Raw genomic sequence first — 144,179 nt, 5'->3', positions numbered from 1 at the left:
CTCTCTCTCGGAGGACCTGAGCCCTAGGACCATGCCTCAGGACTACCTGACATGATGACTCCTTGCTGTCCCTAGTCCACCTGGCCATGCTGCTGCTCCAGTTTCAACTGTTATGCCTGTGATTATTATTATTTGACCATGCTGGTCATTTATGAACATTTGAACATCTTGGCCATGTTCTGTTATAATCTCCACCCGGCACAGGCAGAAAAGGACTGGCCACCCCACATAGCCTGGTTCCTCTCTAGGTTTCTTCCTAGGTTTTGGCCTTTCTAGGGAGTTTTTCCTAGCCAACTTGCTTCAACACCTGCATTGCTTGTTGTTTGGGATTTTAGGCTGGGTTTCTGTACAGCACTTTGAGATATCAGCTGATGTACGAAGGGATATATAAATACATTTGATTTGATTTGATATATGTCCAAATTCCTCCTTTTGTTAGGGCGTTTAGTAAACAACTCGAAACTCATGAGGCGCAGGCAAGTCCAGCGGAAATGTCGGACGAAAATTCCAACAAGTTATATTACTGGTCGTAGAAACAGATCAAACGATGTATAGAATCAATCTTTAGGATGTTTTTATCATAAATGTTCAATAATGTCCCAACCGGAGAATTCATTTGTCTGTAGAAAAGCAAGGTAACTTTCTCATGACCGCGCGTCACGAGGCTGCTGGCAGACCTCTGACTCATTCTGCCTCCTTCACAATAGAAGCCTGAAACAATGTTTTAAAGACTGTTGACGCAATTGTATATCAGGTGGCTATGGAGGAAGGAGATGAGGAGCAAAGTGAAAATTACATGGCTTGGGAACACCACTTGGAGACTGTGGTCTGAACAGGTAAGACATGGTGAATGCATTCGTTTTTTTAGGGACTTCCTTTTTGTGGAAACTAGCAGAAAAGTATCCTGAAGGCATAGTCAGGTGAAGAGAGAGTGGGAATTGTCATGTTATCAAACTTTGGTTTTGTCTTTGTATATATAATAACACATTATTAATACTGTTATGTTTTGTTTTGTTTTTTACTTTTCAAGTCTTGTGATATCACTCTCTTAGGAACCAGAAGATGAAATGGATGAAGTCAAAAGCTTCAGCTGAAATGTATTTTTTTTCTCAACGAGAAATGGAAATAAGAGTGTGCATAGTGTGATTATAGAATAGAGGCCATAAGTCTTGGAGTTGTAAACATAGTAATATACTGTAAATGTTAACCACATTAGCCTACGTTAGCTTAACAGTCCCGTGGGGGGACACTGATCCTGTAGAGGTTTTTAAGAAGGAGGTGACCGGGGGGAAAGTGGTTGAGGTGAGGCAAATGAGCAGTAAGAAAAGTGAGGGTGGAGTAGAAAGTACTACACTGAGTTTGAAGGGAATCTTCCTAAATGAGTACATCTAGGATTCATCAGCTTTTATGTTAGGGAGTTTGTGCCAGCGCCGCTTTGGTGCTTTAAGTCAGCACATGGGACATGCAGCTAGCGTCTGTAAGGGGCAGAGACGTTGTGCGAGGTGTGGGGGACCACATGAATATGGCAAGTGTGGGGTGGAGGCCAAGGTAAGGTGCTGGAATCACACAAATACTGGTATTTAACACTTTCTCCGATGCTGAGTATCCTCCTTACACATCTGAACAGCCAGTACACCTCTGTTGCGTGACAGAACTTTAGTAATATCTGTTCTTCCTCACTTCATCTGACCTGAACTCGGCCCAAATTCCTCACTCCTCTCCAACTCATGGCTGTCCTGTTGTCTTTTACCAGAATGTGGCCCTTCTCCTTCCAATAGGATCCCTGATGTCCAACAATAACATATTCTGACAGATTGTAAACATTCTACGTTCTCTCCCTCAGTGACATGAGTAAGGAAATTTCATATGTTCAAGTTTAGAAGTCAGAACCCATCAATCAGTCCCCACTTTTGAACATTATATAGACTTGGAAATGACTTATAAATGAACAAAAAATAAAACACGATTAACATGGGGTTGGAAGTAACATGAACATTTCCCAGGACATAGACATATCTGATATGGGCAGAAAACTTACATTCTTGTTAATGTAACTGCACTGTCCAATTTACAGTAGATATTACAGTGAAATAATACCATGCTATTGTTTGAGGAGAGTTCACAATTATTACCACGCCCTGGCCGTAGTATTTTGTGTTTTCTTTATTATTTTGGTCAGGCCAGGGTGTGACATGGGTGATTTATGTGGTTTGTTTTGTCTAGGGGTTTTGTAGTTTATGGGATTGTGTTTAGTGTAGTATTCTAGGTAAGTCTATGGTTGCCTAGAGTGGTTCTCAATCAGAGGCAGGTGTTTATCGTTGTCTCTGATTGGGAACCATATTTAGGCAGCCATATTCTTTGAGTATTTCGTAGGTGATTGTTCCTGTCTCTGTGTTTGTTGCACTAGATAGGGCTGTTTCGGTTTTGTACGTTTCTTGTTTTTGTATATTGTTAGTATTTTTCATCTTTCATTAAAGATGTATAGAGATAACCACGCTGCATTTTGGTCCTCCTCTCTTTCACCAGAAGAAAACCGTAACAATTATGAACTTGAAAATGTATTAATAAACCAATTAGGCACATTTGGACAGTCTTGATACAACATTTGAACATATATGCAATGGTCCATTGGATCGGTCTAAAACTTTGCACATGCACTGCTGCCATCTAGTGGCCAAAACTGCGCCTGGGCTGTATAAATACAGTATGGCCTTTCTCTTGCACTTCAAAGATGATGGTACCCTATTCTCCTTCATTCATTTCTCATTTCCAGAAACTTCAAAGTGTTTCCTTTCAAATGGTGTCAAGAAAATGGATATCCTTGCTTCAGGGTCCTGAGCTACAGGCAGTTAGATTTAGGTATGTCATGTCAGGTGAAAATTGAAAAAAGAAATTAAACAAAGAAACTGGAGGAGCAGCAGCACGATGAGGTGGACTGCGGACAGCAAGGAGTCATCAGGCCAGGTAGTCCTGAGGCATGGTCCTAGGGCTCAGGTCCTCAGAGAGAAAGACAAAAAGAGAGATAAAAGAGAGAGAGAATTAGAGAGAGCATACTTAAATTCACACAGGACACCGGATAAGACAGGAAAAATACTCCAGATATAACAGACTGACCCTAGCCCCCCGTGTGGTGATAGAAATATATAGGAATAGAGGTAACATTCTAATAGTTCATTTCTATAACCCCATCAAACCTCTCAAATTAGCACAGTTAGAAGGCAGTGGTTAGAGCATTGGAGTAGTAACCGAAAGGTTGATAGATCGAATCCCTGAGCTGACAAGGTAAGAATCTGTCGTTCTGCCCCTGAACAAGGCAGTTAACCCACTGTTCCTAAGCCGTCATTGTAAATAAGAATTTGTTCTTAACTGACTTGCCTAGTTAAGAATAACAAATAGACAAACATTGGCAGAAGAATGTCCTCACTGAAGAGCTGTCATAGGATGCCACCATTTCAACCGGTCAGTTCGTCAAATTTCTGCCCTTCTAGAGCTGCCCCGGTCAACTGTAAGTGCTGTTATTGTGAAGTGGAAACGTCTAGGAGCAACAATGGCTCAGCCACAAAGTGGTAGGCCACACAAGCTGACAGCATGGGACCGCTGAGGGGTGTAGTGTGTCAAAATTGCAACACTCACTACAGTGTTGCACATTTTCTCCGGAAGTTTACGTCAGCACAATAATTGTTCGTTGGGATCTTCATGAAATGGGTTTCCATGGCCGAGCAGCTGCACACATGCGCAATGCCAAGCGTCTGCTGGAGAGGTGTAAAGTGCGCCACCATTGGACTCTGGAGCAGTGGAAACGCGTTCTCTGGAGTGATGAATCACACTTCACCACATGGCAGTCCGATGGACGAATCTGGGTTTGGCGGATGCCAGGATAACGCTACAGGTCCAAATGCATAGTGCCCACTGTAAAGTTTGGTGGAGGAGGAATAGTGGTCTGGGGATGTTTTTCACAGGTCTGGCTAGTCCCCTTAGTTCCAATGAAGGGAAATGTTAATGCTGCAGATTATAGTGGCATTCACAACTATTCTGTGCTTAATTGAGTATCTTACATGTGTGATTTAATGAAAGTAAAAATTTTATATCACTTTTTTTAATTTGCCGCGCTGCATTTTCCCAGTTTTTTGCCCAAGTGGGACGCAAACGTCCCCTATCCTAAAGATTAACTCAGAAAGCATTGAGACATCGACACCATCTTTTTTTCTGGGCTAAAAGCCCATTTGGTCAAACCTGTGCTCATCGTCTTCGAAGTCTTTTCCATTTAGGAGAAATGGGCATGCCGTTTGGTGATGTTTTGTCCATTTGCAATAAGCAGCCAGTCACCATCTGGTGGAATTTTCCAGAACAGCGGAAAAATGTCCAAACATGTATTTTATAAAATGGAAACCAAGTGTACGAGAGACTTTAATTGATGACGACCTCTCTGGGATATGTGGGACGCTAGCATCCCACCTGGCCAAAAGCAAGTGAAAATGCAGAGAGACAAATTCAAATCAATTACTATAAAAATCTAACTTTCATGAAATCACACATGTAAGATACCAAATTAAAGCTACACTCCAGCCAACATGTCAGATTTCAAAAACGCTTTTCGGGGAATGAAAACGATGCTATTATCTGAGGATAGCGCCTCCGTAAACAAAGAGAGAAAAGCATATTTCAACCCTGCAGGCGCGACACAAAACGCAGAAATAAAAATATAATTCATGCCTTACCTTTGATGAGATTATTTTGTTGGCACTCCAATATGTCCCATAAACATCACAAATGGTCCTTTTATTCGATTAATTCCGTCGATATATATCCAAAATGTGCATTTATTTGGCGCGTTTGATCCAGAAAAACACCGGTTCCAACTTGTGCAACGTGACTACAAAATATCTCAAAAGTTACCTGTAAACTTTGCCAAAACCTTTCAAACTACTTTTGTAATACAACTTTAGGTGTCTTTTAACGTAAATAATCGATAAAATTGAAGATGGGATGATCTGTGTTCAATACAGGAGGAAAACAAACTGTAGCATGCTTTCAGGTCACGCGTCTCTATCAAACAGTACACTTCAAGTTACCCTCGTTCAAGATGGCCGTACTTCTTCATTACACAAAGGAAAAACCTCAACCAATTTCTAAAGACTGTTGACATCCAGTGGAAGCGATAGGAACTGCATGAAGGTCCCTTAGAAATCTGGATTCCCAATTGAAAAGAGAGTGACATTGAAAAGACATTGAAAAGAGAGTGACCTCAAAAATAAAATCTGAACTGTTCGTCCTTGGGGTTTCGCCTGCTAATTAAGTTTTGTTATACTCACAGACATGATTCAAACAGTTTTAGAAACGTAAGAGTGTTTTCTATCGAAATCCACTAATAATATGCATATCTTATCTTCTGGGGATGAGTAGCAGGCAGTTGAACATGGGCATGCATTTCATCCGGGCGTGAAAATACTGCACCCTGTCACCAAGAAGTTAACCTCTCTGGTATAAGTTTGAAGCTAGCGTCCCACCTCGACAACAGCCAGTGAAATTGCAGGGCGCCAAATTCAAAACAACAGAAATCCCATCATTAAAATTCCTCAAACATACAAGTATTATCCACCATTTCAAAGATAAACTACTTGTAAATCCAACCAAAGTGTCCGATTTCAAAAAGCTGATGTGTTGCGGTGGTGCTTCTGGAGAATAGACAGACAGAATAGATAGGTAGGGAGCAGTGGAGGTTGGTGGGAGGAGCTATAGGAGGACAGGCTCATTGGAATGAATGGAATGGAATTAATGGAACGGAGTCAAACGTGGTTTCTATATGTTTGATGTGTTTGATACAGTTGAATGTGACATAAATTAGAATAATAAAAGGAATAATAAAAAAAGCTAGATGGAATTAAAAAAGTACATTTGCAGAAATATAAAGGGAAGGCTCTCAAACACATTTACTCTACATGACAGAGAAGCATGTCAGTTCTATGTAACACATTTCTTTCTGACCGTTCTGCCCTCTGATTACAGCTAACATGCTGTGAATGTGGGCTGTTAATTGCTAATGACTGTCACTTGCTGCCAGTGTGATTGGCTACCAGATAAAACACCTGGGGAGGGCCACATGCGACATCAATTAGTGTGTTCCAGTGGTATAGTTTACAGCTGGGCTGTGCTTGGTTGTTTAACAGTGTTGGGCCACCTACAGGCCAAAGCTCCCTTTTTGCATGATGCATGTTTTTGAATGTTTGTAAGTCTTCTGAGCTTTTCTTATGCAGTGTACTTGTTACATCTGGAAATGTTAATGAGTTATATATTTTTGTATTATCTTAGTGTGACATGGATTTTGCTAGCTGTTGCAGTCTCTGGTCTTAGTTCCAAGCCCAGTTCACATCCAGGTTAGTGCTACCTAATTTATTTTTTATTTAACCAGGTAGGCCAGTTGAGAACAAGTTCTCATTTTGAACTGCGACCTGACCAAGATCGAGCAAAGCAGTGTGACAAAAACAACAGTTGTACATAAACAAATGTACAGTCAATAACACAATAGAAAAATATATGTATATATTTATTTTGCAAATGTAGGGAGGTAGGCAATAAATCGGCCATAGAGGTGAAGTAATTACAATTTAGCATGAATAACACTGGCACGATAGATGTGCAAGTAGAGATACTGGGGTGCAAGAGGGTAAGTAATGAGGGTGAGGTAGTTGGGTGTGCTGTTTACAGATTGGCTGTGTACATTGATTGGTAAGCTGCTCTGACAACTGATACTTAAAGTTAGAGGGAGCTGTAAGACTCCAGCTTCAGAGATTTTTACGATTTGTTCCAGTCAAGGATTGGAAGGATAGTCAGCCAACAAGAGCGTACAGGTTGCAGTGGTGGGTAGTGTGTATGGGGCTTTTGTGACAAAACCGGTGGCACTGTGATAGACTGCGTCCAATTTGCTGAGTAGTGTTGGAGGTTATTTTGTAAATGATGTCGCTGAAGTCAAGGACTGGAAGGATATTCAGTTTTATGAGGGTATGTTTGGTGGCATGAGTGAAGGAGGCATTGTTGTGAAATAGGAATCTGATTCTAGATTTAACTTTGGATTGGAGTTGCTTAATGTGAGTCTGGAAGGAGAGTAGTCTAACCTGACACCTAGGTAGTTGTCCCCATATTCTAGGTCAGAACTGTCCAGAGTAGTGATGCTATTCGGGCGGGAAGGTGTGAGCAGAAATCTGTTGAAGAGCATGCAATTAGTTTTACTCGCATCTTAAAAGCAGTTGGATGCCACGGAAGGAGTGTTGTATGGCGTTGAAGCTTGTTTGGAGGTTTGTTAGCACAGTGTCCAAAGAAGGGCCAGAAGTATACAGAATGGTGCCATCGGCGTAGAGGTGGATTAGAGAATCACCAGCAGCAAGAGCGATATCATTGCTATATACAGAAAAAAATAGTTGTCCTGAACTGCACCCTGTGAAACCCCCATAGAGACTGCCAGAGGTCCGGACAACAGGCCCTCAGATTTGACACACTTAACTCTATCTGAGAAGTAGTTGGTGAGGCAGTCATTTGAGAGCTATTGAGTCTGCCAATAAGAATGCGGTGATTGACAGAGCCGAAATTCTTGGCCAGGTTGATGATTACGGCCGCACAGTATTGTCTTTATTTGATGGCGGTTATGATATCGTTTAGGACCTTGAGCATGGCTGAGGTGCACCCATGACCAGCTTGGAAACCAGTTTGCATAGTGAAGGGACTGTGGGATTTGAAATGGTTGGTGATCTGTTTTGTTAACTTGGCTTTTGATTTTTTTTTTTTTTCGAAAGGCAGGACCGGATGGATATAGGTCTATAACAGTTTTGGTCGAGTATCTCCACCTTTTAAGAGGGGGATGACCGTGGCAGCGTTCCAAACTTTGGGGATCTCATACGATACCAAGGAGGTTGAATAGGGGCTGCAAAAATTTTGGCAGATAATTTGAGGTCCATATTGTTTTGCCCAGCTGATTTGCAGCTCTTTCATAATATTGGCTGTCTGGTTTTGGGTGAAGGAGAAGTGGGTGGGGGTTTGGGCAGGGTGCTGAGGTGTTGGCCGGGGTAGGGGTTGCCAGGTGGAAAGAATGGCCAGCTGTAGAAAAATGCATATTGAAATTATCAATAATCGTAGCTTTCAGTGGAGTGTTTCCTATCCTCAGTGCAGTGGGCAGCTGGGAGGAGGTGCTCTTATTCTCCATTGACCTTAGTGTCCCAGATCTTTTTGGAGAGTGCTACAAGAAGCACATTTTTGTTTGAAAAAGCTAGCCTTAGCGTTTCTAACCGACTGAGTATATTGGTTCCTGACTTTCCTGATATCGCGGGGGCTATGCGACGCTAGCCCCCCCCCCCCCCCCCCCCCCCCTCCCCCCCAGTTAAGTCTGGGGTGAACTAAGGGTTCTATCGGGTCTTAGTTCTACATTTTTAGAATGGGGCATGCTTATTTAAGATGGTGAGGAAAGCACTTTTGAAGAGCACCCAGGCATCCTCCACTGACGGGATGAGGTCAATATCCTTCCAGGATACCCGGGCCAGGTCAATTAGAAAGGCCTGCTCGCTGAAGTGTTTTAGGGAGTGTTTGACAGTGAGGGGTTTTTGTTTGACCGTGGACCCACTACGGGCAATGAGGCAGTGATCACTGAGATCTTGGTTGAAGACAGCAGAGGTGTATTTAGAGGGCAGGTTGGTAAGGATTATATCTAAGAGTGTTCCCGTGTTCACGGGTTTGGGGTTGTACTTGGTAGGTTCATTGATAATTTGTGAGATTGAGGGCATCTAGCTTAGATCGTAGGATGGCTGGGATGTTAAGCAAGTCCCAGCTAAGGTCACCTAACCGTACAAACTCTGAAGATAGATGGGGTGTGATCAATTCACATAAGGTGTCCAGGGACCAGCTTCGGGCTGAAGGGGGTCTAACAAGCAGTGAGAAACTTGTTTCTGGAAAGTTGTTTTTTTTAAGTAGAAGCTTGACTTGTTTGGGCACAGACCTGGATAGCCTGCATAGTTCTGTCACGCTAGCTCTGTAGTAGATTGCAACTCTGCTCCCTTTGGCAGTTCTATCTTGTCGGAAATGCTATAGTTAGGGATGGTCATTGGTGGCCTTCCTAAGCCAGGATTCAGAAACGGCTAGGACATACGGGTTGGCGGAGTGTGCTAAAGCAGTGAATAAATCAACTTGAGGCTTCTAAAGTTAACATGCATGAAACAATGCTTTTACGGTTACAGAAGTCAACCAATGAGAGCGCCTGGGGCATGGGAGTGATGCTGGGAGCTGCAGGGCCTTCTTGGTTAACCTCTACATCACCGGAGGAGTAGGATAAAATTATGGCTGAAGGCCAAAAGAACTGGTCGTCTAGTGCTTTCGGAACAGAGTAAAAGGAGCAGATTTCTAGGTGTGGTAGAATAGATTCAAGGCATAATGTACCGACAAGGGTGTGGTAGGATGCGAGTACAGTGGAGGTAAGCCTAGTCATTGAGTGACGATGAGAGGTTTTGTCTCTAGATGCTCCTTTTAAGCCAGGTGAGGTCACTGCATGTGTGGGGGGTGGAACAAAAGGGCTAGCTAAGGCATATTGAGCAGGGCTGGAGGCTCTCCAGTGAAATAAGACTAACCAAAACAGCAGAAGACAAGCCATCTTGAAAATAGGGAGAGGTATGTGTAGCCGAGTGATCGTAGGGTCCAGTGAGTAACTAGGTGACCTGGAGGCATGGCAATTTCAGACAGCTAGCAGATGGGCCTCGGATGTCGCAACGGGAGAGTCTGAAGTAACCCCCTCGGCCGGTTACATCGGCAGACCAGTCGTGATGGATCGGCGGCGTTCCGTGTCGGCAGCAAATGGTCCAAGTCAATTGGCAAAATTTATTGAACCCCATGAATTGTCTGGATCTCTTCGGCTAGCCGGGAGATGGGGCCTAGCTCGAGGCTAAGTGTCGCTTGCTTCAGGACAGACGTTAGCCAGGAGTAGCCACTCGGATAGCAGCTAGCTAGCTGTGATGATCCAGAGTAAAAGTTCAGAGCTTGCAGTAGGAATCCGTAGATGTAGTAGAGAAAAAGCTGGCTAGCTTCTGAACGGGGTTCCAGTTATCAAGTATAAAAAAAATATTAGATCCATATGGGTGAGATGGGTTGCAGTCTGTAGATTGAGATTCAAAATATATGCAAAGAAAAAATGAGACACGGGACAAGACAGAACATATCTGACTGCTACCCCAAATTATCTAAGTTGTATAATTTTTGCCTGTACTGCATCTGTACCTACTTAACACTGATCAATATGACTTACTGGCACCTTCTCTCCAAACAGATGGTGGTTTGAGGTCTGAGTGCCTTTGGAATATCATGAGGCTAACATTGGACGAAGCTCTGGCTGTGGGGAGCCAGCTAGAAATTGCTGCCATCAGTGAGTAGATTCTCCATGTTTATGTGAACGTTACACTCAAATCTGCTCTGCTCTTATCCACCACTGTGCTTTCAGATGGCACTGACATTATACCGTTGTCGCCCACCTTGGCTGCCCAGTGTGGATACAGCATGGACTCTGACCCTTGGGGGAATACAAAAGTATTTGTGTCCTTGTTGGGCTGTTATGTTGACAACCAGGTAAATCTTAAAGGGACATTGAAGTTCACAAATGACAACTTGAGGGGGTTTCTTGATCTGGTGTCTGTTTTAACTCCTTGAATCACTAATGCGTATTCATTTAGGGAAAATGTCAAAAGCTCTTGCAGCACTACCAGCGTTCTAGGTATTCAACCCCTGTTTCAGCCAGTAAATGTTTAGTGCATAATGAACTTGACCCAGTACTAAATTTGTTCCATAGGCGGATGAGACATTTAACCTTGGCCTGCGATTCCAAATGTATGGCGATGGCCTGTCAAAGAAGGTCCAGCATGACGTGACCGAGACATGCAGCTACTCCCGCTGGGCGTCCCGGGAAATTCTCTGTGACAGGAACTACATGGAGGTGAGGCAATCCTGATCATCCCTAGATTTTCAGGTGGCCATATCAATACATGGCTTTACAGTACATTTGGATCCTGGGGGGTGCTGGCAGGCAATGGTTGGGTTTAGAATTTACTGAGCACGCTTTGAAGACTTGCTCTGTCCCTTAGGTGTCAACCCTCATGGTCACTCCAGAAGTCCCAGTCACCATGGATGGCCAGAAAGTTCAAGAGACCTGGCAGGATGCCATCCCTGACGTATGTCTCATGAATAGATTTAGTTTTTATACAGCTGGCAAGAATGACTTGTCTGAACTGAGTTGCTATTTTCCCTTGACAGGCCGTTGCGCCAAACAGCATCTGGAAGATGACATTTCACACCCCTGACTCGAAGGTCATGGTGCTGAAGGATGCTCACCGAGCTGGCTATGGTGCAATGACTACCCCAACAAGACTGGTGTTGCGAAGCCCCTACAACATGCCGGAGACCTACGCTGAAGAAGTGAGCCTCTGCCCAAGCATCTTCTGCATTCTGGTGTATCAATTCCCTGTTAGCATGGCAGACATTTATTGACTAGAATATGCCTGTCATGTAGGAGGATAATTTTCCTTCTCTCCCCAGGTGGCAGGAGTTCCCATGGAGGTCTTCAGTGTGTCCACTTACTACAAGCAGGTTCACAGGCTGGCCATCATAGTTGCAGCTGCTGCCTGTCCTACAGGTATGTGTATATGCTGTTTAAATGGGACTCTCACTATGTTTTCATTCCTGCTTGGAGTACTGCTGTAGCATAGGGGTTTTGTCCCAGCTTCACGTATCACAGCTGATTGGTGAACTCCCTGGATTGGCAGGTTCGCCACTGAGCTTGGGCAACTTAGCATTTAGGATCACTAATCAATGTGCCCATGGAACTGCTCATTTTCTTCCTCTGCAGGTGGCTTGGTCTTCACTGATGAGGTGATCACCTGGTACGTGCCTCGCCGCATCCCCCCGCTGATCTCTAGCGCCTTCAAGATCCTGGAGACTCACATGGGCATCGATGGCCAGAGGTTGGACCAAACCATGATGGCCATCAGACGCTACAAGCTGTCAATCACAGAGTCTCATGTTGTCATTGAGCTTCCTGTGGGGTCACCTGATGGCTACTACAAGGTCTGACATGACTTACATTTTCATTACGACACAACTAATAATTTGCAATGGTTAATTAGCATTTTGGACTAGTCCCTTTTCATCTGTTTGGTGCCCACTGAACACAACCCTCTTAAGATGACATTATTTACCTGATTTGTAATTACTTCATTCTGAGTGCAGAGTCACGCCCCAGATTATTCATACCACATAACCTACACTGTTGAACCCATGCTTGAGTTGCTGTGGAGGGCAGAAGACACACAGGCTGACACGCGATATAAAGTCCTCTTTCCCATCACTACCCCTCTGATGCCCAGACCTCCACATGTTACTGAAAGTAAGTCTGCTTCACTTGTAGTAAAGGCAGGCTGTATAGTGCTAAACTGTTTCCCAATGTCTAGTCTAAACAGGTGCTGGCCCAAGTAGGAAGTCATAGCTTGCTGGTCCCTAATACAAAAATGACACTGATGTAGAATATGGCATGTTGGCTCTAATTCTATTACTCTCTGCAATGTTTTGTGCATTAACACACCCCATTAAACTTAGCTGTTTAACCCATGTTGGCCTCTACCCGTTGTCTTCTAGACAGAGTTCCTGAGCAGAAGGTGTTCAACGTCCTCTTAGGGACCTTCCTCCATGATGTGTCGCTGCTGAACATTACTTTCACTACTGGGGTGCTGACTGTCACGGAGTGCAATGCCAGAGGCTTTGACTTTCAGGAGCACCGCTTCGCCAACAGCTCAAAGACCTTCTCGCTACAAGTGCCCTTCTCGGATGAAGTTGTCCTGAAACATGTAAGTCCATTTGGTCAAATCGATTGTAGAATGTGGTAAATATATTTATGCCAGTATAAGTCTCATAAAGTAACATTTTGGGATTTTCAGTTTAGAGTACTTGAACAGATAAAAATCCAATTTTATTTGTCACATACACATGGTTAGCAGATGTTAATGCGAGTGTAGCAAAATGCTTGTGCTTCTAGTTCCGACAATGCAGTAATAACCAACGAGTAATCTAGCTAACAATTCCAAAACTACTACCTTATACACACAAGTGTAAAGGGATAAAGAATATGTACATAAAGATATATTAATGAGTGATGGTACAGAGCAGCATAGGCAAGATGCAGTAGATGCTATCGAGTACAGTATATACATATGAGATGAGTATGTAAACAAAGTGGCTAGTGATGCATGTATCACATAAAGATGCAGTAGATGATATAGAGTACAGTATATACATGAGATAAATAATGTATGTAAACATTATATTAAGTAGCATTGTTTAAAGTGGCTAGTGATATATTTGACATCAATTCCCATTATTAAAGTGGCTGGAGTTGAGTCAGTGTGTTGGCAGCAGCCACTCAATGTTAGTGGTGGCTGTTTAACAGTCTGATGCACTTGCAAGAAGCTGTTTTTCAGTCTCTCGGTCCCAGCTTTGATGCACCTGTACTGACCTCGCCTTCTGGATGATAGCGGGGTGAACAGGCAGTGGCTCGGGTGGTTGTTGTCCTTGATGATCTTTATGGCTTTCCTGTGACATCGGGTGGTGTAGGTGTCCTGGAGGGCAGGTAGTTTGCCCCCGGTGATGCGTTGTGCAGACCTGACATGCAGAACACTACCAACATGTAATTTTTTTTTTTCCACAATCTGCAGAACCCTAATCCCTTGACAACTGTCTACTTCCTCCCTCTGGTCTTCGGTCTGCTCATCCTGCCTGAACAAATCCCATTCCCCCACCCTGCAGAGCTGGAGGCCTCCCTGGAAGATGTTGGTAAGGCCACTTGGGTTAAATCTCCTCTAGCTCCCTTCAGTAGAATGACTCAAGGATGTTGGGCATCATATTACATGCACCCAGCCAGGTGCTTCAGATCAACTAAAGGATTAGATTATTTGTCATGACAGAACTGAATTTAAGCTTTACCCCTTTAGTTCTTCCCACGACCACTGGATTCTGTGACCAGGACAATTTCTACATTTCTGTCAAATATGGGAGCCAAGGGGATAACTTCCAGATCATGATGCTTCATGCTGGTTCATGGAGGGAGCTAGACACTGAGCTGTATAGTCTCACTGACAACAACACTCACGTCAGTATCGTAGTGCCGTACACCGCTCCTGATACAGTTTTTGAGGTATGAGGTGTCTGCTCATGTTTACTTGTAGCTCTAATACCACTACACTACCCTTGCAAGCCAAACTTGTGTAACAATGGTGACGCATGTGGATCAGCTAACTTTTTATTGAACTACCTAATAAGCCAGGGGTTGTCAGACTTTTGCCCCCGTTTCCGGATTTGTACATTTCCACGTTGTCTTAATGTAACATGTTTTGAAGTTTAGCTTACTTGGGGCCAATTAGCAGTGACTGTTCCTGACCATCAGTTTAATCTTGTCCAGCTGCTAAATCGTACTTGCCCACCCCTGAGTGATTTTTTTTTTTTTTTTTAAGGCGGTGCAGTCTGACTCTATCAGAGCCAGAGTAGACTTGTTGCTCTTGGAGACCCCTAACATGTGGCAACTCAACGACCTCTCGCTTGCCTGCTACTTCCCCTTGACCATGACTGGTTTGTTTTCAATTTTAAGTCAAATGCTTTATACTTGACTAAGACTATTGGAAAGCTTAAGAGCTGATTTTAAATATTACAAGAACAGCATGTTGACTTGAGTAAGGGTGCACTACCTTTTCTACACTTGCTTTGTTGAACACTTTGCTTTTATTTCAGAGTGCTACCCCAATGGCACAGTGACTGCACTGGCAGTGAAGGTGGAATCTGTTCGCAACCTAAACCCCAAATACCTGACCTTGAGTGACCAGTCATGTAAACCGGTCTTCAGCAATGACCGCTTTGCCTTCTTCTCCTTCAACCTCAACTCCTGTGGCACCACCAGAACAGTGAGACTGTTTCTGGGCCCATAGTTGTGAAGTGTCTCAGATTAGGAGTGCTGAGCTGTGACCCAGTTTTGAATTGCAGGGGGTATTTGCACCTATGTTAGCACTCCTGCGCTGACACAGGCCCAGTTGTCTAGACTTTACCTTTCTGTACTGTACATGTACTGATAAGTTTGCAGCTCTAATAGGCCTCCCCTCTCTTTGTAGTTCTTCGACAATGTCATGGTGTACGAGAATGAAATCGCCATGCACCACAGCATGGGCAAACATCAAAGTAGGAAAGGTCTAATCAATCCAGACTATCGGTAAGAATGTGCCACTATGTTGTGACCACCCCTCAGTCATATGCATATCCCTCACTGGTTTGACTGCTTCTTTCAGGCACACAGTCTCCTGCTACTACCTGGTCAACGACACTGAGACCATGGCATTCCGTACTAGGCCAAGGAACAGCGACCCCAAGGCTGATCCTGGAGTGGGACAACTAGTGGTCCAAATGAGACTAGCCCAGGGTAAAACTAGACTAGTTTGGGTGCAACCCCGTCCCAATATGGGTGTTCTATTCACTGAATGTTGAGGTTACATTTTTACCTTAAACCTAAACTTAAGTAGGCTCAATTTTTCCAACCATAATGTCTTAATAAATCTTATGGCTGGGGGGGGGTAGAAGCTGTTAACAGTTTCCCCATTCCCTGAAAGTGATGTTAATGAATTATCAAAAATATTTTTACATCTAATCACATGGCTACCCTGACTTTTTGCACCCCCCCCCACTTTAATAACTCTACCTACTTGTACATATTACATCAACTAACCGGTGCCCCTGTACATTGACTCTGTACCGGTTTATAGTCTAGCTGCTATTTTACTGCTGCTCTTGAATTATTTGGTACTTTTATTTATTTTGTAGTTATTTTTAAAACTGCATTTTAAGTATTTGTAAGGTCTACACCTCTTGGCTCATGTGACAATTCTATTTATCTGTTTTCAGAGGTGTCTTATGACTTATTCTACCAAACTGAGGACTACCCAGTGGTGAAGTACTTGCAACAGCCTCTGTATTTTGAAGTGGAGCTGATGCGGTCTACTGACCCTCGGATTGCACTGGTCTTGGAGAACTGCTGGGCAACTCTACATGATGACAGGACCGCTCTACCTAGCTGGGACCTCATTGTGGACCGGTAGCTAGCATGACTTTTGATATACAAACTTTGAGACTTGTCTTGGGCAGGATAACCAAGTGACATGACTAGGGTTGCAGTTACTAGGATTTAAACATTAAGGGTCTACTTGTCTTAATTTCTTGTTGCCACGAGTTTGCTTGTCTGCACACTGGGCAAAAAAAGTAAACGTCCCATTTTCAGGACCCTGTCTTTCAAAGAATTTGTAAAAATCCAAATAACTTCACAGATCGTCATTGCAAAGGGTTTAAACACTTTCCCCTGCTTGTTCATTGAACCCTAAACAATTAGTGAACATGCACCAGTGGAAGGGTTAAGACGCTTACAAATGTTAGACAATTAAGGTGACCATTATGAAAATGTTGGCCACTAGAGGCCTTTCTACTGACTCTGGAAAAACACCAAAAGAAAGATTCCCAGGGTCCCTGCTCATCTGCGTGAACGTGCCTTAGGCGTGCTGCAAGGAGGCATGAGGACTGCAAACATGGCCAGGGCAATAAATTGCGACATCCGTACTGTGAGATGCCTAAGACGGCGCTACAGGACAGACAGCTGAACGTCCTCGCAGTGGCAGACCACGTGTAACACCTGCACAGGATTAGTACATCCGACCATCACACCTGCGGGACAGGATGGCAACCACTGCCCGAGTTACACCAAGAAAGCACAATCCCTCCATCAGTGTTCGCAGGAGGCTGAGAGAGGCTGGACTGAGGGCTTGTACGTCTAAGGCAGGTCCTCACCAGACATCACCGGCAACAACGTCGCCTATAGGCGCAAACCCACCATCGCTGGATAAGAGGTCTGGCAAAGGGTGCTCTTCACTGCCGAGTCGCGGTTTTGTCTCACCAGGGGTGATGGTCAGATTTGCGTTTGTCACCGGAATGAGCATTACACTGAGGACCGTACTCTGGAGCAGGATAGATTTGACGGTGGAGGGTCCGTCATGGTCTGGGGCGGTGTGTCACAGCATCATCAGACTGAGATTGCCTACAATGACGTCAACGCTGTGTATTACAGGGAAGACATCCTCTTCCCTCATGTGGTACCCTGACATGACAATGCCATACTGCTCGTTCTGTGCGTGATTTCCTGCAAGACAGGAATGCCAGTTCTGCCATTGCCAGCAACGAGGACGGATCCCATTGAGAACGTCTGGGACCTGTTGGATCGGCTTTAAGGACACGCTACTCCATTTCTGTTAGTCGCATGTCTGTGGAACTTGTTCAGTTTGTCTCGGTTGTTGAATCTTATGTTCATACAAATATTTACATGTTAGTTTTGCTGAAAATAAATGCAGTTGACAGTGAAGACATTTCTTTTGTTTTTATATGAACCTGACAACTCACCCTGAATTCTTGCTGCTATATCAATCTCCATTCATTGTGGGGGATGGCCTATGGCTGGAGTGATGTGGATGGGTAGCCAGGCTAAACATGATTAGAACCCAGGGTCAGTCACTACACACCAAACAGGGAGAGACTACTTGAACTTAACCAAGAAATTGGTGTTCTGTTGCCTAACATTTAAAGCAAATGTATTCTCTTTCTGCCCTCAGTTGTGAGAATCTTGATGACCGCTACATAGTCTACCATCCAGTTGTTGCAGACGCCAGGGTTCATATACCCGCTCACGTCAAACGCTTCTCAGTCAAGATGTTCACCTTCACCACGGATGAGACAGTCCTGAAAGAACAAGTAATTTAGACCAGTTGATCTGAAGGGCCTACGTTCTTTGTGACGCTAGCTTGAGTCATAAAAAAGATATAGATATATATAAACGCTGACTCCTCTCCATAGATCTTTGTTCATTGTGATGCAGACCTCTGCGACACCACCAAACCTGATGGCATCTGCTCTGGCCAGTGTGCAAGCCCCCTTAGGAACGCAAAGCCTCTCAAACCAACTGGCTCAAGAAGAGGTATGTTCATAAGTCAATCCCCCCCCCCCACATTAGTACCACATTAGTATGAACTTCGTCCTGTCCTCCTGACCCTTTGTATGATCTTGTTCTAGGTCGCAGAGCTGCAGACATCAGCCAGCATTGGATCTCATCTGGACCTATTATTCTGTCTGACTCATCCAACTTTGTTTAGAAAATAAGTGTTCCATTTATTTGTTTATGCTTCATTGTACAATTTTAAATAAATTCCGATTGGTTTAGTCAGCACCTTCAGAACTAATTTCTTTCAAACTCTAACGTGGTGCTGAGTAATGAGCTAGCTAGTCCAGGGATAACTTGACAAATGGTGTGCCCCCTCAACAGAAGTTGTTGGAACACTGACACTTGGTCATGGCAGTGAAGCTATTTTTCAATAAAGTAATACAATTGTATTAACATTTTAACACTGGTTCAACTCTTTCCAACATTTCAGGACCAGTGCTAACACTGACACAATACCTAAATATTCTAATAACTAAGACTTGACAGTCTTGGTGACCCAGGTACAGGCCTTCTCCCATGCACTCTAAGGCTTTGTCTCAGTGGTGCATAACAGTATTCCCACTGGAAGTAGGAGGGTTGCCCCTTTCACATTGCCAATGCATCCTGTGACAAACTAACCAGGGGAATGAAGTGTGTACATTTCCCATTGGCTTCTGACATTATGCCAAATATTTGACAACTTTCTCTTGCAATGTAAATCCCTTGCTACTTAAATTTCCAGGTGTTTTTAAAGGGGCACTGCACCTGTTGACTTTGCTTTTTTTGGGGGGGGGGCTTGCTCCTGCAGAATTGCTGGCAGAAGCCAAATCTGAGTTGGCTTGGTCGCTTGGCAAGTACACACCAGTCAAACCTTGCCTACAGCTGCTTCCTCCTACTCAAACCTGCAGGTTGAGTTCAGTTACTACAGCTGTATGAGATTCCGGAGGAAGCTTTGACTAGGTCAGTAGCGTAATGTAAATACAGTTGCTGAATTTTAAACCCTTTTTACCTACCTCTGGACCAGGTCTCTTAGAGAAAAAAAGGCAGCAGCAGGTTGGAACAATGAGACAAATCACAACTTTGAATTGGATGGAAAAGCATCCAACAAGTGCTCAGCATATGTGGAAACTCCTTCAAGACTGTTGGAAAAGCATTCCAGGTGAAGCTGGATGAGTGTGCAACGCTGTCAAGGCAAAGGGTGGCTACTTTGAAGAATCTCAAATATAAAATATATTTTGATTTGTTTACTTTCTTGGTTACTACATGATTCCACGTTATTTCATAGTTTCATATTTTCTACAATGTAGAAAATAGTCAAAATAAAGAAACCCTTGACACCTACTCATTCAAGTTTTGACTGGTACTGTATATATTTTTTTGATAACGAGAAAAGGAAAAAACAACTAAATTATAAAGACGTTCCTAATTTAACACATGGTGTGTGTATAGTGGAGTTTCACAATGGGAGCCAAAAATAAATTCAGAGTATAATTCATTAACAAAAGTATATCCCTCATCTGCACAAAATTGAAAGCTCTCACAACCCCTGCTTACAGACATACATTGGTTCTGGGATATGCAACCATTTCCTTACATAACGCCACACTCTCCCAAACACCAAAAACACACGCCACACCTATCACAATATATCCACACATACCCACATACTGTGCCTTCTGTCTATTGTAATTTTATTTCCATGTTGAATTTGTACTTTTGTGTTCCAATTAGTTATATTTGAAGATCGCTTTTCTATTTGTTATATTATTGCAATCCCTACCAGGGCTAGTAATTTTGTGTTCCATTCTATCCAAGATGGCTTAGCAGTCAGACGTCTTTGTCGTGTCCCTTGTATATATTGTTTTACATATTTTTCGTCGCATACCCTTTAAAATATTTTGCTAAACCTCAACATCTAAATACTCTCCTGCAACCCGCCTCACCCAATGTGGCGTGGATCTTTTTTTCCCTAAAGTATTTATATTTACTTCGGATCCGGAATCCCTCAACTGAAGCTAACCAGCTAACTACCAGCTATCAGTCAGCAAACCATTGCCAGCGGTCATCAGCTAACCTTCAGCTCGGAAAGCTCTCGTCAGGTCGAACAACGTGACTCTAACCAGAGCATAACGGACCTGTTATTTTTATCCCCGGATTCCTACCGCAAACTGAACATTTTCATCTGGATCTTCACAACTAGCTAACCGTAATCAAGGATGACTACTCCTGACTAGCGTTTCCATCCCAGAGCAAGCACCAATTAGCTTGAAGCTAGCCCGGCCAGGGCTCCTGTGCTACAATATCCGGACCCCTTCTACAGCCGGTACGGGGCATGGAACCCCGCAGATCCCCTACGACCGGAATACCGACATAATCTGCCCGAGGACTCCAACAGGCCCCTCAGGCGCGACGCCCGCTGAAGGCCCATTATGCTAACCAGCTAGGCCTGCTAGCTACCTAGAGCTACCTGGAACCCTACTAATTCCACGACTGGTCTATCGATGTCACCGCTCGAAGAGGCAAAAACAGACTTACCCCCATCGCGACGTCCCCCAAAGGCTAACTATCTAGCCCCTGCTATCTGCTTGCTTGCTAAGCCGGTCTGCTAACTGCTAGCTTGCCGGGCCCGGTCTGCTAACTGATAGCTTGCCTGCCCGGTCTGCTAACTGCTAGCCCGGTCTGCTAACTGCTAGCCCCTGCTAACTGCTTGCTAACCCGGCCTGCTAACTGCTAGCTTGCCCCGGTCTACTAACTGCTAGCTGCCTGCCCCGGCCTGCTAACTGCTAGCTTACCTGCCCGGGCTGTAACTGCTAGCCCATGCTAACTGCTTGCTTGCTAACCCGGCCTGCTAACTGCTAGCTTGTTTAGCCCCGGCCTACTAACTGTTAGCTTGTTAGCCTGCTAACTGTCTGAATCGCCGTGTCCCCAGCCAGCCCAACCACTCACTGGACCCATATGTTCACTTGGCTACGCATGCCTCTCTCTAATATCAATATGCCTTGTCCATTACTGTCCTGGTTAGTGATTACTGTCTTATTTCACTGTAGAGCCTCTAGCCCAGCTGAATATGCCTTAACCAACCATGTTGTTCCACCTCCTACATATGCGATGACATCACCTGGTTTAAACATCTCTAGAGACTATATCTCTCTCTTCATTACTCATTGCCTAGGTTAACCTCCAATGTTCTCACATCCTACCTTACCTTTGTCTGTACACGATGCCTTGAATCTATGCTATCGTGCCCAGAAACCTGCTCCTTTTACTCTCTGTTCTGAACGTGCTAGACGGCCAGTTCATATAGTCTTTAGCCGTACCCTTATCCTACTTCTCCTCTGTTCCTCTGCTGATGTGGAGGTTAATCCAGGTCCTGCAGTGCCTAGCTCCACTCTCGCCCCCAGGTGCTCTCATTTGATGACTTCTGTAAACGTAAAAGCCTTGGTTTCATGCATGTTAACATTAGAAGCCTACTCCCTAAGTTTGTTTTACTCACTGCTTTAGCACACTCTGCCAACCCAGATGTCTTAGCCGTGTCTGAATCCTGGCGTAGGAAAACCTCCAAAAACCCTGAAATCTCCATTGCTAACCATAACGTTTTCCGCCAAGATAGAACTGCCAAAGGGGGCGGTGTTGCAATCTACTGCAAAGATAGTAATACAGAACTCTGCAGGCTATCTAAGTCTGCACCCAAACAATTTGAGCTTCTACTTCTAGAAATTCACCTTTCCGGAAACAAGTCTCTCACTGTTGCCGCTTGCAATAGACCTCCCTCTGCCCCCAGCTGTGCCCTCGATACCATATGTGAATTGATTGCCCCCCATCTATCTTCTGAGCTCGTGCTACTAGGTGACCTAAACTGGGACATGCTTAACACCGCGGCCATCCTACAAACTAAGCTTGATGCCCTCAATCTAACACAAATGATCAATTAACCTACCAGGTACAACCCAAAATCAGTAAACACGGGCACCCTCATAGATGTCATCCTAACTAATTCACCCTCCAAATACACCTCTGCTGTTTTCAATCAAGATCTCAGCGATCACTGCCTCATTGCCTGCATCCGTAATGGGTCTGCGACCAAACGACCACCCCTCATCACTGTCAAACGCTCCCTGAAACACTTCTGTGAGCAGGCATTTCTAATCGACCTGGCCGGGGTCTCCTGGAATGACATTGACCTCATCCCGTCAGTAGATGATGCCTGGCTATTCGTTAAAAGTGCCTTCCTCACCATCTTAAATAAGCATGCCCCTCTCAAAAAAATGTAGAAATTAGGAATATATATAGTCCTTGGTTCACTCCACACCTGTCTGCCCTTGACCAGCACAAAAACATCCTGTGGCGTTCTGCATTAGCATCGAATAGCCCCCGTGATATGCAACTTTTCAGGGAAATTAGGAACAAATATACACAGGCAGTTAGAAAAGCTAAGGCAAGCTTTTTCAAACAGAAATTTGCATCCTGTAGTCCTAACTCAAACAAGTTCTGGGACACTGTGAAGTCCATGGAGAATAAGAGCACCTTCTCCCAGCTGCCCACTGCTCTGAGGCTAGGAAACACTGTCACCGATAAATCCACTATAATTGAGAATTTCAATAAGCATTTCTCTACGGCTGGCCATGCTTTTCACATGGCTACCCCCCATGTTCTGAAAGAGCTGCAAAATCTGGACCCCTACAAATCAGCCGGACTAGACAATCTGGACTCTCTCTTTCTAAAATTATCTGCCGAAATTGTTGCATCCCCTATTACTAGCCTGTTCAACCTCTCTTTCGTATCGTCTGAGATTCCCAAAGATTGGAAAGCTGCCGCGGTCATCCCCCTCTTCAAAGGGGGTGACACTCTAGACCCAAACTGCTACAGACCTATATCTATCCTACCCTGTCTTTCTAAGGTCTTCAAAAGCCAAGTTAACAAACAGATTACTGACCATTTCGAGTCCCACCATACCTTCTCCGCTATGCAATCTGGTTTCAAAGCTGGTCATGGGTGCACCTCAGCCACACTCAAGGTTCTAAACGAAATCATAACCGCCATTGATAAGAGACATTACTGTGCAGCCGTATTCATCGACCTGGCCAAGGCTTTCGACTCTGTCAATCACAACATTCTTATTGGCAGACTCGACAGCCTTGGTTTCTCAAATGATTGCCTCGCCTGGTTTACCAACTACTTCTCTGATAGAGTTCAGTGTGTCAAATCAGAGGGCCTGTTGTCCGGACCTTTGACAGTCTCTATGGGTGTGCCACAGGGTTCAATTCTCGGGCCGACTCTGTTTCTGTATACATCAATGATGTTGCTCTTGCTGCTGGTGATTCTCTGATCCACCTCTACACAAACGACACCATTCTGTATACTTCTGGCCCCTCCTTGGACACTGTGTTAACTAACCTCCAGACGAGCTTCAATGCCATACAACTCTCCTTCCGTGGCCTCCAACTGCTCTTAAACGCAAGTAAAACTAAATGCATGCTATTCAATCGATCACTGCCTGCAAATGCTCGCCCGTCCAGCATCACTACTCTGGACGGCTCTGACTTAGAATACGTGGACAACTACACATGCCTGGGTGTCTGGTTAGACAGTAAACTCTCCTTCCAGACTCCCATTAAGCATCTCCAATCCAAAATTAAATCTAGAATCGGCCTCCTATATCGCAACAAAGCTTCCTTCACTCATGCTGCCAAACATACCCTCGTAAAACTGACCATCCTACCGATCCTCGACTTCAGTGATGTCATCTATAAAATAGCCTCCAACACTCTACTCAACAAACTGGATGTAGTCTATCACAGTGCCATCCGTTTTGTCACCAAAGCCCTATACACTACCCACCATTGCGACCTGTACGCTCTCGTTGGTTGACCCTCGCTTCTTACTCGTCGTCAAACCCACTGGCTACAGGTTATCTACAAGTCTCTACTAGGTAAAGCCCCGCCTTAGCTCACTGGTCACTATAGCAGCACCCACTCGTAGCACGCGCTCCAGCAGGTATATCTCACTGGTCACCCCCAAAGCCAATTCCTCCTTTGGTCGTCTTTCCTTCCAGTTGTCTGCTGCCCATTACTGGAACGAATTTCAAAAATCTCTAAAGCTGGAGACTCACAACTCCCTCACTAGCTTTAAGCACCAGCTGTCAGAGCAGCTTACAGATCACTGCACCTGTACATAGCCCATCTGTAAACAGCCAATCTATCTACCTACCTCATCCCCATACTGGTATTTATTTATTTTGCTCCTCTGCTCCCCAGTATCTCTACCTGCACATTCATCTTCTGCCGATCTACCATTCCTGTGTTTAATTGATATATTGTATTTACATTTTCCACCATGGCCTATTTATTTCCTTAACTTATCTAATTTGCACTCACTGTATATAGACTTTTTGTTTTATTTTGTTCTACTGTATTATTGACTGTATGTTTTGTTTATTCCACGTGTAACTCTGTGTTGTTGTATATGTCGAATTGCTATGCTTTATCTTGGCCAGGTCTCAGTTGCAAATGAGAACTTGTTCTCAACTAGCCTACCTGGTTAAATAAAGGTGAAATAAAAATAAATAAATACATTCGTAATTATTTGTAATCTTTAGAGTAGTCTGTGTCTCTGAACATTTGGTTATCAATATACAGTTTATCGACTATGAAAGCTATGCGTTTCCCTTTCAATCTATTTTCCTTTCAATCTAAGACTGGATACAGAACTTTACGCCGTTCTGCAATTTCCTTCGGGAATTGATCGTTCATGCCTATTTTTGTGCCAGCAAGTCTTTTACCCACGATTTTAACCATTATTTTATCTTTAAAGAAAGCACATTTGGTAACGATACCTCTGCCCTCTTTGTCCGAAACGGTGTACATGTTCCAGTTGGATTTTGGACAGCTTCGAGTGGGATCTGAAACACTGTAAGGAGGAACTCCCTAACTACACATTTAGTAACTTCTTCTTTCTCTTGGATACCTGTAAGTACCAGATTTTCTCTCATGGATCTACTCTGTATGTCAAGTAAGGCTTCAGTAAGTCTAACTTACCAATATTGAATATTACGTTTTTATCTTGAGGTGATCTTATTTTTTACTCTAAGGGTAAGACTTTGCTTTTTACAACCGCGGAAAGAAGGGACATTTCGCCAGAGCATGTCAAAACAAACCTACCAAACAGAGGGCAGCTAGGGGAGGTTGGAAAACCAGACCTCCACCGAAAACAACCCAAGACAGTTGACACCCTTGGACAGTATTTAAAGATTTTTTTAAACCGCCGTGAGGAGCCGATGGTTTGTCTCTTCATCAATGAGCACTCTCGTCAATGTACCAGAGCACAGAATAACTGATGAATTTACGAATGCTCAACACTCGTTGAATATGGCCAATCTCAGTAAATGTCTGGGAAAAATAACATAATTAAATTGTTGCAAGCAGCACAGTTAGTCACCAAACACTTTGGATAATATGAAAAAAGCCTTACCAACTCTGCTAGGGTGAGGAAAGTGGTCAGAGTGAGGTGTTCTCTTATTTGTGTCTGGAAGTAACTAGCAATCTAGCCAACTTTAGCTAGTTAGCTTGGGTGCTTAACTGCGAAACACCCAAAGTCGTAAAATGTCTAAACTAGTCATTTATTATGCTTACAAGCTAGCAAGAGGCTGCATAGCAACATCAACTTCCTGTAAACATGTGAAGCTCAAACTGAAACGTTATGGTGTGTTTTACAGTATACTATAATTAACTAATAGTATGAAGTATACACTCATTCAGTATGTAGTACAAAATATATTAGTATGGGTATTCGAGCACAGCTTGGGTATGTGAGTATATTGATAAAATGTGTACGTATTTTTTGATGGCAGGTTTCAAAATGTATATTGCGGGGGTAGTGGAAAAATACCGAAGCATAGTGTGTGGGGCCGTTGGTCATTGGAAAAGTCAGTGTAGAGGCAATAGAGCTCGAAATTGGCTAAAATTACGTAAGAAAAGTAGTATGTTTAGTGGGGTAACGGGAAGAATCGGAAGCCGATTTTGGGGTTGGATAATAAAAAATAATGAACTGGATATTAGGTAACATTATTAGGTAACAGTTATTAATAAATAAAAAACTGGATATTAGGTAACATATTAAAATTGGCAGTATATATGGGCGAGAGCACGAATACTGTTTACAAATAGTCCAACTTTGTATCACGCCGCATTTAAACAATCGCTAAAGTGTTCAAATTTGTGGGTTCTGTGTTGATACAGTATGTGAATTTGTTATTGGCATAAAAAGACAAACTCATATGCCAGACATCACCACACTAGTATATTTGGTAGAGCGGGGTCACAAGGCATCATATGGGAAAGTACAACAAGGCGAGATCCAGATGCAGACACAGGAGGCAGATGGTTGGAGTCTTTCAATTTTTATTAATCCAATAAGGTAAGGCAAGAGAATGGTGATGGACAGAAAAAAGGTCAAAACCAGTTCAGAGTTCAAAAGGTACTAAAGGGCAGGCAGAATCAAGGTCAGGGCAGGCAGCATGATCAGGCAGGCGGGAAAGTAGTCCAGAGTCAGGCAGGGGTCAAAACCGGGAGGACTATCAAAAAGAGAATAACAAAAGGAGTACGGGAAAAACACACAGGTTGACTTGACGAACTGGCACAGAGAGACAAGAAACAGGGATAAATACACTGGGGAAAATAAGCGACACCTGGAGGGGGTGGAGACAATCACAAGAACCGGTGAAACAGATCAGGGCGTGACAAAGAGAACATATTTGGAAGTCACGAAGCACATTACACGTGATCGAGTAGGAACAATAGTGGAAGTGCATCTAAAATGTACTTGAAATAAACATCTGCATAAGAGTCTATTGTCCTGCTACTACTATAGGGCTACACCTGCTACAGTACTACAGTCAAAACCTGTTTTCTATCAAAACAAAGAATCACACTCTCCACACATGAAATCCCAGTAATTTATTAGGTATTTACCAACATTTGGGCATCACTGTGCCTTCTTCAGGTTAATGTCATGAATACTTGAGTCCACCCCCCCTTCCTTTTTCTCCTTTCCCCATGGGCAAGGTCTGTCTTCTGTGCGCTGCTCTGTGGCCCTTCCCATGACTCCTGCCTTGAAACTTGTGCACCTACCGCTATCTCAGTGGATAAAGCTGGAGCACAGCAAGGCAATCCCATTGTGCGCCACTCGGGAGTCATGACCAATATGACCATTATATATTGTCCTGCCAGAAATGTTGTTTGCAGAATTCACAGTCTGCTACGCTTGTGAAAAACAGGGGTAATAATATATCTGTGACAATATCTAATGTGTTTGAACCCCAGTGTCGTGACCTTAATGTGATGAGGCCCAAAGATGTCACAATGTCCTTTCTCTTAGTTGTCTGTTTCCTTGCACTCATTCTGTGAGAGTGGTCTTCCGAGGATGGCTAATCAGCCATGTGTAAGAAGGCCGTGTAGACAACCGGTGACTTGAAAAGAACAACCGGATGGTCCTGCTTGAATTCACCTTCCTAGATACAGCAATCAACCGTAGCATTGATTGTTAAGAGGTTCCTTTGTCTTCCTCAACCTCGTTTTGGGATCGTGACTAATCGTGGACCCTGGCTGCAGACTAGAGGACCGCGTGCTATGTAAATTCTTAACTCGCATGTTTTATACCCCAGGGTAGAAGGGGGCGTTCCTGTATTTATGAAACGCTCTCTGGATTCCTTGGGGCATAGCTAGTTACAAGGCAAGGTATTAGAATTTACTGTGATCTTGTTTAGACAACTAAAATCACAGTTCATTGTTACAAAAACATTCTCTTTGATCTGGATATTCCATCTTCATATTCCATCTATCATTGTTACCACCGTTTTTGCTGAATAAAATTGATGTCCTGTAGTTTTGGGCTGTGAACTCTTCCTAAGGCAGACAAACATTCCAGTCTCTCACGCTAGAGATGGCTGCTGCCTTATAACTTCCGATGGGCATGAGGTCATAACCCCCCATCAATCTCTCTGCTGGAGGGAGAGATTTCTGTAGAACTGTGTTCCACTGTAACCTGATCCTCGGTCATGAAACCAGGAAGAGAATGGGGATCACTAATAAATACGGTTGAAAATTAGCCGGTTGGCTAAAACCGGCACTTTTACTGAAACATTGATTAATGTCCACTGTCCTGTAAAAATAAAAAATAAAATAAAACAAATACTTCTGTAGGCCATTATTGTTAGTACTTCAGTCTTCCCTGTTTTCTCAGCGGCAGCTGTAAGTGGCGTTCTCGTCGCAACACTAAGACCATCGTCGAAACAAAGACGGTTCTGTGGAGTCCCTCGAAGGCTCCACACCACTCTCACTTTAGTGTCTTACCTAGAAAAGAGACACCGATGGCATTACCCGTATGGTTGATGAGGATCTCCATATTCCAAATGTACAGTCCATTAACTTCACCAGGGTAGGGGGCAGCATTCGGAATTTTGGATGAAAAGTGTGCCCAAATTAAACTGCCTGCTACTCAGGCCCAGAATATAGGATATGCCTATAATTAGTAGATTTGGATAGAAAACACTCTAAAGTTTCCAAAATGTTAAAATAATGTCTGTGAGTATAACAGAACTGATATGGCATGCGAAAACCCGAGGAAAATCCAACCAGGAAGTACTATTATTTTGAAAGGCTGTTTTTCCATTGAAAGCCTATCCACCATACAAAGACTTAGGACCCAGTTCACGAGCTCTGTGGCTTCCTCTACATGTGGCCGGTCTTTAGGCGTTGTTTCAGGCTTTAACTCTGAAAAATGAGGGAGAAACAGCACTTTTAATCAGAGGCCAGTGGAAATTTCCAAACATCAGCCATGCGCCTGATCGGGAACGCGCCTGATCGGGAACGCGCCTTTCTTGTTTCTGCTTTCCTATTGACGAAGCTTTTGTCCGGTTGAAATATTATTGATTATTTATGACAAAAACAACCGGAGGATGGATTTTGAACATTGTTTGGCATGTTTCTACTAACTTTAATTGTACTTTTTAAAAACTTTTCGTCTGGACTTAAGCATTCGGATTACTGGACAAAAAGCACAGACAAAAATATGTTTTTTGGTCATAAAGAGGGACATTATCGAACAAAACAAACATTTGTCTTACATGGAGAACTGGGAGTGCCACCAGATGAAGATCATCAAAGGTAAGTGATTAATTTTAATGCTATTTCTGACTTTTGTGACACTCTCCTTGGAAAATGGCTGTATGGGTTTCTGTGGACTAACATAATCGCAAAGTGTGATTTCGCCGTAAAGAATTTTTGAAATCTGACACAGCGGTTGCATTAAGCAGAAGTGTATCTTTATTCGTATGTTAAACACTTTTATCATTTATCAGTGTTTATGATGAGTATTTCTGTAATTTGGTGTGGCTCTTTGCACTTTCACCGGATGTTTGTTTGAGACAATGCATTTCTAAACATAAAGCGCCAATGTAAACTGAGATTTTTGGATATAAATATGAACTTTATCGAACAAAACATACATGTATTGTGTAACATGAAGTCCTATGAGTGCCACCTGATGAAGATAATCAAAGGTTAGTGATTCATTTCATCGCTATTTCTGACTTGTGAGCACTCTCCTTGGTTGGAAAATGGCTGTATGGTTTTCTGTGACTAGGTGCTGACCTAACATAATCGCATGGTGTGCTTTCGCAGTAAAGCGTTTTTGAAATCGGACACTGTGGTTGGATTTACAAGTAGTTTATCTTTAAAATGGTGGATAATACTTGTTTGTTTGAGGAATTTTAATTATGGGATTTCTGTTGTTTTGAATTTGGAGCCCTGCAATTTTACTGGCTGTTGTCGAGGTGGGACGCTAGTTTCAAAATTATACCAGAGAGGTTAACTTCTTGGTGACAGGGGGCAGTATTTTCACATCCGGATGAAATGCATGCCCAAATTCAACTGCCTGCTCCTCATCCCCAGAAGATAAGATATGCATATTATTAGTGGATTTGGATAGAAAACACTCTGAAGTTTCTAAAACTGTTTGAATCATGTCTGTGAGTATAACAGTGAGTGTTTTCTATCTTAATCTGACAATTATATGCATATTCTAGTTTCTAGGGCTGAGAAATAGGCCGTTTCAAATGGGTAATTTTTTTTGGACAAAAACTAAAATACTGCCCCCTACACGCAAAAGGTTAAGCATGTCCCAGTTTAGGTCACCTAGTAGCACGAGCTCAGAAGATAGATGGGGGGCAATCAATTCACATATGGTATCGAGGGCACAGCTGGGGGCAGAGGGAGGTCTATTGCAAGCGGCAACAGTGAGAGACTTGTTTCCGGAAAGGTGAATTTCTAGAAGTAGAAGCTCAAATTGTTTGGGTGCAGACTTAGATAGCCTGCAGAGTTCTGTATTACTATCTTTGCAGTAGATTGCAACACCGCCCCCTTTGGCAGTTCTATCTTGGCGGAAAACGTTATAGTTAGCAATGGAGATTTCAGGGTTTTTGGAGGTTTTCCTACGCCAGGATTCAGACACGGCTAAGACATCTGGGTTGGCAGAGTGTGCTAAAGCAGTGAGTAAAACAAACTTAGGGAGTAGGCTTCTAATGTTAACATGCATGAAACCAAGGCTTTTACGTTTACAGAAGTCATCAAATGAGAGCACCTGGGGGCGAGAGTGGAGCTAGGCACTGCAGGACCTGGATTAACCTCCACATCAGCAGAGGAACAGAGGAGAAGTAGGATAAGGGTACGGCTAAAGACTATATGAACTGGCCGTCTAGCACGTTCAGAACAGAGAGTAAAAGGAGCAGGTTTCTGGGCACGATAGCATAGATTCAAGGCATCGTGTACAGACAAAGGTAAGGTAGGATGTGAGAACATTGGAGGTTAACCTAGGCAATGAGTAATGAAGAGAGAGATATAGTCTCTAGAGATGTTTAAACCAGGTGATGTCATCGCATATGTAGGAGGTGGAACAACATGGTTGGTTAAGGCATATTCAGCTGGGCTAGAGGCTCTACAGTGAAATAAGACAGTAATCACTAACCAGGACAGTAATGGACAAGGCATATTGATATTAGAGAGAGGCATGCGTAGCCAAGTGAACATATGGGTCCAGTGAGTGGTTGGGCTGGCTGGGGACACGGCGATTCAGACAGTTAGCAGGCTAACAAGCTAACAGTTAGTAGGCCGGGGCTAAACAAGCTAGCAGTTAGCAGGCCGGGTTAGCAAGCAAGCAGTTAGCATGGGCTAGCAGTTACAGCCCGGGCAGGTAAGCTAGCAGTTAGCAGGCCGGGGCAGGCAGCTAGCAGTTAGTAGACCGGGGCAAGCTAGCAGTTAGCAGGCCGGGTTAGCAAGCAGTTAGCAGGGGCTAGCAGTTAGCAGACCGGGCTAGCAGTTAGCAGACCGGGCAGGCAAGCTATCAGTTAGCAGACCGGGCCCGGCAAGCTAGCAGTTAGCAGACCGGCTTAGCAAGCAAGCAGATAGCAGGGGCTAGATAGTTAGCCTTTGGGGGACGTCGCGATGGGGGTAAGTCTGTTTTTGCCTCTTCGAGCGGTGACATCGATAGACCAGTCGTGGAATTAGTAGGGTTCCAGGTAGCTCTAGGTAGCTAGCAGGCCTAGCTGGTTAGCATAATGGGCCTTCAGCGGGCGTCGCGCCTGAGGGGCCTGTTGGAGTCCTCGGGCAGATTATGTCGGTATTCCGGTCGTAGCGGATCTGCGGGGTTCCATGCCCCGTACCGGCTGTAGAAGGGGTCCGGATATTGTAGCACAGGAGCCCTGGCCGGGCTAGCTTCAAGCTAATTGGTGCTTGCTCTGGGATGGAAACGCTAGTCAGGAGTAGTCATCCTTGACTACGGTTAGCTAGTTGTGAAGATCCAGATGAAAATGTTCAGTTTGCGGTAGGAATCCGGGGATAAAAATAACAGGTCCGTTATGCTCTGGTTAGAGTCACGTTGTTCGACCTGACGAGAGCTTTCCGAGCTGAAGGTTAGCTGATGACCGCTGGCAATGGTTTGCTGACTGATAGCTGGTAGTTAGCTGGTTAGCTTCAGTTGAGGGATTCCGGATCCGAAGTAAATATAAATACTTTAGGGAAAAAAAGATCCACGCCACATTGGGTGAGGCGGGTTGCAGGAGAGTATTTAGATGTTGAGGTTTAGCAAAATATTTTAAAGGGTATGCGACGAAAAATATGTAAAACAATATATACAAGGGACACGACAAAGACGTCTGACTGCTAAGCCATCTTGGATAGAATGGAACACAAAATGACTAGCCCTGGTAGGGATTGCAATAATATAACAAATAGAAAAGCGATCTTCAAATATAACTAATTGGAACACAAAAGTACAAATTCAACATGGAAATAAAATTACAGTAGACAGAAGGCACAGTATGTGGGTATGTGTGGATATATTGTGATAGGTGTGGCGTGTGTTTTTGGTGTTTGGGAGAGTGTGGCGTTATGTAAGGAAATGGTTGCATATCCCAGAACCAATGTATGTCTGTAAGCAGGGGTTGTGAGAGCTTTCAATTTTGTGCAGATGAGGGATATACTTTTGTTAATGAATTATACTCTGAATTTATTTTTGGCTCCCATTGTGAAACTCCACTATACACACCATGTGTTAAATTAGGAACGTCTTTATAATTTAGTTGTTTTTCCTTTTCTCGTTATCAAAAAAATATATACAGTACCAGTCAAAACTTGAATGAGTAGGTGTCAAGGGTTTCTTTATTTTGACTATTTTCTACATTGTAGAAAATATGAAACTGTGGAATCATGTAGTAACCAAGAAAGTAAACAAATCAAAATATATTTTATATTTGAGATTCTTCAAAGTAGCCACCCTTTGCCTTGACAGCGTTGCACACTCATCCAGCTTCACCTGGAATGCTTTTCCAACAGTCTTGAAGGAGTTTCCACATATGCTGAGCACTTGTTGGATGCTGTTCCAACCTGCTGCCGCCTTTTTTTCTCTAAGAGACCTGGTCCAGAGGTAGGTAAAAGGGTTTAAAATTCAGCAACTGTATTTACATTACGCTACTGACCTAGTCAAAGCTTCCTCCGGAATCTCATACAGCTGTAGTAACTGAACTCAACCTGCAGGTTTGAGTAGGAGGAAGCAGCTGTAGGCAAGGTTTGACTGGTGTGTACTTGCCAAGCGACCAAGCCAACTCAGATTTGGCTTCTGCCAGCAATTCTGCAGGAGCAAGCCCCCCCCCCCCCAAAAAAGCAAAGTCAACAGGTGCAGTGCCCCTTTAAAAACACCTGGAAATTTAAGTAGCAAGGGATTTACATTGCAAGAGAAAGTTGTCAAATATTTGGCATAATGTCAGAAGCCAATGGGAAATGTACACACTTCATTCCCCTGGTTAGTTTGTCACAGGATGCATTGGCAATGTGAAAGGGGCAACCCTCCTACTTCCAGTGGGAATACTGTTATGCACCACTGAGACAAAGCCTTAGAGTGCATGGGAGAAGGCCTGTACCTGGGTCACCAAGACTGTCAAGTCTTAGTTATTAGAATATTTAGGTATTGTGTCAGTGTTAGCACTGGTCCTGAAATGTTGGAAAGAGTTGAACCAGTGTTAAAATGTTAATACAATTGTATTACTTTATTGAAAAATAGCTTCACTGCCATGACCAAGTGTCAGTGTTCCAACAACTTCTGTTGAGGGGGCACACCATTTGTCAAGTTATCCCTGGACTAGCTAGCTCATTACTCAGCACCACGTTAGAGTTTGAAAGAAATTAGTTCTGAAGGTGCTGACTAAACCAATCGGAATTTATTTAAAATTGTACAATGAAGCATAAACAAATAAATGGAACACTTATTTTCTAAACAAAGTTGGATGAGTCAGACAGAATAATAGGTCCAGATGAGATCCAATGCTGGCTGATGTCTGCAGCTCTGCGACCTAGAACAAGATCATACAAAGGGTCAGGAGGACAGGACGAAGTTCATACTAATGTGGTACTAATGTGGGGGGGGGGGATTGACTTATGAACATACCTCTTCTTGAGCCAGTTGGTTTGAGAGGCTTTGCGTTTCTAAGGGGGCTTGCACACTGGCCAGAGCAGATGCCATCAGGTTTGGTGGTGTCGCAGAGGTCTGCATCACAATGAACAAAGATCTATGGAGAGGAGTCAGCGTTTATATATATCTATATCTAGATTTTTTTTATGACTCAAGCTAGCGTCACAAAGAACGTAGGCCCTTCAGATCAACTGGTCTAAATTACTTGTTCTTTCAGGACTGTCTCATCCGTGGTGAAGGTGAACATCTTGACTGAGAAGCGTTTGACGTGAGCGGGTATATGAACCCTGGCGTCTGCAACAACTGGATGGTAGACTATGTAGCGGTCATCAAGATTCTCACAACTGAGGGCAGAAAGAGAATACATTTGCTTTAAATGTTAGGCAACAGAACACCAATTTCTTGGTTAAGTTCAAGTAGTCTCTCCCTGTTTGGTGTGTAGTGACTGACCCTGGGTTCTAATCATGTTTAGCCTGGCTACCCATCCACATCACTCCAGCCATAGGCCATCCCCCACAATGAATGGAGATTGATATAGCAGCAAGAATTCAGGGTGAGTTGTCAGGTTCATATAAAAACAAAAGAAATGTCCTCACTGTCAACTGCATTTATTTTCAGCAAAACTAACATGTAAATATTTGTATGAACATAAGATTCAACAACCGAGACAAACTGAACAAGTTCCACAGACATGCGACTAACAGAAATGGAGTAGCGTGTCCTTAAAGCCGATCCAACAGGTCCCAGACGTTCTCAATGGGATCCGTCCTCGTTGCTGGCAATGGCAGAACTGGCATTCCTGTCTTGCAGGAAATCACGCACAGAACGAGCAGTATGGCATTGTCATGTCAGGGTACCACATGAGGGAAGAGGATGTCTTCCCTGTAATACACAGCGTTGACGTCATTGTAGGCAATCTCAGTCTGATGATGCTGTGACACACCGCCCCAGACCATGACGGACCCTCCACCGTCAAATCTATCCCGCTCCAGAGTACGGTCCTCAGTGTAATGCTCATTCCGGTGACAAACGCAAATCTGACCATCACCCCTGGTGAGACAAAACCGCGACTCGGCAGTGAAGAGCACCCTTTGCCAGACCTCTTATCCAGCGATGGTGGGTTTGCGCCTATAGGCGACGTTGTTGCCGGTGATGTCTGGTGAGGACCTGCCTTACAGACGTACAAGCCCTCAGTCCAGCCTCTCTCAGCCTCCTGCGAACACTGATGGAGGGATTGTGCTTTCTTGGTGTAACTCGGGCAGTGGTTGCCATCCTGTCCCGCAGGTGTGATGGTCGGATGTACTAATCCTGTGCAGGTGTTACACGTGGTCTGCCACTGCGAGGACGTTCAGCTGTCTGTCCTGTAGCGCCGTCTTAGGCATCTCACAGTACGGATGTCGCAATTTATTGCCCTGGCCATGTTTGCAGTCCTCATGCCTCCTTGCAGCACGCCTAAGGCACGTTCACGCAGATGAGCAGGGACCCTGGGAATCTTTCTTTTGGTGTTTTTCCAGAGTCAGTAGAAAGGCCTCTAGTGGCCAACATTTTCATAATGGTCACCTTAATTGTCTAACATTTGTAAGCGTCTTAACCCTTCCACTGGTGCATGTTCACTAATTGTTTAGGGTTCAATGAACAAGCAGGGGAAAGTGTTTAAACCCTTTGCAATGACGATCTGTGAAGTTATTTGGATTTTTACAAATTCTTTGAAAGACAGGGTCCTGAAAATGGGACGTTTACTTTTTTTGCCCAGTGTGCAGACAAGCAAACTCGTGGCAACAAGAAATTAAGACAAGTAGACCCTTAATGTTTAAATCCTAGTAACTGCAACCCTAGTCATGTCACTTGGTTATCCTGCCCAAGACAAGTCTCAAAGTTTGTATATCAAAAGTCATGCTAGCTACCGGTCCACAATGAGGTCCCAGCTAGGTAGAGCGGTCCTGTCATCATGTAGAGTTGCCCAGCAGTTCTCCAAGACCAGTGCAATCCGAGGGTCAGTAGACCGCATCAGCTCCACTTCAAAATACAGAGGCTGTTGCAAGTACTTCACCACTGGGTAGTCCTCAGTTTGGTAGAATAAGTCATAAGACACCTCTGAAAACAGATAAATAGAATTGTCACATGAGCCAAGAGGTGTAGACCTTACAAATACTTAAAATGCAGTTTTAAAAATAACTACAAAATAAATAAAAGTACCAAATAATTCAAGAGCAGCAGTAAAATAGCAGCTAGACTATAAACCGGTACAGAGTCAATGTACAGGGGCACCGGTTAGTTGATGTAATATGTACAAGTAGGTAGAGTTATTAAAGTGGGGGGGGGTGCAAAAAGTCAGGGTAGCCATGTGATTAGATGTAAAAATATTTTTGATAATTCATTAACATCACTTTCAGGGAATGGGGAAACTGTTAACAGCTTCTACCCCCCCCCAGCCATAAGATTTATTAAGACATTATGGTTGGAAAAATTGAGCCTACTTAAGTTTAGGTTTAAGGTAAAAATGTAACCTCAACATTCAGTGAATAGAACACCCATATTGGGACGGGGTTGCACCCAAACTAGTCTAGTTTTACCCTGGGCTAGTCTCATTTGGACCACTAGTTGTCCCACTCCAGGATCAGCCTTGGGGTCGCTGTTCCTTGGCCTAGTACGGAATGCCATGGTCTCAGTGTCGTTGACCAGGTAGTAGCAGGAGACTGTGTGCCTGAAAGAAGCAGTCAAACCAGTGAGGGATATGCATATGACTGAGGGGTGGTCACAACATAGTGGCACATTCTTACCGATAGTCTGGATTGATTAGACCTTTCCTACTTTGATGTTTGCCCATGCTGTGGTGCATGGCGATTTCATTCTCGTACACCATGACATTGTCGAAGAACTACAAAGAGAGGGGAGGCCTATTAGAGCTGCAAACTTATCAGTACATGTACAGTACAGAAAGGTAAAGTCTAGACAACTGGGCCTGTGTCAGCGCAGGAGTGCTAACATAGGTGCAAATACCCCCTGCAATTCAAAACTGGGTCACAGCTCAGCAATCCTAATCTGAGACACTTCACAACTATGGGCCCAGAAACAGTCTCACTGTTCTGGTGGTGCCACAGGAGTTGAGGTTGAAGGAGAAGAAGGCAAAGCGGTCATTGCTGAAGACCGGTTTACATGACTGGTCACTCAAGGTCAGGTATTTGGGGTTTAGGTTGCGAACAGATTCCACCTTCACTGCCAGTGCAGTCACTGTGCCATTGGGGTAGCACTCTGAAATAAAAGCAAAGTGTTCAACAAAGCAAGTGTAGAAAAGGTAGTGCACCCTTACTCAAGTCAACATGCTGTTCTTGTAATATTTAAAATCAGCTCTTAAGCTTTCCAATAGTCTTAGTCAAGTATAAAGCATTTGACTTAAAATTGAAAACAAACCAGTCATGGTCAAGGGGAAGTAGCAGGCAAGCGAGAGGTCGTTGAGTTGCCACATGTTAGGGGTCTCCAAGAGCAACAAGTCTACTCTGGCTCTGATAGAGTCAGACTGCACCGCCTTAAAAAAAATAAAAAAATCATTCAGGGGTAGGCAAGTACGATTTAGCAGCTGGACAAGATTAAACTGATGGTCAGGAACAGTCACTGCTAATTGGCCCCAAGTAAGCTAAACTTCAAAACATGTTACATTAAGACAACGTGGAAATGTACAAATCCGGAAACGGGGGCAAAAGTCTGACAACCCCTGGCTTATTAGGTAGTTCAATAAAAAGTTAGCTGATCCACATGCGTCACCATTGTTACACAAGTTTGGCTTGCAAGGGTAGTGTAGTGGTATTAGAGCTACAAGTAAACATGAGCAGACACCTCATACCTCAAAAACTGTATCAGGAGCGGTGTACGGCACTACGATACTGACGTGAGTGTTGTTGTCAGTGAGACTATACAGCTCAGTGTCTAGCTCCCTCCATGAACCAGCATGAAGCATCATGATCTGGAAGTTATCCCCTTGGCTCCCATATTTGACAGAAATGTAGAAATTGTCCTGGTCACAGAATCCAGTGGTCGTGGGAAGAACTAAAGGGGTAAAGCTTAAATTCAGTTCTGTCATGACAAATAATCTAATCCTTTAGTTGATCTGAAGCACCTGGCTGGGTGCATGTAATATGATGCCCAACATCCTTGAGTCATTCTACTGAAGGGAGCTAGAGGAGATTTAACCCAAGTGGCCTTACCAACATCTTCCAGGGAGGCCTCCAGCTCTGCAGGGTGGGGGAATGGGATTTGTTCAGGCAGGATGAGCAGACCGAAGACCAGAGGGAGGAAGTAGACAGTTGTCAAGGGATTAGGGTTCTGCAGATTGTGGAAAAAAAAAAATTACATGTTGGTAGTGTTCTGCATGTCAGGTCTGCACAACGCATCACCGGGGGCAAACTACCTGCCCTCCAGGACACCTACACCACCCGATGTCACAGGAAAGCCATAAAGATCATCAAGGACAACAACCACCCGAGCCACTGCCTGTTCACCCCGCTATCATCCAGAAGGCGAGGTCAGTACAGGTGCATCAAAGCTGGGACCGAGAGACTGAAAAACAGCTTCTTGCAAGGCCATCAGACTGTTAAACAGCCACCACTAACATTGAGTGGCTGCTGCCAACACACTGACTCAACTCCAGCCACTTTAATAATGGGAATTGATGTCAAATATATCACTAGCCACTTTAAACAATGCTACTTAATATAATGTTTACATACATTATTTATCTCATGTATATACTGTACTCTATATCATCTACTGCATCTTTATGTGATACATGCATCACTAGCCACTTTGTTTACATACTCATCTCATATGTATATACTGTACTCGATAGCATCTACTGCATCTTGCCTATGCTGCTCTGTACCATCACTCATTAATATATCTTTATGTACATATTCTTTATCCCTTTACACTTGTGTGTATAAGGTAGTAGTTTTGGAATTGTTAGCTAGATTACTCGTTGGTTATTACTGCATTGTCGGAACTAGAAGCACAAGCATTTTGCTACACTCGCATTAACATCTGCTAACCATGTGTATGTGACAAATAAAATTGGATTTTTATCTGTTCAAGTACTCTAAACTGAAAATCCCAAAATGTTACTTTATGAGACTTATACTGGCATAAATATATTTACCACATTCTACAATCGATTTGACCAAATGGACTTACATGTTTCAGGACAACTTCATCCGAGAAGGGCACTTGTAGCGAGAAGGTCTTTGAGCTGTTGGCGAAGCGGTGCTCCTGAAAGTCAAAGCCTCTGGCATTGCACTCCGTGACAGTCAGCACCCCAGTAGTGAAAGTAATGTTCAGCAGCGACACATCATGGAGGAAGGTCCCTAAGAGGACGTTGAACACCTTCTGCTCAGGAACTCTGTCTAGAAGACAACGGGTAGAGGCCAACATGGGTTAAACAGCTAAGTTTAATGGGGTGTGTTAATGCACAAAACATTGCAGAGAGTAATAGAATTAGAGCCAACATGCCATATTCTACATCAGTGTCGTTTTTGTATTAGGGACCAGCAAGCTATGACTTCCTACTTGGGCCAGCACCTGTTTAGACTAGACATTGGGAAGCAGTTTAGCACTATACAGCCTGCCTTTACTACAAGTGAAGCAGACTTACTTTCAGTAACATGTGGAGGTCTGGGCATCAGAGGGGTAGTGATGGGAAAGAGGACTTTATATCGCGTGTCAGCCTGTGTGTCTTCTGCCCTCCACAGCAACTCAAGCATGGGTTCAACAGTGTAGGTTATGTGGTATGAATAATCTGGGGCGTGACTCTGCACTCAGAATGAAGTAATTACAAATCAGGTAAATAATGTCATCTTAAGAGGGTTGTGTTCAGTGGGCACCAAACAGATGAAAAGGGACTAGTCCAAAATGCTAATTAACCATTGCAAATTATTAGTTGTGTCGTAATGAAAATGTAAGTCATGTCAGACCTTGTAGTAGCCATCAGGTGACCCCACAGGAAGCTCAATGACAACATGAGACTCTGTGATTGACAGCTTGTAGCGTCTGATGGCCATCATGGTTTTGTCCAACCTCTGGCCATCGATGCCCATGTGAGTCTCCAGGATCTTGAAGGCGCTAGAGATCAGCGGGGGGATGCGGCGAGGCACGTACCAGGTGATCACCTCATCAGTGAAGACCAAGCCACCTGCAGAGGAAGAAAATGAGCAGTTCCATAGGCACATTGATTAGTGATCCTAAATGCTAAGTTGCCCCAGCTCAGTGGCGAACCTGCCAATCCAGGGAGTTCACCAATCAGCTTAGTCAGGTGTGATACGTGAAGCTGGGACAAAACCCCTATGCTACAGCAGTACTCCAAGCAGGAATGAAAACATAGTGAGAGTCCCATTTAAACAGCATATACACATACCTGTAGGACAGGCAGCAGCTGCAACTATGATGGCCAGCCTGTGAACCTGCTTGTAGTAAGTGGACACACTGAAGACCTCCATGGGAACACCTGCCACCTGGGGAGAGAAGGAAAATTATCCTCCTACATGACAGGCATATTCTAGTCAATAAATGTCTGCCATGCTAACAGGGAATTGATACACCAGGATGCAGAAGATGCTTGGGCAGAGGCTCACTTCTTCAGCGTAGGTCTCCGGCATGTTGTAGGGGCTTCGCAACACCAGTCTTGTTGGGGTAGTCATTGCACCGTAGCCAGCTCGGTGAGCATCCTTCAGCACCATGACCTTCGAGTCAGGGGTGTGAAATGTCATCTTCCAGATGCTGTTTGGCGCAACGGCCTGTCAAGGGAAAATAGCAACTCAGTTCAGACAAGTCATTCTTGCCAGCTGTATAAAAACTAAATCTATTCATGAGACATACGTCAGGGATGGCATCCTGCCAGGTCTCTTGAACTTTCTGGCCATCCATGGTGACTGGGACTTCTGGAGTGACCATGAGGGTTGACACCTAAGGGACAGAGCAAGTCTTCAAAGCGTGCTCAGTAAATTCTAAACCCAACCATTGCCTGCCAGCACCCCCCAGGATCCAAATGTACTGTAAAGCCATGTATTGATATGGCCACCTGAAAATCTAGGGATGATCAGGATTGCCTCACCTCCATGTAGTTCCTGTCACAGAGAATTTCCCGGGACGCCCAGCGGGAGTAGCTGCATGTCTCGGTCACGTCATGCTGGACCTTCTTTGACAGGCCATCGCCATACATTTGGAATCGCAGGCCAAGGTTAAATGTCTCATCCGCCTATGGAACAAATTTAGTACTGGGTCAAGTTCATTATGCACTAAACATTTACTGGCTGAAACAGGGGTTGAATACCTAGAACGCTGGTAGTGCTGCAAGAGCTTTTGACATTTTCCCTAAATGAATACGCATTAGTGATTCAAGGAGTTAAAACAGACACCAGATCAAGAAACCCCCTCAAGTTGTCATTTGTGAACTTCAATGTCCCTTTAAGATTTACCTGGTTGTCAACATAACAGCCCAACAAGGACACAAATACTTTTGTATTCCCCCAAGGGTCAGAGTCCATGCTGTATCCACACTGGGCAGCCAAGGTGGGCGACAACGGTATAATGTCAGTGCCATCTGAAAGCACAGTGGTGGATAAGAGCAGAGCAGATTTGAGTGTAACGTTCACATAAACATGGAGAATCTACTCACTGATGGCAGCAATTTCTAGCTGGCTCCCCACAGCCAGAGCTTCGTCCAATGTTAGCCTCATGATATTCCAAAGGCACTCAGACCTCAAACCACCATCTGTTTGGAGAGAAGGTGCCAGTAAGTCATATTGATCAGTGTTACGTAGGTACAGATGCAGTACAGGCAAAAATTATACAACTTAGATCTTTTGGGGTAGCAGTCAGATATGTTCTGTCTTGTCCCGTGTCTCATTTTTTCTTCGCATATATTTTGAATCTCAATCTACAGACTGAACATGCTCTCCTGCAACCCATCTCACCCAATGTGGTATGGATCTAATATTTTTTTTATACTTGAGAACTGGAACCCCGTTCAGAAGCTAGCCAGCTAACGGCTAGTAGTCAGTTAGCCACTGCTAGCGGTCATCACCATTGACTCAGACATCACTCGATATCAAACCAGAGCATATCAGACTGCTTTTTCTCTACTACATCTACGGATTCCTACTGCAAGCTCTGAACTTTTACTCTGGATCATCACAGCTAGCTAGCTGCTATCCGAGTGGCTACTCCTGGCTAACGTCTGTCCTGAAGCAAGCGACACTTAGCCTCGAGCTAGGCCCCATCTCCTGGCTAGCCGAAGAGATCCAGACAATTCCTGGGGTTCAATAAATTTTGCCAATTGACTTGGACCATTTGCTGCCGACACGGAACGCCGCCGATCCATCACGACTGGTCTGCCGATGTAACCGGCCGAGGGGGTTACTTCAGACTCTCCCGTTGCGACATCCGAGGCCCATCTGCTAGCTGTCTGAAATTGCCATGCCTCCAGGTCACCTAGTTACTCACTGGACCCTACGATCACTCTGCTACACATACCTCTCCCTATTTTCAAGATGGCTTGTCTTCTGCTGTTTTGGTTAGTCTTATTTCACTGGAGAGCCTCCAGCCCTGCTCAATATGCCTTAGCTAGCCCTTTTGTTCCACCCCCCACACATGCAGTGACCTCACCTGGCTTAAAAGGAGCATCTAGAGACAAAACCTCTCATCGTCACTCAATGACTAGGCTTACCTCCACTGTACTCGCATCCTACCACACCCTTGTCGGTACATTATGCCTTGAATCTATTCTACCACACCTAGAAATCTGCTCCTTTTACTCTGTTCCGAAAGCACTAGACGACCAGTTCTTTTGGCCTTCAGCCATAATTTTATCCTACTCCTCCTGTGATGTAGAGGTTAACCAAGAAGGCCCTGCAGCTCCCAGCATCACTCCCATGCCCCAGGCGCTCTCATTGGTTGACTTCTGTAACCGTAAAAGCATTGTTTCATGCATGTTAACTTTAGAAGCCTCAAGTTGATTTATTCACTGCTTTAGCACACTCCGCCAACCCGTATGTCCTAGCCGTTTCTGAATCCTGGCTTAGGAAGGCCACCAATGACCATCCCTAACTATAGCATTTCCGACAAGATAGAACTGCCAAAGGGAGCAGAGTTGCAATCTACTACAGAGCTAGCGTGACAGAACTATGCAGGCTATCCAGGTCTGTGCCCAAACAAGTCAAGCTTCTACTTTAAAAAAAAACACCTTTCCAGAAACAAGTTTCTCACTGCTTGTTAGACCTCCTTCAGCCCAAAGCTGGTCCCTGGACACCTTATGTGAATTGATCACACCACATCTATCTTCAGAGTTTGTCCGGTTAGGTGACCTTAGCTGGGACTTGCTTAACATCCCAGCCATCCTACAATCTAAGCTAGATGCCCTCAATCTCACAAATTATCAATGAACCTACCTACAAGTACAACCCCAAACCCGTGAACACGGGAACACTCTTAGATATAAACCTTACCAACTTGCCCTCTAAATACACCTCTGCTGTCTTCAACCAAGATCTCAGTGATCACTGCCTTATTGCCCGTAGTGGGTCCACGGTCAAACAAAAACCCCTCACTGTCAAACACTCCCTAAAACACTTCAGCGAGCAGGCCTTTCTAATTGACCTGGCCCGGGTATCCTGGAAGGATATTGACCTCATCCCGTCAGTGGAGGATGCCTGGGTGCTCTTCAAAAGTGCTTTCCTCACCATCTTAAATAAGCATGCCCCATTCTAAAAATGTAGAACTAAGACCCGATAGAACCCTTAGTTCACCCCAGACTTAACTGGGGGGGCTAGCGTCGCATAGCCCCCGCGATATGCAACTTTTCAGGGAAGTCAGGAACCAATTTACTCAGTCGGTTAGAAACGGTAAGGCTAGCTTTTTCAAACAAAAATGTGCTTCTTGTAGTACTCTCCAAAAAGATCTGGGACACTAAGGTCAATGGAGAATAAGAGCACCTCCTCCCAGCTGCCCACTGCACTGAGGATAGGAAACACTCCACTGAAAGCTACGATTATTGATAATTTCAATATGCATTTTTCACAGCTGGCCATTCTTTCCACCTGGCAACCCCTACCCCGGCCAACACCTCAGCACCCTGCCCAAACCCCCACCCACTTCTCCTTCACCCAAAACCAGACAGCCAATATTATGAAAGAGCTGCAAATCAGCTGGGCAAAACAATATGGACCTCAAATTATCTGCCAAAATTTTTGCAGCCCCTATTCAACCTCCTTGGTATCGTATGAGATCCCCAAAGTTTGGAACGCTGCCACGGTCATCCCCCTCTTAAAAGGTGGAGACACTCGACCAAAACTGTTATAGACCTATATCCATCCGGTCCTGCCTTTCGAAAAAATTAATAAATAAAAAGCCAAGTTAACAAACAGATCACCAACCATTTCAAATCCCACAGTCCCTTCACTATGCAAACTGGTTTCCAAGCTGGTCATGGGTGCACCTCAGCCATGCTCAAGGTCCTAAACGATATCATAACCGCCATCAAATAAAGACAATACTGTGCGGCCGTATTCATCAACCTGGCCAAGAATTTCAACTCTGTCAATCACCGCATTCTTATTGGCAGACTCAATAGCTCTCAAATGACTGCCTCACCAACTACTTCTCAGATAGAGTTAAGTGTGTCAAATCTGAGGGCCTGTTGTCCGGACCTCTGGCAGTCTCTATGGGGATTTCACAGGGTTCAGTTCAGGACAACTATTTTTTTCTGTATATAGCAATGATATCGCTCTTGCTGCTGGTGATTCTCTAATCCACCTCTACGCCGATGGCACCATTCTGTATACTTCTGGCCCTTCTTTGGACACTGTGCTAACAAACCTCCAAACAAGCTTCAACGCCATACAACACTCCTTCCGTGGCATCCAACTGCTTTTAAAATGCGAGTAAAACTAATTGCATGCTCTTCAACAGATTTCTGCTCGCACCTTCACGCCCGAATAGCATCACTACTCTGGACAGTTCTGACCTAGAATATGTGGACAACTACCTAGGTGTCAGGTTAGACTACTCTCCTTCCAGACTCACATTAAGCAACTCCAATCCAAAGTTAAATCTAGAATCAGATTCCTATTTCACAACAATGCCTCCTTCACTCATGCCACCAAACATACCCTCATAAAACTGAATATCCTTCCAGTCCTTGACTTCAGCGACATCATTTACAAAATAACCTCCAACACTACTCAGCAAATTGGACGCAGTCTATCACAGTGCCACCGGTTTTGTCACAAAAGCCCCATACACACTACCCACCACTGCAACCTGTACGCTCTTGTTGGCTGACTATCCTTCCAATCCTTGACTGGAACAAATCGTAAAAATCTCTGAAGCTGGAGTCTTACAGCTCCCTCTAACTTTAAGTATCAGTTGTCAGAGCAGCTTACCAATCAATGTACACAGCCAATCTGTAAACAGCACACCCAACTACCTCACCCTCATTACTTACCCTCTTGCACCCCAGTATCTCTACTTGCACATCTATCGTGCCAGTGTTATTCATGCTAAATTGTAATTACTTCACCTCTATGGCCGATTTATTGCCTACCTCCCTACATTTGCAAAATAAATATATACATATATTTTTCTATTGTGTTATTGACTGTACATTTGTTTATGTACAACTGTTGTTGTCGCAGTTCTAAATGAGAACTTGTTCTCAACTGGCCTACCTGGTTAAATAAAAAATAAATTAGGTAGCACTAACCTGGATGTGAACTGGGCTTGGAACTAGGACTCTGGAACAGACCAGAGACTGCAACAGCTAGCAAAATCCATGTCACACTAAGATAATACAAAAATATATAACTCATTAACATTTCCAGATGTAACAAGTACACTGCATAAGAAAAGCTCAGAAGACTTACAAACATTCAAAAACATGCATCATGCAAAAAGGGAGCTTTGGCCTGTAAGTGGCCCAACACTGTTAAACAACCAAGCACAGCCCAGCTGTAAACTATACCACTGGAATACAGTAATTGATGTCGCATGTGGCCCTCCCCAGGTGTTTTATCTGGTAGCCATTCACACTGGCAGCAAGTGACAGTCATTAGCAATTAACAGCCCACATTCACAGCATGTTAGCTGTAATCAGAGGTCAGAACGGTCAGAAAGAAATGTGTTACATAGAACTGACATGCTTCTCTGTCATGTAGAGTAAATGTGTTTGAGAGCCTTCCCTTTATATTTCTGCAAATGTACTTTTTTAATTCCATCTAGCTTTTTTTATTATTCCTTTTATTATTCTAATTTATGTCACATTCAACTGTATCAAACACATCAAACATATGGAAACCACGTTTGACTCCGTTCCATTAATTCCATTCCATTCATTCCAATGAGCCCGTCCTCCTATAGCTCCTCCCACCAGCCTGCACTGCTCCCTACCTATCTATTCTGTCTGTCTATTCTCCAGAAGCACCACCGCAACACATCATATTTTGCTGCTACAATATGTCGTCTTTCCCGGTGGTAAGCTGTGAAGCGAACTGTATTTAGCCTATTGCGTGATTGTGTTTGAGTCTGTTATTAAGGATCGGACCCTTTTTTTAAAATTTTCTCCTAAAATGACATACGCATATCTAACTGCCTGTAGCTCAGTGCCTAAAGCAACTATATGTATTTTCTTGATACCATTTGAAAGGAAACACTTTGTAGTTTGTGTAAATGTGAAATTAATGTAGGAGAATAACACATTAGATCTGGTAAAAGATAATACAAACACAAAAACATTCATTCCCCCCCAAAAAAATAATTAGATTTTTTTTGTTCCAAATGCAAGAGAAAGGCCACACTTTCAGATAGTATTCCAGTTGTAATTTATTTCGATTTTGGCCATCAGTTTCAGACTGATCCAGTGAAGAATTACATTACTGCACAATATGTCGTATCAAGTCTGCCAGGACTTTTCAAATTGGTCAGTTGATACATCTAACTATAGAGAACATACAAAAATGCTATGGTCATGACATTTTTTAGTTTACACACTCCCATGAATGTCATACATGATGGATCATTAGCTTAATACTCTAACTTTCACACATCTAGATGGCCGGGCGGGGTGGGTGTAGAGCCAGAGACAGCAGTGGGGTCAAACTGTAGACCCCAGTTCCTACAATTGAATATAAAAATGTATTTTATCAAACACAACTATGCTACATTTTATCTCTGGGACCCTCAGTATGACAACTCAGAGCAAGACTACTGAATGTAAGTACATTATTTACCTTCAGAGATGAATGTATCAAACCAGTTGCTGTTATAAAAGTGTTTTGTTGTTGTGCACTCTCCTCAAACAATAGCATGGTATTTTGTCACTGTAATAGCTACTGTTAATTGGACACTGCAATTAGATTAACAATCATTTAAGCTTTCTGCTAATAATAGACATGTCTATGTCCCGAAATGTTGGCTGTTGTATACAACATCATTCAAGTCACGTTAGTGCACGTTAGCAATAACCGTCCCGGTTTAGGGACACCGTAGAGGTTTTAAGCAGGGGGACACGTCTGGCACTGCAGGATTTGAGTCCCTGGCGGCGTAGTGTGTTACTGATGGTAGGCTTTGTTACTTTGGTCCCAGCTCTCTGCAGGTCATTCACTAGGTCCCCCCGCGTGGTTCTGGGATTTTTGCTCACTGTTCTTGTGATCATTTTGACCCCACGGGGTGAGATATTGCGTGGTGCCCCAGATCGAGGGAGATTATCAGTGGTCTTGTATGTCTTCCATTTCCTAAAAATTGCTCCCACAGTTGATTTCTTCAAACCAAGCTGCCTACCCATTGCAGATTCAGTCTTCCCAGCCTGGTGCAGGTCTACAATTTTGTTTCTGGTGTCCTTTGACAGCTCTTTGGTCTTCGCCATAGTGGAGTTTGGAGTGTGACTGTTTGAGGTTGTGGTCAGGTGTCTTTTATACTGATAACAAGTTCAAACAGGTGCCATTAATACAGGTAACGAGTGGAGGACAGAGGAGCCTCTTAAAGAAGAAGTTACAGGTCTGTGAGAGCCAGAAATCTTGGTTGTTTGGAGGTGACCAAATACTTATTTTCCACCATAATTTGCAACTAAATTAATTAAAAATCCTACAATGTGATTTTCTGGATTTTTACTTCTCATTTTGTCTGTCATAGTTTAAATGTACCTATGATGAAAATTACAGGCCTCTCTCATCTTTTTAAGTGGGAGAACTTGCACAATTGGTGGCTGACTAAATACTTTTTTGCCCCACTGTATATCCAAATGTCAATTTATTTGATGCGTTTGATCCAGAAAAAAACAGCTTCCAAAAAACGCAACGTCACTACAAAATATTTCAAAGGTTGCCTATAAACTTTGCATAAATATTTCAAACTACTTTTGTAATACAACTTTAGGTATTTTTAAACGTTAATAATCGATCAAATTGTAGACGGGCCTATCTGTGTTCAATACAGGAAGACAACAAACCATACTACTTTTCACGTCTTGAGCACTCTCAACAGTGTTACGCAGTCCCTAGATGGCCTACTTGTTCATTGCACAACTGAATAACCTCAACCAAATTCCAAAGACTGGTGACATCCAGTGGAAGCGGTAGGAACTGAAAACAGGTTCCTTAGAAATATCATTTCCCAATGAGAGCTCAGTGCACAGACAGAGACCAAAAAAATAAAAAATCTGAACGGTTAGTCCTCGGGGTTTTGCCTGCTACATAAGTTCTGTTACACTCACAGACGTGATTCAAACAGTTTTAGAAGCTTCAGAGTGTTTTCTATCCAAATATACTAATAATATGCATATCTTATATTCCTGGCATGAGTAGCAGGAAGTTGAAATTGGGCATGCTATTTATCCAAAAGTGAAAATGCTGCCCCCTATTCCTTAAGAAGTTAATTAATCTATCCATCGTGTCCAATTTAAAAAATGCTTTAAAGCTAAAGCACAACATATGATTATGTTAGGTCAGAGCCAAGTCACAAAAACACAGCCATTTTTCCAGACAAAGATAGGAGTCACAAAAATCAGAAATATAGATAAAAGGAATCACTAACCTTTGATGATCTTCATCAGATGACACTCATTGGACATCATGTTACACAATACATGTATGTTTTGTTCGATAATGTGCATATTAATATCCAAAAAGCTCAGTTTACATTGGCGCCTTACGTGCAGTAATGTTTTGATTCCAAAACATCCAGTGATTTTGCAGAAATATTCATAATAAACATTGATAAAAGATACAGGTGTTATTCACAGAATTAAAGATAGACTTCTACTTAATGCAACCGCTGTGTCAGATTTCAAAAAAACTTTACAGAAAAGCATAATCTGAGAACGGCGCTCAGAGCCCAAAACAGCCAGAGGAATATCCACCATTTTGGAATCAACAAAGTTAGAAACAATACCATATATATTCACTTACCTTTGATGCTCTTCATCAGAAGGCACTCCAAGGAATCCCAGTTCGACAAATTACTGATTTGTTCCATAAAGTTCCATCATTTATGTCCAAATAGCCACTTGTTGTTAGTGTGTTCAGCCCAGTAATCCATCTTCATGAGGCGCGAGCATTTTGTCCAGACAAAAACTCGAAAAGTTCCGTTACAGTCCATTAGAAACATGTCAAACGATGTATGGAATCAATCTAAAGGATTTTTTTAACATAAAACATCAATAATGTTTCAACCGGAGAATTCCTTTGTCTTCAGAAAAGCATTGGAACGAGAGGTAACTCTGTCGGGGGGCTCACTGCCAGACCACTGACTCAAAGAGGTCTCATGAGCCCCTCTTTTATAGTAGAATCCTCAAACCAGTTTCTAAAGACGGTTGACATCTAGTGGAAGCCCTAGGAAGTGCAACCTCATCCACATCTCAATGTGTATTCGGTAGGGCAAGCTTTGAAAACTACAAACCTCAGATGTCCCACTTCGTGGTTGGATTTTTCTCAGGTTTTCGCCTGCCATATTCTGTTATATAGTTCTGTTATACTCACAGACATCATTCAAACAGTTTTAGAAACTTCAGAGTGTTTCCTATCCAATACTAATAATAATATGCATATATTAGCATCTGGGACAGAGTAGGAGGCAGTTCACTCTGGGCACGCTATTCATCTAAAAGTGAAAATGCTGTCACCTATCCCAAAAAGGTTAACCACATTAGCCTACATCAGCTTAACAGTCCCGTGGGGGGACACCGATCCTGTAGGTTTTTAAGAAGGAGGGGACCGGGGGGAAAGTGGTTGAGGTGAGGCGAATGAGCAGTAAGAAAAGTGAGGGTGGAGTAGAGAGTACTACACTGCTGTTAGAGTTTGAAGGGAATCTTCCGAAACGAGTACATCTAGGTTTCATCAGCTTTTATGTTAGAGAGTTTGTGCCAGCGCCGCTTTGGTGCACATGGGAAATGCAACTAGTGTCTGTAAGGGGCAGAGACGTTGTGCGAGGTGTGGGGGACCACATGAATATGGCAAGTGTGGGGTGGAGGCCAAGGTAAGGTGCTGGAATCACTGGTATTTAACCCTTTCTCCGAAAGCTGAGTATCCTCCTTACACATCTGAACAGCCAGTACACCTCTGTTGCGTGACAGAACTTTAGTGATATCTGTTCTTCCTCACTTCCTCTGACCTGAACTCGGCCCAAATTCCTCACTCCTCCCCAACTCACGGCTGTCCTGTTGTCTTTTACCAGACTGTGGCCCTTCTCCTTCCAGTAGGATCCCTGATGTCTAACAATAACATATTCTGACAGATTGTAAACATTCTACGTTCCCCTCTCTCCCTCAGTGACATGAGTAAGGATATTTCATATGTTCAAGTTTAGAAGTCAGAACCCATTAGTCCCCCCTTTTGAACATTATATAGACTTGGAAATGACTTATAAATGAACAAAAAATAAAACACGATTAACATGGGGTTGGAAGTAACATGAACATTTCCCAGGACATAGACATATCTGATATGGGCAGAAAACTTAATGTAACTGCACGGTCCAATTTACAGTAGATATTACTCATGCTATTGTTTGAGGAGAGTGCACAATTATAAACTAGAAAATGTATTAATAAACCAATTAGGCACATTTGGACAGTCTTGATACAACATTTTTAACATATACAGTGCCTTGCGAAAGTATTCGGCCCCCTTGAACTTTGCAACCTTTTGCCACATTTCAGGCTTCAAACATAAAGATATAAAACTGTATTTTTTTGTGAAGAATCAACAACAAGTGGGACACAATCATGAAGTGGAACGACATTTATTGGATATTTCAAACTTTTTTAACAAATCAAAAACTGAAACATTGGGCGTGCAAAATTATTCAGCCCCTTTACTTTCAGTGCAGCAAACTCTCTCCAGAAGTTCAGTGAGGATCTCTGAATGATCCAATGTTGACCTAAATGACTAATGATGATAAATACAATCCACCTGTGTGTAATCAAGTCTCCGTATAAATGCACCTGCACTATGATAGTCTCAGAGGTTCGTTAAAAGCGCAGAGAGCATCATGAAGAACAAGGAACACACCAGGCAGGTCCGAGATACTGTTGTGAAGAAGTTTAAAGCCGGATTTGGATACAAAAAGATTTCCCAAGCTTTAAACATCCCAAGGAGCACTGTGCAAGCGATAATATTGAAATGGAAGGAGTATCAGACCACTGCAAATCTACCAAGACCTGGCCGTCCCTCTAAACTTTCAGCTCATACAAGGAGAAGACTGATCAGAGATGCAGCCAAGAGGCCCATGATCACTCTGGATGAACTGCAGAGATCTACAGCTGAGGTGGGAGACTCTGTCCATAGGACAACAATCAGTCGTATATTGCACAAATCTGGCCTTTATGGAAGAGTGGCAAGAAGAAAGCCATTTCTTAAAGATATCCATAAAAAGTGTTGTTTAAAGTTTGCCACAAGCCACCTGGGAGACACACCAAACATGTGGAAGAAGGTGCTTTGGTCAGATGAAACCAAAATTGAACTTTTTGGCAACAATGCAAAACGTCATGTTTGGCGTAAAAGCAACACAGCTGAACACACCATCCCCACTGTCAAACATGGTGGTGGCAGCATCATGGTTTGGGCCTGCTTTTCCTCAGCAGGGACAGGGAAGATGGTTAAAATTGATGGGAAGATGGATGGAGCCAAATACAGGACCATTCTGGAAGAAAACCTGATGGAGTCTGCAAAAGACCTGAGACTGGGACGGAGATTTGTCTTCCAACAAGACAATGATCCAAAACATAAAGCAAAATCTACAATGGAATGGTTCAAAAATAAACATATCCAGGTGTTAGAATGGCCAAGTCAAAGTCCAGACCTGAATCCAATCGAGAATCTGTGGAAAGAACTGAAAACTGCTGTTCACAAATGCTCTCCATCCAACCTCACTGAGCTCGAGCTGTTTTGCAAGGAGGAATGGGAAAAAATGTCAGTCTCTCGATGTGCAAAACTGATAGAGACATACCCCAAGCGACTTACAGCTGTAATCGCAGCAAAAGGTGGCGCTACAAAGTATTAACTTAAGGGGGCTGAATAATTTTGCATGCCCAATTTTTCAGTTTTTGATTTGTTAAAAAAGTTTGAAATATCCAATAAATGTCGTTCCACTTCATGATTGTGTCCCACTTGTTGATTCTTCACAAAAAAATACAGTTTTATATATTTATGTTTGAAGCCTGAAATGTGGCAAAAGGTCGCAAAGTTCAAGGTGGCCGAATACTTTCGCAAGGCACTGTAATTAAAGATGAACTTGTTCTTAATGCAACCGCTGTGTCAGATTTCAAAAAAGCTTTACGGCAAAAGCACAATATTCAATCATCTGAGAACAGCGTTCAGCCACAAAAGCAAGCCATACAGTTACCCGCCAAGTTGTGGAGTCAAAAAAAGTCATAAATAGCATTATAAATCTTCACTTACCTTTGATCTTCGTCGGAATGCACCCCCAAGATTCCCACTTCCACAAGAAATGTTTGTTTTGTTCGATTACATCCATATTTATGTCCAAATACCTCTGTTTTGTTTCCGCATTTAGTGCACTATTCCAAAGACACAATACGTGAGCGCAAAATCCAGACAAAGTCAGAGTTCTATTACAGTTTGTAGAAACATGTCAAACGATGTTTACAATAAATCCTTAGTTTTTTTAATAATACATCTTCAATAATATTCCAACCGGACAATAGCGTATTCATTACAGAGGAAAAAGAAGGCACGGCGCGTCCGCGTGACCGCAAAGTAAAAAACTGATTGGCCACAGCCTGGTCCACTTGTTGAAACAGCTCTTATTCGACCCTCTTCCACAATAGAAGCCTCAAACAACTTTATAAAGACTGTTGACATCTGCTGGAAGCCTTGGGAAGTGCAATCTGGCACCATAGACACAGCATATTGAATAGGCAATCACTTAAATGAAACTACAAACCTCAGATTTCCCACTTCCTGGTTGGATTTGTCTCAGGTTTTCGCCTGCCAAATGAGTTCTGTTATACTCACAGACATCATTCAAACAGTTTTAGAAACTTCAGAGTGTTTTCTATCCAATACTACTAATAATATGCATATATTTGCATCTGGGACAGAGTAGCAGGCAGTTTACTCTGGGCACCTTATTCATCCAAGCGACTCAATACTTCCCCCCTGTCACCAAGAAGTTGAATCTGGGGTATTTCTCCTGTGTTATCCGGTGTCCTGTGTGGAGTATGCTCTCTCTCTCCTCTCTCTTTCTCTCTTTCTTTCTCTCTCTCTGAGGACCTGAGCCCTAGGACCATGCCTCAGGACTACCTGGCCTGATGACTCCTTGCTGTCCCCAGCCCACCTGGCCGTACTACTGCTCCAGTTTCAACTGTTCTGCGTGCGGCTATGGAATCCTGACCTGTTCACCGGAAGTGCTATCTGTCCCAGACCTGCTGTTTTCAACTCTCTAGAGACAGCAGGTGCGGTAGAGATACTCTGAATGATCGGCTATGAAAAGCCAACTGACATTTACTCCTGAGGTGCTGACGTGTTGCACCCTCGACAACCACTGTGATTATTATTATTTGACCCTGCTGGTCATCTATGAACATTTGAACATCTTGGCCATGTTCTGTTATAATCTCCACCCCTCATAGCCTGGTTTCTTCCTAGGTTCTGGCATTTCCAGTGAGTTTTTCCTAGCCACCGTGCTTCTGCACCTGCATTGCTTGCTGTTTGGGGTTTCAGGCTGGGTTTCTGTACAGAACTTTGTGACATCGGCTGATGTAAGAATGGCTTTATAAATAAATTTTGATTGATTGGTCTCAGAGTGAGTGACGTTACCGCTAACAAGCTAGCCATTTCACACCGGTTACACCCATCTATTCACATTGCGAGATATTTGGAGAAATAGACAGACATGCCTATATTTTCCCCCATAGGAAACAATGGGAAGGCCACCGAGTTCCCGTGTTATTTTTGTTGTTTACATTTGTTGTTTACATTTTAACTATAAAACAATGTGAGCAGGTGTCACTGCCAACGAAGCAGGCATTGAGACGTTGAACAATAAACTGGGACTAGAACGTTCGGAAGGCGAGTTGGTGCTCAATAGAACTGATAGGAGCTGGCAGGGTGAAAAATGCACTAAAATAAGGTCTGTTTTCTTTCGCGATTACTTCAAACCGACGGCAAGCAGCTGGGAAATATGGCCAAATTATGAAACTGAGCTCCACGGCGGATGCAATGAACTAGTTTTTATCAGAAAAGAACATTGTTAAAAATGTCATGTGTCCAGCCTGCCATCTACACGGATTTCAAAGCACTCTCGTCTGAGTGTACCAGTGCTCAGAATAATTACTTTACCAGCGCTCAACACCCGTTGAAAATGGCAGGTGTCAGTAAACGTCGGGGGGAAAGAATCGTTCCAGAAAGCACTTTTTTGAGGGGGTGATAAGTTTTTGAATTTTTTTTCTCAGTTTTTTCAAAATGTTTACTTTTGGATGTTGACTTGTGTTACATTTGCAATATGAAAAATCACGGTGGAGCGCACTCGCCATCTGTTGGATTTTTAAAGTGCAATCAACTTTGAATGAAACGACGCCGAAATGAGTGGTATTGGACACCGTGTTCAATACCACCAGTCAATTTCTGACTGGTTTGTCCAGTGCCAATGACTTCCCATTCATTTTTGTACATTTCAAGGGGGTGTTCCCTTACAGTTGCCTGGGGCAGCTCTAGTTCTTCAGTGAGGACATTCTTCTGCCAATGTTAGTCTATTTGTTATTTTTAACTAGGCAAGTCAGTTAAGAACAAATTCTTATTTACTAACCACTGCCTTCTAACTGTGCTAATTTGAGAGGTTTGATGGGGTTATAGAAATGAACTTTTAGAATGTTACTTCTATTCCTACATATTTCTAGCACCACACATTCTATCACCACACGGGGGGCTAGGGTCAGTCTGTTATATCTGGAGTATTTTTCCTGTCTTATCCGGTGTCCTGTGTGAATTTAAGTATGCTCTCTCAAATTCTCTCTCTCTTTTATCTCTCTTTTGGTCTTTCTTTCTTTCTCTCTGGGGACCTGAGCCCTAGGACCATGCCTCAGGACAACCTGGCCTGATGACTCCTTGCTGTCCGCAGTCCACCTGGTCGTGCTGCTGCTCTAGTTTCTTTTTTAATTCTTTTTTTTTCTATTTTCACCTAAAATGACATACCCAAATCTAACTGTCTGTAGCTCAGGACCTTGAAGCAAGGATATGCATTTTCTTGACACCATTTGAAAGGAAACACTTGGAAGTTTATGGAAATGAGAAATGAATGTAGGAGAATAGGGTAACATCATCTTTGAAATGCAAGAGAAAGGCCATAATGTATTTATACAGCCCAGGCGCCATTTAGATTTTGGTCACTAGATGGCAGCTGTGCACGTGCAAAGTTTTAGACCGATCCAATGGACCATTGCACACAGTGCCTTGCGAAAGTATTCGGCCCCCTTGAACTTTGCGACCTTTTGCGCCCAATGTTTCAGTTTTTGATTTGTTAAAAAAGTTTGAAATATCCAATAAATGTCGTTCCACTTCATGATTGTGTCCCACTTGTTGTTGATTCTTCACAAAAAAATACAGTTTTATATCTTTATGTTTGAAGCCTGAAATGTGGCAAAAGGTCGCAAAGTTCAAGGGGGCCGAATACTTTCGCAAGGCACTGTATATGTAAAACCTGTATCTTTCATCAAAGTTTATGATGAGTATTTCTGTTATTTGATGTGGCTCTCTGCATTTTCTCTGGATGTTTTGGAGGCATTTCTGAACATGGCGCCAACGTATACTGAGGTTTTTGGATATCAATATGAACTTGATCAAACAAAACATACATGTATTGTGTAATATTGAGTCCTGGGAGTGTCATCTGATGAAGATCGTCAACGGTTAGTGATTAATTTTATCTATATTTCTGCCTTTTGTGACACCTCTCTTTGGTTGGAAAATGGCTGAATGCTTTCTGTGACTAGTTGCTGACTTAACATAATGACATATTCTGCTTTTGCCGAAAAGCCTTTTTGAAATCGGACACTGGTTCGATTAACGAGAAGTGTATCTTTAAAATGGTGTAAAATACTTGTATGGTTGAGGAATTTTAATTATGAGATTTCATGTGGTTTTGAATATGGCACCCTGCAATTTCACTGGCTGTTGGCGAGGTGGGACGCAAGCGTCCCGAACGATCCCAGAGAGGTTTTAACAGACTGACCCTAGCCCCCGACACAAAATATTGCAGCATAAATACTGGAGGCTGAGACAGGAAGGGTCGGAAAACACCACAATACCACCGGACAGGGCCAAACAGGCAGGATATAATCCCATCCACTTTGCCAAAGCACAACCTGTAGTGTAAATTTCCTGTATTTACCAAATCATGAGAGCAAACCACACTCAAGTCAGAGTTATCATAAAGTCCATCTTTAATTATATGAGCTCCATCACAACCCTATGACTCTCAGATCAATTCAGTGTCTATAAATGAATTCTCTGAGAGTCCTTAAACATTGCAACTGAGATCCTTTATAGCAAAGATACACATAGCCAGACAGCATTGGCTATAAATTATCGTTCAGCTTTGTCTCCTAAACTATGTTCTTATCTCGCTCTCAGGACCATACAACAAAACCTCATCAACAGGCATATATCAAATACACCCCTCCTGGAAAAGATCACAGAGACTGGCGCACAGACATTGTGGAGCCAAGAGATAATTGGTTCCCCCTAAATCATCCCTTAAAATGATTTAAAAGATATGTTTACATATGAAGACAAGCTTGACCTTTCCCCTCTCTGAGGCCCAAGTAACTGAACCCTGACAGAGAACAGAAAACTGCAAACGGCCAACAGTATTATCCAAAAATAGAGATTCTAATGACATATCTCACATAAGCATGCAATAATAATAATAAAACATGTTATTTACCTAAATAATTCTGATTCCGCCACGACAAACCCCCACACCACTAGAGGGATATCTTCAACCAAAAACTTACCATCCTGAGGTAAGGCCGAGTATAGCCCACAAGGATCTCCGCCACTGCACAACCCAAGGGGGGGTGCAAACCCAGACAGGAAGTTCACGTCAGTGACTCAACCCACTCAAGTGACGCACCACTTCCAGGGATGGCATGGAAGAGCACCAGTAAGCCAGTGACTAAGCGCCTGTAATAGGGTTAGAGGCAGTGCCGTTCCGTTCACCTTCACACTCCTGGGCCAGACTACAATCAATCATAGGACCTACTGATGAGAAGAGTGTTCAATAAAGACCTAAGGGTTGAGACCGAGTCTGCGTCGCTCACAATTCCATAAAAATTGAGCTCTACAGGAGACTTTGAAGTAGTTGTTCCCCTTGCTCTGCAAGGGCCACGGCTTTTGTGGAGCGATGGGTAATGATGATTCGAAGGTGGCTGTTGTCTATGTGTAAAGAGGGTCCCTGGTTCGGGACGGAAGTAAAACTGTTACACAGGCACCATTTAAAAATCTGGAGAATCTCTTCTTTGTAATTATGTATATCTGGGCAACGAGCTCGTTTATCATCGATCGCTAGGCCAGAAAAAGTTATTTTTCCCTGTACTTTTTCATTACGCAGACATAAGCACAGTTGACACCATCGAGGTGCGGATGTACACTTTCTACACTAGTTTATTTCCTCCAGTTTCGTCCGACGAACAGATTGTAGTGGTAAAATAAAACGGGATAGATTTTAATGGAATCCTAAGCATCACTCCAGTCAAAACGATCTCTGCGAACGTTCGATTGCATTCATTTGCTATGGGCTCGCGCTAGTGTTCCAGCTTAGTCAACGTTCTTATTAAGCCATTTTTCAGCCTTGGGTGAATTCTGACTCCTATTTTCCAGCCTGTAGCTAGCCAGAACAAATTTACGAAAGCACAACGACTATACCATGTAGCTAAACTAAGAATGACGAGAATAATCAGGTCTATAGCTAATCTACTGGCAAGTTTGATGTACAACTACTAACATACCGGTACATCTAGCTGTGTAATGATATGCTATGTGGTTCATAAGGACAGCATAGCTAACAAATTGTCAGCCAACATAACGTGTAAGGTAACTTCTTTCAACAGTCAATACATTGGTCGTTAGAGCAAATCCGGTCTCTGATGGGGGGGGGGGGGGGGGGGGTTCACATCTAGCTCGGCTATCAGACTATTCTTTAGTGAAGGTTGAATAGTCTATTGTTCAGCTATTAGCCAAACTTGCAGCAAATTGCTGTTCCCCTCTCATTCCTTTCCATCTTCCACGCGTCATCATTCTGCTCCCGAGTGGCTCGCTTGTGGGCGTGCTGGCAGGATAGGGCAGCGTCTTCAGTTGCGAGTCAAGAATTCTGCATACAGTAGCACGTTTGTATGAAGGTGTGGTTTTTCACAGGCAAATTGTATTTTTGTCAAAATCAAAAAGAACTGTTCTGAAAGCCACTTTTTTCCCCCGACACAAAAGGAAGTCATAGCGGACACCTACGAAGATGGCATCTCAGGTAAGCAGCACTGGGCTGTATTGACTTATCCTAAAAAATGACACGTGCTGCTTTAGATTGAACGGTCATATCTCAGTTATTGCTTTCTTCACATTCAGAGAGCGAGCTGACCAAGGGGGTCGAAAATGTAGATATTGCCAGATGTTCACTGTGTGAGGACCAGGCCGTGGAAGCTTTATTGCTGGCAAAAGTGTCCATAACCAGAGGTAATTAAACTGTGTTCTTTTTCTCCGTAGAATCTGTCTCGCTTGCATGAATTAAAAAACCCTTAAGATGTCAGCTGCAATTTTTCAGATTTACACCACATAAACATTTCCACTGGACTATCTGTTGCTGCCAAGTCATAGGTTAGCCCTGCAATAACCAAGTGGTGAGAAACACAGCCCTCTATTTAAAATGTTTCAGGGACACTTTGAAAGAAGATACTGTATGTGACGCAGACACCTATTGGCATTATCTATCGTTTGTCCTCACGGGTCTGTTTTTCAGCTTAAAGTACTTGTGTGTGGTGTCCGCCGTCCCTCTCTCCCTAAATCCTCGGTTATATCAGCTGTTTTGTTGAACCCCTCCCGCATCTGAAATGGCTGACAGAGGGCACGGCCTGATCATAGAGGTGTCACTTGGTTGAGTCAACAGGAAGTATTATTAGAGATGCTTTACATTGAGTTAATGATCCAAAGTCAGTTTTGCATTTCACCTCCTGATTTAAGATGACTGACCGTGTTAGAATAAAAAGGTTTTATCATGCTCTTGTCTGCATGTATGTTTTGATGTGAGAGGAATCCAGTCCCGACAGCGCAATTGGGATGAACTGAGAGAATATTAGGGGAGCACTGTCATTCATGAATCATATGCTCTCTCTCTCCCCCCCCACCTCATCTAATGCACACCATATGTGCATTGAAGTAGAGATTTGCCTTCCTTTTAACTAGGCATGTCAGATAAGAATGACGGCCTAGGAACTGCCTTGTTCAGGGGCAGAAGGACAGATGTTTACCGTTTCTGCTCAGGGATTCGATCTTGCAACCTTCTGGTTACTAGTCCAACGCTCTACCCACCTGCCCGCCCAAGATTGAAAGTGCATTTTAATTGTAAGAGTTCAATAAAGCGTTTCACATTCTCCACTGGTTGAAACACTCGTGTCCTCAGATGAGTTAGATCTGCATAGGTTTTTTTCCTGTATATATGAATTAAATCAATCATGTTTAGTCTATTGTATAGTTAATGTGTAATCATTGATATCACATGAGCAGTAAATGCTGTTGTAGTGTAATGCAGACACCGCATCATTTGATATGACTGAAAAAGAATGTGTCAGTCATACCTGAACCGCACATGATCGGTGAATATATTCAATGTACAAGCTACAATATGGGAATCTCACGCGTGGTAATAACTAAAATACGTGTGTGTAGGTCTTGCATCCGTCGCACAATAAAGGTATTCTACTCTAGGCTTCATTAATGCCATTCAGACTTGAGGTTCATGGATTGGTATGAATATTACTTCAGAACTTTACGTTTAAGGTCCATACCCAGATAGGCAACAGTTATTTTTAATCCGACACTAAGTAAATAGCTAGCCATGTTACTTCAGCTGCAAGGCAAGCTTACACAATTGTGCAGTCAATGCTTTAGCCAGCTAGATTCTTTCCATCCACTGTTTCACAAGACAACAGCCTGGTTTGTTGGTTCTCAGGAGTCCCTGAAAGACAAATTCATTTTCGTAATTTAACTGACAAAAAAAGCCGCACAAACGTCTCTACATTAACACATTCCTTAAATTGTACATTTGCTTGACTCGTTAAGACAACTTCCAGCTATTTTGTCAGCAATCTTCATTGAGCGCCACAAGGCAAGGGTGGCTCGTGTCAAAATTCATCTTTGGTCAAAGCCTTGGGACCCAAATGCATAATGAGTTCGCAAACTCCCCCTTGTGGTCTGGAGCAATGAAGCCATCCCGCGGTATAGGCTTGCAACTTTTAAAGGAGTGTGTTTCTTCAGTCCCCGCTGTTCCTTACGGTGTGTGTTTAAAGCTTATCCTGATGCAGAATAGATTGCAACGTATTCATGGCTCTGTACCTTCCGTAGTTCGGACTTGGAGATTGTGAAGAGATGTCTTGTGGGGAATGCAAGGCATGGGTGTCCGAGCTGTGTGCTAGTAGTTTAAAAAAGACAGCTCGGTACAGTCAGCTTGTCAACACTTCTTACAAACAAGTAGTGATGAAGTCAAGCTCTTCCCATTTGAGCCATGAGCGATTGACATGCATATCATTAAAGAAGAAATGTCCATATTTGGATGGAAACCAAGCTAGTGAGAGGTATCAAGGAAAGTTGTAATTTCAGTTGAAAATTACCAACACTGCAGCCAACCACAGCCCTGCTGGCCTCACTTTGGCAAAACACCATCTGCTATAACATTGAGTCAGTTCATCCTACTGGACATTGGAAAGCTTTTGTTTTGACACCCATTGTTTGTCCTAGACGGGAAATTGGTGTGCAACACTTATCTCCCTCCGGTGGATGGTTCAGAGTTCCATGCTTACAAAAGGGTTGATTGATACACGTCAGATGACAAGCCTACTACATGCGCCTTGGTATTAAATGCAAATCAGATACAATTAAGGTAGTCCAACGGTTAGGATTGTTTTATATAGAACACTTTATTTGACATGTTAGAGACATTACACCCAAAGAATGTATCCAGAAGAAACATATAAATGACGCTCCTCAAAGAGGTCTTTGACATGTCGTTGTCCTGTTGAGAGAGAGAGAGAGAAGCTATTAGTTCAGTTATGGTCTGCCAGGGTCTGAAAAGCATAAAACAAGACCAACCTCTTTTCGGGATGTCCTGATTGACACATTGTCCACTACAGGGGCCGCCAGAGGGACTACTGCCATCACAGATGACCACATCACAATGGAAAAAGACCTAGGAATCAAAGATTTGAATGTGTCAGATTTAAACACAAAAAAAAAAAAAGGGAGGATTGCCACTCACACAAAATTAACCAATAAAGATTGTTACCTGGCCACTCGGCTCACCCGCATCCTCGGCGAAGGAAAACATATAGACCTCAAAGCGTTTGACGTGAGGGGGGAAGTGGACCCTGGCGTCAGCTACCACCGGGTGGAAGACCACACGGTATGGATCACCGGGGTTCTCACAGCTGCCAGTGTAGAGAGAGGGACTAAGTTAGTGACAAGAAAACGCTGCAAACCCCAACCGCCTTGTAGCGGTGTCATGAATGTCCTGTGAGGATCAGATCAATTTACAGCAGAAGTGGGTTCTTTCTCCCCCTCCAGTATGAACTAAAGGAATGTCTTTGTTAACAGGCTTTTCCCACCAAAAATCGACATATCTTTAAAAAACATATTTCATATACAATGTAAAGGCGCGATACTTCCTACCTGTAGAGTGAGCACCTTTCTAGTAAAAATCACAAAATAAAAACCAATATGACATTCATTTTCTATAGCTAATCTCTGTGACCATTCTTATGTTAGAAATATTGTTTCAGTATTCACTTTTGAATGTGTTAGAGAAACTCCCCTAGAAAATGTGCATAGTGAATCATAAGGCTGGGGTTTTTGCAGCTGCAAGGAGGATACGATGTCATGGTTAATAAGTTGACTTTATCAATGTAATAGATTTCTACCGTCTAGAGTGTAAGTCGGGAGACGGTAACTCTTTAAAACCGCTTCCTCGGCACCCCAAATCCTAACATGATTCATTTAGAGTCGGCTAACAATTAAACAGTCCTCAGATAATTCAAGGCCACGTCACGACAGTGGTTTGTTGGTTTTCATTTCTGATCTTTTGGCCCATCAGACCTGGATGAATCTGATTTAGTACATTTTTATTTATTTGAAAGAACAGAAATTGGGCTGCCTATTTGAAGAAAAAAAATGCATTTATTTTCTGTCAACAATATTACTTTTGGTCTACTGCAATGGCTTGTTAAATGACGGATGTCAAACATGTATATTCAATTACATTGACATGAGGTGAGATGTCCCTCTAAAATGGTTCTTAAAATTCTAAATGATCCAGAATGGTCAGACTACCTGAATATTGATCAACTGACTGTGGTTTAACCAAAGTTGCAGAATAGACAGTCGGTATCATCATCAACAAAGCAAAAATAAGCACTTCATTTTAAATTAGAATTTCATGCAATGCGCCAGAGCAATTCTTCCGCTGTCGGAAAAATTGGTCACACAATAAATTCTACACCCATGGCATCGGATTCACACGTGGAGGACTTCTGTGAAGGGCGCAGCTCTACTATACAAAGTAACCTACGCATTGACAGTTTAGGCCTACTTTTTAAATGTGCATCTTTGGGAGGTTAATCATTTACTGTTTCACTGCCAGATATTAGCAAAAAGGGATTTGTGAAATCAGGATGGTCAGGATTTTGCACAACGATATAGTTGCAGCGACAAATCTGAGCTGCCCATTTCGTGCACAGCCATGTGAATGTGGTGTCTTCTCCTATGATACACAAAACATTCAGCCTGTTTTTTTAAACTGCTGTGACATTTCTGATTTAATAAACAGCTGCAAAGTTACTCCCGTGTCCACATGGCCAAATTTAGGTTTTTGCGACCACTTCATTAAAAAGGTAAAATTGCGTTGTTTGATAGCATTTTGCAAACCCGATCCCCCAAATGAATGGTTTTGACCAATAAAGTTGCTTCACTACACTGCTTGGTGTAACATGTCTCCAGATACTGAAAAGGCACCCGCAAAATAAAGTGTCATTTGCAGCATGCATAATCATAAGTCCATTACAATGTAGGAAAAATAAGTCATCTTTCAATAGTTACCCAATTTAAATTCTTGAGATAAAAATTAGGCCAGCGGTGTCCATCTGTGGCAAAGTGCTCACCCAAATCAAAAATGTAGTAACATTTTTTTCAATATGAACATTAGCTAGCAAGCTGCTACACTTGACCGTGGTATTTGTTCATGTTTAGCAACTCCCAATTAGCGCATTCCTCTAGGACAGGAAATTCCATTGAAAGCGGCGTCCTGTCAACTGATCCTATTCCGTTTCAAACATCCATGCTGCACAGGCGTGTGAACCATCCCTTATGTTTAGTGCAATAACTGTTTTCAACACAAGAGGCCACTTGTGACTGAATTCAACCCAAAACCAACAAGTATTCAGTCAGTGTTAAGAGCAGTTGTATGAAACCAATCGGAAAGGCAAGCTAAGCTTGCCAGCCGCTCTTGACTTCCATTCGACTGACCATCAGTTCGGCTGAAAACTGAACTGTAGCAAACCAAAAGGATAACATTGAGTAAAAAGGTGTAGGTAACGCCAACAACCTTTTCACACGCGAGTTCCAAATATCTTCAACAGTCGCCCCAGCAGTGGGAGTTGATTTTATGCGCGTGACGTCACAATGCACTCCCTGCTCCAAAATGTGCACAGTTAACCCGCGCTGACCTCAAACCAAGGCACACTACCTGCTAATTTTCTATAGGCCGTTTCAACTTCTAATTTTCTAAGTTTCACAAAAGTAGCCCATTTCACTGTTGCAGACCATTTCTATTTGAGAATTTAATGAGCCGGACAAACTTTCCTTCAAAAGAAACTCCAAGCACTTCCCCAGATCAGGTATACAGGCCTTGCACATTTATTGCCTCCCTTACAAATAACTGTGGACATGCGTGCATTCCTTTCAAAGTGCCTTATTTTCTGCGTAACGTGTTGTCGTTTCTACTGTAGCGTACCGTAAGTATTATGTACTTTCTATTCATGCTTTCTGATTCTTGCCTAGATTGTAATGACACATGTGTAAAACACTTTTGAAGGTGGTACTGCATATGAGCTAATGCTAGCGCCATACAATGCAGTCGGTTATCACGTAAGCGTCTGTCAGACTCGACTGACTTATGGTGATCTCAACTGGAGTACCCCCATTGTCTTGAATGCACTGAAGTCGTTAGTTGAACACGGCATCAGAGTGTAAACTATGGTACCTCAGGGTTGCCAGATCAGACCCCCCTTTCCAGGGGTATTTAGCTTAAAACTGTTGATAAATCCCCCATCTTAGTAATATTTCCTGCATCATCCTCTCCACAATACCTTCCCCCCCAAGGACTTAGCTCAATCCATTTTTTGGGGGGGTTATATCTTGCAACTCTGTGTAGCTTTCGAGCTACGGTTGTATTTGGGGAGGTGACAATTGGCTTTTTGATTGGTTAACTGTAAACTACTTGTCATGTGTACGCCGTAACAAGTACAAAGATTTGTCACATGCTGAAGTGGCCAAACTAAGATCTCAGGCAACGGGCGCAGTGAACGGCATGCCATATTTTCTAAACTAGATTTACATGGCTCCCTTGTACCGCATCACATTGAAAAACAAGTCAACCTGTTATTTAGACTAGATGATAACGTTAACATTTAAGGTGGAATAAAGTTGTGAAGACCTTTATTTCTCATCAGTACAAAACATTGTTTAGATGCTTTTCAGACAATGCGGTTTAGAGTCGTTTGTTGCAGCATGCGTTCCGTTCCAATAGTACGCTGCAGGGACCACAAAAATGTGATCGTACGCACCAGAATTGGGTGGCGATCTGGTGACAGACCGCACACGGCTTTTTAAGCATTGTGACCACTCAGGACCTATGGATGGGGGCATAGCCACGGTAGCCAAAGTAAATGGCCTGCCAAGCATGATAGGTTGCTAATTACTCAGGAACCACACCTGTGGAATAACACTTGTTTAGGCCCAAAAACAACATGTTACCCATTAATGATGAGATTCCACCGGGGTCGGGAGTCGCGGTCCTCGTTGAGGGTGGCCCAGCAGTGGTCAAGCACCAGCGCTACCTTGGGGTCAGAGGACGTGGTCAGCTCCACCTCAAAGTGCAGAGGCTGTCTCAGGTACCTCACCACTGGATAGTCCTCCTCCTGGTGGAACGTGTTATACGAGGCGTCTGGAACACAGAACAAGACAACCGGGGATCGTGTTCAGTGGGCACCATCTGAACTTGTCCATTAAGAAACGCTCGTTTATCATATCCTGTTGTGCCCCGATGAACACAAGTCATTTATAGCCAACACTACCACCCCAAATCAGCTCCTCACCGTTACTCCATAGCCACACCTGTAGATCTCAGAACGCAAGGCTTACATTTTTTGGGAAGCGTTTTGTAAAAGGAGACCTTCCAAGATTCTTTTAGAGGCTAGGGGTCAAGTTGAAATTCTGAATTTGTGCACGCTTACCCTGAGCGAGTCTCATTCTGACCATTAGTCGACCCGTCCCAGTCTCGACAAAAGGCTCGTGGTCACGCGGCCTGGTCAGGAAGGCCAATGTGCGAGTGGTGTTGGCCACGTAGTAGCAGGAAATCTTTAACCTAAAAAGAGGGATGTAGGCAACTTCAAGCAGTGGAGTGGACACACTGGTAGTAGAGGCACATTTTCCCTGTATACAAAGCATTGAGCAATTGGCGAAGGAAAAAAAAAAAACACCCTATAAAAGCCAATGCCACAATTGTGATGCGTAATACACTTACTGATATTCCTCCTCTGAAGACGCCGTGGCATTCAGCTTCACCTCAAGTTCATCTGGCAAGGAGATTTCGTTCTCATACAGCATGACATTGTTGATAAACTGTAGTAGAGGGGAATTGCTTATTACAGCCTGCAGAAGCAAACAGTCCGTATCACCTCAGGGTAATCGTCATTTTACCTTCCTGGTGGTGCCACAGGAGTTCACAGTGAAGTGGAAGTAGGCGAAGCGATCGTCGCTGTAGGTGGGACCACAGGCGGGGTCGCTCAGGGTCAGCTGACCGGGGTTCAGACCGGGAGCAGACTCCACCTTCACCGCTAGCGCAGTCATCGTTCCGTTAGAGAAACACTCTTGGAGGTGGGGGAGCAAAAGACAGGTAGCCATCAGACCTGGGTTCTGTATTTGTGACACTTCATTGAGCTTGAACCAATGGAATAGCACCAAAAGTGCAAACCATGCCCATCTGTGGCACTACTATTAGACTCACAGTATTTGCAAGGAACCCAGGTTTGGTAACCATGTCAAACGACTATTTATCGGAAGCAATTGTTTGAGAACCAACCAGTCAGCGTTTTGAGGAAGCTGCAAGCCAGGGAAAAGTATTTGATGGTCATGTTGTTGTAAGGATTCAACAGAGCCACATCCAGTCTGCTCCTGACAGAGGACGAGTGAACCGACTGGGAACCAATGGGAGAGTTCATTAGTCCAATATCGTATGCATGTATACAGGGTAAGGAAAGCGAGGCTAGCTGCAGCAATTTAGGTTAACATGTTTTGGGAGAGCGTCGTACCTCAAACACTGCGTCCGGCGAAGAGAAGGGCAACGCGATGGTGAAGTCTGCGTCGCCCTCTGTTAAATACTGTTGAGCAAGCTCATGGTTAAGCAGCCGCTTGCCAACCAAGACCACGAAAAAGGGATCTTGGTTCCTGTAGTCCACAGTGATGTGGAAGTTCTCCTGATCACAGTTGCCAGTGACTGAGGGTGGCACTACAAGGACAAACAGGGTTGTGTTCATTAAGCACAAAAAACAGGAAGATACTACTTGAACTTGTCCAAGAAGAAGCCCTTGTTTTGCAACGGTGGGCCTGAATAAACACGATCCTGGCAAATCAGGAACAGGACAACGGGGTCCAAATACTCTAAAGCTTAACATTTTCTTTGTAGAGAGACCGCATAGGAAAAACCTACAGTATGGCTAGTTGGGCTTCCACTGACAATTTCCTTTCAGGGCAATCATTAACGAGAGGAAACCATTCAACAGTAGTTTGGCGGAGTCCAGAGACATACCAATGTCCAGCAGTACAGCGTCCACAACGGCAGAGTGAGAGAAAGGAGCGTACTCTGGAAAGACGACCAGGCCGTAGATCAGCTGAAGAGTGAAGGTTGTGACACCTTGTTCCGCCCTTCTCTGTAGTGAAGTTAAAAGCATTGGTCAATTGATACAACAATAATGCTAACAGAACCTTACTCAACATCAAGTGACAAGTACATATGGGGACTATTAAAACAAACTATATACTTAAAGTAATGTTGCCCTCATTCCTCTAAATCAAGCACTATTGGCAACTGCCAAAATAATGGAAACACTTGAGTAAATGAGGGATACAAAGTACATTTGTGCCATTATTTCTATTTTGTTGGTGGCCCACTTATTAGGGCATGTACAAATCACTGCGTGTGGCTTTGCATTTAACAGAAACACACCTCCTTGACGACCACCGGGTCTGAGAAGGGCACCTCCATCCTGAAGGTCTTCAAGGTGTTGTCAGGGGATCTCTGCTCCTGAACATTGAAGCCTCTGGCGTTGCACTCTGCAACAGTTAGCACCATGGTGGGAAAGGTGATGTTCAGCAGCTCCACATCAAGGTTGAAGGTCCCCAACTCAAGCACAAACACTGCCTGCTCAGGAACTGTGTCTAAGGGCGTATCTGTTCATTGGCAAACAAAGGAAAAAAAATTGAAATGCGGTACAATGGAAGTTGAAAATGGACATTTGTTTTTGGATAAGTCCAGGTATTGCCTCCCCGTTTCAGTACATTTTCTTCTGTTTCGTCGTGCCTAATGAACAACCCAGGCATCCCAAATTACCATAGGCACTGTTTAACTAAACCAGACTCACAGTTGCGAACTTGTGGAGGCCTGGCCATCGGAGGTGTTGTGATAGGGAAGAGGACTTTGTAGCTGGTGTCCTCGTGTGCGACCTCCTCGATCCACAGCAACTCAAGCATGGGCTCAATGGTGTAAGTGACAAAGTACTGGTCATCCTGAATATGGCTCTGTAAGGGAGACGAGTGATGCAGTCAGGCTGTAATACACAATTGGAGTGCAAAAACAGGTCAATGTTCCTTATAAGCCAGAAAGTTAAATACAATCATTCTACCGCTTGTCTTTTAGCCACTTGTAATTTAAGACAAAATATCCAAAGGAAAGCATTGTTTACCAGACTTTAGAGCTGGTAGGTATACGCTTGTCAACTTGCATTTCCGGCGGTGTGCATTTTCAAAGCAACTGACACGCAAAGTAAACACTTGCACAATATGTAAACAGCAGCGAGTGTTGCTTGCATTCAGTTGACAGTGGCAAAGCTACCGGCTCCCTAAAAAGTCCGGTAAACAATACTTTAGTGTGGATATTTGGTCTCAAATGTCAAGCGGCTAAAGGACAAACTGCAAAGACAAGCGGTAGAGTATGTTTAAGTGGCATTTTATGCAGCATTCACACAATTTGCAATCCATTGTATATTAGCCTGATTAAGCAGACAATTGCTCAATAAGAAACATTTTACACAAAACAACGTTTCTAGGAGTTTACCCATGAGAGATGGCAAAGGGTTACTGCAAAGCACTGAAGGCTCTACAAATAAGATTTAGAAATTAAACAGGAACATTTTACTCATCCAACGCTGACCTTGAAATAGCCGCCAACAGCCCCCACCGGAATTTCAACAATAATATGAGCCTCCGTGACTAAAACCGAGTAGTTTCTGGCAGCCATTTCCTCAGTGTCCAGCCTCTTAGCGTCAATTCCCATGTACACCTCCAACATAGTGAAGGCATCAGAGGAGAAAAGTGGGTCTATGTGCTTGGGCATGTACCAGGTGATCACTTCTGGAGTAAAGACCACTGCCTCTGCAGTGACACAAGAAGCCAAGTGCACATCATAACAGAACATTTTGCAACTGAAAACAAATGTGCCATTATTTGGAAACAGTTCACCCCAAAACATTTTCCCAACTGAACACTACATAACACAAATGAAAGTCTTGTCTGGAGCCAATTAAGAACTGGGTTTAAAGGATCTTAAATGATTTCACACTCAACCTGGTGTTGGACAAACAGCCGTGGCATCTACTCGAGTAACCAGCCACTTCTGCTCAAAAAAGGTTGAGGTTGAGAGCACCCGTATCGGAACCCCAGCTACCTGTTCAGGGGGCAACCACACCAGGGCCGTGTTCAGTAGGGCAAACCGTATTAACAATATGTTGCAGAGTTCAGGTAGGGCCACGCTTTCCAAATGTTTGCTCTACTGAACATGACCCAGTTCATGGAGGAAGTCAGCTTACATTCTGGAGGTATGTTTCCTCTGAATTATGGGGGCTTCTTAACACCAGCCGTGTGGGAGTGTTGGCTATCGCATAGCCCTTTCTTTGGACCTCATCCACATTCATGACCTTCTTGCTAGGACTAAAGACGACTGCTGTCATTTTGTATCCTGAAGCAACAGCCTGTCTCAGGAAATGGAAACATGAATTAAACAAAATTGTCAACAAACGCACATTTTGTTTAGCGCCATCCTGTCATGTTGTAGTGAAATTACAGAAACTGAAATATGGCTACCTCAGCTCCTCTCCGGAAGTTGGCGCTCCTTGCTTTCGGGCCCCCAGTGGGCTGTTCGGGGACGGTTTGGATGTCTGGAAGAGTCCTTCTGACAGACACCTAGAGAAGAAAGGCCAATATTCCCTATGCATTTTCTCCCTCCCAGACAATAGGAAATCAAGGGCCAGTTCTCAATCTGTCCACTCGCCTCCTTAAATGCATTGAGAATAGGCCACACCTCTAAAGTTGTCCTATGTGCATTTTGAAGAGGCGAGTGGAATTGAGAGAGAGAAAGAGTCAAGACCTCTACGTTGTGTCGCAGAAGAAATGAAACATTGGACAGTTGTAGCTCTAGACAGATCATTTATACAGGCAGTACGACAAGCTCGACTGTAAACATGTCCATTAGGGCATGCTCTGCTCACTTGCCTCCATGTAGTTGCGGTCGCACAGAATCTCTCGGGAGGTCCAGGGGGTGTAGCTACAGGTTTTGCCCACTCTATACACAGGGTCTTCAGTCATGTGGTTTCCTGGCAGCCTGAACTGCATGACCAAGCTGAACATCTTATCATCCTAAAATGAAGGGGGAAGGGAAAAAAAGCCTTTCATTATATAGCAAAAAAACAAATAATTCAGGTGACATTCATGCAAGTTATAGACTGTGGCAAAATTGGCTATATGAATGCAGCTGCCACTGTATTGAAGCCACACTACAGAAAGTTGGCTGGCCCTCTGAAAGCCCTCCATAAACTTCTGCTGTACCTTCCGTCATCGTTAACTTAGAGGTAAGAGATACCAGACCCAGGGGTGGCCACAGAGTTCAGTAAAACTGCTTCAATGTTTCTGGCACCGTACTACTAATAACCTCCATGCTCTAAAATTGTATGAATTACCACCTCTACGGCAACTCGGGCTTATTGAGGACCTTTTTACTGAAGAATGTGTTTGTTTTCAATGATTTCATTTTTCCATCTAGTGATGCAAATATTGACTTGTGTATACAGGGCTCATCTGTAAAAAAAGAGCCTGGTCTCAGCATGACTCCAGGTCAAAGGTTAAATAAAATGACGTTGCTACATTATGGGTTGCAAATGCAGTGACACTGAAAGGCAAACTGTCCATTTGAAGTTCAAGCAAACACTACAGTTCTTAGGGTTACCATGTTTTGGGAAAAGCAGTTTTGAAGAGAAGCAAAAAACATGGCATTCCCCATGGGGTCAAATTTAAAGCTGAATCCACACTGAGTAGCAAGGCCAGGCATCAGGTTTATGATGCGTGTGTCATCTGGAAGGGATGGAGATGGTGTGAACACAATAGTTGACGAGCAATATCAAGCCATGAATTATGAAAGGAGAGAAAGAGAATCGTAAGAGGCAAACTCACTGAAGACAGTAGCAACCTCTTCAAAAAGAGGAGCGACACTCAAACGAATAACGTTACCAAGGCATTCAGCATGGAGGTCATCTGGAATGGGAAAGGTTAGTTAAAAATATATTGTCAAACGCTTAGTGCTTGAATTTGCAGGGTGCAAAATGCATACTTATAGAAGGTGTCTGTTGTGCTTGTATGCCCACAGCTGCCATCAATAGGCAAAACAACCTGTAAGGCATTTGACAAAATATTATGATTGTGTGGAAGGACCACCAGAGGGCAGGCTGGGCTCATGGATAGTAGCCCAACAAGGCATGGGAGGCAAGGTAACCAGAGGCAATTAAGCACAGCTGACAGTACTAATGACATACTCTCCTTCCCCTATAAGAGAGAGAATGGAACCAGCAGAGAGAGGGGAAAACTATCTCTGGAAGATGGCCACCGAGAGAGAGGAGCTATCCAGGAAGAACCACTAAGACGGTGACAATCCCGTGACTTTTTGTTGTAGTTTAAAGATAATCCTATTATGTTCCTGTTTCATCTGGAGAAGAAGATGTATGTTTTTCCTTGGAAGATTTTCATTGATTATGTTGGAGTGTTTGTGTTGACCCAATGCCCTCAATAGAGAACTGTGTTCAATCAAGAAAACTTACTCCTGACTCGTTTATTCCACCTTCCCGCTTTAGAGTGACGCCCAATTAGTTGGTCCGCTCACATTGGTGGAGAATGCAGGTATTAGGTGGACGAGTGACACAAGGATAAGTGAGTAAATCAAGATTCTTCCAGTAGACCCGGAGGAACCATTCAAGAACGATGGATAACGCCCTACTACAACAATTGATCACGGCACAGCAGACAACCATAGAACTCCTGCAACAACAGCTGAGCCGACGAGAAGAACCTAGAGTTAAGTCAAGAGCGGCTGCTCACGCCATCTTGCCTCGTCTCTCCAAGGAGGATGATATTGAGGCCTTCCTCATGACCTTCGAAAGGACGGCCACCTTGGAAGAGTGGCCGCCCACAGAATGGGCGAGCGCATTAGCCCCTCTTTTGACCGGGGTGGCTCAGGAAGCCTATTTTGACCTGGATTCCCGCGAAGCTGCGGACTATGGGCGACTAAAAACCGAAATCCTGTCCCGGTACCAGCTGACTGCCAGAGATAGGGCTGTAAAATTCCATCAATGGACCTATACAGCTGATCAACCCGTCCGTGCCCAGATCTTCGCATTAATACGACTGACGAAACAGTGGCTAGAACCTGGAAAGGGAGTAGGACATGTGATAGAGACTCTCGTAGTGGACAAGATATTGAGAGAATTACCCAGTGACTTAAAAAGGGTTGTGGGGCAAGCCAACCCGTTGTCAGCCGACGACATAGCCCAGGCGGTGGAAACATATCGGTCTACAGGGGAGTTGTTAAAAAGTGACAAGGAGGAACGGAAGGAGTCTTCCAATCCCGTACCACGACTCACCCCGGCGCGCCCGCCACCGAAACGTCCAAACCCCCCCCGGAGGTGGGAGAAGTCAGCCACCACACAGCAGGGTCTGTGTTATAAATGTCAGTCTCCCAACCATTATGCCCCACAATGTCCTAGCAAGGATGAGCCCATGGTCACGGAGTCATCACTGCCTATCCCCACACATCCCGTTTTGAGGGGGCAGGATCAACACTGTTGGTTAGCAGAGATAGCCCCAGCCTCAGAGATTCCGGTGCGAGTCGAAGGACAAGATGTGGTAGCTATTCTCGACTCGGGAAGTATGGTTACGTTAGTAGAGGAGCGGATGGTGACCTCCGCAACACTGCTACCAAACAAAGTAGCCGTATCCTGTATCCATGGAGACACCCACTATTACCCCACTGTGAATCTGCCTATTCTCACTCCAAAAGGAAGGTGTACAGTCAGGGCAGGGAAAGTGCCCCAGCTGAAGGTGCCATTATTGATCGGGAGAGACTGTCCCCTATATAAGGAGCTTCGGCAGATGACGTTATGCACGGGAAGAAGGGGGACAGGAAAGAAGAGAAAATCCAAGCCCGAGGTAGTAGTCCTACAAGGAGACGTAGCCGCGTCCTCGTCCTCTGCAGCAGAGGAAGAAATAGCAACCCAATGTTTACGACAGATATTCCAGGAAACCACTGATGAAGACACATGTGAAGGGTTATCCACAACGCAGGAAGGAAGGAGCAACCAGGCGCTAAGGGATATATTTGAAGCTCCATCCGAGGAGGGAACCTGGAAGGGATTCTCCTCGGTCACCCCTGATGGGGATGTGGAACATCCTCCACATTCCTCTACCGAGGTCGACCTGCCCCAGGAATTAAAGGGACAGTTCGACACCTCGCAGCATAGAGACCCAGACCTAAGGGAGGCCATGAGGAAGGTGAAGGTGATCGACGGGAGGAACGTCGACGGATCAGGTGAGCCCCCTCTTCCTTACTATGCAATCAGGCGGGGTCTCTTATACTGGGTCGTACGACGAAGGGGGGAAAACCAGGAATTACTAATGGTGCCTAGGCCATACAGGGATACAGTTCTACAGTTAGCCCATTCCCACGTCCTAGGAGGACACCTGGAACGAGACAAGACTATTGACAGAATCATGCAGAGATTCTATTGGCCCCGGGTCACCCGGGATGTGGCCAGGTATTGTAGGACGTGTGATCAATGTCAACGTACAGCCCCAAGGCCACACCTACGTAACCCTTTGATTCCTCTCCCCATCATAGAGACTCCCTTTGAACGCATAGCTATGGACCTCGTAGGACCCCTCCCAAAATTTGCCAGAGGACACGAGTACATCCTAGTGGTTATAGATTACGCTACCAAGTTCCCGGAGGCCATACCCCTGCGGAACATGTCGTCAAAGGGAATTGCCAAGGAGTTATTCCTGATGTTCTCTCGTGTGGGCCTCCCCAAGACTATCTTAACCGATCAAGGAACCCCGTTCATGTCCCGGTTGATGAAGGACTTGTGTCGGTTATATCAGGTTCAACAGATACGTACAAGCATATTCCACCCTCAAACAGACGGGTTGTGTGAACGCTTGAACAAAACGATTAAAAGCATGTTGAGAAGAGTGGTGTCCCGAGACGGGAAAAACTGGGACATGCTTCTCCCACACTTAATGTTTGCCCTGCGAGAAGTACCCCAGGCATCCACTGGATTCTCTCCGTTTGAATTGCTCTATGGCAGACCCTGTCGAGGAATCCTCGACTTAGCCAAGGAGACCTGGGAGACCCAACCATGCCCCTTTCGATCCACAATAGAACACGTTACCCTGATGAGAGACCGCCTGTCAGCAGTGTGGCCCATAGTCAAGGAGCATATGGAGAAGGCCCAAAGGACCCAAGGTCGGGCCTATGATAAGTCCGCGACCCCCCGTGAGTTCACCGTGGGAGAGAAAGTGATGGTGCTTGTGCCCACGGCCGAACATCGCTTGCTGGCGCAGTGGAGGGGGCCCTACGAGGTAATGAAAAGGGTCTCACCGGTCAATTACCTCATCAAGCAACCTGACAGGAGGAAGAAGGTCCAACTCTATCACATAAACCTGCTGAAGACGTACCATGGACGAGAGGAGGAGGTGGCTTTGATGGCCCTGGAGGGCAAAGGAAAAGAGGAGGCTCTACCACAGGTGCGCCGTGGCCAAACTCTCCTACCGGAGCAGTCAAGACAGCTAGACAAGCTGATTATGAACTTCGGTCGAATATTCTCTCCATTCCCAGGACAAACAGATGTCCTGTTCCACCATATCCACACTGAACCCGGCAAGAAGGTGCATATCCGCCCTTACAGGATTCCTGAGGCTCGCCGAGTCATCGCTAAGAAAGAGGTGAGGGAAATGTTGAGGATGGGCGTGATCGAGCCCTCGACGAGTGAGTGGTCCAGTCCCATAGTCCTGGTCCCCAAATCCGATGGTAGTATGAGACTCTGCAACGACTTTAGGGGCGTGAATGCCATCTCTACATTCGATGCGTATCCCATGCCCCGCGTGGATGAACTCTTGGAGAGCTTAGGAAAGGCCAAGTTCATCACTACCCTGGATTTGACGAAGGGATATTGGCAAGTGCCGGTGGCTCCGGAGGATCGCCCAAAGACTGCCTTCGCCACCCCAGAGGGGCTTTTCCAGTATGTGAGGATGCCCTTCGGACTGCACGGTGCCGCTGCAACTTTCCAACGCCTCATGGATGCCATTCTACGGCCCCATCAAGAGTATGCAGCGGCGTACATAGACGATGTGGTCATCCACAGCGAGGACTGGGATAGTCACCTCCTGCGATTACGGGCGGTGCTCGTGAGTTTGGAAGCCACAGGGTTGACCGCCAATCCAAATAAATGCTGCCTGGGCCTGTCCGAAGCGGAATACCTGGGGTACACCGTGGGGAATGGGAAAATACGCCCACAGGCAGAGAAGACAAGGGCAATTCGTGACTGGCCTCGACCCCGGACCAAGCGAGATGTTCGGGCCTTCTTAGGGATAACAGGATATTATCGCCGTTTTATCCCGGGATATGCAACCATTGCCAACCCCGTCACAAACCTCATCAGGAAAAACCTGCCAAACCAGGTAGAGTGGAAAGACGAGACGGAAGAGGCCTTTCAATTACTAAAAGATGGCCTGTGTTCTGATCCTGTTCTACAGGCTCCGGACTTCTCACAAGAGTTCATTGTGCAGGTCGACGCCTCGGATACAGGGCTCGGGTCCGTACTAGCTCAGGGTAAAGGTGAAGAAGAGAAGCCGATTCTCTTCATTAGTAGGAAGCTCAGCGATCGGGAACAGAGGTATGCGACCGTAGAGGAAGAGGCCTTAGCCATCAAGTGGGCCCTCGATTATCTCCGGTACTACCTACTGGGTCGGAGGTTTGCGTTAGTTACCGACCATGCGCCCCTCACGTGGATGGCTGGTAAGAGAAACAATAACAACAGAATAGCCAGATGGTTTTTGTCTTTACAACCGTTCTCTTTCCATGTCATCCACAGGGCCGGATCGAGGAACGGGAATGCAGACGCGCTGTCCCGACGCGACCGGGACGGTGCGTCTGGCGCCCGACCCTCCGGTTCGGTCCTGGGGGGGAAGGTATGTGGAAGGACCACCAGAGGGCAGGCTGGGCTCATTGATAGTAGCCCAACAAGGCATGGGAGGCAAGGTAACCAGAGGCAATTAAGCACAGCTGACAGTACTAATGACATACTCTCCTTCCCCTATAAGAGAGAGAATGGAACCAGCAGAGAGAGGGGAAAACTATCTCTGGAAGATGGCCACCGAGAGAGAGGAGCTATCCAGGAAGAACCACTAAGACGGTGAAAATCCCGTGACTTTTTGTTGTAGTTTAAAGATAATCCTATTATGTTCCTGTTTCATCTGGAGAAGAAGATGTATGTTTTTCCTTGGAAGATTTTCATTGATTATGTTGGAGTGTTTGTGTTGACCCAATGCCCTCAATAGAGAACTGTGTTCAATCAAGAAAACTTACTCCTGACTCGTTTATTCCACCTTCCCGCTTTAGAGTGATGCCCAATTAGTTGGTCCGCTCACAATTGATTAAGAAGAACACAACTCAAATGTTTGCGTCGCATAAGACTGTTCTAGGCCTGCTACTACTTACCCTGAGCTAAGGAAAATAACCATTGTAGAACAGAATTGTTTCGATAAAATGCACAGCTACAGAACCTAATATTTGACCCAAGGTGTGCAGCCTACAGCCCAGGGGTATGCAACTTTTACCCTCTGACAAAGGCTTCCCACACTCAGTCACCTGAACCCCAAAGGGCTGCACATTTTCTTTTTATTCCCCTAGCCCTACAAAGCTGATTCAAATAATCAATCAGCTTTGTTAATCTGAATCAGCTGTGTAGTGTTAGGACAAAAACCTAAATGTACACCAAGTTTGGGAAACGCTGCCCTGCCCTGCAAGGGCCGCGGCTTTTGTGGAGCGATGGTTAACTGTTGTCTGTGTTCAACGGGTCCCTGGTTCGGGACAGAAGTAAAACTGTTACACGGGCACCATTTCATTTGTCATCGATTGCTAGGCCAGGCTTTTTATTTTTCATTACGCAGACATAAGCACAGTTGAGACCATCGAGGTGCGGATGTTTACTTTCTACACTAGTTTATTTCCTCCAGTTTCGTCCGACGAGCAGATTGTAGTGGTAAAATAAAACTGGATAGATTTTTAATGGAATCCTAAGCATCACTCCAGTCACAACGATCTCTGCGAACATTCGATTCCATTCATTTGCTATGGGCTCGCGCTAGTGTTCCAGCTTAGTCAACGTTCTTATTTAGCCGTTTTTCAGCCTTGGGTGAATAAGAATGACGAGAATAATCAAGTCTATAGTTAATCTACTGGCAAGTCTGATGTACAACTACTAACATACCGGTACATAGTGCTGTGTAATGATATGCTATGTGGTTCGTAAGGACATCGTAGCTAACAAATTGTCAGCCAACGTAACGTGTAAGGTAGCATATTTAAACAGTCATTACATTGGTCTTTAGGGCAAATCTGGTCTGTGATAGGGGGGAGGGGATCACACCTAGTGTTAGGGTTGCGTCAATTCGATTCTGGTATCAGAACAAGTTATAACACTGAGTCACTGATTGTACTCTATGTACTTTTATTAGCTAAGCAATAAATGGCAAATTCAACTTTCGTATATACGGGCTCACTGTAATACCACGCAGGGCAGAAAAGGAAACTGTCAGGATGTACGTAAACAGCTGTTCTTATACTGTGATAGGCCAACAGACGGGTTGGAACTATGTCTATCACAGTAGAGGCTGAGCGTGGTTTAGACTTGCTCAGCCTATCGCAGGCGCTCAGGCTGGTCCCCGCCTCTTGGCGCTTCTTGGAGTTCTCGCACCGTCGATGTATAGATTCTTACTGTTCTGGTATCACCCCCTAGTTATAACAGTTGCTCAGTTCCTGCTATTGTGTTGTTCTGTATTTTTCCATCTCAGTTAAACATCGTGATGACCACCCCTCCCCATACTTGATTAACCACAACTTTGTAAGATACATCAAGTAACACCATGTGCTCAATATTGTCACAGACAAACACAAGGACAAAGCATCTGCCGGGCCGTTATCTACAGTTTTGCAACATGCAGCAGTCTCAGCATGTTGCTCAGTTCTTGACACACACACACAGACAACTGCTGTTCAAACAATTCAATCTTACGTGATATAGTAGTAGGTTATAGAGCATAGACGTAAATCCTCACACTAGCTCGGCTATTAGACTATTCAACCTTTACTAAAGAATAGTCTATTGTTCAGCTATTAGCCCAACTTGCAACAAATTGCTGTTCCCCTCTCATTCCTTTCCCTCTTCCACGTGTCATCATTCTGCTCCCGAGTGGCTCGCTTGTGGGCGTGCTGGCAGGATAGGGCAGCGTCTTCAGTTGTGAGTTAAGAATTCTGCATACAGTAACACGTTTGTATGAAGGTGTGGTTTTTCACAGTCAAATTGTCTTTTTGTCAAAATCAAAAATAATTGTTCTGAAAGCCACTTTTTTCCCCGACACAAAAGGAAGTCATAGCGGACACCTACGAAGATGGCATCTCAGGTAAGCAGCACTGGGCTGTATTGACTTATCCTAAAAAATGACACGTGCTGCTTTAGATTGAACGGCCATATCTCAGTTATTGCTTTCTTCACATTCAGAGAGCGAGCTGACCAAGGGGGTCGAAAATGTAGATATTGTCAGATGTTCACTGTGTGAGGACCAGGCCGTGGAAGCTTTATTGCTGGCAAAAAGTGTCCATAACCAGAGGTAATTAAACTGTTCTGTGTTCTTTTTCTCCGTGGAATCTGTCTCGCTTGCATGAATTAAAAAACCCTTAAGATGTCAGCTGCTAATTTTCAGATTTACACCACAAACATTTCCACTGGACTATCTGTTGCTGCCAAGTCATGGGTTAGCCCTGCAATAACCAAGTGGTGAGAAACACAGCCCTCTATTTAAAATGTTTCAGGGACACTTTGAAAGAAGATACTGTATGTGACGCAGACACCTATTGGCATTATCTTCTATCGTTTGTCCTCACGGGTCTGTTTTTCAGCCTAAAGTACTTGTGTGTGTGTGGTGTCCGCCATCCCTCTCCCCCTAAATCCTCTAGGTTATATCAGCTGTTTTGTTGAACCCCTCCCGCATCTGAAATGGCTGACAGAGGGCACGGCCTGATCATAGAGATGATGTCACTTGCTTGAGTCAACAGGAAGTATTATTAGAGATGCTTTACATTGAAATCCCAGAGTTAATGATCCAAGGTCAGTTTTGCATTTCACCTCCTGATTTAAGATGACTGACCGTGTTAGAATAAAAAGGCTTAATCATGCTCTTGTCTGCATGTGTTTTGATGTGAGAGGAATCCAGTCCCGACAGTGCAATTGCGATGAACTGAGACAATATTAGGGTAGCACTGTCATTCATTAATCATATGCTCTCTCTCATCTAATGCACACCATATGTGCATTGAAGTAGAGATTTGCCTTCCTTTTAACTAGGCACGTCAGATAAGAATGACGGCCTAGGAACTGCCTTGTTCAGGGGCAGAAGGACAGATGTTTACCTTTTCTGCTCAGGGATTCGATCTTGCAACCTTCTGGTTACTAGTCCAACGCTCTACCCACCTGCCCGCCCAAGATTGAACTCTTATTATTACAATTAAATGCACTTTCAATAAAGCGTTTCACATTCTCCACTGGTTGAAACACTATCCTGTGTCCTCAGATGAGTTAGATATGCATAGTTTTTTTTTCCTGTATATATATATATATGAATTAAATCAATCATGTATAGTTAATGTGTAATCATTGATATCACAGGAGCAGTAAACGCTGTTGTAGTGTAATACATACATGCAGACACCGCATCATTTGATATGACTGAAAAAGAATGTGTCAGTCATACCTGAAGCGCACATGATCGGTGAATATAGTCAATGTACAAGCTACAATATGGGAATCTCACACGTGGCAATAACTAAAATACGTGTGTATAGGTCTTGCATCCGTCGCACAATAAAGGTATTCTACTCTAGGCTTCATTAATGCCATTCAGACTTGAGGTTCATGGATTGGTATGAATATTAGTTCAGAACTTTACGTTTAAGGTCCATACCCAGATAGGCAACAGTTATTTTTTTTTAAAATAGCTAGCCATGTTACTTCAGCTGCAAGGCAAGCTTACACAATTGTGCAGTCAATGCTTTAGCCAGCTAGATTCTTTCCATCCACTGTTTCACAAGACAGCCTGGTTTGTTGGTTCTCAGGAGTCCCTGAAAGACAAATTCATTTTCATAATTTAACTGACAAAGACGCACAAACGTCTCTACATTAACACATTCCTCAAATTGTACATTTGCTTGACTCGTTATGACAACTTCCATCTATTGTCAGCAAAGCAACTTTTAAAGGGGTGTGTGTTTAAAGCTTATCCTGATGCAGAATAGATTGCAACGTATTCATGGCTCTGTACCTTCCGTAGTTCGGACTTGGAGATTGTGAAGAGATGTCTTGTGGGGAATGCAAGGCATGGGTGTCCGAGCTGTGTGCTAGTAGTTTCAAAAAGACAGCTCGGTACAGTCAGCTTGTCAACACTTCTTACAAACAAGTAGTGATGAAGTCAAGCTCTTCCCATTTGAGCCATTGACATGCATATCATTAAAGAAGAAATGGCCATATTTGGATGGAAACCAAGCTAGTGAGAGGTAAAGGAAAGTTGTAATTTCAGTTGAAAATTACCAACACTGCATCCAACCACAGCCCTGCTGGCCTCACTTTGGCAAAACATCATCTGCTATAACATTGAGTCAGTTCATCCTACTGGACATTGGAAAGCATTTGTTGTTTCGACACCCATTGTTTGTCCTAGACGGGAAATTGGTGTGCAACACTTATCTCCCTCCGGTGGATGGTTCAGAGTTCCATGCTTACAAAAGGGTTGATTGATACACGTCAGATGACAAGCCTACTACATGCGCCTTGGTATTAAATGCAAATCAGATACAATTAAGGTAGTCCAAGGGTTAGGATTGTTTTATATAGAACACTTTATTTGACATGTTAGAGACATTACACCCAAAGAATGTATCCAGAAGAAACATATAAATGACGCTCCTCAAAGAGGTCTTTGACATGTCGTTGTCCTGTTGAGAGAGAGAGGCTATTAGTTCAGTTATGGTCTGCCAGGGTCTGAAAAGCATAAAACAAGACCAACCTCTTTTCGGGTTGTCCTGATTCACACATTGTCCACTACAGGGGCCGCCAGAGGGACTACTGGCATCACAGATGACCACATCACAATGGACAAAGACCTAGGAATCCAAGATTTGAATGTGTCAGATACATTTTTAAAAAAATGGGAGGATTGCCACTCACACAAAATTAACCAATAAAGATTGTTACCTGGCCACTCGGCTCACCCGCATCCTCGGCGAAGGAAAACATATAGACCTCAAAGCGTTTGACGTGAGGGGGGAAGTGGACCCTGGCGTCAGCTACCACCGGGTGGAAGACCACATGGTATGGATCACCGGGGTTCTCACAGCTGCCAGTGTAGAGAGAGGGACTAAGTTAGTGACAAGAAAACGCTGCAAACCCCAACCGCCTTGTAGCGGTGTCATGAATGTCCTGTGAGGATCAGATAAATTTACAGCAGAAGTGGGTTCTTTCTCCCCCTCCAGTATGAACTAAAGGAATGTCTTTGTTAACAGGCTATTCCCACATCTTTAAAAAACATATTTCATATACAATGTAAAGGCTCGAGACTTCCTACCTGTAGAGTGAGCACCTGTCTAGTAAAAATCACAAAATAAAAACCAATATGACATTCATTTTCTATAGCTAATCTCTGACCAGTCTTATGTTAGAAATATTGTTTCAGTATTCACTTTTGAACGTGTTAGAGAAACTCCCCTAGAAAACGTGCATAGTGAATCATAAGGCTGGGGTTTTTGCAGCTGCAAGGAGGATACGATGTCATGGTTAATAAGTTGACTTTATCAATGTAATAGATTTCTACCGTCTAGAGTTTAAGTCGGGAGACGGTAACTCTTTAAAACCGCTTCCTCGGCACCCCAAATCCTAACATGATTCATTTAGAGTCGGCTAACAATTAAACAGTCCTCAGATAATTCAAGGCCACGTCACGACAGTGGTTTGTTGGTTTTCATTTCTGATCTTTTGGCCCATCAGACCTGGATGAATCTGATTTAGTACATTTTTATTTATTTGAAAGAACAGAAATTGGGCTGCCTATTTGAAGAAAAAAAATGCATTTATTTTCTGTCAACAATATTACTTTTGGTCTACTGCAATGGCTTGTTAAATGACGGCTGTCAAACATGTATATTCAATTACATTGACATGAGGTGAGATGTCCCTCTAAAATGGTTCTTAAAATTCTAAATGATCCAGAATGGCCAGACTACCTGAATATTGATCAACTGACCGTGGTTTAACCAAAGTTGCCGAATAGACAGTCGGTATCATCAACAACGCAAAAATAAGCACTTCATTTTAATTAAGAATTTCATGCAATGCGCCAGAGCAATTCTTCCGCTGTCGGAAAAATTGGTCAATAAATTCTACACCCATGGCATCGGATTCACACGTGGAGGACTTCTGTGAAGGGCGCAGCTCTACTATACAAAGTAACCTACGCATTGACAGTTTAGGCCTACTTTTTAAATGTGCATCTTTGGGAGGTTAATCATTTACTGTTTAACTGCCAGATATTAGCAAAAAGTGATTTGTGAAATCACGATGGTCAGGATTTTGCACAACGATATAGTTGCAGCTGAAGTGACAAATCTGAACTGCCCATTTCGTGCACAGCCATGTGAATGTGGTGTCTATGATACACAAAACATTCAGCCTGTTTTTTTAAACTGCTGTGACATTTCTGATTTAATAAACGGCTGCAAAGTTACTCCCGTGTCCACATGGCCAAATTTAGGTTCTTGCGACCATTTCATTAAAAAGGTCAAATTGCGTGGTTTGATAGCATTTTGCAAACCCGATCCCCCAAATGAATGGTTTTGACCAATAAAGTTGCTTCACTACACTGCTTGGTGTAACATGTATCCAGATGCTGAAAAGGCACCTGCAAAATAAAGTGTCATTTGCAGCGTGCATAATCAGAAGTCATTGTAGCCCATTACAATGTAGGAAAAATAAGTCATCTTTCAATAGTAACCCAATTTAAATTCTTGAGATAAAAATTAGGCCAGCGGTGTCCATCTGTGGCAAAGTGCTCACCCAAATCAAAAATGTAGTAACATTTTTTTCAATATGAACATTAGCTAGCAAGCTGCTACACTTGACCGTGGTATTTGTTCATGTTTAGCAACTCCCAATTAGCACATTCCTCTAGGACAGGAAATTCCATTGAAAGCGGCGTCCTGTCAACTGATCCTATTCCGTTTCAAACATCCATGCTGCACAGGCGTGTGAACCATCCTTTCTGTTTAGTGCCATAACTGTTTTAAGCACAAGAGGTCACTTGTGCCTGAAGTCAACCCAAAACCAACAAGTATTCAGTCAGTGTTAAGAGCAGTTGTATGAAACCAATCGGAAAGGCAAGCTAAGCTTGCCAGCCGCTCTTGACTTCCATTCGACTGACCATCAGTTCGGCTGAACACTGAACTGTAGCAAACCAAAAGGATAACATTGAGTAAAAAGGTGTAGGTAACGCCAACAACCTTTTCACACGCGAGTTCCAAATATCTTCAACAGTCGCCCCAGCAGTGGGAGTTGATTTTATGCGCGTGACGTCACAATGCACTCCCTGCTCCAAAATGTGCACAGTTAACCCGCGCTGACCTCAAACCAAGGCACACTACCTGCTAATTTTCTATAGGCCGTTTCAACTTCTAATTTTCTAAGTTTCACAAAAGTAGCCCATTTCACTGTTGCAGACCATTTCTATTTGAGAATTTAATGAGCCGGACAAACTTTCCTTCAAAAGAAACTCCAAGCACTTCCCCAGATCAGGTATACAGGCCTTGCACATTTATTGCCTCCCTTACAAATAACTGTAGACATGCGTGCATTCCTTTCAAAGTGCCTTATTTTCTGCGTAACGTGTTGTCGTTTCTACTGTAGCGTACCGTAAGTATTATGTACTTTCTATTCATGCTTTCTGATTCTTGCCTAGATTGTAATGACACATGTGTAAAACACTTTTGAAGGTGGTACTGCATATGAGCTAATGCTAGCGCCATACACTGCAGTCGGTTATCACGCAAGCGTCTGTCAGACTCGACTGACTTATGGTGATCTCAACTGGAGTACCCCCATTGTCTTGAATGCACTGAAGTCGTTAGTTGATTTGAACACGGCATCAGAGTGTAAACTATGGTACCTCAGGGTTGCCAGATCAGACACCCCTTTCCAGGGGTATTTAGCTTAAAACTGTTGATAAATCCCCCATCTTAGTAATATTTCCTGCATCATCCTCTCCACAATACCTTCCCCCCCAAGGACTTAGCTCAATCCATTTTTTGGGGGGGTTATATCTTGCAACTCTGTGTAGCTTTCGAGCTACGGTTGTATTTGGGGAGGTGACAATTGGCTTTTTGATTGGTTAACTGTAAACTACTTGTCATGTGTACGCCGTAACAAGTACAAAGATTTGTCACATGCTGAAGTGGCCAAACTAAGTTAAGATCTCGGGCAACGGGCGCAGTGAACGGCATGCCATATTTTCTAAACTAGATTTACATGGCTCCCTTGTACCGCATCACATTGAAAAACAAGTCAACCTGTAATTTAGACTAGATGATAACGTTAACATTTAAGGTGGAATAAAGTTGTGAAGACCTTTATTTCTCATCAGTACAAAACGTTGTTTAGATGCTTTTCAGACAATGCGGTTTAGAGTCGTTTGTTGCAGCATGCGTTCCGTTGGTACGCTGCAGGGACCACAAAAATGTGATCGTACGCACCAGAATTGGGTGGCGATCTGGTGACAGACCGCACACGGCTTTTTAAGCATTGTGACCACTCAGGACCTATGGATGGGGGCATAGCCACGGTAGCCAAAGTAAATGGCCTGCCAAGCATGATAGGTTGCTAATTACTCAGGAACCACACCTGTGGAATAACACTTGTTTAGGCCCAAAAACAACATGTTACCCATTAATGATGAGATTCCACCGGGGTCGGGAGTCGCGGTCCTCGTTGAGGGTGGCCCAGCAGTGGTCAAGCACCAGCGCTACCTTGGGGTCAGAGGACGTGGTCAGCTCCACCTCAAAGTGCAGAGGCTGTCTCAGGTACCTCACCACTGGATAGTCCTCCTCCTGGTGGAACGTGTTATACGAGGCGTCTGAAACACAGAACAAGACAACCGGGGATCGTGTTCAGTGGGCACCATCTGAACTTGTTCATTAAGAAACGCTCGTTTATCATATCCTGTTGTGCCCCGATGAACACAAGTCATTTATAGCCAACACTACCACCCCAAATCAGCTCCTCACCGTTACTCCATAGCCACACCTGTAGATCTCAGAACGCAAGGCTTACATTTTTTGGGAAGCGTTTTGTAAAAGGAGACCTTCCAAGATTCTTTTAGAGGCTAGGGGTCAAGTTGAAATTCTGAATTTGTGCACGCTTACCCTGAGCGAGTCTCATTCTGACCATTAGTCGACCCGTCCCAGTCTCGACAAAAGGCTCGTGGTCACGCGGCCTGGTCAGGAAGGCCAACGTGCGAGTGGTGTTGGCCACATAGTAGCAGGAAACCTTTAACCTAAAAAGAGGGATGTAGGCAACTTCAAGCAGTGGAGTGGACACACTGGTAGTAGAGGCACATTCTCCCTGTATACAAAGCATTGAGCAATTGGCGAAGGAAAAAAAAAACACCCTATAAAAGCCAATGCCACAATTGTGATGCGTAATACACTTACTGATATTCCTCCTCTGAAGACGCCGTGGCATTCAGCTTCACCTCAAGTTCATCTGGCAAGGAGATTTCGTTCTCATACAGCATGACATTGTTGATAAACTGTAGTAGAGGGGAATTGCTTATTACAGCCTGCAGAAGCAAACAGTCCGTATCACCTCAGGGTAATCGTCATTTTACCTTCCTGGTGGTGCCACAGGAGTTCACAGTGAAGTGGAAGTAGGCGAAGCGATCGTCGCTGTAGGTGGGACCACAGGCGGGGTCGCTCAGGGTCAGCTGACCGGGGTTCAGACCGGGAGCAGACTCCACCTTCACCGCCAGCGCAGTCATCGTTCCGTTAGAGAAACACTCTTGGAGGTGGGGGAGCAAAAGACAGGTAGCCATCAGACCTGGGTTCTGTATTTGTGACACTTCATTGAGCTTGAACCAATGGCATAGCACCAAAAGTGCAAACTATGCCCATCTGTGGCACTACTATTAGACTCACAGTATTTGCAAGGAACCCAGGTTTGGTAACCATGTCAAACGACTATTTATCGGAAGCAATTGTTTGAGAACCAACCAGTCAACGTTTTGAGGAAGCTGCAAGCCAGGGAAAAGTATTTGATGGTCATGTTGTTGTAAGGATTCAACAGAGCCACATCCAGTCTGCTCCTGACAGAGGACGAGTGAACCGACTGGGAACCAATGGGAGAGTTCATTAGTCCAATATCGTATGCATGTATACAGGGTAAGGAAAGCGAGGCTAGCTGCAGCAATTTAGGTTAACATGTTTTGGGAGAGCGTCGTACCTCAAACACTGCGTCCGGCGAAGAAAAGGGCAACGTGATGGTGAAGTCTGCGTCGCCCTCTGTTAAATACTGTTGAGCAAGCTCATGGTTAAGCAGCCGCTTGCCAACCAAGACCACGAAAAAGGGATCTTGGTTCCTGTAGTCCACAGTGATGTGGAAGTTCTCCTGATCACAGTTGCCAGTGACTGAGGGTGGCACTACAAGGACAAACAGGGTTGTGTTCATTAAGCACAAAAAACAGGAAGGTACTACTTGAACTTGTCCAAGAAGAAGCCCTTGTTCTGCAACGGTGGGCCTGAATAAACACAATCCTGGCAAATCAGGAACAGGACAACGGGGTCCAAATACTCTAAAGCTTAACATTTTCTTTGTAGAGAGACCGCATAGGAAAAACCTACAGTATGGCTAGTTGGGCTTCCACTGACAATTTCCTTTCAGGGCAATCATTAACGAGAGGAAACCATTCAACAGTAGTTTGGCGTAGTCCAGAGACATACCAATGTCCAGCAGTACAGCGTCCACAACGGCAGAGTGAGAGAAAGGAGCGTACTCTGGAAAGACGACCAGGCCGTAGATCAGCTGAAGAGTGAAGGTTGTGACACCTTGTTCCGCCCTTCTCTGTAGTGAAGTTAAAAGCATTGGTCAATTGATACAACAATAATGCTAACAGAACCTTACTCAACATCAAGTGACAAGTACATATGGGGACTATTAAAACAAACTATATACTTAAAGTAATGTTGCCCTCATTCCTCTAAATCAAGCACTATTGGCAACTGCCAAAATAATGGAAACACTTGAGTAAATGAGGGATACAAAGTACATTTGTGCCATTATTTCTATTTTGTTGGTGGCCCACTTATTAGGGCATGTACAAATCACTGCGTGTGGCTTTGCATTTAACAGAAGCACACCTCCTTGACGACCACCGGGTCTGAGAAGGGCACCTCCATCCTGAAGGTCTTCAAGGTGTTGTCCGGGGATCTCTGCTCCTGAACATTGAAGCCTCTGGCGTTGCACTCTGCAACAGTTAGCACCATGGTGGGAAAGGTGATGTTCAGCAGCTCCACATCAAGGTTGAAGGTCCCCAACTCAAGCACAAACACTGCCTGCTCAGGAACTGTGTCTAAGGGCGTGTCTGTTCATTGGCAAACAAAGGAAAACATTTTGAAATGCGGTACAATGGAAGTTGAAAATTGACATTTGTTATTGGATAAGTCTGGGTATTGCCTCCCCGTTTCAGTACATTTTCTTCTGTTTCGTGCCTAATGAACAACCCAGGCATCCCAAATTACCATAGGCACTGTTTAACTAAACCAGACTCACAGTTGCGAACTTGTGGAGGCCTGGTCATCGGAGGTGTTGTGATAGGGAAGAGGACTTTGTAGCTGGTGTCCTCGTGTGCGACCTCCTCGATCCACAGCAACTCAAGCATGGGCTCAATGGTGTAAGTGACAAAGTACTGGTCATCCTGAATATGGCTCTGTAAGGGAGACGAGTGATGCAGTCAGGCTGTAATACACAATTGGAGTGCAAAAACAGGTCAATGTTCCTTATAAGCCAGAACGTTAAATACAATCATTCTACCGCTTGTCTTTTAGCCGCTTGTAATTTAAGACAAAATATCCAAAGGAAAGTATTGTTTACTAGACTTTAGAGAGCTGGTAGGTATACGCTTGTCAACTTGCATTTCCGGCGGTGTGCATTTTCAAAGCAACTGACACGCAAAGTAAACACTTGCACAATATGTACACAGCAGCCGAGTGTTGCTTGCATTCAGTTGACAGTGGCAAAGCTACCGGCTCCCTAAAATGTCCGGTAAACAATACTTTAGTGTGGATATTTGGTCTCAAATGTCAAGCGGCTAAAGGACAAACTGCAAAGACAAGCGGTAGAGTATGTTTAAGTGGCATTTTATGCAGCATTCACACAATTTGCAATCCATTGTATATTAGCCTGATTAAGCAGACAATTGCTCAATAAGAAACATTTTACACAAAACAACGTTTCTAGGAGTTTACCCATGAGAGATGGCAAAGGGTTACTGCAAAGCACTGAAGGCTCTACAAATAAGATTTAGAAATTAAACAGGAACATTTTACTCATCCAACGCTGACCTTGAAATAGCCGCCAACAGCCCCCACCGGAATTTCAACAATAATATGAGCCTCCGTGACTAAAACCGAGTAGTTTCTGGCAGCCATTTCCTCAGTGTCCAGCCTCTTAGCGTCAATTCCCATGTACACCTCCAACATAGTGAAGGCATCAGAGGAGAAAAGTGGGTCTATGTGCTTGGGCATGTACCAGGTGATCACTTCTGGAGTAAAGACCACTGCCTCTGCAGTGACACAAGAAGCCAAGTGCACATCATAACAGAACATTTTGCAACTGAAAACAAATGTGCCATTATTTGGAAACAGTTCACCCCAAAACATTTTCCCAACTGAACACTACATAACACAAATGAAAGTCTTGTCTGGAGCCAATTAAGAACTGGGTTTAAAGGATCTTAAATGATTTCACACTCAACCTGGTGTTGGACAAACAGCCGTGGCATCTACTCGAGTAACCATCCACTTCTGCTCAAAGAAGGTTGAGGTTGAGAGCACCCGCATCGGAACCCCAGCTACCTGTTCAGGGGGCAACCACACCAGGGCCGTGTTCAGTAGGGCAAACCGTATTAACAATATGTTGCAGAGTTCAGGTAGGGCCACGCTTTCCAAATGTTTGCTCTACTGAACATGACCCAGTTCATGGAGGAAGTCAGCTTACATTCTGGAGGTATGTTTCCTCTGCATTATGGGGGCTTCTTAACACCAGCCGTGTGGGAGTGTTGACTATCGCATAGCCCTTTCTTTGGACCTCATCCACATTCATGACCTTCTTGCTAGGACTAAAGACGACTGCTGTCATTTTGTATCCTGAAGCAACAGCCTGTCTCAGGAAATGGAAACATGAATTAAACAAAATTGTCAACAAACGCACATTTTGTTTAGCGCCATCCTGTCATGTTGTAGTGAAATTACAGAAACTGAAATATGGCTACCTCAGCTCCTCTCCGGAAGTTGGCGCTCCTTGCTTTCGGGCCCCCAGTGGGCTGTTCGGGGACGGTTTGGATGTCTGGAAGAGTCCTTCTGACAGACACCTAGAGAAGATAGGCCATTATTCCCTATGCATTTTCTCCCTCCCAGACAATAGGAAATCAAGGGCCAGTTCTCAATCTGTCCACTCGCCTCCTTAAATGCATTGAGAATAGGCCAAGATTCCTCACCTCTAAAGTTGTCCTAGGTGCATTTTGAAGAGGCGAGTGGAATTGAGAGAGAGAGTCAAGACCTCTCTACGTTGTGTCGCAGGAGAAATGAAACACTGGACAGTTGTAGCTCTAGACAGATCATTTATACAGGCAGTACGACAAGCTCGACTGTAAACATGTCCATTAGGGCATGCTCTGCTCACTTGCCTCCATGTAGTTGCGGTCGCACAGAATCTCTCGGGAGGTCCAGGGGGTGTAGCTACAGGTTTTGCCCACTCTATACACAGGGTCTTCAGTCATGTGGTTTCCTGGCAGCCTGAACTGCATGACCAAGCTGAACATCTTATCATCCTAAAATGAAGGGGGAAGGGAAAAAAAGCCTTTCATTATATAGCAAAAAAACAAATAATTCAGGTGACATTCATGCAAGTTATATAGACTGTGGCAAAATTGGCTATATGAATGCAGCTGCCACTGTATTGAAGCCACACTACAGAAAGTTGGCTGGCCCTCTGAAAGCCCTCCATAAACTTCTGCTGTACCTTCCGTCATCGTTAACTTAGAGGTAAGAGATACCAGACCCAGGGGTGGCCACAGAGTTCAGTAAAACTGCTTCAATGTTTCTGGCACCGTACTACTAATAGTAGTACTAATACTACCTCTACGGCAACTCGGGCTTATTGAGGACCTTTTTACTGAAGAATGTGTTTGTTTTCAATGATTTCATTTTTCCATCTAGTGATGCAAATATTGACTTGTGTATACAGGGCTCATCTGTAAAAAAAGAGCCTGGTCTCAGCATGACTCCAGGTCAAAGGTTAAATAAAATGACGTTGCTACATTATGGGTTGCAAATGCAGTGACACTGAAAGGCAAACTGTCCATTTGAAGTTCAAGCAAACACTACAGTTCTTAGGGTTACCATGTTTTGGGAAAAGCAGTTTTGAAGAGAAGCAAAAAACATGGCATTCCCCATGGGGTCAAATTTAAAGCTGAATCCACACTGAGTAGCAAGGCCAGGCGTCAGGTTTATGATGTGTGTGTCATCTGGAAGGGATGGAGATGGTGTGAACACAATAGTTGACGAGCAATATCAAGCCATGAATTATGAAAGGAGAGAAAGAGAATCATAAGAGGCAAACTCACTGAAGACGGTAGCAACCTCTTCAAAAAGAGGAGCGACACTCAAACGAATAACGTTACCAAGGCATTCAGCATGGAGGTCATCTGGAATGGGAAAGGTTAGTTAAAAATATATTGTCAAACGCTTAGTGCTTGAATTTGCAGGGTGCAAAATGCATACTTATAGAAGGTGTCTGTTGTGTTTGTATGCCCACAGCTGCCATCAATAGGCAAAACAACCTGTAAGGCATTTGACAAAATATTATGATTGATTAAGAAGAACACAACTCAAATGTTTGCGTCGCATAAGAGACTGTTCTAGGCCTGCTACTACTTACCCTGAGCTAAGGAAAAGAACCATTGTAGAACAGAATTGTTTCGATAAAATGCACAGCTACAGAACCTAATATTTGACCCAAGGTGTGCAGCCTACAGCCCAGGGGTATGCAACTTTTACCCTCTGACAAAGGCTTCCCACACTCAGTCACCTGAACCCCAAAGGGCTGCACATGTTCTTTTTATTCCCCTAGCCCTACAAAGCTGATTCAAATAATCAATCAGCTTTGTTAATCTGAATCAGCTGTGTAGTGTTAGGACAAAAATCTAAATGTAAGGCTACTGTTCAATTTTAGAAGGGTGCTCCTCCCTCACTGCTTTTATCCATTCATGTCTGGGGCAATGGACCGGTGCACCTCGGCTCAGGTTAATAGAACTCCCTCATTAGCAGCACAACAGCCTTTCACAGTTGAAAAGCATAATTACTCAACCGTCTAAAATTGTAGCCCAGACAGAGAGAATGATATAGGCCTCTAATGGCCAAAATGCTGCATTTGCATGCACTTTCACAATTTGAATGTAGTCCTCTGGGTGGGACTACCAACTTCATTGGCTGAGCCCTACTGGTGACCCTGTTGAAGTCATGTCCAATCGATTCCGACAGCGGAAGAATTGCTCTGGCGCATTTCATGAAATTCTTAATTAAAATGAAGTGCTTATTTTTGCTATGATGATGATACCGACTGTCTATTCGGCAACTTTGGTTAAACCACGGTCAGTTGATCAATATTCAGGTAGTCTGACCATTCTGGATCATTTAGAATTTTAAGAACCATTTTAGAGGGACATCTCACCTCATGTCAATGTAATTGAATATACATGTTTGGCATCCGTCACTTAACAAGCCATTGCAGTAGACCAAAAGTAATATTGTTGACAGAAAATAAATGCATTTTTTTCTTCAAATAGGCAGCCCAATTTCTGTTCTTTAAAATAAATAAAAATGTACTAAATCAGATTCATCCAGGTCTGATGGGCCAAAAGATCAGAAATGAAAACCAACAAACCACTGTCGTGACGTGGCCTTGAATTATCTGTTTAATTGTTAGCTGACTCTAAATGAATCATGTTAGGATTTGGGGTGCCGAGGAAGCGGTTTTAAAGAGTTACCGTCTCCCGACTTAAACTCTAGACGGTAGAAATCTATTACATTGATAAAGTCAACTTATTAACCATGACATCGTATCCTCCTTGCAGCTGCAAAAACCCCAGCCTTATGATTCAGTACTATACTAATTGAATTACTAGCTAACTAAACACAGGTCCCTAGCGGACTGACACAATATGATGGCTTGTTACAACATGCCCCCCCCCCCCGTTCCATAAGGGACACTTATCGTTGATACATTTTTGAACACACGAACCAGCGTCAGCTTGGAGTAAAAGCATGAATGTATTTACAGTATGTGGGATGAAGCCGTGGAAAGGTAGGTGGTTGGGTCTTCTCTCTGACTGGCTAAACGATGTCACAATGTCGTTGGTTGCTCGTGGCTCCAATGACGAGTCTTGAACAGAACTACAGGATGGATTATCCTTTCACTCGTTCTGGAAGATGGGCTAATCAACCCTGTCGCTGATTCCTCTGTGGGTGATGAGAGTAGGATGGTTTGGATAGAGTAGCAGAACGGTCCCACTTAAGTTTGCTTACTTGTGGTACTTGTGAGTTTAGGAAAGTTCCAAACGTGTAGCTTGCGCCTCACGGTTTTCTGGTCTAATGTTAATTTCTGTTACCAATCCTTTTATGCACTCTGGCCGCCGGGGACGGTTCCGTCAGTCTGACCCGCTCTCTGATGTCCCTCGTGGCATGGCTACTTACTATGCACATTTTCTAGGGGAGTTTCTCTAACACGTTCAAAAGTGAATACTGAAACAATATTTCTAACATAAGACTGGTCAGAGATTAGCTATAGAAAATGAATGTCATATTGGTTTTTATTTTGTGATTTTTACTAGAAAGGTGCTCACTCTACAGGTAGGAAGTCTCGAGCCTTTACATTGTACATGAAATATGTTTTTTAAAGATATGGCGATTTTTGGTGGGAAAAGCCTGCTAACAAAGACATTCCTTTAGTTCATACTGGAGGGGGAGAAAGAACCCACTTCTGCAGTAAATTGATCTGATCCTCACAGGACATTCATGACACCGCTACAAGGCGGTTGGGGTTTGCAGCGTTTTCTTGTTCCTAACTTAGTCCCTCTCTCTACACTGGCAGCTGTGAGAACCCCGGTGATCCATACCGTGTGGTCTTCCACCCGGTGGTTGCTGACGCCAGGGTCCACTTCCCCCCTCACGTCAAACGCTTTGAGGTCTATATGTTTTCCTTCGCCGAGGATGCGGGTGAGCCGAGTGGCCAGGTAACAATCTTTATTGGTTAATTTTGTGTGAGTGGCAATCATCCCTTTTTAAAAAAATAAATAAATCTGGCACCATCAAATCTTTGATTCCTAGGTCTTTGTCAATTGTGATGTGGTCATCTGTGATGCCAGTAGTCCCTCTGGCGGCCCCTGTAGTGGACAATGTGTGAATCAGGACAACCCGAAAAGAGGTTGGTCTTGTTTTATGCTTTTCAGACCCTGGCAGACCATAACTGAACTAATAGCTTCTCTCTCTCTCTCTCTCTCTCTCTCTCAACAGGACAACGACATGTCAAAGACCTCTTTGAGGAGCGTCATTTATATGTTTCTTCTGGATACATTCTTTGGGTGTAATGTCTCTAACATGTCAAATAAAGTGTTCTATATAAAACAATCCTAACCGTTGGACTACCTTAATTGTATCTGATTTGCATTTAATACCAAGGCGCATGTAGTATGCTTGTCATCTGACGTGTATCAATCAACCCTTTTGTAAGCATGGAACTCTGAACCATCCACCGGAGGGAGGTAAGTGTTGCACACCAATTTCCCGTCTAGGACAAACAATGGGTGTCAAAACAAAAGCTTTCCAATGTCCAGTAGGATGAACTGACTCAATGTTATAGCAGATGGTGTTTTGCCAAAGTGAGGCCAGCAGGGCTGTGGTTGGCTGCAGTGTTGGTAATTTTCAACTGAAATTACAACTTTCCTTGATACCTCTCACTAGCTTGGTTTCCATCCAAACATGGACATTTCTTCTTTAATGATATGCATGTCAATCGCTCCTGGCTCAAAGGGGAAGAGCTTGACTTCATCACTACTTGTTTGTAAGAAGCGTTGACAAGCTGACTGTACCGAGCTGTCTTTTTGAAACTACTAGCACACAGCTCGGACACCCATGCCTTGCATTCCCCACAAGACATCTCTTCACAATCTCCAAGTCCGAACTACGGAAGGTACAGAGCCATGAATACGTTGCAATCTATTCTGCATCAGGATAAGCTTTAAACACACACCGTAAGGAACAGCAGAGACTGAAGAAACGCACTCCTTTAAAAGTTGCTTTGCTGACAAAATAGATGGAAGTTGTCTTAACGAGTCAAGCAAATGTACAATTTGAGGAATGTGTTAATGTAGAGACGTTTGTGCGTCTTTGTCAGTTAAATTATGAAAATGAATTTGTCTTTCAGGGACTCCTGAGAACCAACAAACCAGGCTGTTGTCTTGTGAAACAGTGGATGGAAAGAATCTAGCTGGCTAAAGCATTGACTGCACAATTGTGTAAGCTTGCCTTGCAGCTGAAGTAACATGGCTAGCTATTTACTTAGTGTCGGATTAAAAATAACTGTTGCCTATCTGGGTATGGACCTTAAACGTAAAGTTCTGAAGTAATATTCATACCAATCCATGAACCTCAAGTCTGAATGGCATTAATGAAGCCTAGAGTAGAATACCTTTATTGTGCGACGGATGCAAGACCTACACACACGTATTTTAGTTATTACCACGTGAGATTCCCATATTGTAGCTTGTACATTGACTATATTCACCGATCATGTGCGCTTCAGGTATGACTGACATTCTTTTTCAGTCATATCAAATGATGCGGTGTCTGCATGTATTACACTACAAGAGCGTTTACTGCTCCTGTGATATCAATGATTACACATTAACTATACAATAGACTAAACATGATTGATTTAATTCATATACAGGAAAAAAAAACTATGCATATCTAACTCATCTGAGGACACAGGATAGTGTTTCAACCAGTGGAGAATGTGAAACGCTTTATTGAAAGTGCATTTAATTGTAATAAGAGTTCAATCTTGGGCGGGCAGGTGGGTAGAGCGTTGGACTAGTAACCAGAAGGTTGCAAGATCGAATCCCTGAGCAGAAAAGGTAAACATCTGTCCTTCTGCCCCTGAACAAGGCAGTTCCTAGGCTGTCATTCTTATCTGACATGCCTAGTTAAAAGGAAGGCAAATCTCTACTTCAATGCACATATGGTGTGCATTAGATGAGGTGGGGGGAGAGAGAGCATATGATTAATGAATGACAGTGCTACCCTAATATTGTCTCAGTTCATCGCAATTGCGCTGTCGGGACTGGATTCCTCTCACATCAAAACATACATGCAGACAAGAGCATGATTAAGCCTTTTTATTCTAACACGGTCAGTCATCTTAAATCAGGAGGTGAAATGCAAAACTGACCTTGGATCATTAACTCTGGGATTTCAATGTAAAGCATCTCTAATAATACTTCCTGTTGACTCAACCAAGTGACATCATCTCTATGATCAGTCCGTGCCCTCTGTCAGCCATTTCAGATGCGGGAGGGGTTCAACAAAACAGCTGATATAACCTAGAGGATTTAGGGGGAGAGGGATGGCGGACACCACACACACAAGTACTTTAAGCTGATAATATAGATAGATAATGCCAATAGGTGTCTGCGTCACATACAGTATCTTCTTTCAAAGTGTCCCTGAAACATTTTAAATAGAGGGCTGTGTTTCTCACCACTTGGTTATTGCAGGGCTAACCCATGACTTGGCAGCAACAGATAGTCCAGTGGAAATGTTTGTGGTGTAAATCTGAAAATTAGCAGCTGACATCTTAAGGGTTTTTTAATTCATGCAAGCGAGACAGATTCCACGGAGGAAAAGAACAGTTTAATTACTTCTGGTTATGGACACTCTTTGCCAGCAATAAAGCTTCCACGGCCTGGTCCTCACACAGTGAACATCTGGCAATATCTACATTTTCGACCCCCTTGGTCAGCTCGCTCTCTGAATGTGAAGAAAGCAATAACTGAGATATGACCGTTCAATCTAAAGCAGCACGTGTCATTTTTTAGGATAAGTCAATACAGCCCAGTGCTGCTTACCTGAGATGCCATCTTCGTAGGTGTCCGCTATGACTTCCTTTTGTGTCGGGGAAAAAAGTGGCTTTCAGAACAATTATTTTTGATTTTGACAAAAATACAATTTGACTGTGAAAAACCACACCTTCATACAAACGTGCTACTGTATGCAGAATTCTTAACTCACAACTGAAGACGCTGCCCTATCCTGCCAGCACGCCCACAAGCGAGCCACTCGGGAGCAGAATGATGACGCGTGGAAGAGGGAAAGGAATGAGAGGGGAACAGCAATTTGTTGCAAGTTGGGCTAATAGCTGAACAATAGACTATTCTTTAGTAAAGGTTGAATAGTCTAATAGCCGAGCTAGTGTGAGGATTTACGTCTATGCTCTATAACCTACTACTATATCACGTAAGATTGAATTGTTTGAACAGCAGTTGTCTGTGTGTGTGTGTCAAGAACTGAGCAACATGCTGAGACTGCTGCATGTTGCAAAACTGTAGATAACGGCCCGGCAGATGCTTTGTCCTTGTGTTTGTCTGTGACAATATTGAGCACATGGTGTTACTTGATGTATCTTACAAAGTTGTGGTTAATCAGGTATGGGGAGGGGTGGTCATCACGATGTTTAACTGAGATGGAAAAATACAGAACAACACAATAGCAGGAACTGAGCAACTGTTATAACTAGGGGGTGATACCAGAACAGTAAGAATCTATACATCGACGGAGGGAGAACTCCAAGAAGCGCCAAGAGGCGGGGACCAGCCTGAGCGCCTGCGATAGGCTGAGCAAGTCTAAACCACGCTCAGCCTCTACTGTGATAGACATAGTTCCAACCCGTCTGTTGGCCTATCACAGTATAAGAACAGCTGTTTATGTACATCCTGACAGTTCCCTGTTCTGCCATTTATTGCTTAGCTAATAAAAGTACATAGAGTACAATCAGTGACTCAGTGTTATAACTTGTTCTGATACCAGATTCGAATTGACGCAACCCTAACACTAGGTGTGATCCCCTCCCCCCTATCACAGACCAGATTTGCCCTAAAGACCAATGTAATGACTGTTTAAATATGCTACCTTACACGTTACGTTGGCTGACAATTTGTTAGCTACGATGTCCTTACGAACCACATAGCATATCATTACACAGCACTATGTACCGGTATGTTAGTAGTTGTACATCAGACTTGCCAGTAGATTAACTATAGACTTGATTATTCTCGTCATTCTTATTCACCCAAGGCTGAAAAACGGCTAAATAAGAACGTTGACTAAGCTGGAACACTAGCGCGAGCCCATAGCAAATGAATGGAATCGAACGTTCGCAGAGATCGTTTTGACTGGAGTGATGCTTAGGAATCCATTAAAAATCTATCCAGTTTTATTTTACCACTACAATCTGCTCGTCGGACGAAACTGGAGGAAATAAACTAGTGTAGAAAGTAAACATCCGCACCTCGATGGTGTCAACTGTGCTTATGTCTGCGTAATGAAAAATAAAAAGCCTGGCCTAGCGATCGATGACAAATGAAATGGTGCCCGTGTAACAGTTTTACTTCTGTCCCGAACCAGTTGAACACAGACAACAGTTAACCATCGCTCCACAAAAGCCGCGGCCCTTGCAGGGCAGGGCAACGTTTCCCAAACTTGGTGTACATTTAGGTTTTTGTCCTAACACTACACAGCTGATTCAGATTAACAAAGCTGATTGATTATTTGAATCAGCTTTGTAGGGCTAGGGGAATAAAAAGAACATGTGCAGCCCTTTGGGGTTCAGGTGACTGAGTGTGGGAAGCCTTTGTCAGAGGGTAAAAGTTGCATACCCCTGGGCTGTAGGCTGCACACCTTGGGTCAAATATTAGGTTCTGTAGCTGTGCATTTTATCGAAACAATTCTGTTCTACAATGGTTATTTTCCTTAGCTCAGGGTAAGTAGTAGCAGGCCTAGAACAGTCTTATGCGACGCAAACATTTGAGTTGTGTTCTTCTTAATCAATCATAATATTTTGTCAAATGCCTTACAGGTTGTTTTGCCTATTGATGGCAGCTGTGGGCATACAAGCACAACAGACACCTTCTATAAGTATGCATTTTGCACCCTGCAAATTCAAGCACTAAGCGTTTGACAATATATTTTTAACTAACCTTTCCCATTCCAGATGACCTCCATGCTGAATGCCTTGGTAACGTTATTCGTTTGAGTGTCGCTCCTCTTTTTGAAGAGGTTGCTACCGTCTTCAGTGAGTTTGCCTCTTATGATTCTCTTTCTCTCCTTTCATAATTCATGGCTTGATATTGCTCGTCAACTATTGTGTTCACACCATCTCCATCCCTTCCAGATGACACACACATCATAAACCTGACGCCTGGCCTTGCTACTCAGTGTGGATTCAGCTTTAAATTTGACCCCATGGGGAATGCCATGTTTTTTGCTTCTCTTCAAAACTGCTTTTCCCAAAACATGGTAACCCTAAGAACTGTAGTGTTTGCTTGAACTTCAAATGGACAGTTTGCCTTTCAGTGTCACTGCATTTGCAACCCATAATGTAGCAACGTCATTTTATTTAACCTTTGACCTGGAGTCATGCTGAGACCAGGCTCTTTTTTTACAGATGAGCCCTGTATACACAAGTCAATATTTGCATCACTAGATGGAAAAATGAAATCATTGAAAACAAACACATTCTTCAGTAAAAAGGTCCTCAATAAGCCCGAGTTGCCGTAGAGGTAGTATTAGTACTACTATTAGTAGTACGGTGCCAGAAACATTGAAGCAGTTTTACTGAACTCTGTGGCCACCCCTGGGTCTGGTATCTCTTACCTCTAAGTTAACGATGACGGAAGGTACAGCAGAAGTTTATGGAGGGCTTTCAGAGGGCCAGCCAACTTTCTGTAGTGTGGCTTCAATACAGTGGCAGCTGCATTCATATAGCCAATTTTGCCACAGTCTATATAACTTGCATGAATGTCACCTGAATTATTTGTTTTTTTGCTATATAATGAAAGGCTTTTTTTCCCTTCCCCCTTCATTTTAGGATGATAAGATGTTCAGCTTGGTCATGCAGTTCAGGCTGCCAGGAAACCACATGACTGAAGACCCTGTGTATAGAGTGGGCAAAACCTGTAGCTACACCCCCTGGACCTCCCGAGAGATTCTGTGCGACCGCAACTACATGGAGGCAAGTGAGCAGAGCATGCCCTAATGGACATGTTTACAGTCGAGCTTGTCGTACTGCCTGTATAAATGATCTGTCTAGAGCTACAACTGTCCAGTGTTTCATTTCTCCTGCGACACAACGTAGAGAGGTCTTGACTCTCTCTCTCAATTCCACTCGCCTCTTCAAAATGCACCTAGGACAACTTTAGAGGTGAGGAATCTTGGCCTATTCTCAATGCATTTAAGGAGGCGAGTGGACAGATTGAGAACTGGCCCTTGATTTCCTATTGTCTGGGAGGGAGAAAATGCATAGGGAATAATGGCCTATCTTCTCTAGGTGTCTGTCAGAAGGACTCTTCCAGACATCCAAACCGTCCCCGAACAGCCCACTGGGGGCCCGAAAGCAAGGAGCGCCAACTTCCGGAGAGGAGCTGAGGTAGCCATATTTCAGTTTCTGTAATTTCACTACAACATGACAGGATGGCGCTAAACAAAATGTGCGTTTGTTGACAATTTTGTTTAATTCATGTTTCCATTTCCTGAGACAGGCTGTTGCTTCAGGATACAAAATGACAGCAGTCGTCTTTAGTCCTAGCAAGAAGGTCATGAATGTGGATGAGGTCCAAAGAAAGGGCTATGCGATAGTCAACACTCCCACACGGCTGGTGTTAAGAAGCCCCCATAATGCAGAGGAAACATACCTCCAGAATGTAAGCTGACTTCCTCCATGAACTGGGTCATGTTCAGTAGAGCAAACATTTGGAAAGCGTGGCCCTACCTGAACTCTGCAACATATTGTTAATACGGTTTGCCCTACTGAACACGGCCCTGGTGTGGTTGCCCCCTGAACAGGTAGCTGGGGTTCCGATGCGGGTGCTCTCAACCTCAACCTTCTTTGAGCAGAAGTGGATGGTTACTCGAGTAGATGCCACGGCTGTTTGTCCAACACCAGGTTGAGTGTGAAATCATTTAAGATCCTTTAAACCCAGTTCTTAATTGGCTCCAGACAAGACTTTCATTTGTGTTATGTAGTGTTCAGTTGGGAAAATGTTTTGGGGTGAACTGTTTCCAAATAATGGCACATTTGTTTTCAGTTGCAAAATGTTCTGTTATGATGTGCACTTGGCTTCTTGTGTCACTGCAGAGGCAGTGGTCTTTACTCCAGAAGTGATCACCTGGTACATGCCCAAGCACATAGACCCACTTTTCTCCTCTGATGCCTTCACTATGTTGGAGGTGTACATGGGAATTGACGCTAAGAGGCTGGACACTGAGGAAATGGCTGCCAGAAACTACTCGGTTTTAGTCACGGAGGCTCATATTATTGTTGAAATTCCGGTGGGGGCTGTTGGCGGCTATTTCAAGGTCAGCGTTGGATGAGTAAAATGTTCCTGTTTAATTTCTAAATCTTATTTGTAGAGCCTTCAGTGCTTTGCAGTAACCCTTTGCCATCTCTCATGGGTAAACTCCTAGAAACGTTGTTTTGTGTAAAATGTTTCTTATTGAGCAATTGTCTGCTTAATCAGGCTAATATACAATGGATTGCAAATTGTGTGAATGCTGCATAAAATGCCACTTAAACATACTCTACCGCTTGTCTTTGCAGTTTGTCCTTTAGCCGCTTGACATTTGAGACCAAATATCCACACTAAAGTATTGTTTACCGGACATTTTAGGGAGCCGGTAGCTTTGCCACTGTCAACTGAATGCAAGCAACACTCGGCTGCTGTGTACATATTGTGCAAGTGTTTACTTTGCGTGTCAGTTGCTTTGAAAATGCACACCGCCGGAAATGCAAGTTGACAAGCGTATACCTACCAGCTCTCTAAAGTCTAGTAAACAATACTTTCCTTTGGATATTTTGTCTTAAATTACAAGCGGCTAAAAGACAAGCGGTAGAATGATTGTATTTAACGTTCTGGCTTATAAGGAACATTGACCTGTTTTTGCACTCCAATTGTGTATTACAGCCTGACTGCATCACTCGTCTCCCTTACAGAGCCATATTCAGGATGACCAGTACTTTGTCACTTACACCATTGAGCCCATGCTTGAGTTGCTGTGGATCGAGGAGGTCGCACACGAGGACACCAGCTACAAAGTCCTCTTCCCTATCACAACACCTCCGATGACCAGGCCTCCACAAGTTCGCAACTGTGAGTCTGGTTTAGTTAAACAGTGCCTATGGTAATTTGGGATGCCTGGGTTGTTCATTAGGCACGAAACAGAAGAAAATGTACTGAAACGGGGAGGCAATACCCAGACTTATCCAATAACAAATGTCAATTTTCAACTTCCATTGTACCGCATTTCAAAATGTTTTCCTTTGTTTGCCAATGAACAGACACGCCCTTAGACACAGTTCCTGAGCAGGCAGTGTTTGTGCTTGAGTTGGGGACCTTCAACCTTGATGTGGAGCTGCTGAACATCACCTTTCCCACCATGGTGCTAACTGTTGCAGAGTGCAACGCCAGAGGCTTCAATGTTCAGGAGCAGAGATCCCCGGACAACACCTTGAAGACCTTCAGGATGGAGGTGCCCTTCTCAGACCCGGTGGTCGTCAAGGAGGTGTGCTTCTGTTAAATGCAAAGCCACACGCAGTGATTTGTACATGCCCTAATAAGTGGGCCACCAACAAAATAGAAATAATGGCACAAATGTACTTTGTATCCCTCATTTACTCAAGTGTTTCCATTATTTTGGCAGTTGCCAATAGTGCTTGATTTAGAGGAATGAGGGCAACATTACTTTAAGTATATAGTTTGTTTTAATAGTCCCCATATGTACTTGTCACTTGATGTTGAGTAAGGTTCTGTTAGCATTATTGTTGTATCAATTGACCAATGCTTTTAACTTCACTACAGAGAAGGGCGGAACAAGGTGTCACAACCTTCACTCTTCAGCTGATCTACGGCCTGGTCGTCTTTCCAGAGTACGCTCCTTTCTCTCACTCTGCCGTTGTGGACGCTGTACTGCTGGACATTGGTATGTCTCTGGACTACGCCAAACTACTGTTGAATGGTTTCCTCTCGTTAATGATTGCCCTGAAAGGAAATTGTCAGTGGAAGCCCAACTAGCCATACTGTAGGTTTTTCCTATGCGGTCTCTCTACAAAGAAAATGTTAAGCTTTAGAGTATTTGGACCCCGTTGTCCTGTTCCTGATTTGCCAGGATTGTGTTTATTCAGGCCCACCGTTGCAGAACAAGGGCTTCTTCTTGGACAAGTTCAAGTAGTACCTTCCTGTTTTTTGTGCTTAATGAACACAACCCTGTTTGTCCTTGTAGTGCCACCCTCAGTCACTGGCAACTGTGATCAGGAGAACTTCCACATCACTGTGGACTACAGGAACCAAGATCCCTTTTTCGTGGTCTTGGTTGGCAAGCGGCTGCTTAACCATGAGCTTGCTCAACAGTATTTAACAGAGGGCGACGCAGACTTCACCATCACGTTGCCCTTTTCTTCGCCGGACGCAGTGTTTGAGGTACGACGCTCTCCCAAAACATGTTAACCTAAATTGCTGCAGCTAGCCTCGCTTTCCTTACCCTGTATACATGCATACGATATTGGACTAATGAACTCTCCCATTGGTTCCCAGTCGGTTCACTCGTCCTCTGTCAGGAGCAGACTGGATGTGGCTCTGTTGAATCCTTACAACAACATGACCATCAAATACTTTTCCCTGGCTTGCAGCTTCCTCAAAACGTTGACTGGTTGGTTCTCAAACAATTGCTTCCGATAAATAGTCGTTTGACATGGTTACCAAACCTGGGTTCCTTGCAAATACTGTGAGTCTAATAGTAGTGCCACAGATGGGCATAGTTTGCACTTTTGGTGCTATGCCATTGGTTCAAGCTCAATGAAGTGTCACAAATACAGAACCCAGGTCTGATGGCTACCTGTCTTTTGCTCCCCCACCTCCAAGAGTGTTTCTCTAACGGAACGATGACTGCGCTGGCGGTGAAGGTGGAGTCTGCTCCCGGTCTGAACCCCGGTCAGCTGACCCTGAGCGACCCCGCCTGTGGTCCCACCTACAGCGACGATCGCTTCGCCTACTTCCACTTCACTGTGAACTCCTGTGGCACCACCAGGAAGGTAAAATGACGATTACCCTGAGGTGATACGGACTGTTTGCTTCTGCAGGCTGTAATAAGCAATTCCCCTCTACTACAGTTTATCAACAATGTCATGCTGTATGAGAACGAAATCTCCTTGCCAGATGAACTTGAGGTGAAGCTGAATGCCACGGCGTCTTCAGAGGAGGAATATCAGTAAGTGTATTACGCATCACAATTGTGGCATTGGCTTTTATAGGGTGTTTTTTTTTTTCCTTCGCCAATTGCTCAATTCTTTGTATACAGGGAGAATGTGCCTCTACTACCAGTGTGTCCACTCCACTGCTTGAAGTTGCCTACATCCCTCTTTTTAGGTTAAAGGTTTCCTGCTACTACGTGGCCAACACCACTCGCACATTGGCCTTCCTGACCAGGCCGCGTGACCACGAGAGTTTTGTCGAGACTGGGACGGGTCGACTAATGGTCAGAATGAGACTCGCTCAGGGTAAGCGTGCACAAATTCAGAATTTCAACTTGACCCCTAGCCTCTAAAAGAATCTTGGAAGGTCTCCTTTTACAAAACGCTTCCCAAAAAATGTAAGCCTTGCGTTCTGAGATCTACAGGTGTGGCTATGGAGTAACTGATTAGCTGATTTGGGGTGGTAGTGTTGGCTATAAATGACTTGTGTTCATCGGGGCACAACAGGATATGATAAACGAGCGTTTCTTAATGAACAAGTTCAGATGGTGCCCACTGAACACGATCCCCGGTTGTCTTGTTCTGTGTTTCAGACGCCTCGTATAACACGTTCCACCAGGAGGAGGACTATCCAGTGGTGAGGTACCTGAGACAGCCTCTGCACTTTGAGGTGGAGCTGACCATGTCCTCTGACCCCAAGGTAGCGCTGGTACTTGACCACTGCTGGGCCACCCTCAACGAGGACCGCGACTCCCGACCCCGGTGGAATCTCATCATTAATGGGTAACATGTTGTTTTTGGGCCTAAACAAGTGTTATTCCACAGGTGTGGTTCCTGAGTAATTAGCAACCTATCATGCTTGGCAGGCCATTTACTTTGGCTACCGTGGCTATGCCCCCATCCATAGGTCCTGAGTGGTCACAATGCTTAAAAAGCCGTGTGCGGTCTGTCACCAGATCGCCACCCAATTCTGGTGCGTACGATCACATTTTTGTGGTCCCTGCAGCGTACCATTGGAACGGAACGCATGCTGCAACAAACGACTCTAAACCGCATTGTCTGAAAAGCATCTAAACAATGTTTTGTACTGATGAGAAATAAAGGTCTTCACAACTTTATTCCACCTTAAATGTTAACGTTATCATCTAGTCTAAATTACAGGTTGACTTGTTTTTCAATGTGATGCGGTACAAGGGAGCCATGTAAATCTAGTTTAGAAAATATGGCATGCCGTTCACTGCGCCCGTTGCCCGAGATCTTAACTTAGTTTGGCCACTTCAGCATGTGACAAATCTTTGTACTTGTTACGGCGTACACATGACAAGTAGTTTACAGTTAACCAATCAAAAAGCCAATTGTTGTCACCTCCCCAAATACAACCGTAGCTCGAAAGCTAAACAGAGTTGCAAGATATAACCCCCCCCCCAAAAAAAAATGGGTTGAGCTAAGTCCTTGGGGGGGGGAAGGTATTGTGGAGAGGATGATGCAGGAAATATTACTAAGATGGGGGATTTATCAACAGTTTTTCTAAGCTAAATACCCCTGGAAAGGGGGGTCTGATCTGGCAACCCTGAGGTACCATAGTTACCACTCTGATGCCGTGTTCAAATCAACTAACGACTTCAGTGCATTCAAGACAATGGGGGTACTCCAGTTGAGATCACCATAAGTCAGTCGAGTCTGACAGACGCTTACGTGATTACCGACTGCATTGTATGGCGCTAGCATTAGCTCATATACAGTCCCACCTTCAAAAGTGTTATTACAATCTAGGCAAGAATCAGAAAGCATGAATAGAAAGTACATTATACTTACGGTACGCTACAGTAGAAACAACAACACGTTACGCAGAAAATAAGGCACTTTGAAAGGAATGCACGCATGTCCACAGTTATTTGTAAGGGAGGCAATAAATGTGCAAGGCCTGTATACCTGATCTGGGGAAGTGCTTGGAGTTTCTTTTGAAGGAAAGTTTGTCCGGCTCATTAAATTCTCAAATAGAAATGGTCTGCAACAGTGAAATGGGCTACTTTTGTGAAACTTAGAAAATTAGAAGTTGAAACGGCCTATAGAAAATTAGCAGGTAGTGTGCCTTGGTTTGAGGTCAGCGCGGGTTAACTGTGCACATTTTGGAGCAGGGAGTGCATTGTGACTTCACGCGCATAAAATCAACTCCCACTGCTGGGGCGACTGAAGATATTTGGAACTCGCGTGTGGAAAGGATGTTGGCGTTACCTACACCTTTTTACTCAATGTTATCCTTTTGGTTTGCTACAGTTCAGTGTTCAGCCGAACTGATGGTCAGTCGAATGGAAGTCAAGAGCGGCTGGCAAGCTTAGCTTGCCTTTCCGATTGGTTTCATACAACTGCTCTTAACACTGACTGAATACTTGTTGGTTTTGGGTTGACTTCAGGCACAAGTGACCTCTTGTGTTGAAAACAGTTATTGCACTAAACATAAAGGATGGTTCACACGCCTGTGCAGCATGGATGTTTGAAACGGAATAGGATCAGTTGGCAGGACGCCGCTTTCAATGGAATTTCCTGTCCTAGAGGAATGCGCTAATTGGGAGTTGCTAAACATGAACAAATACCACGGTCAAGTGTAGCAGCTTGCTAGCTAATGTTCATATTTAAAACATTTTTACTACATTTTTGATTTGGGTGAGCACTTTGCCACAGATGGACACCGCTGGCCTAATTTTTATCTCAATAATTTAAATTGGGTAAAAGATGACTTATTTTTCCTACATTGTAATGGGCTACAATGACCTCTGATTATGCACGCTGCAAATGACACTTTAGTTTGCGGGTGCCTTTTTAGTATCTGGATACATGTTACACCAAGCAGTGTAGTGAAGCAACTTTATTGGTCAAAACCATTCATTTGGGGGATCGGGTTTGCAAAATGCTATCAAACCACGCAATTTTACCTTTTTAATGAAGTGGTCGCAAGAACCTAAATTTGGCCATGTGGACACGGGACTAACTTTGCAGCTGTTTATTAATCAGAAATGTCACAGCAGTTTAAAAAAACAGGCTGAATGTTTTGTGTATCATAGGAGAAGACACCACATTCACATGGCTGTGCATGAAATGGGCAGTTCAGATTTGTCACTTCAGCTGCAACTATATCGTTGTGCAAAATCCTGACCATCGTCTGTCGGCTCAAGTGGCTTTGTACTGGTGTGGGCGTTTGTCTCTTAATGTAACCTCTTCAGATTTTACAAATCCCTTTTTGCTAATATCTGGCAGTTAATCAGTAAATGATTAAGATGCAAATTTAAAAAGTAGGCCTAAACTTTGTATAGTAGAGCTGCGCCCTTCACAGAAGTCCTCCAGGTGTGAATCCGATACCATGGGTGTAGAATTTATTGTGTGACCAATTTTTGACAGCGGAAGTATTGCTCTGGCGCATTGCATGAAATTCTTAATTAAAATGAAGTGCTTATTTTTGCCTTGTTGATGATGATACCGACTGTCTATTCGGCAACTTTGGTTAAACCACGATCAATATTCAGGTAGTCTGACCATTCTGGATCATTTAGAATTTTAAGAACCATTTAGAGGGACATCTCACCTCATGTCAATGTAATTGAATATACATGTTTGACATCTGTCATTTAACAAGCCATTGCAGTAGACCAAAAGTAATATTGTTGACAGAAAATAAATGCATTTTTTCTTCCAATAGGCAGCCCAATTTCTGTTCTTTAAAATAAATAAATGTACTAAATCAGATTCATCCAGGTATGATGGGCCAAAAGATCAGAAATGAAAACCAACAAACCACTGTCGTGACGTGGCCTTGAATTATCTGAGGACTGTTTAATTGTTAGCCGACTCTAAATGAATCATGTTAGGAATTGGGGTGCCGAGGAAGCGGTTTTAAAGATACCGGTTCCCAACTTAAACTCGACGGCAGAAGTCTATTACATTGATAAAGTCAACATATTATCCATGACATCGTATCCTTCTTGCAGCTGCAAAACCCCAACCTTATGATTCAGTACTATACAAATTGAATTACTAGCTAACTAAACACAGGTCCCTAAGCGGACTGACACAATATGATGGCTTGTTACAAGATGTCTCTTAACCCCCCCCCCCCCCCCCCCCCACACGGTTCCATAAGGGACACTTATCGTTGATACATTTTTGAACACACGAACCAGCGTCGGCTTGGAGTAAAAGCATTTATGTGGGATGGCGCCGTGGAAAGGTAGGTGGTTGGGTCTTCTCTCTGGCCGTGGCTCCAATGGCTAGTCTTGAACAGAACTACAGGATGGATTTTCCTTTCACTCGTTCTGGAAGATGGACTTATCGACCCTGTCGCTGATTCCTTAGTGGGTGATGAGAGTAGGATGGTTTGGATATAGTAGCAGAATGGTCCCACTTAAGTTTGCTTTTTTAGGTACTTGTGATTTTAGGAAAGTTTCAAAAGTGTAGCTTGCGCCTCACGGTTTCCTGGTCTAATGTTAATTTCTGTTACCAATCCTTGTATGCACTCTGGCTGCCGGGTACGGTTCCGTCAGTCTGACCCGCTCTGATGTTCCTCGTGGCATGGCTACTTACTATGCACATTTTCTAGGAGTTTCTCTAACACGTTCAAAAGTGAATACTGTAACAATATTTCTAACATAAGACTGGTCAGAGATTAGCTATAGAAAATGAATGTCATATTGGTTTTTATTTTGTGATTTTTACTAGAAAGGTGCTCACTCTACAGGTAGGAAGTCTTGAGCCTTTACATTGTATATGAAATATGTTTTTTAAAGATGTGGGAATAGCCTGTTAACAAAGACATTCCTTTAGTTCATACTGGAGGGGGAGAAAGAACCCACTTCTGCTGTAAATTGATCTGATCCTCACAGGACATTCATGACACCGCTACAAGGCGGTTGGGGTTTGCAGCGTTTTCTTGTCACTAACTTAGTCCCTCTCTACACTGGCAGCTGTGAGAACCCCGGTGATCCATATCTTGTGGTCTTCCACCCGGTGGTAGCTGACGCCAGGGTCCACTTCCCCCCTCACGTCAAACGCTTTGAGGTCTATATGTTTTCCTTCGCCGAGGATGCGGGTGAGCCGAGTGGCCAGGTAACAATCTTTATTGGTTAATTTGAGTGGCAATCCTCCCTTTTTTTTACAAAATCTGACACATTCAAATCTTTGATTCCTAGGTCTTTGTCCATTGTGATGTGGTCATCTGTGATGCCAGTAGTCCCTCTGGCGGCCCCTGTAGTGGACAATGTGTGAATCAGGACAACCCGAAAAGAGGTAGGTCTTGTTTTATGCTTTTCAGACCCTGGCAGACCATAACTGAACTAATAGCCTCTCTCTCTCTCTCTCTCTCTCTCTCTCTCTCTCTCAACAGGACAACGACATGTCAAAGACCTCTTTGAGGAGTGTCATTTATATGTTTCTTCTGGATACATTCTTTGGGTGTAATGTCTCTAACATGTCAAATAAAGTGTTCTATATAAAACAATCCTAACCGTTGGACTACCTTAATTGTATCTGATTTGCGTTTAACACCAAGGCGCATGTAGTAGGCTTGTCATCTGACGTGTATCACTCAATATCTATGTACACTGCTCAAAAAAATAAAGGGAAGACTAAATAACACATCCTAGATCTGAATGAAATATTCTTATTAAATACTTTTCTCTTTATATAGTTAAATTTGCTGACAAAATCACACAAATGATCAATGGAAATCAAATGTATCAACCCATGGAGGTCTGGATTTGGAGTGACACTCAAAATTCAAGTGGAAAACCACACTACAGGCTGATCCAACTTTGAAGTAATGTCCTTAAAACAAGTTAAATGAGGCTCAGTAGTGTGTGTGTGACCTCCCTACAACGCCTGGGCATGCTCCTGATGAGGTGGCGGATGGTCTCCTGAGGGATCTCCTCCCAGACCTGGACTAAAGCATCCACCAACTCCTGGACAGTCTGTGGTGCTACGTGATGTTGGTGGATGGAGCGAGACATGATGTGCTCAATTGGATTCAGGTCTGGGGAACGGGCGGGCCAGTCCATAGCATCAATGCCTTCCTCTTGCAGGAACTGCTGACACACTCCAGCCACATGAGGTCTAGCATTGTCTTGCATTAGGAGGAACCCAGGGCCAACCGCACCAGCATATGGTCTCTCAAGGGGTCTGAGGATCTCATCTCGGTACCTAATGGCAGTCAGGCTACCTCTGGCGAGCACATGGAGGGCTGTGCGGAAATGCCACCCCACACCATGACTGACCCATCGCCAAACAGGCCATGCTGGAGGATGTTGCAGGCAGCAGAACGTTCTCCACGGCGTCTCCAGACTCTGTCACATGTGCTCAGTGTGAACCTGCTTTCATCTGTGAAGAGCACAGGGTGCCAGTGGCGAATTTGCCAATCTTGGTGTTCTCTGGCAAAGCCAAACGTCCTGCACGGTGTTAGGCTGTAAGCACAATCCCCACCTGTGGACGTCGGGCCCTCATACCGCACTCATGGAGTCTGTTTCTGACCGTTTGAGCAGACACATGCACATTTGTGGCCTGCTGGAGGTCATTTTGCAGGGCTCTGGCAGTGCTCCTCCTGCTCCTCCTTGCACAAAGGCGGAGGTAGCGGTCCTGCTGCTGGGTTGTTGGCCTCCTACGGCCTCCTCCACGTCGCCTGATGTACTGGTCTGTCTCCTGGTAGCGCCTCCATGCTCTGGAAACTACGCTGACAGACACAGCAAACCTTCTTGCCACAGCTCGCATTGATGTGCCATCCTGGATGAGTTTCACTACCTGAGCCACTTGTGTGGGTTGTAGACTCTGTCTCATGCTACCACGAGTGAAAGCACCGCCAGCATTCAAAAGTGACCAAAACATCAGCCAGGAAGCATAGGAACTGAGAAGGTGTCTGTGGTCACCACCTGCAGAACCACTCCTTTATTGGGGGTGTCTTGCTAATTGCCTATAATTTCCACCTGTTGTCTATTCCATTTGCACAACAGCATGTGAAATGTATTGTCAATCAGTGTTGCTTCCTAAGTGGACAGTTTGATTTCACGGAAGTGTGATTGACTTGGCGTTACATTGTGTTGCTTAAGTGTTCCCTTTATTTTTTGGAGCAGTGTATATCCCCTGCTTTTTTTCAGAACATTAACTGTGTAGGTAGATGTGGAAAGGTGCTGGAGGGGGGGGGGTTCACATATCTCGGCTATAAGACACTACTTTATTAAAGGTTAAAGTCCATTTCTCAGCTAATAGCCCATCCTGCTACGCTTGTGAAAAGCTAATAGTTTTTCCCTTTTCCACATGTTAAAGGTTCCATTTGATAAAGTGGTTTTAGCCTTAATCGGTTAACCCCAATTCATACATTTAGGCACAGTCGATTGTGTGCTGGACTTCGGGCTAGAATGTTGAGGGTTCGAAACCTGCTCCCTGCTTGTTTCATTACGTTATTGTGCCGTCTCAGAGCAAATAGCCTGGATTGTTACTCCCATCTCGTTCCTCGCCCTCTTCCAAACGTCATTCTCCGCCTGAGTGGCTCGCTTGTGGTCCTGCTGGCAGGATATGGCAGCACCTTCGGTTGTGCGTCAAGAATTCAGCATAGCAAGTTTGTATGAAGGTCTGGTTATTCACAGGCAAATAGTAATATGCTCTAAACTGCTCTGGTGACAAACTTTGCTGCCCTGTTTTCAATCGTCTACATGGCTGGGAGAACGTCCTCAGATTAATGAAGAGGAAGGGAGTTAGATATGCATAGGAAGTGTAGTGTACTGTCCTTCTGTATACATGAATTACAAATCATCCTTTGCTTAAATCATGTTTCTAGATTATTGCATAGTTACAATGTGTAATCATTGTCCTAGAAGCAGGAGTGGTGAACACTAAAATGTCTAATTGTAATGCAGACACGGCATCATTCAAAGAATGGAGTGTGATGCACCTGGTATTGGATATGACTGAAAAAAGAACTTGACAAAATATGCACAATTGTTTCTCTACGTTAGCTAGCATATTCTTCTCAATCGTACATTTTTACCTTGACTCGTTATGTTTATAATTACTTACATTTGCTTCCACCGTAATGTTCTGTCAGCCATCTTTACTGAAGAAAGTCAACAGGGACGGGTGGGTCGTGTCAAATTTGTAATTGGAACCACTCGATATGATTGGTCATAAAAACCCTGGGACCAAAAGAGCACTCGTTATGCATAACTCCCCTTTGCTGTGGTCTGGAGCAATGAAGCCGTGACGCTGGGTACCTCTAAGTCCCGCGGTGTAAGTTCGCAAAGAGGAACCACTGTAGCCGAATTGGAAGAGACGGTTACTTAAATGGAATGAATTTTAATATCTGATTGGCAATTGCGATAGAGCTTGTGGCTGTGATCATAATTGAAAACAACATGCATATGAATTATTCCATTAAAAAACAAGGTTACAAACAGCAATGAATTGAGGATGTGGGTAGTACGAGGCTGTAGTATTGTGCCCACAAATGTTTTTATTTTAAGAATTGGCTGATTTGTATATTATACATTTGGTGTATTACAGGTTAATCTTAAAATAGACGTTTAAGTCTGAAGCAGAAAGTGAATATCCAGAGGTTGGTATTAAAAATATAGAGTAATATTTCTAGGGTAGACTACAGTGCAAACATTGCTCAATTAATGTAACAGGTTAAACTGATGAGATTACTGGATAGGGGCCCTGGGATTGTTTACTTTAGAAGGTCTATTCCACTTAATTGAACACTGTGTTCTCTGATGTGTTTGAGTAGGATTATTTATTCCAGGACTGATGGAAGTCCACTACAGTATGCATGTTAACTTCTTATGGCTGGGGGCAGGATTGAGTAGCTTGGATGAATAAGGTGCCCAGAGTAAACTGCCTGCTACTCAGGCTCAGAAGCTAAGATATGCATATTATTAGTAGATTTGGATAGAAAACACAAGTTTCATTTAACAGTTTGAGCTCCTTTAATCACTACTTCATTAAGTCAGGATTCCTCTTTGACTCAGCCATGCCTCCTTGCCTGTCCAACGTTTCCTCATCTCCCACCCCTTCTAATGTGACTTCCCGATGCTCTTCCCTTTTTTTTCCCCCTTCCCCACTACAAAGTTTCACCCCACAGGCATTCACTGAGTCTGAGATGCTACAAGAGTTCCTGAAACTTTACACCAAAAAAACCATCTGGGTCAGAGAGAGAGAGAGAGAGAACTGTTCCTTAAAGTAACTAACTTTGGCTTTCCGGATAGCCCGAGTACACTTATTTCTCATTTGCTTGAATGAGAGCCATTCTGCCTGAATATGCGTGTGCCGAGCATTTTGCCAAATGCAATTCTTGAGGTAAGATCACGGTCGAACCAGGGGCTGAACCCGTTTTTAAATATTTTCTTTATGGTGTGATAACAATACCACTGAAAATATCAGAAAAGGTACAAGCATCTTCGACAGAGCTATACCATTTTACAGAATAACTCAAACTGCAGTTATACTGCAAAATTACTAGAGTAAAGTTATTTTGGACAGTATTTGCAGAATACTGCAGTTATACTACACTGACTATAATATTTTTTCAGGAGGGATGTGGTAGCTAACTAGCTTACTTGTTTACAAATTGGTGAATGTGCTAAAAAGCTACCTAGCTAGACTCAACAAAAAGTCCCTTTTTCAGGATCCTGTCTTTCAAAGACAATTCATAAAAATCCAAATAACTTCACAGATCTTCATTGTAAAGGGTTTAAACACTGTTTTCCATGCTTGTTCAATGAACCATAAACAATTAATGAACATGCACCCGTGGAACGGTCGTTAAGAGACTAACAGCTTACAGACAGGCAATTAAGGTCAAAGTTATGAAAACTTAGGACACTAAAAAGGCCTTTCTACCGACTCTGAAAAACAGACAACGCTACTGGGAGACAGGACAGACAGCTGATCGTCCTCACAGTAGCAGGCCACGTGTAACACCTGCACAGGATCGGTACATCTGAGCATCACACCTGAGGGACAGGTACAGAATGGTGACAACTTCCCGGGTTACACTAGGAAACCACAATCCCTCCATCAGTGCTCAGATTGTTCACAATAGGCTGGACTGAGGGATTGTAGGCCTGTTGTAAGGCAGGTCCGCACCAGACATCACTGGCAACAACGTTGCCTATGGGCACAGACCCACCGTCGCTGGACCAGACAGGACTGGCAAAAAGTGCTCTTCACTGACGAGTCACGGTTTTGTCTCACCAGGGGTGATGGTCGGATTCACGTTTATCGTCGACGGAATGAGCGTTACACCAAGGCCTGCACTCTAGAGCGGGATCGATTTGGAGGTGGAGGGTCCGTCATGGTCTGGGGCGGTGTGTCACAGCATCATCTGACTGAGCTGTCATTGCAGGCAATCTCAACGCTGTGCTTTAAAGGGAAGACATCCTCCTCCCACATGTGGTACCCTTCCTGCAGGCTCATCCTGACATGACTCTCCAGCATGACAACGCCACCAGTCATACCGCTCATTCTGTGTGTGATTTCCTGCAAGACAGGAATGTCAGTGTTCTGCCATAGCCAGTGAAGAGCCCGGATCTCAATCCCATTGAGCACATCTGGGACCTGTTGGATCGGAGGGTGAGGGCTAGGGCAATTCCCCCCCAAATGTCCGGGAACTTGCAGGCGCCTTGGTGGAAGAGTGGGGTAACATCTCACAGCAAGAACTGGCAAATCTGGTGCAGTCCATGAGATGCACTGCATTACTTAATACAGCTGGTGGCCACACCAGATACTGACTAACTTTTAATCCCTCCCCTTCATTCAGGGACACATTATTCAATTTCTGTTAGTCACATGTCTGTGGAACTAACAATATTTACAACAAATATACAGTTAGCTGAAAATAAACACAGTTGATAGTGGGAGGACGTTTATTTTTTTGCTGAGTTTAGTTAGTTGACTGCTGTTGCTAGCCAAAAAGGACTTGTTTTTGAAAGTTGGATCATCTTATCCTTTAAGGCTTTAAATTTGTTCTTAAACATTCAAAGCAACTGCGGAATGTCCATAGCAACTGGGAAACGTCCATGCAGGCATTGTCACCTTACCTTGCTAAATGACTGGTTGTCGCGCTCTTTGTTCTATCACAATCAGCATTCACCATTGCACCCACATCGGTCTTTACTATGACAACTAGTGTAGACATGTCAGCAAATAACGGTCTTAACACACACAAAACCGATTGCAAAACGGATTTGGAAAACAAAACTTGAGCATTAATGCCTGCAGTGTAAACAAGGCTTTAGAGCACTGAGCTTGCAATTCAAATTATCATTTTCATAATTTACTGACATGAGATGGCACCTGATCTATTATTCAGGACAGAGAAGCTGCCTCCAAATAGATTTTAATACTGAATGTCATTCTGTAGGCCAGTCTCAAAACACTCCTGCGGCGTCCACTACTACCGTGTGCTACATCCAAGAAAGAACTCTTCTGTATGCTTCATCCAAGAAATAGAGTATGTTTCATAAATCCAGATTGAGTACAGAACCAAATAAATCCAAAAAGTAATGACATTTCTTTGCTCATATCAGGTAAAAAGAATAGATACACTGCTCAGTCAGGTGATGAATACAAATGTTTATTGAATGTGTTTTTCACAAGGATCAAAACACAACGTAAAGAAAAAGGCAGAAAGAGTAGCATGCATTTACCACTGTTCACAAAACTAGCCATTTATTCCCTCCACTTTCCTAATAAAGCATCTCTCTCCTTAAACAGGACAATCCATTCCAAAACCAACATTTATCAGATATTTCCAGACCTCCAAAGTGGACCTTTGTTGAGACAAAATGAGACTCATCTTGACAACTTGTCTGAAATCATCTGACAAACTTTGGTTTTGGAGTGTACTTTCCCTTTAACCAGCAGCATCAGGTAATTTAACTGCAACACAATTCACTAGCTTAACTAAGCTAACAACGCAGGGTCACACAGAAGGCGGCAGCGGATAATGGACATGGACATCCAAGGCTAAATAAATAAAGGGACGAAGAGAGAAACTGCTACAGATGTCCCCGTCAAACTCTGGACAAAAAAAAAAAAAACTGATTCAACGATAAGATAAGAGATAAGTGGATTGTCTTAAGAATGTTTATTTTTTTTTAGAGTCACACAATATCAAATCTATAAGGAAAGGATGGTGTTTATTCTAAAAGATGAACTGGTGATAGGCATTCAAGAGATGGTACTTTCACTAATATATATATATTTTTTTACTAAGACATCAGAAAGATGGGGGAGGAGATCGGAAAGCTTTCATCGCTTTATACATTTCACGTTATCCGATGGCAGACTACTTGATCTGCCCCTCCACTCTCCTTTCACCTATCTACAATATTATGGGGTCTGGGTTTGAATGATGCAGCGCCTTTGAAAGTTCCAATGCAGCTGTTTTTATCTAAATATGAAATCATTTCTGGGTAACAATTAAGCACCTTACAGTGATTGCTTTTGACCATTTTAATTGAAAACAAAAACTGCTTCTTAGCAAAGAGCAATTTTGCTAGGACTGTTGGAGTGGTCTGAGTGAAGAACTGAACATTTACCTCTTAAGGCAAAGAAGTTTGGGACTCTTTCCTTAGTGGTCTATTAACTAATTTACTACATGGTGATGTCACCATGGAAGGCCAAAACTCCATCCCACCAAAACAGGCAAACATTTTAGGCACGCTTTTCAAACAGCTCTTACACTAAAAGGGCCAAATATTACACCATTTAACCACTTGCCCCCAAAACACACAAATATTGGATTATGTGTGCCTTCTTGTACTATAATTTCAAAAAATGTTATTCAACTGAGCCATTTATACTTTGTTAGTATTCTTCTCTTTTATTGTTTCTTATTATTGTTGCATTGTCGAGAAGGAACCTGTAAGGAAGCATTCCGTGTATCGCATATATACAACCAATACAACTTGAAACTTGAAGGGCCTTATCATTTTCACAGTATTATTCCAACCTCAGTGTAGAAATGTATATAAAAACAGGGAAATCACATTTTTGACTGCATTGGGCCTTTAAAGATTATCCCTCTCTAGAAATGCACTGCTGGGTTAAAAATGGCGAGCTGTGGGAGGCCACACACACACACGAGGGGGGTCTTCAGGCAGGCATGTAGGGGGGAGGGGGCTCTTTCACTGGCATCTTCATTGCCATCTCATAGGTGGGCAGGATGTACTGAGGAGAGAGAGAAAGTTCATCATTATTCATTTCATTAAACAATGAATCAATTTAGAAATATAGCCAACTTCGCAGTGTGAAAGGACCAGAGATGGACATGAATCATATTCGCGACATTTGATAATGCTATAATCGGTCTCTTAAACAATCTGGGAAGGAGACTGGGTGTACTGTATCAGTAACGCGCATATATTATGACGTTATTAAGTGTTTTCCAGATTACAGACTAATTTACAGTCGGCTTCTTTGTCCACTTTTCAACTCTAGTCAGAAAGACTGCAGAGGACTCATCCGCTAGAATGAACAAAATGCACTTTCTAGCGATCTATGGATATAGTACAGGCGCCTGGTCAGTCACAAAGTGAACGATGACAGAGAAACACTGCTGGTTTGGCAGTCATCTGTCCCACCTCTTAGTAACTTTGGGTGTGTGATGTGTACGCTGTGGTTCCAGTCAAATTTCTTTACACGGAGGGAGATATAATGTGGTAAAGATAAGTCAAAATCCACTCTGCCCATTGTTTTCAGACACATTCATTTATTTTATTTTTCATCCGACATCATTGATGGACAACTGACCCGGGGCCAGTAAAAATGTGTGTGGGGCCAGAGGATCTCGTCAGTCACTGGCCTAACAGAGACAGTAACTTTTCGCATTCCAGTTCAACATTTACCTGCTCAGTCGCAGTCTACCATTGAAGACTACACACGTAAATGTCATGCTATTTGTATTTGAGAAATATGATTGGCCATTCATTCAAGCACCACCACGCTCCCACGAGTCACATCATCTCAAGCAGTAGCATGCGTTTTGGAAAACCTACTATAGCCATGTCGATTGCTCTTTTGGAAATAGTGTCCTATTTTAAAATCTTCACAAAATGACAATTTAGAAACAAAAATGAATGCAATTAATAGAATGCAGTTCTAAACAATGGAGTAATGACTTGCATTGCTAAATTATATTACACAGATGTTTAATACACAATAACCAAATGTAGCATATTAATAGCTAAATATAGAGAGAAAGCATGCCAACCTATAGGCCCCTGCATGTCCACAATGCATTTAAGAACTACACCATGTTCGAGCCAGTAGATCACCACTCCGGGCCAGTGAGAAGTGAACGTTGCACCCTGGCTAGTTTCATATGCAGCCACGGAGTGGTGGCGCATAGGCCAATTACTGTACTTTGATTGACAAACCGCAAGCTTGGCTAGTCTTTAAAAGGTGTCGAACTGACTCAAAGTTAATCTCATACAGTACCAGTCAAAAGTTGACACCTACTCATTCAAGGGTTTTTCTTTTCACTATTTTCTACATTGTATAATAAAAGTGATGAAATAACACACATGGAATCATGCACTAACCAAAAAAGTGTTAAACAAACAGGTGTGCCTTGGAAAGAAATTCCACAAAATTATGTTTAACGCGTTTGAGCCAACAAGGTAGGGGTGGTATACAGAAGGTAGCCCTATTTGGTAAAATACCAAGTCCATATTATGGCAAGAACAGCTCAAATAAGCAAAGAGAAACAAGTCATTACTTTAAGACGTGAAGGTAAGGCAATCAGGAAAATGTCAAGAACTTTTAAAGTTTCTTCAAGTGCAGTCACAAAAACCATAAAGCGCTATGATGAAACTAGCTCTCATGAGGACAGCCACAGGAAAGGAAGATCCAGAGTTACCGCTGCTGCAGAGCATAAGTTCATTAGTTACCAGCCTCAGAAAATACGGCCCAAATAAATGCTTCAGAGTTCAAGTAACAGACACAACAACTGTGAAATCAGGCCTTCATGGTCAAATTACTGCAAAGAAACCACTAAAGGACACCAATAAGAAGAAGAGGCTTGCTTGGGCAAGAAACACAAGCAATGGACATGGAAATCTGTCCTTTGGTCTGATGATTCAAATTTGAGATTTTTGGATCCAACCGCCGTGTCTTTGTGAGACGCAGAGTAGGTGAACGGATGATCTCTGCAAATGTGGTTCCCACCACGAAGCATGGAGGAAGTGTGATGGTGCTTTGCAGGTGACACGGTCTGTGATTAGAATTCAAGGCACATTTAACCAGCATGGCTACCACAGCATTCTCCAGCAATACGCCATCCCATCTGGTTTGCACTTAGTGGGACTATCATTTGTTTTTCAACAGGATAATGACCCAACAAACCCTTGGGCTTTGTAAGGGCTATTTGACCAAGAAGTAGATTGATGGAGTGCTGCCTCAGATGAACTGGCCTCCACAATCACCCAACCTCAACCCAATTGAGATGGTTTGGAATGAGTTGGACCACAGTGAAGGGAAAAGCAGCCAACAAGTGCTCAGCATATGTGGGAACTCCTACAAGACTGTTGGAAAAGTATTCCAAGTGAAGCTGGTTGAGAGAATGTCAAAGCCGCCAAAGAGGATGTGCAAAGCTGTCATCAAGGCAAAGTATTGCTACTTTGATGATTCTAAAAAAAAATGTTTTTTTGTATTAACACTTTAGTTACTACACGATTCCACATGTGTTATTTCATAATTTGTATGTCTTCATTATTCTTCTACAATGTAGAAAAAGGTCAACAAAAATACAACTTTTGACTAGTACTATATATCCTTAATAAATCATACAATACACCGAGTCCACAAACATTAAGAAGACCTTCCTAATATTGAGTTTCACCCCTTTTGTCCTCAGAACCGCCTGAATTCGTTAGGAATTGACTTGACAAGGTGCTGAATGGCCCATGTTGACGCCAATGTTTCCCACAGCTGTGCCAAGTTGGCCAAATGTCCTTTGGGTGGTGGACCATTCTTGATACACACAGGAAACTGTTAAGTTTTTTTTTTAACAGCAGCGTTGCAGTTCTTGACATAAAAACTGGTGCGCCTGGCACCTACTAACATACCCCGTTCAAAAGGCAATTAAATCTTCTGTCTGACCCATTCACCCTCTGAATGGAACACATACACATTATCAAAATTATCTCAAGGCTTAAAAATCCTTCTTTAACCAGTCTCCTCCCCTTCATCGACACTAATTGAAGTGGATTTAACAGGTGACATCAATAAGGGATCATAGCTTTCACCTGAATCACCTGGTCAGTCGATGTCATGGAAAGATTGCCTAATGTTTCGTACACAGTGTACGTCCATAGTATCACATCGGGACAAGTAACGATCTTGTTTGTATTTTTGATATGAAGTCCATCAGGACTTGCCAGACCGTGACGTTAAAGTGAGTGACTCGTCAGTAGCCTACCAAATTCCATCGGTAAAATAGCTGTTCAGTTGGCTCCCTCATTTGCATACTGGTAGGCCTTTTTGCAATTATCTGCAGATTAATTATGCAAACATTTGATGATGGTGAATCCTCTTCACTGCAGAAACAATAGGTAGGATCTCTCCACTAGCCTAACTCTGGTCCAAAATATGATCAAATAAAACAGATTGAATAAAAATAATGATACTTATTGATATTGATTTAATCAAAGTATTGACAATGGAGTAGTCAGCTGCTGCTGCTTTCTGTGTAGCAAAGCCAATGTTTGACACCTGCTTCATTCTTCAATCATACCTGTATGGCAGATGTTTTTTCTCATCTGTCTTAAAAAAGGAAGCTTGAAGCTCGTGGAAGTCAGCAGACTCTTATATGATTCTTTAAAGGTCCAGTGCAGTCAAAATTAAAATGTTTCTGGTGTTTTATATCATATTATACACCAGCTGATAAAACTAACACTAATTAGTGTGAAAATACCATATAGCATTAGAATGTACCAGAGGCCACCAAAATAGTTTGTTCTGCAAAAATTTCTTAAACCGGGGGAGCCTGGCTTGCTACTTTTTGAATTATTGGGCTAGCAACTTGTACTTGTTATTTTTATTCTGCAGTTTTTACTTCGGTTGATCGAGCACACATTTTTTCCTCGAGGCAAGTCTAAGTTCGGTAGACAAAGTCCACGCTCCTTTGTCTGTGAATGGTCAACAGTACTACTCCTAGTGGAAGATGGAACTATGGACAGGATTCTTCAATTAAGTGTTTGTTGTCATTCAATGAGAGACTACTAGTTTTCATTCAAATCTTTTCACTTGAAATACTGCTCCAAACATCCTAGTTAGACCTTAATTACAGATTTCTTGATTTATCTTAGATTAATTCAGACTATTTTGATGAAGTATTTCAGGCTGTTGTTGCTCAAGAGGGATAAACAACAGTAATATTGGCATACTATTTTGATATTTTTCAAGTGAAGGTCTTTAGGGAGTATTCGAGCAGACGTTTGCATCGCCTAGTCAAACCGAACCTGTTTGCAGACTGCTTAAAGATGTGAAAGGTATGCTTCAGATGTAATTACCGGTAATCCGAGTAGGGGCTTTTCAGGCACAAACATACCTGGGGAGGCGCCGTAAAGGCAGGGTAGACGGCGATCTCCGGCACGTTCCTGTTGTTGATGTACTTGTAGCAATTCCACACGCAGTTGATCAGGTAAGCCTGAGGGGAAAGTGGTCAAAATGTTTAGTCCTTCTACCTGATCCAGTGATGCTCAATCCTGGTCCTAGAGAGCCACAATGTGTGCAGGCTTTTGTTATAGCCTAGCTCAAAACACCCCTGATTCAGCATCTGAAGGCCTATAATCCATCTACTAAAGACCTGTCAGTCAGGGTCTATCAGTCTACTAAAGTACTTTCATGGATTGGTAATTCAGATCAAATCTCACATGAACACTAACAAGTGCAGTAAATCAAATAAATTGCATATTTTTGGGAATCTGGTTTTCCCCAAAGACCTTCATGATGATGAGAAAGGTGAAGAAGACGAGGACGAAGAGCAGCAGGCAGCTGGAGTCCATGGAGAGCAGGTTGTCCTTGTAGGGGAAGTCTGGCTGAGAGGCGAGGAGAGAGACATTCAGCACATACAGAAGCTAAACAAAACCCCATAAAGACAGACAGGCCAGGTGACAACGATAGTGAGAACACATTTAAACCCTCTAGGGGGGCATATTACAGAGCGAGGTCAATGAGTTAGCCAGCTAACGTTCCCAAGTACTCAGAAATTACTTTAGTTCTCTCTGAATATAAACTCTAACTTTGAATCAGCAACCCATATGAATGTTTTTCTTTAATTAACTGCTGTCATAGAGTGGTGAGGAGCAGTCTACCATACCCGGAAGCTAACTCAACATTCATTTTCTGTATATTTAGAGTTCACGCAAACAGTTTAAGCTTTGTTTTACTACTGACAGTTAAAGCTCATATCGGGATTGTATATAGATTCTGTCCTTAAATATGTAGTAATCTGATTTATTAGTTTGTCTCAATTGTTTAATACATTTTTTTACCCTTAACCTTTTTTCAACTGACCATCGTATTTGTTGAATAAATCAGGCTTTAATAATATAATGAGTAATCCAGGAATGTCAAGTTAATTGACACGAGAAAACTTGAGAAAACAGCAACGCTAGAGATCGCAATGACTACAATGCATGGCTAAATTATTTCTGGACACTAACAGCCCTGCTACACTACAGCGTCCGGAGTTGCCGTCAGACATTAGCCATTGAGGGATGCTTCCTTTGAAATCAATAAAAGCCGCTATACTGCTCGCGTTGAGTCACATCCAACGGCAGTGTTCAAGCTCCAGAATCTCAGCGGTTCCATTTTTGACTGATAAAGCACACGTTCATTACATCTTGTGAATTGAAATAAAAAATAAAAAAAAGTTGATTTTGGTTGCATAATGGCCCCCACTAGACACCACTGGCTATTTTACTAAGATTTATGAAGTTAAGAAGCTACTAGTTAACAGAAACTCTAGCTAGCTACATTGACTATGTTCACAATGTAAACAAAAGCAATGTGTAATTAGAGGATATTCAGTACAACCACTAGAAACAATGAGTACTTGCGGAAAAACTGGACCAAAGCCATGGTACTTACGCATAATAGATCAATATGTAACAGTACAGATTTTTTAAAATAAAGATGCTCTTCCACTCTGCTCCTTCGCTCTCCAAACAACGCACTCTGTGTAGCATGTAGAACGCCACATTGACAACGCTGAAGGTAACGCAACTCTTATAGTGGAGCTGAAGTGTAAGGGTCCGCGGAGCGCCTCCTCACCACTTGATTGTGCTTTGACCAGAAAACGAAGAGCATTAACTTCTTTGATATAGGGGGCGCTCTTTTAATTTTTGGATAAAAAAAACGTTCCCGTTTTAAACAAGATATCTTGTCACGAAAAGATGCTTGACTATGCATATTATTGACAGCTTTGGAAAAAAAACACTGACGTTTCCAAATCTGCAAAGATATTGTCTGTGAGTGCCACAGAACTGATGCTACAGGCGAAACCAAGATGAAATTTCAAACAGGAAGTACCCCAGATTTTGAAGGCGCTGTGTTTCAATGAGTCCTTATATGGCTGTGTATGGGTCACGAATGAGCTTAGACTTTGTCGTTTCCCCATAGTGTCGACAGCATTGTGACGTATTTTGTAGGCATATCATTGGAAGATTGACCATTTTACACTACATATACCAGGTGGTCGCTTGGTGTCCTCCGTCGCAATTATTGCGTAATCTCCAGCTGCATGTATTTTTCTGTTTGCTTCCGAGGAGAAACCAAACAGCCACAAATGATTTATCATCGAATAGATATGTTTAAACACCTTGAGGATTGATTCTAAACAACGTTTGCCATGTTTCTGTCGATATTATGGAGTTAATTTGGAAAAAAGTTCGGCGTTGTATTGACTGAATTTTCGGGTTTTTTTCTTAGCCAAACGTGATAAACAAAACGGAGCGATTTCTCCTACACAAATAATATTTTTGGAAAAAATGAACATTTGCTATCTAACTGAGTCTCCTCATTGAAAACATCCGAAGTTCTTCAAAGGTAAATTATTTTATTTGAATGCTTTTCTTGTTTTTGTGAAAATGTTGCCTGCTGAATGCTAGGCTTAATGCTATGCTAGCTATCAATACTCTTACACAAATGCTTGTGTAGCTATGGTTGAAAAGCATATTTTGAAAATCTGAGATGACAGTGTTGTTAACAAAAGGCTAAGCTTGAGTGAATATATTTCTTTCATTTGCGATTTTCATGAATAGTTAACGTTGCGTTATGGTAATGAGCTTGAGGCTATGATTACGCTCCCGGATACGGGTTTGCTCGACGCAAGAAGTTAACTGGATGTTTTATAGCAGATTTGTATTTTTCTGTATCATAAGAATGTCAGTTGGTTATCATAAAATTGTTCCTGTTAATTGTTAGAATAAAACAATTATTTAAAAAATTAAAAACATTCACAAGACTTCTGGTTCGCTTCATAATTGTGATTTGTGAGACTAGCTGACAGGCAGTGGTGAAGGACTAGACTGACTTACCAGCTCCTTCAAGTAGTCCTTTATCCTGGGCAGGTAGGTGAGGGAGCTGATGGCCACCAGGCAACTCAGAGCAAAGTCAAAGAGCTGGTAGCAAAAGAACGGGATAAGCCAGCCGTCACGATGCTACGGGGAAGGGAAAACCACACACATTACTAAACAAAAGTGTGAAAGGATGGCCATTTCACTAGAGTTCATCAGGAGGTTTGTCAAGCAAGGGCCATATGTATCCATAGCAAAAGCTTAATCTAAATGTTGGGTACTATGTTGAGGATGTCACAAAATCAAGAGTTTCTATGTACAGTGCCTTCAAAAACTATTCATACCTCTTGACTTATTCCACGTGTTACAGTCTGAATTCAAAATGGGTTAAATATACTTTTTTGTATTGTTATAGGTTTTGGTTTTTCCATTTATGTTTTGAGGTTGGTCTTTTAGCACATAGGGCGCACCGATTGGTGTCACCTCGTTAGACGGAAGGTGCTCCAGTTGCCTTGAGAGATGTGGAGGGCCAACACCTTTAGTTGACTCTCCCTGTTTGATCAAAATAAAAATTCCTTTGTCTGATCTTACCTGTTTTCATTTTGCTCCACTTTTTGATTTGCTTCCTGTCTAAGTTTGGTAGTGGGTGCTCATGGTGGATCTTTTTTAGGTCCCAGTTGTTGCTATGCAACCTTCAGTGGACACCCTCCTAAAACCCACCCGTTTCATTTTGGTTGTTGTCAGTGACTCTGTTCGTTCCCCCTTCTGTTTGAACAACATTTTTGTTGCTGGGGAACGTAACAGTATACAGGCTTCCTTCTTTTCACCATGTCACTTAGGTTAGTAATGTGGAGTAACTACAAGGTTATTGATCCATCCGAAGTGTAATTAATAACTTCACCACGCTCAAAGGGATATACAAATGATTTACCCATCTACCAATAGGTGTTTCTTTACGAGGCATTGGAAAACATCCCTGATCGGTGGTTGAATCTGTTTGAAATTAACTGCTCGACCTAGGGACCTTATAGATGATTGTATGAGTGGGATACAGAGATGAGGTAGTCATTTAAAAATCGTGTTAAACACTACTATTGTACACAGTGTGAGTCCATGTGACTTGTTTATAAAGTTATAAAAACATAATACCACCTTGACATTATGGGGTATTGTGTGTAGGCCAGTGGTACACAACCTCAATTTAATAAATTTTAAAAATTCAGCCTGTAGCACAAACAATTATTTATTTTTTTAAGTCAAGGGGTGTGAATGATTTCTGAAGGCACTGTACACGTCTTTGCTTAGGTCATCATGACTGGTATTAAGCAGGGGAGGCTACAGCCAGCAATGGACCTACTGTGTGAACACTGAATACAGGGCATCCACAAGGGTAACCTAAGAGCCTGCAGTCACAGCTAAGGCATAACGCTCTATGCTTACGCAGAACCTCTACGAGAGGAAAGCGTTAGCTGTGCGTCGCCATTTAAACTAGCAGATCTAGTCGGGTCCACGTCACATAGCCGACAAACCTGTCAGTATGGATGCCCATCAGGCAGGCCTGGTGAGGTAAACATGATAATCGTTAGAGCAACGTTGTGTAGCAAACATTCTGCTTGCCCTGGTGGGGCCAGTAGAATGCACAAGTAAGGAGTCTGCATGCAGTGAGTCAATGTCCATTGCTGAAAAAGCATTAAATACGTTAGAAATTGTCCTTTTAGACACCAGGATGTGACAAAGGGCTGCCACCTGAGTTGTATTCATTAGGGCACATATCGTTTTAAAACATTTTGCAATGCAAAACTCAAAATGAGTGTTTATTATTTGACAACTCCAGGTAGTCCCTCCCCGTTTCAGTCCGCTTTCTTTCGTAATGGTTGAGGTTCAATAACATAATTTCAACCTCCTATTTTACACACTCCTCCAGGGGTATTTGTCGTAGGCCTGCTTTACACGTTAATTTAATTTGTATTCAGGGTTTAGAATAGCCGCGACCAAAAGGTCTATTATTAGAAAGTAGGAAAACGAGGCTTTCATGAGTGTGTATTTAGGAGCAGACATTTGCATAACAAACCAAGAGAGTGGTCAGGATGAAAGATTATGCAGGGGGTTATTTTCCCACCCCTGAGCAAAAATGTTGAGAAGTTGACTCGAGAATTTGTAATAGTCGTGAACTTCATTATGGACATGATGTGGATGAAAACACGCTCACACAGACACACAAATCAGAAGGAAATAACTTACAGTAATGGCTCCATAGACCATCATGGCGCTGATAGTGAGCATCAGCAGAGAGATGGCGAATCCCACACAGGCATTCTCTATACACACACAGATAGAGACATTCATTAGCGTAAAATACTTTGTTGAAGGACAAATAGGGTTGCAAAGGGTGGGAAACTTCCCGGTAAATTTCCTGAATTTTTCTGGAGCCCTGGAATTTGGGGAATGTTGCTTAAATTCATTAAAAATAGTTAGCTTATAACAGTGAACCTTTTTGTGGGATACACAAGGCAATTCTAGGTCCTGTGGCATATTTTGGTTAAACTATCCCCAATTCTATGGAATTGAAACATTGCAATTGCAATGTGCAGATGATTCTCAAGATCTTGCACACTACTGATATGCTATTGAGCCCACACTACTACACGGTCTGAGCGAAGGACTACATGCTTTCTGGTAAGTTTTGATTACAATACTGGGTGGGGTGAATATATTTTTAGCTTGCTTGAGCCTGCTAACAGTGATAATTCACCTGTTTCCATGCATGTTTCATTTTAAAACATTTATCTCACAAAGGAGTTGTTTAATTTAACTGCTTATCTATTTATTTGTACATGGAATTGTATGTTGTATTTTTACTCTTTTTTTTCTAATCATTACAGGAAAATGCCACGGGGCACTATCTGATGTGTGGAGACATTTCACTGCAGCTAATGTAGAAGGAAAAGCTGTGTACATTTGCAAATACTGAGCCAAATCATATGTGAAGAATGCAACAAAGATGCAGAATCATCTGGCCAAGTGCATAAAGTTCCCTCATCACTCACAACAAGCAACCTCTGACAAAAGTCCCTCTACTTCCATTCGAGGTGAAAATGATGAATCAGACACCTTATCGATAGCAACAGCTCATTGTCCTCCTGGAAATCAGAAGTTTTTTTTTTACTCAATGGAGGAACGTAGTCAGAGAAATGCTGATGAATGTCATGCTCGAGCTGTGTATGGAACTGGTTCACCTCTGATGCTCACAGGCAATGTGTATTGGAAGAGATTTCTGAATGTTCTTCACCCAGCATACACACCTCCAACCAGACATGCTTTATTTACCTCCTGCTTAGCTTGGGAATGATTAAGTCATTGAGGAGAGGCATGTGTGGTTCAGTCACAAGGCTCTCAAGGTCTATTATTCACACAGTCACTCTTAAACTGTGCAGGAAGCCATCGATTTCTCAGGTATTTGAAGAGGGCCCTCTTCTTCCACACCTTGTACTTTGATATCACTAACATAGACTATAGGTTACAGCGGTTTAGTCCCTCATCTTTTGTCTGTAAACAATATACTTTTATTTTGTGGACTTTATTTAGACAGTAGGTGGGGGACATATAAAGGGATGAACAGCATTGAAAAAGTGTCGGACCAGTGATTTTGAACCATTACTGCAGGGTGAAATCGGATGTGTAGATGCCAAACTCTGGCTCACAATCTCCTTCTTTAACATAGTAACTAAGTGGGAAGAGACCGATTAGAAATGGCACTGATGAAGCCACAGCAGTGCCAGGCTTTGATAATAGCCCAATCAATTCGCTGAATGCTGACATTGTATCAAAGCTAGGATTTATGTAGCGCAACCCCGACCCTGTAAACAGCAAGTCAACCACAGAGTGCATAGAACTGGGCCCAGTTTCATGATAGCGATAGATTTTAGGCTTAAGTGTGTTTTAACAATGCATCTTTTCTACAACGGCCAAAGACTCGTTTCCCAAAACATCATGCAGAGAGAACAGTCGACAAGTGCGTCAGAGGCATAGGGACCTTACAGATAAGATCGAAAGTAAGGGAGCATTGCTCTCGGATCAGCTTTGTCCATAAAAATTTTACCTTAAAAGTATAATTATTTCACAATACTTACAACGGATCGACTCCTATGGCTGCAAATATGAGGCGCCTTATTCTAATGGTTACCCAATACAAATGCAATGCATGGCTAAATTACTTCCGGACACTAACAGCCCTGCTACACTACAGCCATCGGGCGTCCGGAGTTGCCGCCATACATTAACCATTAAGGGAATGCTCCCTATGAATTCTTTAAAAGCTGCTATACTGCTCGCGTTGAGTCACATCCAACGGCAGCGTTCAAGCTCCAGAATCTCAGAGGTTCCATTTTTGACTGATAACGCACACGTTCATTCCATCTTGTGAATTGAAATGAGAAATATAGTTGATTTTGGTTGCACAATGTCCCCCACTAGACACCACTGGCTATTTTACTAATATTCATGAAGTCAAGAAACTACTAGTTAGTCAATGTAGCTAGTTCGAGTTTCTGCTATGTTCACAACGTAAACAAAAGCAACGTGTAATTAGAAGATATTTAGTACAACCACTAAAAACAACTTAAGAGTACTTGTGAAAATGAACACTAAGAATTATTTCACAATACTGACAACGGATCAGCTCCTATTACCACCTACGGCCGAAAATATTGAGTCACATCATTGTGCTCGTGTTACACATCATGAAATATATTGAGACAAATTACAAACAGAAGCCTGAAGGTATCAAAATAGAACTTCATTGATTAGTATTAAATGTATTTCAATGATTGAAATAGGCCTATAGCCTCCTGTTTATAATGCCATCATTTGATGTTTTCATTGAAATCATCTACAGTGGCTTGCGAAAGTATTCACCCTATTTTTCCTATTTTGAAGCCTTTACAACCTGGATTTAAAATACATTTTTGGGGGGTTTGTATCATTTGATTTCCAAAAACTGCCTACCACTTTGAAGATACAAAATATTATTTGCGAAACAAACAAGAAATAAGATAAACACTGAAAACTTCAGCGTGCATAACTATTCACCCCCCCCCCCAAAGTCAATACTTTGTAGAGCTACCTTTTGCTGCAAGTCTCTTGGGGTATGTCTCGATAAGCTTGGCACATCTAGCCACTGGGATTTATGCCCATTCTTCAAGGCAAAACTGCTCCAGCTCCTTCAAGTTGGATGGGTTCCCCTGGTGTACAGCAATCTTTAAGTCATACCACAGAGTCTCAATTGGATTGAGGTCTGGGCTTTGACTAGGCCATTCCAAGACATTTAAATGTTTCCCCTTAAACCACTCGAGTGTTGCTTTAGCAGTATGCTGAGTCATTGTCCTGCTGGAAGGAGAACCCCCATCCCACTCTCAAATCTCTGGAAGACTGAAACAGGTTTCCCTCAAGAATTTCCCTGTATTTAGCGCCATCCATCATTCCTTCAATTCTGACCAGTTTCCAGTCCTTGCCGATGAAAAACAACCCCACAGCATGATGCTGCCACCACCATGCTTCAACCTTGGGGATGGTGTTCTCGGGTTGATGAGAGGTTTTGGGTTCGTGCCAGACATAGCATTTTCCTTCATGGCCAAAAAAAGCTAAATTGTAGTCCGCTGTGGAACTTTGCAGCTCCTTCAGGGTTACCTTTGGTCTCTTTGTTGCCCCTCTGATTAATGCCCTCCTTGCCTAGTCCGTGAGTTTTGGTGGGCGGCCCTCTCTTGGCAGGTTTGTTGTTGGTGCCATATCTTTCCATTTTTTAATAATGGATTTAATGGTGCTCTGTGGGATGTTCAAAGTTCCTGACATTTTTTATAACCCAACCCTGATCCTTACTTCTCCACAACTTTATCCCAGACCTATTTGGAGAGCTCCCTGGTCTGCATGGTGCCGCTTGCTTGGTGGTGCCCCTTGCTTTGTGGTGTTGCAGACTCTGGGGCCTTTCAGAACAGGTGTATATATACACTGAGATCATGTGACAAATCTTGTGACACTTAAAGTCCACCTGTGTGCAATCTAACTAATTATGTGACTTCTGAAGGTAATTTGTTGCACCAGATCTTATTTAGGGGCTTCATAGCAAAGGGGGTGAATACATATGCACGCACCACTTATCAGTTTTTTATTTTTTTCATTTCACTTCACCAATTTGGACTATTTTGTGTATGTCCATTATATGAGTCCATATTGGGCTAAAAAAGGTTAAAGAAGCAGGCATTTGGTGATAGTTATCCATGGCAATGTTATCAAGGGGATTTGGCTGTCTCTCTGTGTGTGTCTCTCGGTGTGTGGGACAGCCATGAGGTACCAGTATATAAAAAGGTAGTGCAGCTTTGCTAACTATGTGGAAATGTTAACAAATATTGTATAAATCGGGGGACGATGCTAAATCATGCTAGCTACTGCCTGCAGCAATTGTGGACGATGTCACTAATGGCGAACATAGACAACTCAAGTTGAACATGAGCCACACATGAAGATTAGATAAACTAACCCTTAAGGACATTCCCCTCTCCTTGGAAGGTGTGGCTAAAGTAGTGCTCGATGACCTCATACTGCAAGTCGACGGTGGGCACATTCTCTGGGTGGGTCACGGCCACAGTCAGCAGGATTCCCATCAACAGGTTCACCACCTGGCAAGAGAGAGAAAGGTATTGTTAGACTATGTTCTTGAATACATAGCCTGCTCCTAGATCCGTTTGTGTTGGTTTGCCAACGCCTATAATTTGGCGTGAGTGACAATGATCATAGGAGTTGTCAAGACATTACAAATAGATCTGACTGGGCACCAGGCTAGGATACAGTCTGTTGTAGATTAGAACATCTATATTTTATTTCATCAGTTTCTGTTTCAACTTACGTTTCCTTTCCGCAGACATGAATGATAGACTAAGGAATGTCAGTAAAAGTGGTAAAAAAAAAAAAGGAGTAGAAAGGGCAGAGAGATGTAGCCAAGATGGATAGAAAGAAGGGAATGGAGGGAGATGTAGAGCCACATCCCATGAAACATTTAGTCTGGATAGTGTTCTCAAAAAAAAAACTTGTTAGTTTCTCTGAAGGTCAACTTCCCATCCGCCACCACTACACATGGTGGGCCTAAGCCTAACCAATTTATTTCATGAGGCCGATAGTCCCTTGTGGTTTAGGAACAACATTATTATTCATTTCCACTGAAATAACGACTGTACAATGTTGGACCTGGGACCGTCATCACGAAGGAAGATAGGCTTCTGAGTGTTTTAAAGATGCATCTTTCCAACAACGGCCAAAGATGTAACATGGGCTTCCCAAAACACAACGCAGAGAGAAATTGATAAGGCATCGTTGGAGCAGGTGTCGAAAAGAGCTGTGCCGGGTAGTAAGACAAAACGAGTATCATAACAGATACGGGCATTTTTTTTTTTTTTTAAATTTTTTTTTAAAGATACGATTACAATCATAGTATTTTGTAATTATCTGTGATTGGGGGGGGAGTACTTTTCGGATGCCAGCACGTATCTTTCTTATGTCAGTCAGTCATGTGCAAGGTTCAACGTGGTCTAAATAACTCAACTGGCTAGTTTGGCCGTCTGTAAAGAGAAGGGCAGGCTGTACGTTGATCCTGCTGTTCTGTTTGGATAGAGTGAAGCTATATTTCTCCATCCACTCTCTACATAATTTCCCCCGATCAGTTTCTCGCCCACTGCAAATTGGAGGACAAACACACCCCTCCGCACACAGCTCATAATCGGCATCTTTTTTTTGCATTGAGAATGTGTAGGGAGGTATTTTGCCAACATATATTTAGGCATATTAAAACACTTCCGTTTTTTCCAATCACGAATATCATTCGATCTGATTATCAACTGTGAATTTACAGATCTGATTGTGAGTATGGTCATGTTGGCACACCTCTAGTGTCAATACTGATAATATCGAAGGGAGCACTGCTCTCTGAATATTTTTTCTCCATTAGAATCTTAGTTTAAAATGATCTCACAATACTGACGACGGATCAGCTCCTATTACCACCTACCACTGCAACTTTTGAGGCGGCTTATTTGAATGCATACTCAATATACATTCACAGATTTGGCACATAATCATGAAATATATAGAGAAATTACAGACAGCCTACAAGGAACTAAAAATAACTCAATATGATTGAAATACTGTTTATATTTTAACGAAGTCATTTCGGTTTTCATTTTAAGCATATTGAAGACATTGGCAACTTTGTATTTGTAGTCAACTTTGTCCTGAAGTTATCAGGGGTCAGAGAGATGGATAAACTGTGATTCTTTGTTTAGATGAGATCTTGTGTAAGGGCAAAGGGGAAAAAAAATATCTAAGGACACAGCTGTTCTACGAGTGGTCTGAGGCAGGCGTTAAGATTACGAACATTTTCAAGTACAAATAACGATGGTTTTAGGAAACAGATCAGATATTTAACGATGCTCCTAAGAAGGTTCTAATGATGAACCTAACCTTAATATGATTTTTGGGAAACCGGGCCCAGGACACTTGTGTGTTGTAGAATGTTTTGAATATTGATCAACTGAAAATAGTGACATCTCTTGATGTTCACACGAAGAAAGAGTCCAAAATTATTGACACCCTTGATAAAGATGCGCAAAAACTACTGTATAAAATAATTATAATACTGAGCTATATTGTATACTAAAAAATATCTATATATTCATACTATGCAACTTTATGCTAGTTGCCAAACGGAAGCCACAAACGGAAGCCTGCTTAGGCTTGCCAAAAGACAACTAGACTCTCAGACCATGAGAAACAAGATTCTCTGGTCTGATGAAACGATATTTGAACTCTTTGGCCTGAATGCCAAGCATCACGTCTGGAGGAAATCTGGCACCACCCCTTAGGTGAAGCATGGTGGTGGCAGTAACTGTGGGGATGTTTTTCAACAGCAGGGTGACTAGTCAGGATTGAGGGAAAGATGAACAGAGCCAAGTACAGAGAGGTACTTGATGAAAACTTGTTCCAGAACACTCAGGACCGCATACAGGGGCGAAGGTTCACCTTCCAACAGGACAACGACCCTAAGCACACAGCAAAGACAACGCAGGAGTGGCTTCAGGACAAGCCTCAATGTCCTTGAGTGGCCCAGCCAGAGCCCAGACTAGAACCCAATCGAACATCTCTGGAGAGACCTGACAAAAGCTGTGCAGTGACGCTCCCTATCAAACCTGACAGAGCTTGAGAGAATCTGCAGAAAAGTATGTTAGAAACTCACCAAATACAGGTGTGTCAAGCTTGTAGCGTCATACTCCAAAATAATTGAGTCTGTAATCACTGCCAAAAAGGTGCTTCAACAAAACACTGAGTAAAGGGTCTGAATACTTATGTTAAATGTGATAGTTTTGTATTTTTAATAAAAATGACTAAAAACCTGTTTTTGCTTTGTCATTATGGGGTATTGTGTAGATTGATTAAAAAAAAAATTAAATCAATTTTAGAATAAGGCTGTAACGTAACAAAATGTGGAAAAAGGGGTCTGAATATTTTATGAATGCACTGTATATCATGAATCGCCCATAAGTTTGTAAAAAAAATAGATTAAAGTTTTAGGGCATATCAACCAGTCCTAATTACTTGTTTAAAAAAAAAGGAGCACTGGAAACTGCACACGTCAAAAAAACAACAGGGTTTTTGGTACAAGTGCCAATAAATAACTCTTCGAGATATGCGCTGTGGAAATTACCATAACTCAAAAACCACATGGAAACAGTAGATATTTTTACATTACAGGTCAGAGGGCAACCTGCAGAACAGTCTGCTACATTTCGGTATGTTGCAGTTTGATACAGGGGTCACCAAAACAGAGAGACAAATGCAACACTTTTGTCTTACACTCATACCGATTTTCACATCGAAATCAATTGATTTAGCGTCCTGTTAAAACGAACACAGCTCAAAAACCACACATAATCTGGGAATAACGTGTACATCCCTGGTTAGAGGACAATTTGTAGGAGTCAGCTAGTTAAAATTGTTTCATTTTGATTCAAGTGGATCGCCAACGCAGAAGTTTAACACAACACCTTTTTGGTTAATCACTTCAATCGATATCACACTGAAATTTGATTGGTCACATACACATGGTTAGGAGATTATATTGGTCGCATACACATGGTTAGGAGATTTTATTGGTCGCATACACATGGTTAGGAGATGTTATTGCAAGTGTAGCGAAATGCTTGTACTTATAGTTCTGACTGTGCAGTAATATCTAACAATTACACAACTACCTAATACACACAATTATAAGTAAAAGGGATGGAATAAGAATATGTACTAGGAGGTCGACCGATTAATCGGAATGGACGATTAATTAGGGCCGACTTCAAGTCATAACAATCGGTAATCGGCATTTTTGGACACCGATTATGGCCAAATACGTCGCACTCCACAAGGAGTGGCAGGCCGACTACCTGTTACACGAGTGCAGCAAGGAGCCAAGGTAAGTTGCTAGCTAACATTAAACTTCTCATTAAAAAAAAAAACAATCTTAACATAATCACTAGTTAACATGGTTGATAATATTACTAGTTTATCTAGCTTGCCCTGTGTTGCATATAATCGATGCAGTGCCTGTTAATTTATCATCGAATCACAGCCTACTTCGTCAAACAAGTGATGATTTAACAAGTGCATTCATGACAAAAAAGCACTGTCGTTGCACCAATGTACCTAACCATTAACATCAATGCCCTTCAAAACACAAGTATATATTTTTAAACTTGCAAATTTAGTTAATATTGCCTGCTAACATGAATTTCTTTTAACTAAAGAAATTGTGTCACTACTCTATGTGCAAGCAGAGTCAGGGTATATGCAGCAGTTTGGGCTGCCTGGCTCGTTGCGAACTGTGTGAAGACCATTTCTTCCTAACAAAGACCGTCATTCATTTGCCAGAATTGTACATAATTATGACATACATTGAAGGTTGTGCAATGTAATAGCAGTATTTTGACTTAGGGATGCCACCCGTTAGATAAAATACGGAACGGTTCCGTATTTCAATGAAAGAATAAACGTTTTGTTTTCGAAATGATAGTTTCCGGATTTGACCATATTAATGACCAAAGGCTCGTATTTGATAGAGTGTTTGCCAGCAGCTCTTCACTGTGCTTCAAGCATTGCGCTGTTCATGACTTCATACCTATCAACTCCCGAGATTAGGCTGGTAATACTATAGTGTCTATAAGAACATCCAATAGTCAAAGGTATATGAAATACAAATGGTAGAGAGAAATAGTCCTATAATTCCCATAACTACAACCTAAAACTTCTTACCTGGGAATATTGAAGACTCATGTTGAAAGGAACCACCAGCTTTCATATGTCCTCATGTTCTGTGCAAGGAACGTAAACGTTAGCTTTCTTACATGGCAAATATTGCACTTTTACTTTCTTCTCCAACACTGTGTTTTGGCATTATTTAAACCAAATTTAACATGTTTCATTATATATTTGAGGCTAAATTGATTTATTGATGCATTATATTAAGTTAAAATACGTGTTCGTTCAGTATTGTTGTAATTGTCATTATTACAAATAAATATTATTTATTTATTAAAATCGGCCGACTAATCGGTATCGGCTTCTTTTGGTCCTCCAATAATCGGCATCGGAGTCAAAAAATCATAATCGGTCGACCTCTAATCCTGAGGCTGCATTTACTGTAGCTGGGGACTTTAGCAAAGCTAATTTGAGAACAAGGCTACCTAAATTCTATCAGCATATCGATTGCAGTACACAAGTGAGAAACACACTCGACCATTGCTATTCTAACTTCTGCAATGCATACAAGGGCCTCTCCCACCCTTCTTTTGGTAAATCTGACCATGACTCCATCTTGATGCTCCCTCCCATAGGCAGGAACGAAATCAAGAAGCGCCCAATCGGATTCCACACTTGAAGATTGCTTCAATCACGTGGACTGGGACATATTCCGGGTAGCCTCAGAGAACAACATTGACGTATACGCTGACTCAGTGAGCGAGTTTATGAAGGAAGTGTATAGGAGATGTTGTACCCACTGACTATTAAAACCTTCCCTAACCAGAAACCATGGATTGATAGCAGCATTCAAGCAAAACTGAAAGCATGTCCCACCGCATTTAATCATGGCAAGGCAACTGGGAATATGGCTGAATATAAACAATGTAGTTATTCCCTCCACAAGACAATCAAAGAAGCAAAGTGTCAGTATAGAGACAAACTGGAGTCGCAATTCCATGGCTCCAAAACGAGACGTTTGTGGCAGGGTCTACAGACAATCACAGTTTACAAAAAGAAAACCAGCCCCGTCGCAGACATCGACGTCTTACTACCAGAAAAATTGAACAACTTCTTTGCTCGCTTTGAGGACAATACAGTGCCATCGACGCGACCCGCTACCAAAGACTGTGGGCTCTCCTCCATGGCTGACGTGAGTAAAACATTTAAACGTGTTAATCCTCGCAGGGCTGCCTGCCCAGACGGCATCCCTTGCCGAGTCCTCAGAGCATACGCAGACCAGCTGGCTGGTGTGTTTACGGACATATTCAATCAATACCTATCCCAGTCTGCTGTCCACACATTCTTCAAGATGGCCACCATTTCTCCAATTCCCAAGAAAGCCAAGGTATCTCAACTAAAAACTATCGCCCCATAGCACTCACTTCTGTCATCATGAAGTGCTTTGAGAGACTAATCAAGGATCATATCACCGCCACACTACCGGTCACCCTAGACCCACTTCAATTTGCTTACCGCCCCAATAGATCCACACTGCCCTAACCCATCTGGACAAGAGGAATATCTTTGTAAGAATGCTGTTCATTGACTACAGCTCAGCATTCAACACCATAGTACCCTCCAAACTCATCATTAAGCTTGAGTCCCTGGGTCTTGACTAGAGGTCGACCGATTATGATTTTTCAACGCCGATTATTGGAGGACCAAAAAAAAAAAAAAAAACGTATTTTAACTTAATATCATTTCAATAATGCAAAAACAAAGTGTTGGAGAGGAACGTAAAAGTGAAATATGTGCTATGTAAGAAAGCTAACGTTTCAGTTCCTTGCTCAGAACATGAGAACATATGAAAGCTGGTGGTTCCTTTTAACATGAGTCTTCAATATTCCAAGGTAAGAAGTTTTAGGCTGTAGTTATTAGAGGACTATTTCCCTCTATACCATTTGTATTTCATATACCTTTGACTATTGGATGTTCTTATAGGCACTTTAGTATTGCCAGTGTAACAGTATAGCTTCCGTCCCTCTCCTCGCTCCTCCCTGGGCTCGAACCAGCAACACAACGACAACAGCCACCACATCGAAGCGTTACCCATGCAGAGCAAGGGAAACAACCACCCCAAGGCTCAGAGCGAGTGAAGTTTGAAACGCTATTAGCGCGCGCTAACTAGCCAGCCATTTCACTTCGGTCACACCAGCCTCATCTCGGGAGTTGATAGGTTTGAAGTCATAAACAGCGCAATGCTTGATGCACAACGAAGAGCTGATGGCAAAACGCACAAAAGTGCTGTTTGAATGAATGTTTACGAGCCTGCTTCTGCCTACCACCGCTCAGTCAGATACTTGTATGCTCAGTCAGATTATATGCAACACAGGACACGCTAGATAATATCTAGTAATATCATCAACCATGTGTAGTTAACTAGTGATTATGATTGATTGTTTTTTTATAAGATAAGTTTAATGCTAGCTAGCAACTTACCTTGGCTTACTGCATTCACGTAACAGGCAGTCTCCTTGTGGAGTGCAACGAGAGAGAGGCAGGTCGTTATTGCGTTGGACTAGTTAACTGTAAGGTTGCAAGATTGGATCCCCGAGCTGACAAGGTAAAAATCTGTCTTTCTGCCCCTGAACAAGGCAGTTAACCCACCGTTCCTAGGCCGTCATTGTAAATAAGAATGTGTTCTTAACTGACTTGCCTAGTTGAATAAAGATTAAATAAAAGGTGTTAAATATATATAATGAAAAAAATAATCGGCGCCCAAAAATACCGATTTCCGATTGTTATGAAAACTTGAAATCAGCCATTCCGATTAATCGGTCGACCTCTAGTCTTGACCCCGCACTGTGCAACTGGGTCCGGGACTTCCTGACAGTCCACTCCCAGGTGGTGAAGGTAGGAAACAATCTCCACTTCGATGACCCTCAACACTGAGGCCCCACAAGGGTGTGTGCTCAGCCCTCTCCTGTACTCCCTGTTCACCCACGACTGCGTGGCCATGCACGCCTCCAACTCAATCATCAAGTTTGCAGATGACACAACAGTGGTAGGCTTGATTACCAACAACAACGAGACAGCCTACAAGGGAGGAGGTGAGGGCCCTTGGAGTGTGGTGTCAGGAAAATAACCTCTCACTCAATGTCAGCAAAACAAGAGATTATCATGGACTTCAGGAAACAGCAAAGGGAGCACCCCCCTATCCACATCGACGGGACAGCAGTGGAGAAGGTGGAAGGTTTTAACTTCCTCGGTGTACACAGCACAGACGGTGTGGTGAAGAAGGTGCAACAGCGCCTCTTAAACCTCAGAAGGCTGAAAAAATGTGGCTTGTCACCAAAAACCCTTAATTATTACAGGTACACAATCGAGAGCATCCTGTCAAGTTGTATCACCGCCTGGTACGGCAACTGCACCGCCCACAACCGCAGGGCTCTCCAGAGGGTGGTGCAGTCTGCACAAAGCATCACCGGGGGCTAACTACCTGCCCTCCAGGACACCTACAACACCCAAAGTCACAGGAAGGCAAAAAAGATCAGAAAGGACAATAACCACCCAAGCCACTGCCTGTTCACCCATCTACCATCCAGGAGGTGAGGTCAGTACAGGTGCATCAAAACTGGGACAGAGGGATAGAAGCTGTTTTTCAATCTCAAGGCCATCAGACTGTTAAACAGCCATCCCTAGCACAGAGGCAGCTGTCTACCTACAGACTTGATATCATTGGCCACTATAAAAGGAACACTTGTCACTTTCATAAATGCCACTTTAAGAATGTTTACATATCTTGCATTACTTATCTCATATGTATATACTGTATAGTGTATCCTATTATATACTATCTATTGCATCTTAGCTGCTCGGTCACTACTCATCCATATATTTTATATATTCTTATCCCATTCCTTTACTAGATTGTGTATTAGGTATTGTGGAATTTGTTAGGTATTAGGTTGTTATGGAATTGTTAGATACTAACTGTTAGATACTGCTGACCTGTCGGATCTAGAGGCATAAGCATTTCGCTACACTTGCAATAACATCTGCAAACAAATCAAATTTGATTTTATGTCTATCAAGTCTACGAGACCGGTCTGGTGCAGAAGCATGAATGTTTCACTTCCCTACCTGTAACTCCTGAATGGTCCCTTTCTGACCACTTCTTCCATGTGTAAACATGTATGAAAAGGGATGCGGTCAAAAAGTGATTGAATTCAAGTGGATTTACCCTAACATTACTGTTACTTGACACGCTGGTAACAGTTAGCCTACGTTAGAACAACCTCCGATGTGCACCGGGGGGAGCTGAAAGTCCATACGGGTAACGTTAACCGCTAGTTAGTTAGCTAGCTATCCGATAACATTAGCGCCAATATAGCAAATTCCATATAGATATAATGTTACAAAAGTATGGCACGCATCAGATATCAAACTAACTTTCTTGACAAAGATGGTCTTCGATTTAGCTTTTTGGTAGTTAGCACAATGGCCTACTCTCGATAGTAGTGGCAACCAGGGGGTACTGCAACATAACCGCAAATAAGCTAACACTAGCTTAGTTAACGTTAGCTAGCACAATCTAAAAAGCCAGGCGACATTGGCAGTTGTACGTACCATGTACCAAGTGCCGAGAATGATGGTTCCCGTCCTGACATGGCAACACCCACAGCATCGCGTTGTGTAGAACCTGTGTCGATTCGGTTTAAAATGGTGCATGTCTTCCTCAAGAGTAGGGATAAACATCGCTGAAAAAGCTGGGCGACTAAGAAAGCCTCCACCATCAACAACCGACGCTGATATGAAACGCCCACTTATGTGACAGGCGTGTTGAAAGAAAACACAAACGATTAGCTGTTTTGATTGACAACAGTTTTTGGCCATTGTGGAGCGAGGATGATGAACGTCAACCAATCAGCTGCCTCACCACACTGACATATCCGCAAAACTGTCCCTGTGGCGCAATCAGGGGTTGATGATGGGGAAATTCCTTTCCTACATCTCTATCGTTAGTTTCCCTTTCCTTACATCAGTTTCCCTTCTCTAAAAGTATGCTCTCTCTCTCAAAAAAAAATGTTATTCAGAACTTTTTTTAAATTGTCCTACCCTTATACTAAATATGGGCCTGCATCTTTCACTTCTGCTTTATGGGGTTTATGCAGTGCTTGACCTGGGCAGGAGTTCACCGGAGCTGAGTATGGGCAACTCAAATGTTTTACTGCTTGAGATCCTGTTTCTCTTATAGCATATTAGCTCAAATGTATTGTGGAGTTCCTGCACCCAAATGTAAACAGTACCGGCACCCAAAATGAGTACCGGCACTTAATTCAATCCAAGTAAAGCACTGGGTTTATGAGTTACAAATAAAGATAATCTGTTAACATGAATAGAATACATATCTCAAGTGAATGCATACTGTATTCAGGTCAATGCCTCAGCAATGCAGAAGTCTTTTGGAGTGTTTTGTTGTTTTAATACCCCGGCTAATGTTGGAATGATGGATACAAAACAGCAAATAACTATGTGTAGACCAAAGACCATGTATGGAATTAGAGTATTATTACGTGTGACAAATTCAACTGAGATTCAGTCAAAGTACTCATCCTTTGAGCTCTAGATGGCAGGAGAGTACTAGTGATATAGTAGGTTTGACTTTTTCTGAAGTTAGACGTGGCAATGTGTTATGCAGGTTGATGTTTATAGGGTTAGCAGTGTGGTTAAAGTTATTATTATTATATATATATATATATATATATATTTTAAATGTAACCTTTATTTAACTAGGCATGTCATTTAAGAAAAAAATCTTATTTACAATGACGGCCTACCCCGGCCAAACCCTGACAACGCTGGGCCAATTGTGTGCCGCCCTATGGGATTCCCAAATACGTCCAGATGTGATACAGCCTGGATACGAACCAGGAACTACAGTGACGCCTCTTGCACTGACATGCAGTGCCTTAGACCGCTGCTCCACTTAGGAGCCCTAAAGTTAGGGTTAAGGTTTGGTTTACAATTAGATGTTATGACTTTGTGTCTTTGCCTGCTAGCGACCATTCTGCAGAGCTGCCTCCAGAACAAGATTCATGACAAAAAACGCTAACCTGCATGTGTTATCCAAACTATTCAAATCTGGATGTACTAATTTAACACTTGTGTGTGAGTGCATGAAGTTAAGCTAAACAACGGTTGCGATTCACATGCCAATATCCCCACTCACATACAGAGCATTCGAAAAGTATTCAGACCCCTTGACTTTTCCACATTTTTTCCACATTCAACAGCCTTATTCTAAAATGGATTAAATAATTGTTTTCCCTTATCAATCTAAACACAATACCCCATAATAACAAAGTGAAAACAGGTTTTTAGACATTAATCCACCTGTGGTAAATTCAATTGATTGGACAAGATTTGGAAAGGCACATAAGGTTCCACAGTCGACAGTGCATGTCACAGCAAAAACCAAGCCATTAGGTCAAAGTAATTGTTCGTAGAGCTCTGAGACGAGTGTGTCGAGGCACAGATCTGGGGAAGGGTACGAAAACATTTCTGCAGCATTGAAGGTCCCCAAGAATACAGCGGCCTCCATCATTCTTAAATGGAAAAAGTTTGGAACCACCAAGACTCTTCCTAGAGCTGGCCCGCCCGGCCAAACTGAGCAATTGGGGGAGAAGGGCGTTGGTCAGGGAGGTGACCAAGAACCAGATGGTCACTCTGACAGAGCTCTAGAGTTCCTTAGTGGAGATGGGTGAACCTTCCAAAAGGACAACCATCTCTGCAGCACTCCACAAATCAGGCCTTTATGGTAGAGTGTCCAAACGGAAGCCACTCCTTAGTAAATTGCACATGATGGCCTGCTTGGAGTTTGCCAAAAGAAACCTAAAGACTCTCAGACCATGAGAAAAAATATTCTCTGGTCTGATGAAACCAAGATTGAACTCTTTCACCTGAATGCCAAGCATCACATCTGGAGGAAACCTGGCAGCATCCCTACGGTGAAGCATGGTGGTGGTAACATTATGCCGTGCAGATGTTTTTCAGCGGCAGGGACGGGAGACTAGTCAGAATTGAGGGAAAGATGAATGGAGCAAAGTACATAGAGATCCTTGATGAAAACCTGCTCAAGGGGTGCTCAGGAGTTCTAATAAATGTGTGTTTTGCAAGATAAACATAATCAATCCAATTTATTTATGAAGCCCTTCTTACATCAGCTGATGTCAAAGTGCTGTACAGAAACCCAGACTAAAACCCCAAACAGCAAGCAATGCAGGTGAAGAAGCACGTAATATACATAATATAATCTGCTTCAGAAATGTAGTAATACAGTTCTTCATGACCTCAGTGATTCAACACCGTGTATTGACATTGATCAGAGTCAGAGGCATATTGTTTTTGGCTCTGCTTCACAATAAGTTGTCTCACGCTTGCAACACAAGCAGTGTATTGTGTGAGGGATGTCACTGTTCATTTCCACTCATTAAGCAATAAT

The 144,179-nt window shown here is 43.2% G+C and overlaps 4 protein-coding genes and 2 pseudogenes across 4 annotated transcripts; 2 read left to right on the top strand and 4 right to left on the bottom strand.

Annotated features, from left to right (window-relative positions):
- The first annotated feature begins 6,140 nt into the window (after positions 1-6,140).
- LOC139406960 (uncharacterized) lies at positions 6,141-18,236 on the top strand. Its single transcript, XM_071150177.1, has 21 exons — positions 6,141-6,226; positions 6,310-6,374; positions 10,298-10,393; positions 10,469-10,593; positions 10,814-10,957; positions 11,106-11,192; positions 11,275-11,436; positions 11,557-11,653; positions 11,867-12,084; positions 12,247-12,407; positions 12,656-12,860; positions 13,725-13,842; positions 14,001-14,203; positions 14,520-14,634; positions 14,794-14,963; positions 15,168-15,265; positions 15,342-15,472; positions 15,952-16,141; positions 17,700-17,838; positions 17,941-18,061; positions 18,157-18,236. Exons 1-21 carry the CDS (start codon positions 6,204-6,206, stop codon positions 18,234-18,236), a joined length of 2,748 nt encoding a protein of 915 aa, XP_071006278.1. The 5' UTR covers positions 6,141-6,203.
- Positions 18,237-33,879: 15,643 nt separating this feature from the next.
- LOC139408009 (uncharacterized) lies at positions 33,880-41,844 on the bottom strand (the record flags this gene model as incomplete). The annotated part of the gene is made up of 19 exons (XM_071151852.1): positions 33,880-33,959; positions 34,055-34,175; positions 34,284-34,422; positions 35,983-36,172; positions 36,652-36,782; positions 36,859-36,956; positions 37,161-37,330; positions 37,490-37,604; positions 37,920-38,122; positions 38,281-38,398; positions 39,263-39,471; positions 39,720-39,876; positions 40,039-40,256; positions 40,479-40,575; positions 40,696-40,857; positions 40,940-41,026; positions 41,175-41,318; positions 41,539-41,663; positions 41,739-41,844. Coding segments are annotated over 19 exons (2,670 nt in total), but the record flags the coding sequence as incomplete, so codon positions are not given.
- A 5,316-nt stretch (positions 41,845-47,160) lies between these two features.
- Positions 47,161-72,017, bottom strand: LOC139408008 (uncharacterized; annotated as a pseudogene).
- Positions 72,018-81,017: 9,000 nt separating this feature from the next.
- On the bottom strand, positions 81,018-89,881 carry LOC139408007 (zona pellucida sperm-binding protein 4-like). Its single transcript, XM_071151851.1, has 13 exons — positions 89,618-89,881; positions 88,827-88,983; positions 88,415-88,638; positions 87,998-88,118; positions 87,501-87,697; positions 87,272-87,386; positions 86,890-87,059; positions 86,714-86,811; positions 86,426-86,556; positions 85,947-86,136; positions 82,215-82,356; positions 82,027-82,123; positions 81,018-81,085 (listed from the first exon to the last, which is right to left on the bottom strand). The coding sequence occupies exons 1-13, from the start codon at positions 89,879-89,881 to the stop codon at positions 81,018-81,020; spliced, it is 1,974 nt and encodes a 657-aa protein (XP_071007952.1).
- A 3,734-nt stretch (positions 89,882-93,615) lies between these two features.
- On the top strand, positions 93,616-111,294 carry LOC139408006 (uncharacterized; annotated as a pseudogene).
- A 5,145-nt stretch (positions 111,295-116,439) lies between these two features.
- LOC139406961 (lysosomal-associated transmembrane protein 4A-like) lies at positions 116,440-141,501 on the bottom strand. The gene is made up of 7 exons (XM_071150178.1): positions 141,305-141,501; positions 131,940-132,078; positions 127,649-127,725; positions 125,429-125,551; positions 122,831-122,926; positions 122,437-122,535; positions 116,440-118,055 (listed from the first exon to the last, which is right to left on the bottom strand). The coding sequence occupies exons 1-7, from the start codon at positions 141,431-141,433 to the stop codon at positions 117,981-117,983; spliced, it is 738 nt and encodes a 245-aa protein (XP_071006279.1). The 5' UTR covers positions 141,434-141,501; the 3' UTR covers positions 116,440-117,980.
- Between the last annotated feature and the right edge of the window lie 2,678 nt (positions 141,502-144,179).

This window comes from Oncorhynchus clarkii, chromosome 4 (genome assembly GCF_045791955.1).
Source record: "Oncorhynchus clarkii lewisi isolate Uvic-CL-2024 chromosome 4, UVic_Ocla_1.0, whole genome shotgun sequence".
Taxonomy (NCBI): domain Eukaryota; kingdom Metazoa; phylum Chordata; class Actinopteri; order Salmoniformes; family Salmonidae; genus Oncorhynchus; species Oncorhynchus clarkii.
This window is presented reverse-complemented; position numbering and strand designations above follow the sequence as displayed.

Excerpts from the sequence above, each read along its gene's own strand:
- LOC139406960 (XM_071150177.1), top strand. The coding sequence starts at position 6,204 with ATGATGCATGTTTTTGAATGTTT. Across the intron at positions 14,204-14,519 it reads CTCCTGATACAGTTTTTGAG|GCGGTGCAGTCTGACTCTAT; the intron begins GTATGAGGTGTC and ends TTTTTTTTTAAG. Across the intron at positions 14,964-15,167 it reads CCTGTGGCACCACCAGAACA|TTCTTCGACAATGTCATGGT; the intron begins GTGAGACTGTTT and ends CTCTCTTTGTAG.
- LOC139408007 (XM_071151851.1), bottom strand. The coding sequence starts at position 89,881 with ATGTTCTGTTATGATGTGCACTTGGCTTCTTGTGTCACTGCAGAGGCA. Across the intron at positions 88,639-88,826 it reads GCCTCCACAAGTTCGCAACT|ACACGCCCTTAGACACAGTT; the intron begins GTGAGTCTGGTT and ends GCCAATGAACAG. Across the intron at positions 86,137-86,425 it reads CAGAATGAGACTCGCTCAGG|ACGCCTCGTATAACACGTTC; the intron begins GTAAGCGTGCAC and ends TCTGTGTTTCAG.
- LOC139406961 (XM_071150178.1), bottom strand. The coding sequence starts at position 141,433 with ATGTTTATCCCTACTCTTGAGGAAGACATGCACCATTTTAAACCGAAT. Across the intron at positions 127,726-131,939 it reads AGAGGGGAATGTCCTTAAGG|AGAATGCCTGTGTGGGATTC; the intron begins GTTAGTTTATCT and ends GTGTGTGTATAG. Across the intron at positions 122,536-122,830 it reads CCTTTCTCATCATCATGAAG|GCTTACCTGATCAACTGCGT; the intron begins GTCTTTGGGGAA and ends CTTTCCCCTCAG.